General features: G+C 33.8%; 14 protein-coding genes and 1 non-coding gene across 21 annotated transcripts; 8 read left to right on the forward strand and 7 right to left on the reverse strand.

Moving 5' to 3' along the window:
• Window positions 1-6,856: 6,856 nt before the first annotated feature.
• On the forward strand, window positions 6,857-11,243 carry LOC21409961 (protein PLASTID MOVEMENT IMPAIRED 1-RELATED 1). The gene is made up of 3 exons (XM_010091805.2): window positions 6,857-7,170; window positions 7,366-9,629; window positions 9,739-11,243. Exons 2-3 carry the CDS (start codon window positions 7,369-7,371, stop codon window positions 10,913-10,915), a joined length of 3,438 nt encoding a protein of 1,145 aa, XP_010090107.1. The 5' UTR covers window positions 6,857-7,170; window positions 7,366-7,368; the 3' UTR covers window positions 10,916-11,243.
• An 11,664-nt stretch (window positions 11,244-22,907) lies between these two features.
• Window positions 22,908-25,443, reverse strand: LOC21409963 (phenylalanine ammonia-lyase). Its single transcript, XM_010091807.2, has one exon. The coding sequence runs from the start codon at window positions 25,247-25,249 to the stop codon at window positions 23,123-23,125; it is 2,127 nt and encodes a 708-aa protein (XP_010090109.1). The 5' UTR covers window positions 25,250-25,443; the 3' UTR covers window positions 22,908-23,122.
• A 1,233-nt stretch (window positions 25,444-26,676) lies between these two features.
• LOC21409964 (PHD finger protein ALFIN-LIKE 4) lies at window positions 26,677-29,506 on the reverse strand. Of its 2 annotated transcripts, none has more exons than XM_024161374.1 (5): window positions 29,250-29,506; window positions 29,073-29,105; window positions 28,427-28,655; window positions 27,795-27,930; window positions 26,677-27,270 (listed from the first exon to the last, which is right to left on the reverse strand). In XM_024161374.1, exons 1-5 carry the CDS (start codon window positions 29,347-29,349, stop codon window positions 27,007-27,009), a joined length of 762 nt encoding a protein of 253 aa, XP_024017142.1. In that variant the 5' UTR covers window positions 29,350-29,506; the 3' UTR covers window positions 26,677-27,006. The 2 variants fall into 2 exon arrangements, with proteins under 2 accessions (XP_024017142.1, XP_010090110.1); XM_010091808.2 differs by having other exon boundaries at window positions 26,677-27,267; window positions 29,250-29,505.
• A 2,870-nt stretch (window positions 29,507-32,376) lies between these two features.
• Window positions 32,377-36,829, reverse strand: LOC21409965 (protein bem46). The gene is made up of 8 exons (XM_024161422.1): window positions 36,355-36,829; window positions 35,781-35,816; window positions 35,564-35,642; window positions 35,373-35,427; window positions 35,158-35,274; window positions 33,491-33,655; window positions 32,853-33,093; window positions 32,377-32,771 (listed from the first exon to the last, which is right to left on the reverse strand). Exons 1-8 carry the CDS (start codon window positions 36,590-36,592, stop codon window positions 32,755-32,757), a joined length of 948 nt encoding a protein of 315 aa, XP_024017190.1. The 5' UTR covers window positions 36,593-36,829; the 3' UTR covers window positions 32,377-32,754.
• A 2,958-nt stretch (window positions 36,830-39,787) lies between these two features.
• Window positions 39,788-44,323, reverse strand: LOC21409967 (nuclear transcription factor Y subunit A-7). Of its 4 annotated transcripts, XM_024161428.1 has the most exons (7): window positions 44,126-44,321; window positions 42,671-42,867; window positions 42,347-42,409; window positions 42,158-42,270; window positions 42,013-42,084; window positions 41,165-41,320; window positions 39,788-40,473 (listed from the first exon to the last, which is right to left on the reverse strand). In XM_024161428.1, exons 4-7 carry the CDS (start codon window positions 42,230-42,232, stop codon window positions 40,084-40,086), a joined length of 693 nt encoding a protein of 230 aa, XP_024017196.1. In that variant the 5' UTR covers window positions 42,233-42,270; window positions 42,347-42,409; window positions 42,671-42,867; window positions 44,126-44,321; the 3' UTR covers window positions 39,788-40,083. The 4 variants fall into 4 exon arrangements, with proteins under 4 accessions (XP_024017196.1, XP_024017195.1, XP_024017193.1 ...); XM_024161427.1 differs by lacking the exon at window positions 42,347-42,409 and having other exon boundaries at window positions 44,126-44,323; XM_024161425.1 differs by lacking the exon at window positions 42,347-42,409 and having other exon boundaries at window positions 42,158-42,288; window positions 44,126-44,322.
• Window positions 44,324-54,538: 10,215 nt separating this feature from the next.
• Window positions 54,539-59,270, reverse strand: LOC21409968 (phospholipid:diacylglycerol acyltransferase 1). Its single transcript, XM_010091812.2, has 7 exons — window positions 58,554-59,270; window positions 57,460-57,682; window positions 57,010-57,293; window positions 56,330-56,642; window positions 55,968-56,227; window positions 54,995-55,491; window positions 54,539-54,877 (listed from the first exon to the last, which is right to left on the reverse strand). The coding sequence occupies exons 1-6, from the start codon at window positions 59,012-59,014 to the stop codon at window positions 55,005-55,007; spliced, it is 2,028 nt and encodes a 675-aa protein (XP_010090114.1). The 5' UTR covers window positions 59,015-59,270; the 3' UTR covers window positions 54,539-54,877; window positions 54,995-55,004.
• An 8,684-nt stretch (window positions 59,271-67,954) lies between these two features.
• On the forward strand, window positions 67,955-73,466 carry LOC21409969 (protein Brevis radix-like 4). 3 transcript variants are annotated; one of them, XM_024161398.1, is made up of 8 exons: window positions 67,955-68,160; window positions 68,281-68,465; window positions 68,544-68,689; window positions 68,777-69,174; window positions 71,264-71,399; window positions 71,630-72,030; window positions 72,963-73,085; window positions 73,158-73,466. In XM_024161398.1, exons 3-7 carry the CDS (start codon window positions 68,564-68,566, stop codon window positions 73,039-73,041), a joined length of 1,140 nt encoding a protein of 379 aa, XP_024017166.1. In that variant the 5' UTR covers window positions 67,955-68,160; window positions 68,281-68,465; window positions 68,544-68,563; the 3' UTR covers window positions 73,042-73,085; window positions 73,158-73,466. The 3 variants fall into 3 exon arrangements, with proteins under 3 accessions (XP_024017166.1, XP_024017164.1, XP_024017165.1); XM_024161396.1 differs by having other exon boundaries at window positions 72,963-73,466; XM_024161397.1 differs by having other exon boundaries at window positions 68,547-68,689; window positions 72,963-73,466.
• A 3,974-nt stretch (window positions 73,467-77,440) lies between these two features.
• On the forward strand, window positions 77,441-78,889 carry LOC112090332 (40S ribosomal protein S27-2). Its single transcript, XM_024161438.1, has 4 exons — window positions 77,441-77,541; window positions 77,728-77,829; window positions 77,969-77,997; window positions 78,514-78,889. The coding sequence occupies exons 1-4, from the start codon at window positions 77,539-77,541 to the stop codon at window positions 78,638-78,640; spliced, it is 261 nt and encodes an 86-aa protein (XP_024017206.1). The 5' UTR covers window positions 77,441-77,538; the 3' UTR covers window positions 78,641-78,889.
• A 2,548-nt stretch (window positions 78,890-81,437) lies between these two features.
• Window positions 81,438-82,830, forward strand: LOC21409970 (protein BIG GRAIN 1-like C). The gene has a single exon (XM_010091814.2). The coding sequence runs from the start codon at window positions 81,724-81,726 to the stop codon at window positions 82,828-82,830; it is 1,107 nt and encodes a 368-aa protein (XP_010090116.1). The 5' UTR covers window positions 81,438-81,723.
• An 8,655-nt stretch (window positions 82,831-91,485) lies between these two features.
• LOC21409971 (vacuolar protein sorting-associated protein 2 homolog 1) lies at window positions 91,486-94,135 on the forward strand. Its single transcript, XM_024161441.1, has 5 exons — window positions 91,486-91,718; window positions 92,765-92,895; window positions 93,059-93,163; window positions 93,434-93,694; window positions 93,845-94,135. The coding sequence occupies exons 1-5, from the start codon at window positions 91,682-91,684 to the stop codon at window positions 93,980-93,982; spliced, it is 672 nt and encodes a 223-aa protein (XP_024017209.1). The 5' UTR covers window positions 91,486-91,681; the 3' UTR covers window positions 93,983-94,135.
• Window positions 94,136-95,325: 1,190 nt separating this feature from the next.
• Window positions 95,326-95,519, forward strand: LOC112090360. The gene has a single exon (XR_002901618.1). It is a non-coding gene; the product is annotated as a U2 spliceosomal RNA (small nuclear RNA).
• Window positions 95,520-98,683: 3,164 nt separating this feature from the next.
• Window positions 98,684-99,580, reverse strand: LOC21409972 (RING-H2 finger protein ATL52). The gene has a single exon (XM_010091816.2). It carries the CDS (start codon window positions 99,355-99,357, stop codon window positions 98,827-98,829), a length of 531 nt encoding a protein of 176 aa, XP_010090118.1. The 5' UTR covers window positions 99,358-99,580; the 3' UTR covers window positions 98,684-98,826.
• Window positions 99,581-110,661: 11,081 nt separating this feature from the next.
• On the forward strand, window positions 110,662-114,708 carry LOC21409974 (mechanosensitive ion channel protein 10). The gene is made up of 6 exons (XM_010091818.2): window positions 110,662-112,235; window positions 112,329-112,452; window positions 112,758-113,051; window positions 113,140-113,342; window positions 113,741-114,043; window positions 114,397-114,708. Exons 1-5 carry the CDS (start codon window positions 110,854-110,856, stop codon window positions 114,012-114,014), a joined length of 2,277 nt encoding a protein of 758 aa, XP_010090120.1. The 5' UTR covers window positions 110,662-110,853; the 3' UTR covers window positions 114,015-114,043; window positions 114,397-114,708.
• A 1,826-nt stretch (window positions 114,709-116,534) lies between these two features.
• LOC21409975 lies at window positions 116,535-117,224 on the forward strand. Its single transcript, XM_010091819.2, has one exon. It carries the CDS (start codon window positions 116,687-116,689, stop codon window positions 117,053-117,055), a length of 369 nt encoding a protein of 122 aa, XP_010090121.1. The 5' UTR covers window positions 116,535-116,686; the 3' UTR covers window positions 117,056-117,224.
• A 195-nt stretch (window positions 117,225-117,419) lies between these two features.
• Window positions 117,420-120,476, reverse strand: LOC112090334 (replication protein A 70 kDa DNA-binding subunit A). The gene is made up of 2 exons (XM_024161453.1): window positions 120,020-120,476; window positions 117,420-119,242 (listed from the first exon to the last, which is right to left on the reverse strand). The coding sequence occupies exons 1-2, from the start codon at window positions 120,274-120,276 to the stop codon at window positions 117,637-117,639; spliced, it is 1,863 nt and encodes a 620-aa protein (XP_024017221.1). The 5' UTR covers window positions 120,277-120,476; the 3' UTR covers window positions 117,420-117,636.
• Window positions 120,477-121,342: the final 866 nt, after the last annotated feature.

Consider the following 121,342-nt stretch of genomic DNA (forward strand, 5'->3'; position numbering starts at 1 on the left):
CGTAATGGATTATTATATATTATTTTTCATAATGATTTCATCACGTAAATAATGAAATTATCTATTCTTTGTATCTTATATATTTTGTATTTCATGTTTAATTTAATATCCGATATTCATTATCATAATGATAACTGTTTTTCATTTGATAAAGTTTGTATTTTTTTTTTAAATAAAGCAGCCTCTGCTTTAAAATTTTTAGGACTTTCCTTTTTTCATTAAAGAAATTTTCCTTTTATTAAAACAATCATATTTTCGTTAATTGCGTATTGCATCTAATATACTGGTGTTGACTTTTATTTTATTTCTTGCTTTTGCTATATTTGTTTCTATTTTCTTACTTATTAGGTTCTTTTATCATTTTTTTTATTTTTTTTATTATATAAGAATATAATTGTCTTTATATATACGATCATTGATATTTTTATATATAAACAAAAAATAAGTATTTTTTAAAATAAAGTACTCATAGTCGGTATTTAAGGAGAAAGAGAAAAATAAGCCACGACTTAAGATGAATTAAATTAATAGGTTAATAGTTTACATAAGTTAATAAATATGTCAAATTACTATTTTCGTCAATAACTTGTCTGATTATGAACCATAACTGACAAGTTATTGTCCATAATTCACGGTTTTTGTCCATAACTTGTCTGGCTATAAACCATAACTTGACAAGTTTGTCCATAACTTATCTGATTATGAACTATAACTTGACAAGTTATGACCTATTAATTTTTATAATTAAAAGTTGACCTATATACTTTTTTAAGCTTTTCATATTGACCTATTTTCTATTATTTCTGTGTTATTTATGTAAATAACCTATTGTTTTGTTTGGAGAGAAAATGGTGCCCACGACAAGTAAGGTGAGAGAGCTGAGACCGGCCAAAATCTGAAAATTGGTCTAAAAAGAGGGGTTCACGTTAAGTGTTAAGTAGACGTTTAGTTTATAAATTCAGAATCATGATTTAAAATTATTTTCGTTTTACGCGTATTTTTTGTGAGAAAAAAATCCTATAAAAAATTATAAATTATAATTCAAAATTAAAAATGAATGCAGAAAACAAACATTTTTTTAAGAAAGATGATAATGGTGGGAATGAAATGACTGTAGCAAATTAGTCTTAAAAGTGGAGCAGAGGGGGGAGAAAAACTCTGATTTGGGCAGTTCTATTCAAACTGAAACAGCCCATATAATTCAAAATGAATGTCGCACTGTACGACTATTTGAACGGTTGGGCCGCTTGAACTGAGCGAATTGGACTGAACCAGCGCAACAAACATGCGCCAATTAAGGGCCCATCACAAGCACGAGTGCGCTTAAAATAAGCAGCATGACATTATTGATTTTTTTTTACGAGCCCGCTTAATTCATTAATTTAAATTTTTAATTTAAATTAAAATGTAATTTTATGTGAAATTTTTTTACTGTAGTAAAAAAATTAAATATGATTGTTTCTGAAAACTTTTTATTATAATAAAACTCGAATTCTAAACTCAAATCGGTAAAATGAATGAATTTATTTACTTTTTGTTTATAATTTTCTTATGCCTCATAAGGCTCATAAGGCCCTGTTTTTTTTTTTTTTTTTTTTCCTCTCGCAAAGATTAATACTAATTGAGTTTTTGCTCGGTAAGGTTTTTGACGTCGTGGTCTCTTTTTTTTTTAATAATATAGAAGAATTGGACAGATTCAAGATTCCCACACATTGTTAGGTTCTTGGAGAACACGAATAACTTAGAAAATTGAAAGTTTTAGATACTTTATTATCGAGAGAAATTTACCAAATCAGTACGTAAAAAGTTTATGTACAACTACAATATGAAACTTTATAGGGTCAGTTTCTAGCCGTTAAATACGGTTAAAATTAAATTAAATTAAAAATACGTAAAACACACAGTTTTTAATATAATTAGACACTTAAAAATAAAAAATGACTAACAGTTCATTTTTTTTGTCCCGCCAGAGAAATTTCCCTATAACATACAATATCTTGAGAAATAAAGATGATAACAAATTTTTTAAAATACATTTTGCTGCATTTTGTTATTTTTTGCAAACACCCCTAACATCATTATCTTAAAATTTCGTCATGTTTAAGTTAATGTACAATGAGAGAAAGTAAAGACCTAATGAATCGTTTGTTTCACACCATTAAGTTAGTAGTTTTAATTTTAAATTTAAATTTTGTGAGAGAACCCATTAACGGTAACATTTTTTATTCAAAATTTTTGTGTAAAAAAAGTATTGTGACAAAATTAGAATTATATATTTAAATACGTAAACTAAACAGGTTCTTATCTTGTAGCATTTAAAAAATGGCTTAAAAATTTTCCTCTAGACTTCCATTTCCTAAAAGTAAAAATGGGGTCATGTTGTAATTTATAATATATCATGTTTAATGTTTATACTTTAGCAAACACGCTGTTGTGGCTTAATTCATGCCGTACAATTCCTTAAAAAGAAAGGAAAAAATCTATATCATACACGCTTCTTATTTTTAGAACACGATAAACGTTGAAGACATCAATGAATAAAAAAGATATTCGAACTTATTATCAAAAAAAAAAAAAAAAAAAAAACTATTGCAGGTAAAAGTTAAACTGAACTAGTGGTGTACATATGTTCCGAGCCGAATCTCTTTTATCTTTTAAGTTTGATATTTTTATATTTTTTTTATTATTGATATGGACATGACTGAACTAAGTCAAGCGTTTTTTTTTTTTTTTTTTTTTTTTTTTTTTTTTTTTTTTTTTTTTCAGTTCTAAACTAAACTAGCAATTATAGCTTTCTTCTTCTTCTTCCTCTTTTTTTCTAAGGAAAATAAATTAAGCTTTTGCCTTTTCTTTTTCTTCCTTTATTTTGATAAATATCTTGTTAAAAAAAGAAAGAAATCCATATCCCTAAGTAAAGTAGTTTGTTATGAAAGCAATAGCTTCACTATGAATTTTCTTATGAAACTATTATTGTATTGTGCCTACGGCAGCACTTTATTCTTTAGATTTTTTTTTAATGAAAGAGAATCTTTTATATTAAGAATTTTAATGAAGAGAAAATTAGAGAAAACAATATATTGATGAGAAAAATTTAGACATTACAATTGTTTACTAAAAAAAAAAAGGAAGGAAGCAAGCTAGAAGTTGAAGTAACAAAATATGACAAAAACAATATTTTAGTGGGGAAATTTGTCAAAAAATCTTTTTGAGAACCATATTTGACAATATATTATTTTAAAGGATGGAGTGAAAATATTTCAGTTGAGACATATTTGGAAACAAATATTATAATAAACAAATTAGAAACAACATTTTCAATATAAAAAAGCATATCAAATACAAGATTTCTTTTAAAAAAAAAAAACACTAAAAGCTAAGCATAAGGTGAAGTGGAAAAACCAATTAATACCCATTCCCCCTTCTTATAGATAAAAAAAAAAAAAAAAAGCGTGATATGTGAGAAAATAAATGAGCCATGTGGATTAAATTTGTACCGATAGATTTGAACTAAAAGTGAAAAGAGAATAAACACCGGCGGAGGCAGGTGAGGCAATTTTTAGTTTTTTAGATTTCATTCCATAAATTCTCAATTTTTTTTTTTTATGTATATCCCCTTTTTATTGATAAAAAATTCAAAATGTCTCCATTAAATCCAATCTAAATATTTTTTTAAATTAGTTGGGTTTTTAATTGTTTTTTGGTTCTTTCTTATTAAATTCTATACTTCTTAATATACCTGATTGAATTATTTTTCTCTAATTTACTTCAGTTAAAACTTTTTTTTTTTTAATTTGTCCCTTCTAAAATATTATTTCATGTGATCTTTATTATATCAAAAGTAAGCATCACGCACAAAAATTTAAATGAACTTTCTCAAATATGTCCCTAAGCTATTTTTTTAAAGTAATACTCTCAATTATTATTTTCTCTTAAACACCGTTTCTCTATCAAGTGCGTAAAGCATGTTAATTATGTTATGCATAGTTAAGCGTAAAAGTATGTGCAACCATTATAGTGCTAAGATTTTATAAGGTATAACATGCACGTGTTTAATATACGCTCTAACTAGTTAATAGTATTAGTAGTTGATATTATTAACATTAATAAATTCTTCACATTTTTAATCTATGCCCCTCTTGACATAACTCATAGATTTAATGATACCATGATATTAGTTATCCTCCTTCATAAAGAACAAAAATTTCATGAAATTCAAGGTGCAATAACATTTCAAATTCGCGTTGATATACTCATAGATGTACAATTCGAGAACAATAAATATAATTTATTAACAATAATGGAATGGGCCATTATAAAAAAAAATAAAAAGAAGAAAAATAATGGGCCATTAGAAAAAATAAAATTTTTTGACTTATAGGTTGGCGCGTCATTCAAAAACTGTGAGTGGGCCACACTCGAGCCTGCCACAGTGTCATAGCTCATAATACTGCCAACCATTACAATGCAAGACATTTGTAATTTTCCTCTTCGTCTCATTTTAGTTGAAGAGAGAGAAAATAAGAATTATAGGTCTGTTTAGTTCGTTGATTTAAATTTTTAATTTGAGTTAAAATATAATTTTATGTGAGAGTTTTTTATTATAATAAAAAAATTAGATGTGATTATTTGTGAGAACTTTTTACTGTAGCAAAACTCAAATTGTAAACTCGAATCAGCGAAATGAACGGGACCTATATATTAACAATTGAGGATCAAATTTGAACAAAATAACGTGTTATTATTTGGAATGTGCCTAGGAAATGAGGTGGTCCAGTGTGGAATACACCTGTTTCTATTGCGCGTGGGTACAGTTATAGTCCTTCAAAATTTTAAAAATTGGAATTTCCCTCACGTGATGTTCAAGGGAGGGAATATCCCAAATAAATAAATAAAGAAATAAATAATTCTCAAATGTAGGCGATGAAAACGAGTATTTTTTTTTTTCTTCCTGAATACTCTAAATAAAATTATTGTTCGTATATTATCATTATGGAATGTCAATATTTCCGCCTGCTTGTTACGTTGCATTGCTCAATTATTATCATGCAAATTGTCTCCAATATCGGTCATGCTTTTTTTTTTTTTTTTTGGAAGGGAACAATATTATTCATGTTTAGTATTCTTTTTCTTTTTTTCTTTTTCAATAATTAGTCATGTTAGAAAGAATAATAATTGTCATTATAAGCTGCGTGTGTGTTTATATATGAACGAATTTTTAATAGTTACGTTTTTATTGACGGTCACCTTTAAATATAAAAATTTAATAATTTAATGTGATAAAAATTTAATTTTATTAATTGTCATATATATATATATATGTATAAATGGTAGATACTCTTATATCATGTATTCAAACCGAGTATGATAAGCCATAAGAAAAAAAAAAAAAATATATATATATATATATATAACAGATTAGAAAAAGAAAGTAGGGGTTGCCAAACATGTTATTGGAAGCAAAGTATTTCACTAAGACAAGAAAGACAAATAAAAAAAAGGCAAAAGTTTACGTATGTCAGGTCAAGTTGGATAACCAACACTCTTTTGTAACAGAGACGAAGGTGTTAAAAGATAAAATATTTGAGTCTCATGTCGTTTAAATATAAATATAATTACAACTATATAAGCATATTGAATTATCTTATTTAAATAAATTAATATTTTAAGATAAAAATTAATATATTATAAAGTGCTATTTTTCTTTCTCACTTATCTTTCTGTCCTCAAATTCTAATGGAAAGGCTTTCTTGGTCGAGGCCATAAGAGAGGACAAAACCCGATTCACAAGTTTAGTTAAATAATCTCTTTAGGAATTGGATATTACTTTTCACCTGACATCTCAAGGTTTTTCTATATTCTTTTCATAACCCTTGTTAATTATGAAACGTAAAAGAGGAATAGAAGAGAAGAATTATGAGCCCTTAATACCTAAAAATTGAATAAAGTTTTACATTCTCTAACTAAATTGAAAGATTCTTTAAATCAACTGTCCTCTAAACAATGGCATAATTTACCTCACAATATTTAGGAATGTAAACAATTGTAAGAGTTTAAATCACTCGGAAGGCACAAAAAAATACCAACAAAAGCGATAAGAACATTGAGTAAGGTATTAAATTAGGCACTCTACTTGTTAGACACAATTTTAAACTGTCGAATAATATAAGAATCATATTATGTTAAGCATGATATGATAATTCAATATAATTCAATGGTGTTAATTTTATTTTTAGTTCTCAAACTACAATCAAATTCCATCTTGATCCTTGATTTTTAAAATTCCTCAAAGCAAATTCCCTAATTACCAAGTTGACCTAAATTATTCTTTCCATCTATCCACGTAATTAAAATCTCGACGAAAAAGGTAAAATTGCAAAATTAATAATACAATCGCACATGGTCCTCACATGCCTTTTTTCATTGAGATTTAACAGATGGATCAACAAAAGAATTAATTTGGAATAATTTTTATTGATTAGAGATTAAAACTGTGATATTTTAAAAGTTAGGAACTAAAATGTAAATTATTTTGTACCTTGATTGGCTAAAAATAAAATTAACTAAACTTAATAAAAATCTGACCGTTCAAATTATGCTCTACCGGTAAGATATTCACCCTACTGCATAATTCTCCCTATTTACCCCTGCGAAAAGGGAAAGAGAAAAAGAAAGAGAAGGAACATGGGACTATATAAGAAAGATACACAAAAATCTTGGGCCAAATGAAAGTTACACAAAAATACAGTGGCAAGAAACGAAAATTGTTCGAAAATACAAGGACGCCAATGTTAAATACGTTGAATTTTATTTATTTATTTATTTTTTCATGTATTGCGTTTGAATGAGGCAGCGGCAACTCAAGAGAAGACAATGACAGAGGAGTTTTGGCGACACAAACACAGCTCATACTCTTCTTCATCACCAACATTTCTCTTCTCTTTGTTTTTCTAATAAATTTTCAAATCATTTTTCTTCCATTAAATTCTTCTCCGTCTCTCTTTTATTCTCGGATTTCAGTTTTTTTTTTAATATTTTTTTTTATTTTTTATTTGGGGCAAAAATTGAAGTTTGAATTTATTGGAGCGGCCATGGCTTGGATCGAGTAGAAAATTAGGGCTTTCTGGTTCAGCTTCATCACTTCAATTCTTGCTTCCCAGCCAGATTAATCCGGTAATTGATAGTTTTTTCTTTACTCAATTAATGTTTATGTTGTGATTACTAAGAATGGATTTGATAGTATTTTGAATTGTTATCATGTTAGAGATGGGAATTTCGGAATGGGTTTTAGTTGGTATGATTTTTTTTTTGGTTTAATTTTGCGATTGGGTTTTGCTTAATCTGATTTTGAATTTTGTTTTTGAAAAGATAATGTTGTCGAAAGTCGAAGCTGGGAAGAAAATTGGTGACGATTCAGGAAATGGGAAATTGTTGAATGAGATTGAAGCTATTAGTAAGGCCTTATACCTGGACAAAAACCCTTCTAGGAGTTTGATTCCTCGTCCGGACAACAAATTGAAGTCCGGTTCGAATCTTAAGCATGGAATCGAAGAGCCGTCGAAGAAGGAGAAGAAGTCTATTTGGAATTGGAAACCCTTGAAGGCGTTTTCGCACATCCGAAATCGCAGATTCAACTGTTGTTTCTCTCTCCAAGTGCATTCTGTCGAGGCGTTGCCGTCGAGCTTCGAGAATTTTAGTCTATGCGTGCATTGGAAGAGGAGGGACGGGGATTTGGTCACTCGGCCGGTGAAGGTTCACCAGGGGACGGCGGAGTTTGAGGAGAGATTGAGCATTACGTGCTCAGTCTATGGTAGTAGGAATGGGCCCCACCATTCGGCAAAGTATGAGGCAAAGCATTTCTTGCTATACGCTTCTGTGTACAGTGCACCAGAGCTTGATTTGGGCAAGCATCGGGTTGATCTCACAAAGTTGCTCCCTTTGACATTAGAGGAATTGGAGGAGGAGAGGAGTTCGGGGAAATGGACGACTAGTTTTAAGTTAACCGGAAAGGCGAAAGGCGCTGTGATGAATGTTAGTTTTGGGTACACGGTTGCTGGGGATAGTTCAGGTGGACATGGAAAGTACAGTGTTCCTGAGATGTTGCGCTCGAAACAGAATAATCTGAGCTTGGTGAAATCTGGGACGAAATTTGGTCAAGGTGATCGAAGGGGTGCTATGCGGCGTGCTGATAGTCTTCCTAGTATATCAAAGACGCAGTTTCATGCCGTGGCTCAATCTGTGGAGGATGTAAAGGATCTTCATGAAGTTTTGCCTGTGTCTAGGTCGGAACTTGCCAGTTCAGTGGATGTGCTGTACAGAAAACTTGAAGAGAACCTAGATAAGCCAGTCAATCATAGTGCTGAGTTTGATGGGTTCACTGAGCATGTTGAGCCTGTAAAACTGCACGCCTATCCGGTGGCTGATTCCGATGGAGAAAATGTAGACCATGGCTGTGAAGACAACGAGTTTTCTGTGACTGAACAGGGTGTAGAATTATCGTCAACAGAACTGGTGAAGTCGGAGGAAGCTATTATAGAGACTGCTGATGAATATTCGGTTGTCAGTCATGACGGTGTTGAAATTCACACTGATGTTCAGGTACATATTAAAGAGGAAACTAAGTTTTGTTCTCACGACGAGTTAGACAGCAGTCATAAAGACAAGCTTGTGGTACATGACTGCATTTCAGTAGAGGATAATCTATGCACAAAAGAATCAATCCTGAAAGAGTTGGAGTCAGCTTTGAACAGCGTCGCAGATTTGGAGGCAGCGGCATTAGAATCTCCTGAAGAGAATGAGAACTACGAAGAAGCTAAATTGGACTACGAAAGTAGTACAATATGGAAGTCACATCGCTTGGATGATTTAACAGAATCAGTTGCAAATGAGTTCTTTGACATGCTTGGGCTAGAGCATAGTCCATTTGGCTTGAGTTCGGAGAGCGAGCCCGAGTCCCCAAGAGAGCGTCTCTTAAGAGAATTTGAAAAGGAGGCCCTTGCTGGGGGTGGGTCTTTATTTGGTTTTGACCTAGACAATGAGGACCAAGCAGAGTCCAGCTACAGTGATACGATTGGGATGGATTGGGGAAACTCCACTGAGGATCTTGAATTTTCATCGATCATTCAAGCTGCTGAAGAAGAGCATCTGATCGCAACTCAGGCAGAAAGGGGTAAAACAAAGGCAAAGATGTTGGAAGACTTGGAGACGGAAGCGCTGATGCATGAGTGGGGCTTAAATGAGAGAGCTTTTCAGCATTCTCCCCCAAAAAGCTCTGCTGGTTTCGGGAGTCCAATTGATTTGCCTCCAGAACAGCCACTTGAATTGCCTCCTCTTGGAGAGGGATTAGGTCCATTTCTTCAGACAAAGGACGGAGGGTTTCTTCGGTCTATGAATCCTGGCCTTTTCAAGAATGCTAAAAATGGTGGGAACTTGGTCATGCAGGTTTCTAGCCCTGTTGTAGTTCCAGCAGAAATGGGTTCTGGTATAATGGACATATTGCAGGGTTTGGCATCTGTTGGAATCGAAAAGCTTTCCATGCAGGCAAATAAGTTGATGCCTTTGGAAGATATCACTGGTAAAACAATGCAACAAATAGCATGGGAAGCTGCGCCAGCATTAGAGGGACCCCAGAGGTTGAATCTTGTTTTCTCATTACTCTTTGAGTTAGCAGCAAACTTTCCTTTTGCATAATGTTGTTTTGTAAACATATTGTTATTAATGCTATTTTCCTTATTGGTGCAGTGAAAATTTCTTGCAGCATGAATCAGTGGTTGGGCAGGATAAGTTGGGAGGCCAAACGAGTGTTAAGGAGAGATCATCTGGGCGAAAGTCTAGTAAGACTACTTCACGCTCAGTAGGCAGTGAGATGGATTCCGAATACGTGTCTCTTGAAGATCTTGCTCCTTTGGCCATGGATAAGATTGAAGCACTTTCAATTGAGGGGTTGAGAATACAGTCCGGGATGTCTGATGAGGAAGCACCTTCAAATATCAGCGCTAAGTCTATTGGGGAGATTTCAGCTCTCCAGGGTAAGGGGGTTGACCTCAGTGGGTCCCTTGGTATGGAAGGATCTGGTAGTTTGCAATTGTTGGACATAAAAGAAAGCAGCGAAGATGTCGATGGGTTAATGGGCTTATCACTTACTCTTGACGAATGGATGAGACTGGATTCGGGTGAGATTGATGACGATGATCAGATCAGCGAGCGTACTTCCAAAATCCTTGCAGCTCATCATGCTCACTCCTTGGACTTCATTCGTGGAGGAACAAAAGGAGATAGAAGAAAAGGCAAAGGATCTGGAAGAAAGTGTGGTCTGTTAGGGAACAACTTCACTGTAGCATTAATGGTGCAACTTCGGGACCCGATGAGGAACTATGAGCCTGTCGGAGCGCCAATGCTTTCTCTCATTCAAGTAGAGAGAGTGTTCATCCCCCCAAAGCCTAAAATATACAGCACGGTTTCTGAACTAAGGAAATATAGTGAGGATGATGATGATGAGTCCGAGCCAGTAGCAAAGGAGGACATAAAAGAGGAGAAGAAAGAAGAGAGAGCACCAGAAGAGCAAGGCATTCCTCAGTATAGAATCACAGAAGTCCATGTTGCAGGCCTGAAAACGGAGCCTGGCAAAAAGAAGCTATGGGGTACGCCAACGCAGCAACAGTCCGGATCTCGTTGGCTGGTTGCTAATGGAATGGGGAAAGCCAATAAGAATCCATTTTTGAAGTCGAAGACCGTCTCTAAATCTAGCGCACTATCAACAGCAACAGCAACTACAAAAGTGCAACCTGGTGAAACCTTGTGGAGCATCTCGTCTCGTGTTCATGGTACAGGAGCAAAATGGAAGGAATTGGCGGCATTAAATCCGCATATCCGGAACCCGAACGTCATACTCCCTAATGAAACTATAAGGTTGCGCTGATGGATGAAATATGAACCTCACTGTATTTTTTAACCGATTGGTTCACTCTTTATCCTCAGACAAGGTGGCAAATGGAAGAAACTATTGTAAACAGAATAATCGATGAATTGTATTTGTTGGGTTCGTACTCTCATTTCATAGATGATCAAAGAATAGGCAGCTGATGAGTGAGGACAAAGTGATTTTGTTGTATTTTCACTTCTTTTGTAAATCCACATGGTTTTGTAATGTAATCAAGTATGCGTGTATTTGTAACTTGAAAGTGGTGTCCTATTGAAGGAATTTGGTTTTCATTTCACGATCATAAAATATAATGGGTTAACTTCTTGCAGGCAAAGGAATGACATTAATGATCATGGGCCTGATAAGAATTACGCATCAAGATTGATTTTCTCTTCTTTATGTGTGTGTGTGTGTGTGTGTGTGTATATATATGTAGACACACGCTTATGTATACGTGTATTTGGTTTTCAAGACGTATATTAATAAGACTTGAGACCGGTCGTTTGACAAGTTCGAACTCATTTGGCAAGACTGATGAAAGATTAGCCGTCCGTCACCGAATTGAAAACGCTATCTTCCCCTTTCCTTTCCTCGTGACTTTGTTGGTTCAAATGAGCAAGATTTTGCTCCTCAATTGGTTATGTTAAGTGGGGTTTAGTGTAGTAGTTTCCTGCTAACTTTAAAAATTTTTAAGAAGGAAGCAAACCTCAATAATTGCACGTGGTTCAAGTATTTTCGTGTCAAAAAAATTTATAATAAAAGGTTTAAACTCTCATTGCATTCATATTAGTAACACGACTATAATTTGAGATACGGGTGCCTCTTATTTTTTCAATTATCTCTTTTTTAATTTATAGATTGATTAGTTAGTGACTGAACTTAATTTACAAAATTACTTTATGAATTTAATAAAACATTGCAGACCAATCCCTAAATTATTTAAGAGTAATAGAATTTGAAAGAAATCCCTTATGTTCTGTTGTCATCTAAAATTTGAATCTCTGCCTTAATAGGATCACGTGATGTGTTCGGCCATGTTCTCGTTTAAATTCTTTGTCACCTATTCAGGAATACTTTGCAACACTTCACTAAATTCAAGAGTAATTTGTTAAAACTAAAAATATAGTGGATAACTTAGCAAATAGTAAAAGATTCAGGTCAACTTCGGTCGCCCAAGCATTTGGAACGATGGGTTTAAACTATAACACTAAACTTACTTCAGAAAAAAGAAAACCTTTTTTTTGTTAGAGGAAGTTGTTCAACGGTCTTTTGAATTGAAACACACACACACACACACACACATATATATATATATATATATATATATTTTTTTTTTTTAAATGTGGGGCCATTTAATGGCAACTTCAGTGTGGGCGGTGGATTGCTTCATTATTCGGGGGTGCGATGACATCCAAATAAGATAATTAGGCAATTAGCCTTCTAGAAGCTTTCAGGACAAAAAACTTTATTAAGAGATTTTTAGAAGACGAAGTAATTTCAACTTCATTGTATCATTATCATATATGGCATCAAATACTTATTTGCATTCAGTTTGTCTCCCTTTCCAAAAAAATAAAAATAAAAATTCTATACGACAGTTAATGAAGATAACAATTTGGCATTTGGCAGTCAAACTCTGCAGGTTTCTGATACCATTTTTATTAGGTAAAACTTAGTCTAATTATAGCTTAATTTCAGAATCAAATGACAAAGAATATGATTATAGTTCATCAGTATTCTTGGTCTGAAATAGAACTTCCTAAAAGACTTTTAAGATACATTGTAAAGTAACAAAGAAAATCAGTTTGTTTTTGCTTCACATTCGGTTTCTAGGGATCATGAGACTGAAGTTCTTGTCATTTCACGTTGTATCGACGGTTTCCTGTGACGGAGTTAGAAATTTTAGTCAGTGGAGGGTTAATAACTAAATAAAAAATTTAAATAAAATAAATATTTATTAATGCACTACAAATGAGATATTAACATTAATTTCAGTGGGAACTTATTAATACTAATATAGCAAAATATCTAATATTATATATGAAATTTAAAAGGAAAAAAATTTTGAGTGGGGGTTTAAGCTTTGGCTCCGTGCCTGCTCAGGTTTCCAATCATGATGAACTAAGGACTCGTTCATTTCACCGATTTGACTTTTCAGTTCTAAATTTTTACAGTTAAAAATTCACAAAAAATGTCACGTTTAACTTTGTGTTAAAAACTCTCAGAAAATATTATATTTTAGCTCGAATCCGCAAAGCAAACGAAGCCTAAATGCATGTCTTTTGCATGCACTTAGTTCTCCGGCAGCTCGGAGGGAATCCTCAATCTCCATTCCGTGATCAAATCTCGAGGACTCCGCGGAAGAATGTCTTGTGCTGTAGAGCTGTTTGTGTGATCAGTGTGTTCACCTTCGTCTACCCCGGCAGAAGAAAGCATCTGCACAATTTGTCAATACATGTTGAGGATATTATTAACTCATCTGAGAATTTTCCAATAAGCTTTTAGCAATCTATCTTATTGTTCCTCTATATTCTATTCTCCTTGTTACGGAACAAGCAAAACTTCACTGTTAACAAGAAGCGAAGAGCCTCAATTGAACGCCATGATTTGATTTTACAAATTCTGAAGCCTAAAACTTATTAAAAAAAAAAAACTAAAATTATGAATTAAAGTACAAAATAAACAACATATTAAATAGATTATTTTATTCTTTTTGTGTCGAATATAATCGTGACCTTTGTGGAGATGCTCTTACTAAAATTTATATAAATATAAATAGATATACTTCCATGAATGCTTTTTTTTTTTAAAATTAAAAATGAAGATGATCTTTTATTTAACTAATATAGACGTACAGTTCTAGATCTGAGAGAAATGCTAATTATATTGGCTTTCAAGAGAATATTTTATTTCTTAAAAAAAGGGTAATTATAGCAACCTGGGAGAACAATTGGTAGCCAAGTTGCTAGCGGGGTAAACCTTTATACTAAATCCACTATTAATTGTATATTATTATTATTATTATTATTATTATTTATGATGATGTATCAATGGTTAAATTGAAGTCAAATTAAACTTGGCTTTGATCGCTAAAGCACGCACATTATAGTGACTCATATCATAAAATGATCTCCTAGAAAGAGATGACGTTGGATTAAACCAATATAGCTAAATTACAACAAAAAATGGGCAATCACAGTTTATAAAAAGTCACATTTAGACCGGTCAGGTAATATATATTAATCGTGAACTAGGATCATTTGTTCCATTTTGATGTTCAAAATAGTATTTAACAAGTCATATTATGTTATTTCATTTAAAAAATTTGAAATACTTATTAGATCACTTTTTTATGTTTTAATGTTTGATTTAAATGAAGTACATGTCATAATATAATATGATTGGTTAAACAACATTTAGAACATAAAAAATTGAGCAAGTGATCTCAATCCATCAATCCCAACCCCTCATGCAGCTTAAAAGTAAGGTTAAAAAAATTCGACTCCGATTTTGACATTTTTCACACCAAATTCAATTCACCAAGGGCCAATATCTAAAAGCTCAAAACTCTAAGATCTATATTATTTTGTAACTAAAATTAGTAGAATTGCAGCGATGATAGTGGGGTTGATGATAGTGCTAATTACCTCAACAGTTGCCCACGCAGATCATGATAATCAATATAATTATGATCATAATTATGATGATCATTTTCTATCTTCTACTTTATTAATGGATAGATTTGGTCCCGGTCTCCCTACCCCAAAAATATTCAAAAAAAAAAAAAAAAAAAGGGACTTCATACTTGCATGCAGGGTTGCGGTTTTACGTGTTTAGCGTTGGTCAGATTCATTCCACTGATGACGAGTTGCTTGGTTGGTTGTTCTGAAGGTTGCGTCGTAAAATACTCCAATGTCGTTTTTCAATCAACTATTGGTTGTACGAATTATTTAATCAGCAGTAGATACTTCAAATCTGGTAGTTAATTAGTGTGTATGATGATTATATCTAATAGATATCAATATATATATATATATATATATATATAGTATATAACTGTTTTCACATATATTGGAACAGATAAGTTGGATTACCAAGCTGTGGAAAGCTACGTGGAATTTCGCTACACATATTTGCTTGAAGAGTATATTTATATATGTAATTAGTTACATTAATATGAAAAAAAAAAGGAGACTTGATTTTGTTTTGTCACGCAATATTATAATTGATGTTTTTAAAGAGGAACGTATATGCTGCTGTGCTGTTTAACAGACTCATTTGATTTCGTCATGTGCAGTAGAATGGTTGATTTTAGTTTAGTTGAGGTTTTGAGTGAAATATGAGTATACCTAAAACTAAAAAATTTGGGATGTAATTGATTTTTATTTTTTCTAATATCTACGGAAAGATGTCATTAGAAAATTTCAAGCGCAAAAGCTAGTCAACCCATGGCGATCAAATTTGGTAGTTGCAGATACCATGGCGCGAAAAAGAAATATTCGTGCCAAGAACATTTTACTATAAAAGAAGTCATAGAGTTGGTCATATGCTCTTTTGCTACCAAAAATGGGTCATTGAAAACTGCTTTCATCTACGACTGACTCATTTGGTTGCAAAATCATTGGCGTAAACAAAATATTGAGTTTGCTCTTTGTATTATCTGTACCAAAAATATTACATTTATTTGTCAATAACATTTTTTCAGACAAATTATATTTGACCGTAGGTAAGTCTATTTAAAAATTATTTCACGTCCTCTTTCATGGAATGAAAAATTTGCGAACAAATCCACGACCAAATAGGTGTATTAGCGGCGAACAACATCTGAAACTTCCTATTTGGTCACTGTTGAGGTCAGATTTCGTACCTCATCCCTCACCGTATATGTGACAACTTGGGATTTAGAAAGTCACTAAATGAGTTCCCGTAACTCCCCGAGCAAGCTAAAGCGACTGGTCAGTTCCATTAGTCAATTCCACGAGTTGACGGACAACCTTAGGCATCAAGTCACAAGAAATATCCTCAAGACATTCCAAATACGGAATTTGGCAACAAAATCAACCAAAAAAAGAAAGAGATAAATGGCTCCAGCTAGAGGAATTAATGAGGAAAAAGGTTAACGGTTGACCTAGGCCGCAAGCAACCCTCTCATTGGACGGAATTGATTGTCTTTCACAAAAGAAAATTATATCTACAACAATCAGGCAACAAAGAGGCCGGATCAACTCAAAATGGGCAACAAATCATGATTGACCGGTCAATTATGGACAAAACCAGTTAAGAAAAGTCACGCAGTGCCTAGAAAAGAAGAGAATATCACGAATTAAAGGCCAAATCGCCAAGGAATCAGGAAACAACTCGTGGAGCCTCTTCGACTATAAATACAAGGCATTTGGGCACGGCACAACATCATCCATGGCACACAAAAGCTCTCACGCTCATTTCCAAAAGACTTTTTCATTTATTATTGTATTTTCCAGCATATATTTTTCTCTTTCATCTCTGTCTTCTCAAAACAACTCATTGTAATTACTTTTGTTATTACACGTAGTTAATCATAAACCCTTTCTGTCTTTTCGGGCGTGTTTATAACTCATTTTAAAATGATTTTATTTTTTGTACGAAAATAAAAATGAAAACGTTTTCAATCTTAGATAGGAATCATTTTTGAAAATGCGTTTGGTAGTTTTATGAAGAGATTATTTTCAGTATAAAAAAACTCATTAATGTCTCTCTCTCTCTCTCTGCTCTCAAGAGGAGAAAACGAAAATAAAAAAATGAAAAAAATTTCATTTCTCTCTCATTTTACACTAAATTAAAAAATCATTTTCATTTCTGTTTTTTGTCTTTATTACATCAAACGTCGTTTTAAAAATATTTTTATTTTTTCTATTTTAAAAAACGTAAAAAATAAAAATAAAATCAATTCCAAACACAGCCTTCATTTTTCAATAGGGTCATTAGTTTTTCCACAACCTGGGAGTACAATTAGTAGCCAATTATTGCTAGTGTGGTAGACGTTTATACTAAATCCACTATTAATTGTATGAAATTATTTTTGATGATGTATCAATTATGAAATTAAAGTCAAATAAGCCAAACGGTCCTCTTAAAATAGAAAAAGACATTCATGATTATGTTATCAAATAAATCTCAATAAAACATTTGAGATAACTGGCTAGACCAAAATTAATAGATAATAATATTTAGTAAGACTACAATATATACCACCATTAATCACCATACTTCTCAAGAAAATATTTAGTTATTACCTTTTCCAAGAAGCATATGGATGCTATCACGAGCAAGCCTCCACGGGACAATTTCTTGCTGTATTTTACAGAAAATTATGTATTCTTTTTCATATAATACTGGTCCACCAACAGTACTACAATTAATTATCAATGGCAATTAGTACTTCACTTTGGACTTTTTAATCAATAATTAATAGTACATAGCACCGGGGAACACACAAATACACAAACAGATACAATATATATATATATATATATATATATATTTATATAGAAATCAAACATAAATATGGCTCATCACGATACTGATCAGTATATTTGTGCTGAAACTAGGGGTTGTTCTTTTGCAATAAAACTAAAAAAAAGTTTAAACTCAAGTTACAACTTTATTCAAATTCATGTTCTTTTAAGTTCCAACTTTATTCAACTTTACTCAATTTTATTCAAATTACAACTTTAACTCAAGTTATAACTCAAATTCAACTCAAAAACTATATTCAAGTTACATCCAAAAGAACAACCCGTAGGACACTTGTGGCAAAAGGAATAATGATATCATTGCTTATAACATCAATGGTGGTGCAAGTAATTGATTCTTCTCCTTCCTCTTCCATCTCATCACTTGTTGGTCATGCAAAATCTGACATAAACACAAGAAATCCTAAATTCCATGATTATTATAAGGAAGTTCGTATTTTTGATGAAACTAATTCAGAACTTGATCCAGATGAAACTCGTGTTTTAGACTGCATTAAGAAGCACTGCTCTAAAGACTTGAGATCACATCCTCGTCTGTTTGTAACATGTGCACATCGCTGCGTTCAAAAGTGCCTCCCACTGCCTTGACACATATAATTAATGTACGTTAATTTCACTTTTGAAAACATTTATCTCAAAACTTTTTAATAATACCTTACTAGATCAAAAAAGAAAATAAAATAAAAAATATATATGATCATAGCAGATTCTATAAGCTATTTTATATGTAACACAAACGTTCATTTTTGTTTTTGGAGGATTAATAACAAATTAACATTATAGCAAGGTGTTATTAATGAACTCAAATTCTTTTTTGCTGAATCGCCAATTATGAATCATTTTTATTTTTTGCTGAACTCAAATCCTTGTACGTGGACAATATTTTTTTTGATTAATTAATTAAATTCTCATTTCGCCCCATTGAAATATTCTAATTTATAAGGTTACATAAAATTATTTCCTGAAAATTGTAGCTATGTCCACTTAATAATAAAAATTCTGAGTGTATATATATAACTCAATATTGTTTAAAACTTAATTTTAACACAATACTTTCAAATGTAGGGGTCTTTTAGAATATATATATATTTTTTGCTGGAATATAAATTTAAAAACACAATAAACTTGATATATCTGAAGACGAACAATAATCAAAAGAGAAAAACATCATGGCCGTTATGACAATGTCGTTTGCTCTGGATCAGAATGTGAATGGCATTTATATGCCAAACGACATGTCGTTTTCTAATTTGTTGTTTACTTGTTTTCACTTCCAGTGAACAAATAGACGTATCGCTAAGCGTAAGCCACGTTATTGTAGCTTGCGTTTTCCCGTTTCCTTGGCTGTTCCTATTAGAATGTCCCTGTGCCACATGTTATTTTTTACAAACGACGTGTCAGAAATGAAATTTCGTTTTTGCTTTTGGGGGAAAACGACATGTCGGGCCTGTTTGTTTGTGTTTTCATTTTCATTTTTTACGATTTTTAAAGCAAAAAAATGAAAACGGGTGTTAAAAACGTGTTTGGTGTAAATTTTTTTAAAAAATAAAACCGAAAACGTTTTTATCTTTTTGTGGAAATCAGAAAACGAAAAAAAAATGTTTTCATTTTCTCGTTTTCGTTTTCTATTTTCTGAAAACGGATTTCATTTTTTTTTTTTTCATTTTCTTCCCTCTTTTCTGAAACCGTTTTTGTATTATGTTTATTTAATATATTTAATAATATTACTTATATAATATATTTAATAATATTATTTATTTAATATATTTAATAATATTATTTATTTAATATATTATTATTTAATATATTATTACATGTTTTAAAAAATTAAACCACCAAACGCAGTTTCAGTTTTTTTTAAAACTGAAATCAATCTCTAAATAAAACTACCAAACACATTTTCAGAAATAATTCAAAAATAAAACTAAAAACGTTTTCATTTTCATTTTCGTACAGAAAACAAAAACGTTTTGGAATCAATTCCAAACGTACCCGTCTTTTGTTGGTTTATTTAGTCACTCGTGGAATTACACTAAACATAAACGACATATCCTTGTTAAAGTTTATCAAACATTGAGGATTTGGACGAGTGATTATTGTGAGAGGCCTAATACGAGAGTGGCAAAACATGTGTTTTTCACCACTCAAGGGACAACTAACTCATACTTTTTTATATAAGAGAAAATAATGTAATAAAAAAGTTAAATTTAAATTTTTGTAAGATAAAACACCGTGATAAAGTTGTGAAAAAAAGTTTTGGAATCAATAATTTATTAAGTACTTTTGGTTTCTTTTTTTTTTTTTTTTTGAGGGGGTTAGAAATAATATTAAGTGCTCTTGTTGAAAAATAACTCTTGTTAGAATAGATCATCATCGTATTCACTATTCAAGTAGAAGCTTCCACTTTATAACTTATAGTACTCATCAATATAGGTAACTTTTAATGCTTACAAAGGTTTAAGGTTAGAAAAATATGCATATATCTTTCAAAAGTCTCCACCCCTTAGTGTAATTATTAATTCCTTAGTCTAATTATTAAATTAATGGTTCAACACATCTTTTTCGTATGTCCTTTGATTACTCAAATTCAACAAAAAAAATTCAAGGTTCACCAATAAATTGTTCTACAATTTACTTCAAAAAAAAAAAAAAAGAACGAGAAAATCTCTACACGTGCACCTTGAAAGATTTGAAAAATGATTGATTTTTTCCCCTTAGATAACTTCTACTTGTTTTTAGTCTTTTACTAATTTGAGCATAGGATAAGCCAAAAAAAATGATTTCTTTCTAATATGTCAGCTTCAGAATATGAGCCAATCAAATGATACAAATATGAAAACTAAAGACGAAAAGACTTAATCGTATTACTTAGCTACCATATTTAGGATCAGTTGGTTGTTGTATTTTTAAAATAATTGATCTACTTTTAATAGAAGTACTACTTTTACTTAAAGTAAAAGCAGAAGTAAAAGTAGAATTTAAAAGTGACACGTACCAATTTCTTAAAATAACTTAAAAAATATTGATTTATGCACAAAGTGCTTTTATACACTTTTACCAAACACTATAATTACATTGTTCATTATGCCAAGTGTTTTTAGAAGTTTCAAAAGCAATTCCAAGCACACCCTTAGAGAACACGTCTCTAATATTATAATGTTTTGCTATATTGTATTGTATGGCTTAAGATTATTATTATATATTACCTCTATGTTACACTTCCAAAGTAACACAAAATTTTCAAAGGATTAACTAGGATTTATGGTTGTAACTGAGATGGGGAAAACCACAATGAAAGTCATGATCGTTCTGTTTATATTATTTCAAGCATTAGTTAGTCTTGCCTCTTCCTCTCCAACCCTAATGCCTAATTCACTTTCTCTCGCTACTTCATCTGATGATGGTATAGTTAAGATCCCTAATGTTCCTAAAAAAGGAGATATAAAGCATAAAACTTGCATTGTATTGTAAATGATTGCCTTGAACACTCCAGAAATATCCTACTCAGTTTGCACATTTTGCTTGTCGTTGCTCCAGAAGTTGCCTTCACGTATGAGCATAATTTTTGATCCGGTAATGTATCTTGGATGGCCATACAGAGTTCATGAGCACTATTTTCGTATTTGTTTGTATAATTTGTTAGATCATCATGGTTTTACATACAATACAAATCATATATGTAGATATCATCACTGATGAATATTATTATCTTTTTCTTAATCAATCGCAAATTCACATGTCAATTTTGAGATCCACTGAGTATGATAGAGATCAGTCCTACACAAATTTACGTGTCAATTTCTAATTGGTTAGAAAATTTGTAATATTGAACAAACAACTCATTTTTTATTCCTATATTTTTCTATAAAAGAATTGGATGGAAATAAATCTCCTCAGGGTAATTGATTATTATCGGTTGTATTTTCTTAGATGTGTGGACTAAAAGGAAAGATTATGGCAATCATCTGCGCTACTTATGGGAGTGCTTGCTATTGCTATCATCATCGCCAACGAAATCGGCAATAAGTACTAGAAGAAATATTGTTTTATACATAGATAAATATATGTATATAGATATTTATGGGTATGTATGCATGTACATAATATAACTTCTTGTGCTTGTGTCATACAGCTTTACGCATATATCTTTGACGTATATAGGATACATATGATTTATGAAATATATAACATTAAAAAGTGTTGTAATCTCTAGACAGTAGACGTGATAATTACGATTTAAGAGCGCAGAGAAACTGTTTTATTTCTAATTTCACTATAAAAGTGCTCACAATAAGATCATCTTAACTCAGTAACCATCTGGGAATAATGTCATAGGATGTGGCACGGTGTGATTGAGTACAGTAACGTCTATGGGACCCACTCTAATGCGACTAGATTAGTAATACAAGATGTCATACAAATAAGATACCGTGAGAATTAATTACTTTAAAATAAGGAAATCATCACAAAATTCTTGTGAAACATTATTCTCTTGAAGGATACGTGGCATGTTAGGAGAAGAATAATATATCATGCCCTGAAGAAGCAAACAATGGTGAAACAAAAGTTGTTTAATACATAAACGAGGCAAACAAATTAGATCGACTCTAAAACAATATACACACACACATGTATATATAAGGAGATTAATGAAACAAAATACACATGAAAGAAGTAACAATGAAACTTTCTTCAAGGAGCAAAAGACAAAGGAAAGAAAATTAACAAATGGAACATAAGAGCAAGTTGTATACGTGGCCAAGTCTAAGCATATGGCCAAGCACACCTACCATCCTTGTATAATGTGTGGCCTCGTTCGTTTCACTGATTCGAGTTTAGAATTCGAGTTTTGCTACAGTAAAAAGCGCTCACAAACAGTCACATCTAACTTTTTGGCTACAGTAAAAAGCTCTCACATAAAATCACATCTCAACTCGAATTCTAAACTCGAATGAGCGAAACAAACAAGGCATTAATAATACTAAAAAAATTCAAGGTGAGCTTCATTAATTAAATCAAGATATTATCCATCTTAGCTATAATTTTCTAAAATAACACAACAATTAAATATATACTAAGAGATGGCAGTCCATCTCCAATTACTAGTTTAGATCCTTATGACGTGGGAGTTGTGCTCTCCCTATGAGATCCTTCAACATTTTTCCCATTAATTCTATGGCATATATTTTCAACATAATTTTAATACATCCAAGTCTATCAGGTAAGGGGCAGGTATATATACTCTTCCTTAATCTCATTACAACATAATTAAGTAAAGAATTATTATCTTATTATTTCGATTTTTTATCACTATCCTATCTCGCTACTATTAATTTTTATAATATCGTTTATGTACTTTAGTCATGATAGCGTATATATTTTCTATCTAATGCCTTATCTAAACTCATAGACCAATGCTAATTTTATTTATTGATCAGTGTCCACATATACATACATATATACGTACATATTCATCATTTAATTTTATTCATCTATGATTCACCCCGTACACATGTATCGTGTCGGCACCCTTACATTCGTGCACTCCTCTATGGCTCTTAGCGTCCTACAGGCATGGCACGCATAGTTCCCTAACGGACCCGGGAACAAACTACAAAGCAACAGTAGATGGAAATAGAGGAGAAAATACTCAAAACTCAATAAACTAACACATAAAAAACCATTAAAAACATCAAACAGAACAATCCCAATCTTTAAGGCACTTCAATAAAACATCTCCAAGCTTCCCTTCATTGATGGCCTCATAAACCTTCTCTATAGCCTCACCAGGACTCACCCTTTTTGCACCACTGAGAAGCTCAGTCCCAACTTCACTCCTCAGAAAACTGTAAACCGGATAAGTCCTGCAATTCTCAATCCTTTTCTTCGCCGCCAAGCAATCTCTGCCGCCGGCAGCGCCGTCTAATCTCTCCCTCTCTTTCGCCACCTCTTCGCCGAGCCTGGCCTTCAACTCCTCCACAAAAACAGGAATTCTCTTGAAAATTAAGTACCCTTTCCTCTCCCCACATTCTTCTTTAGTATTACCATCTTTCAACGCTCGTTCCACAACAATTTCCCTCAGTTTCGGCACGAGAGCATAAGAAGGATTTGCAGGGTCGTCGATGTAGGCGAAGACCGGCAGGTTTTCGACGGCTTGCAAGAGCTCTTTCTCGCAAAATCTTGACTCAAGCAAAGATCCATCTTCATTTGTATAAAGGGTTTTTCTCACAACTTGAAGAACAACCTGTTTGACTACTTCCCTCATGTTCTCCTCCAAATGTCTCAGATCAATCGCCTGGCAAAGCGCCACCATGAAAGTTGCCGACATAAGTTTTAGTACCCCGATCGCCTCGGCGCTTTTCCTCGCCGAAACCAGCCCCAGGGAGTTCACGTCCTGGTTGTGCTGCTCGGCGCTTTGGACATGAGTCGTGACGGGATTCGCCAAGTACTGAAGTTCGGAGCAATAGGCAGCCATGGCGATTTCCGCGCCTTTGAATCCGTAGTCCAGGCTCGGGTTCGGCCCCCCACTGAGATTAGAAGGCAAGCCATTGTTGTAGTGCTCACAAACAAGCTCGGAAAACTGAGCAAACATGAGCTTTCCGATGGCTGCTACCGCGATTCGGAGATTATCCATCGACACGCCGATCGGCGTCCCCTGAAAATTCCCGCCGTGAAGAGCAATGTTTCTCGAGACGTCAATCAAAGGGTTGTCATTAACAGAGTTTATCTCTCTCTCGATTGAATGAGTCGCCATTCGGATGACCTCAATCTGAGGCCCGAGCCACTGCGGCGACGTTCGCAGAGCGTACCGGTCTTGTTTCGGCTTCGTCAGCGGATCTCTTTCTTGACGAGATTTTGCTTCTTTAACCAAATCACTCTCGTCCAAAAGATGCTTCATTATGGAAGCTGATTCGATCTGGCCAGGATGGTGTTTGAGTTTGTGAGTCAGGGGATCAGTATACTCTGTTTTCCCCTGCATCGCTTCGCAAAACAGAGCAGAGAGAATCTCCGAAAGCAGAGCCAAGACGTTTGCATCGAAACAGACCGTGGCAGCCACCGCCGATCCTACGGCCGTGCCGTTAACAAGAGCTAAGCCTTCTTTCGCCTGAAGCTCGAATGGAGAGAAAATTCCGGCTCTTTTTAACGCTTCCATCGCGGAGATTTCTTCGCCGTTGGGGGCGAGGACTCTCGAGTTGTGTCGGCCGGTTAGTAGCCCGGCGATGTAGGATAACGGGACGAGATCGCCGGAGGCGGTTATGGATCCTCTGAGAGGTAGCTTGGGGAGCAAGTTACAGTTCATGAGCTTGGTAATGGAGTGGAGAATCTCCCACCGTATGCCGGAGTAGCCCTGCATCAGTGTATTTGTGCGGACTAGCATGGCTGCTTTGGAGTAACTGGAGGGAAGGCAGTCTTTCGGGTCTTTTCCGATGACTCCGGCGTTGAGGAACCGGATGAGCTCGGTTTGAAGGTCGGCCGGCTTGTCGGTGCGGCGGTGAGAGGTGGAGCCGAAGCCGGTAGTGACGCCGTAGGTGTCGGTCCCCCGTGCGATGTTCTCCGCGACCCAGTTAGCGCTGTCAGCCACACGGCGGCGTGCCGCCGCCTCATCAAGGTCGACCTTGACTTCCGGGCGGCGCGCCACCGCGGTGACCTCAGCGACGGTGAGGGTTGTGCCTTGAATTTCGACCGTTTGTGCTTGGGAGAATTGTGTCACCATTTGGCGGACTTCTTCAAAGTGGCTGCATTGGAGAGCCTCGGAGGCTTTGATCCAGTGTGGGGGAGCACGTGAAGCTTGTGATGCACAAGTTTGGTTGGATGCCATTTTTGGATTTTGGAAAAAGGAATGTTTGGGAATTGGGATGATGGAAGTTTTTGAAGTTCTTGGTAAAATGGTTGGGATGATGATATTTGGGTTTAAAGTTTTTGGAAGTGTTTTTGAGTGTGGGAGGGAAAGAAGTGGAAGTGGATTGAATTTATAGGAGTGAAATGAGTTTATGAGAGCCAGTAGAAGTGGGAAATGGCTGCTTCAAAGGGTTTAGTCAAGTCTTTTGTAGAAAGAAAAAAGAGGATTTGGAGTTAGATGGAAAAGCACTGGAAGTTGTTATGGCATTTACTTAGGAGAAGATTTTGTTTGTGCATGTTACTGTGTATGGTCTCATTTACCTTTTTCTTAGTGTCCGACCATTGACCAAGTGGAAAATGACACTACTCGCAGCCAACAACCTTTCTCGTGGTTTTTTCTTTTTCATTCTTTCGTGGGAACATAATTAAAGAGTACTTTGAACATTAAATTTGATCAAAAATCACGTTATAGCGAAAAAGTATGCAAAACTGATTAAACGATTTAAAATGGAATCTACAGATAGGATTTAAAATGAATTGACATGTATTTCATATCCGGCCCGTTTTTAAATCAACTTACCGACTAATGATGTCTTTTAACTAACCAACATTAAATGCGCACCAAATGTGACCAAATAATGCATGTAAATGTGTTTCAAGTTTCATGCCTTTTCATGTTAACTAAACTTCTGCTGTCTTTTAGCTAGCTCACCATCGTGTATAACACTAACTTTGACCAAGTGTCCTGGCTTGCGAGAGCAAGAGAAACTTCATTTAATGCTCATTGAAACATGGGATGATAGCGCAATATCCTATTGGAAAGCCAAGAAAGCGAGAACCCAATTTTGCAATTGAAAGATGCAATGGAGTTTTGCATATCCTGGGCATAATATATAAACGACGTATGCAATTGAACTTATGGACAACAACTAATGTGTATTTTTGTCGTCATACATCTCTGATGAATAAAATGAACCACACGTGTTCTCATAAGCAATACACATTATTTCCATGGTTACAAAGTAAAGATCATTACGAGGAGAAAGACAAAATAAAATCTTAAAAAGAGGGGCTAAACGTTGCGGTCACACACTTCCCATGAAACCACTTCTCACTTTTCAAGGATCAAAACCATGCAACAGTAAACACATTAGACGTACCAAAAAAAAAAAAAAAAAAAAAAACTAGTCCAAATCACTGGAAGTTGGAAAAACCAACACATCTATCGCGTGGAGAAACTATTTTTACTAGTTTCATCCTCCTATAGCGTGGAGGTTGCACTTCCACTTCTTACTAGTGTCGACTTTGAAGCATTGACAGAATTTAGAAATGCATTTCTGCGTAGACTTCGACTTCTAGAAAATCTGTAGATACGGATTGGTTTCTAAGAGTTTCGGGGACATCGAAAGTCAAAACCGTTCCCTTCTCTCTCCCAAAACAGATCATAACATGTTTGCGATGAACTCAAAAACGTAAATATAAATGGGATGACGATAATCAGTGCCTTTCTCATTGAAGAGAACAAATGCTATAACAATGCAAGAGATACTTACCAAATTACAATCCTATGCAACACATGTTCAGAGCCTAAACACTACAAACGAAAAGAGTTTCTTAAGAAAGTGTTGAGTGCAAATGCCGAGCCAACATGGGCTCAATATGGAGCGACTAAACAGTTAGCTGGAGCGGGCATGACACGAATACGATCGCTAGGACTAACCCGCCTTGCTTGTGATATCAAACACGTGCTCTCTTGTTGCTGCATGAAGGGCACTTGTACTGCTTAATGTGCTGAGCTCTGGCGGGAGTGATCTTCACACACTTCCCATGAAACCACTTCTCACATATGTCGCAACAAATCCAGAACTCATCAGCAGCATAGTTCTTCCCACATGCACCACACAAGGTATCTCCATGTTCCTCATAATCTTCCTCATCTAAAGCTTCCTCTTCATCCTTTGGCATCGCTTTTAAATTATTTTCCAACTCGGAAACTCGCTGCTTCAGCAATAGGATACTAATGAGTGTTCATACATAGGGTAGTGTGATAAAGTAATTGATAAGCATCTGGCATCGCATCATGCAAACATGATGACACAACTGAGAAAATTGTGATAAATTAACACATACATTGATATTCGAAAATACAACCTGTCAAAATGCTCAACGTGTGTAATGCCTGGAAACAACAGAACTAGAGGGTTTCTAGAATGAGTCTAAGCAATGGCCTCACATGCAGCACTTTTTTAGTTTTCCCAGTACAGAATGGATGGTTGATTCACCCAGCACATATTCCACCGTCGATGTGATCATAAAAAATGGGCTTGGGCAGATTAAGCACTCAGGAATAATTCATATTTGACTAGGGGAAAAAAGTGCATATTAACATATTTGAAACTCTAACATTCAAATGCCCAGTTATGAAACGCTAAAAACTAATATACGCATCAGTATTCAACAATATCTGTCAATCCAAATTGATTAAAGATTACCAAAGAGACTTGTGAAATAAATTTAAATTTTACCCCTTTAGAGCCCGACTTAGATTTGTTGCTACTGTGATTTGAAACTGATGACTTCTCCTTGGATTGTATCTTGTCAGTGCCTGAGACTACCTCATATACAGTTGGCAGATCATTTATCATAGAGAAGAGACGTTTCCTGCATAAAAAATTTATTTAGCATTTAGTTGAATGACATTGAAAGGTTCATGTTATGTTAAACACAATTTTTTTCCTATGTCTTTTCAAGAAACAAGTCCACTCGACAGGATAAGTATGTCAATTCAGATAAAAAGAGCTCACTTCTCAACTAGCAAATTTGAACGTACAACCAACCCAAAGTACACACACAATCACGCCACGTCAAACAACATTCGGTGTGTCATTTTCCTCTACCATACAGTCCCATAACCCACAGTATAGTCCTCCCAAAAACAAATCCAAACATCTAAATTTAACAAGACCTTCATCGTTCATGCAAAGGCGCAAGATGGAACGAAAGAAAATTCGTCAAATTTGAATCAGACCAACTCCACGCTTAAAATTCTCGTTGTTTACCATCTATGCAATAATAAACATAATCATTCAAACTTTAAAATTACAAATTTGGATACATCATGCATATCATAGAACTGGGAAGCAAAAGAAACATATACCTGTCAGCTTGCCGAAAACCAAATCTAGCTCCAAAATAGTAAGCTACCGAAAGCAACCATGCGTCACTGTGCACAGCAACAAGAGCCAACCAGTCATTTTCTTCCATCCCATCTCTTGCGAAGTTGATGCCCAATGCGGGTTCGGGGAGTTCCGGAGGAACTTCTTCAGCAGGTAGATTAACTTCCCATTTTTCATCAGGTAACCCATAAAGGCAAAGATTCTCCTTCTCTAAAAACCCACATCAAAACAAGTAACTAACACAAGGGCTCTTAAATCATGGAAAATTCATCCCATAACAAAATTCAAAAACTACCTAGCCAGGATACACCTAAAGAATTAACAGTGTAAAACATTCACCAGAACATAACTAAGTAACAAATATCGAGATTCAAGAAAAACCCACGACATAACAAGATTCGAAAACCAAATAAGAACAATAAAAATTTGGCTTGGATAAGTTACTTTCTTAAGCACAAAAAAAAAAATGGTACAATAATGACATTGTATGAACTTCCTCCTAAATAAAATTAAGAAGGTGACACGTTATTTATATTAAAAATTAGGGTGAAACACACAAACGGACACACAAAAAGAAACTATAATATATAAACACACACACACACACACAAAATGAGGAACACTGACCTGGATCGCACTGCTGAAAGAAATCTTCAACATCTGCAAAGAAATATCAAGAAAAGAGAAAAACGATTAATTAACCGACAAAAAAACGATAATATGAAGAAAATCCCTACAAAGGGAAAGAAGAAAACCAGAAACCCAGAAATTGAAAGTAAAGAAAGGCTTGAGAGAGAGAGAGACCATCAGTGAGCGCTTTGATCAAGCCGGCTCTGCGGGCCTTGAAATCCCTGAAGACCTCCTCCACCGAGAGATGGCCGTGCGGTCCTACTAACCTCTCCATGTCCGTACAGTTTTGGAGCTCGTTTTTTGACCCAAAAAGAAACACACACACAGAAGAGAAGAATATCTGCTCTACGTTCTCAGTAGCAGAGAGAGAGAGGAATTGGGATTTAGTTTTAAAACGAGGGAGACCCTGAAGGAAGGAAAAATAATATATAAATAAATGGAATTACTGGATTACTTACAGATATATCTTCCTTTCAAAAACTAATTTCTTTTTTGAAACGAAAATTATCGTATTTGATTTAGCAGGAAAAAAAAATTCGGTACGCTAATATATTATTAAATTAAATTTTTTATCCATCGTAACAGTATAAAAACACATAAAAAATTAAAAATATATAAATTTAATAATTTAAAAAATTTGACCTACTAATACATCTTATCAGAGAATCTCTAAAAACAAAAAACATTTTGAAATTTGATCTAATAAATTAATAAGCCGTCAAAGAACAATAGAATTTCTTCCTCAAAAGAAAAAAAAAAAAAAAAAAAAAAAAATTCCGACGTGGAGGTCCTTGACGATTCCGATTCCTGTGCAACGTTGCGTCTGCTCATTGGCTGCAGGCCACGCCACAATGCTAAAACGACTGCAATAGTAACTACAACTACAGCGGTCCCACTAAATTTTTTTAGTTGTTTTTGCTCAAATGACTTTTTTTTTTGGTCGTTTATTGAGTTTGACCCTGAAGTTTTAATATTGATACTTTTAAGATTAAATTTACAATTCTTGACAATTGCGATCTGGTAGATAATAGACGTCATGTAATGGATAGGTACAAGGCCCTAAATGTAAACGTGAAAAAGTTTGACAACAAACATGTCAATTAAGAGATTTTTTTAAGGTGTATTTATGTAAAAATTGTGCACATCTCAGTCAAGGAAAAGTGCAAGGTATTCTAAAAAAAAATAAAATAACAATAATAATTCTTCTCGATATACTAGTTGAATCCGTGTGTTAAATTTTAGGTACATGTTATTATTAAAAATATCTAAAATTTGAATATAAAATCTCAAAAAGAAAAAATAAAATTTTAGGGCAAGAAGTTAAAAAAAGGTCAAAAAAGAACTAAAATAAATAAATAAATAATTTTTAGGACAAACAGAACCGAAATGGAAAAGATAAAGTTCAAGATAAAAATAAAAAAGAGGTAAAAAATTTGCCAAAATAAAGAAGTAAATAAGTCTTAAGGTAAAAGGAATCAAAATAAAAAATAAAAAAAGGGTAAAAAGAAGCCAAAATAAAGAAATAAATAAGTTTTAAGGCAAAAGAAAAAAATAAAATAAAATTTCAGGCCAAAATAAGATCAAAATGAAAAAATAAATAAGTCTCAGGTTAAAAATAACCAAAACGAAAAATGAAATTTCAAGACAAAAATAAAAGAGGGTCAAAAAATGACCAAAATGAAAAAGTAATATTTTTTCAGGGCAGAAGTAAAAAAGGGTAAAAAAAGGAACAAAAGGAAAAATAAATAAGTTTTAAGGTAAAAAAATCAAAATAATAAAAAAGAAAGAATAAGATCTTAGGACAAAATTTTTTTTTTAAAAAAAGGTAGAAAAAAGAAATAAAATGAAGAAATAAATAAGTTTTATGGTAAAAAAAATCAAACCGAAAAGAATAAAAAGAGGGACTGAAAAAAAGAAGGGAGGAGAGCACTATTGACCAAAACGGCGCCGTTTGGTCGATAGTGCCCCAACAGTCATGCACTTTCGCATTTCTATATAGAATATATATATATATAAATTGTCTTTGGTCAGGCACTTAGAAAGTACCTGATCAGTCAGGCACTTGTATAATCATATATAAATTGTGTATATTTATACGTAAATCATGTATATTTACATGTAAAATCGTGTATATTTAACATGAAATACAACAAATCAATCAATATACAGATTTTCATGCTATGTGGTCACTAATTGCTATAAAAAAATATGTTTTGAGGATTAATATACATTGTCGTTTCCTATAACTTAACATACATGATTTATATGTAAATATACACGATTTACATGCAAATATACACGATTGTATAATTATACAAGTGCCATGTAAATATACACAATTTACTTGTAAATATACACACTTTATATAAAAATGTACAAGTGTCGTTCTGATAAGACACTTGGAAAGTGGCTGAGCAGAGACCTTACTTATATATATATATATATTTTTTTTTTTTTTTTTTTTCTGAAGCCTTGTCCTTTAAGTTAAACGGGGTGTCCATTCTGAAGTCAAATGTCAAAGTGCCACTTGCAAGTTCTTGTTCCGTCCGTACTTGAGATCTAGATCAGTATATATGGAATCCAACAAAGGCTCTTCTAAGCGCTTGAAATCCAATGGATGGGAAAACTTCTCAAAAACACAAACTCTCTAAAGGAGATGATGTTTAGTCCCTGAATATGTTGATTAACTTAATTAATCAATAATTAACGGAGAATTTCTCGGATAGGACAAAAAAATAAAATAGCATAAATTTTAACCACATTTAGAGTTCGTTTAGTTTATTAATTCGAATTAAAATATGAACTTATGTGAAAACTTTTTACTATAATAAATAAATAAAATGTTACTATTTTTAAAAAAAATTTATTATAATAAAATTTAAATTTTAAACTCGATTAAGTGAAATGATGACGTTAACTATTAGAAACTAAACCTAGAGGCCTAGGGAGAAAGTCCTTAATAAGCACAGAAAAGTTGATTTGATGTTTGAATGGTCAGGGCAAATCCAAACCATGGCCGCTTTTCAACCGCATGCACAGTGATAATAGGATAGAGTGGGATACCGCACCCTATTATTATATGCATATTTCTCATTATTAGATTCGGTTAAAATCATGTCGCCTCCAAATCAGTTGCCACATCTTTAACTAAGGATTCAAGCGTACTAACTCAGAGTTGGATTATCAAACAGAAAACTTTGAATAAGTGGGAAAAGAAAGTCAAACTAACAATACTCGACTCTCAGAATGTATAAGAAAAAAATATATGTAATATGTCAAAACTAACAATACTTTTGATTCTGAAAATGTATTAGAACAAAGATAGAAAAGCCACTAGCGTACCATCGGAGATTTTGTATATTTCAATTTTTAGTGAACTTTCTTATTTCATACAATGAGTCAGTAAAAACAGATTAAAGATTGAGCCTGTGTGTCAGAAGTCATACAGTATACACCAAAAGCATTTCACATATTTTCCCAGCGTCTGATGTCGTAAATCCAACAAAAATTTCACCAAACAGAAAAATCTGAATGGGAATAGCTGCAGAAAGGTCTTGGAAGAGAGCAACTCCTCACAGAGAGCTTTCAATTGCTGCAGCTTCAATACAAAGTAGAAAAAAGTTTTCGAGTCCTGGATGAGCCATTGAATAAAACTTCTAATGAAGAAATCCCTTGGATTTCACCTTGCCCCAATATCTGAAAGCAGGAAAAGAATCAAAAGGAGGAAAAATCGTATATATCAGTGCAGAAAAGAGCTATTGAGGACTGAAATATTACCAGTGCCACTTTTAGATGATTCGTCTTCTTTTTTCTCTGAAACATGTTGAAGGAACCGCTGAATTGTTCTCCAATAGTCATCACCACCAGCCAACCAAGTATCCATATGCATGCCAGTAGGAAATTCGACAAACTCACATTGCCTGTTATGAGCAGCTGCTTTGGCATAGAGCATTTGCATCTGGATCGGGGGAATCATCTCATCTTGCAAGCCAGAGATAAAAAAAATTGGCTGCTTAATCTGCAAAAGATGGTCAGTAAAAATGAGATATCAACTAACTTGTGATGTTGGCAGAGTAAAAATGCTATCGCAAGGAAATAGTGGAAGGGGAAGAGAGAATAGAAACACAATGTTTGTTGGGAATTTGAGATGTCACATACCTAATTAGAAACGCAAATTTTGAAACCGCTCACATCGTAGGTTCAGATTTATGAGTTGTAAAGGTTCTTATAAAATGAATATGCATAGTGAGTAGTCCAAAACATGTTTATATTCATCGGTGTCATCATAGAATAAAGTATGGTGCATGCCTAAGGTCACATTAGTCCGATGAATTCATTCACATGAACAAGATGATGCATACAGTTGCCATAAATGTCCATAATATAGGCATTAATTAAACAAAAGATAAACTCACCTCACCGATGACATCAATGGTACTCCATGGAGATCGTACAAGAAAATTAAGAATTCTAGGACCTTTTGAACCACTGCCTCCGATAAACCACTTAAGGAAAGGCAATAGAACTCCCGCCATGTCTAAAATAGATGTGAAAGTGTTCTCTATTATAAGCGCAGCAACCTGAAATGAAAAGGCATACCAAAGATTGATGTGTCCGCCAATCACAAAGAAACCCAAGTGCTAAAGTACTAGGGAACTATTGGAAAATCAAATGAAGATCTTGAACAGAAATTTTATTACAAAATCTACATAATACTTGAATTGAATGAATGAAGTGGTCAAAGAAGCAGAAATATGTTGCAGAAGCATTGAGAAAGACTTGACAGAAGTTAAATCAGTGGTCATGAAAAGCCAAAACACAACGTTAATGGCAAAAGAGATTCCTCTTTTTCTCTTCCGAACAGAAGAAATAGCGCACCAAAAAAGTAGACATTTGAAATACCATCAACGCTGTAATAGTCAGAACTTTGGCCTATGCTCATACTAGTATAAAATTGATACGAAAGCAATACAAAGAAGAAAATCAGCATCTTTGTTCTTACAACATGACAATAATTTCACGAATCCAATCTACAATTAGCTTAAACATAGAAAGCTGCCTTAGCAGAGAACTGAAAGTGAAATTGAACAAGACAAGTTTTACTCTAAAATTGACTATTATCTCACTATTTGTTTCATTCTTAATACTGTCTGTATCTCCCACCTCAAACATGAAGAGCAAAGATATAAACTCGGTTGCTAATAGCTACCAGTTCGATGTGTCTTAATTGACTCTGCTCAGGTCTTTTCCAAGGAGGGAGGGAGGGAGGGAGAGAGAATTCTTTAACTGTAGTTAAAGAATACTGGTTTGCAAATTTTAACTCAAGCATAGAGAGAGAGAGAGAGAGAGCAAATTTTATCTCAAACAGAGAGAGAGAGAGAGAGTATTCTTTATCTGTAGGTAAAGAATACTGGTGTGCAAAATTTAACTCAAGCATAGAGAGAGAGAGTTTGCAAATTTTAACTCAAGCATAGAGAGAGAGAGTATTCTTTAACTGTAGTTAAAGAATACTGGTTTGCAAATTTTAACTCAAGCATAGAGAGAGAGAGAGAGTTTGCAAATTTTAACTCAAGCATAGAGAGAGAGAGAGATTTTAACTCAAGCATAGAGAGAGAGAGAGAGAGTATTCTTTAACTGTAGTTAAAGAATACTGGTTTGCAAATTTTAACTCAAGCATAGAGAGAGAGAGAGAGTTTGCAAATTTTAACTCAAGCATAGAGAGAGAGAGAGATTTTAACTCAAGCATAGAGAGAGAGAGAGAGAGAGAGAGAGAGAGAGAGAAGCATAGAGAGAGAGAGAGAGAGAGAGTTTTCAAATTTTAACTCAAGCATAGAGAGAGAGAGAGAGAGATTTTAACTCAAGCATAGAGAGAGAGAGAGAGAGATTTTAACTCAAGCATAGAGAGAGAGAGAGAGAGTATTCTTTAACTGTAGTTAAAGAATACTGGTTTGCAAATTTTAACTCCAGCATTATCGCTCATTTACTTACCAAATAATAAGTGCTAAATTGCTAATTCTAAATTCCTAATCCCCTACTTCCTACAATGAGGAATCACATAATTTGTAATTTACCGGAAACATACCTTATCAGGATTGTTTTTAGTAACCACAGCTCCAACTGCACCCCCAAGTGACCTTCCAAACACAACTATTCTAGACGTATCAATGTCAGTTCTTTGAGAAAGATGATCCAATGCAGCCTAAAAAACAGAAGGAAATACATAGTAAAAAAGAAAAAAGAAAACTCCTACAATAAAAGCAGCAGATGAAAATTTATATTGTTAACCAACAAGCACACCTGAGCGTCCTTTGTAATTCCATGTTGAGAAGGATATCCATCACTTGCTCCGTAACTGTTTGCATAAACAAATGAAAGTAGATAAACCTGTAATTCTGTAAATATAATATGCAACAAGCATAGCAGCTGACAAGCATCATCCAAATTGAGTTACAAAGCAAATAATTAAGAGAGAAGATAAATAGTTATACCCACGGTAAGAAAGCATAAACACGTTGCATTGCAATCTCTGCACCATTATACGGACCATTTCAAGGCGGTGTGCAATATCTGAGGGTCAATCAGTCAAGGCCACTGAAAGAACATTAACCTCAATTTATTTTACTTGTGCCATATGCATCTAATTTATTGTACACAACCAGAAAAGAAGAAAGAAAATCTACAATAATGATAATGAAAGTAGGATACTTCCAGCATTTTCTTGGAAGAACAAAAGAGTTGGACCTGCAAAAGCATAAATACAACTTTTAGGCCTAAAAAAGCACAAAATACGTAAAATTACAGTTTATAAAGAACAGATGAGCAATGTAATTTCAATTTCTCCAACTTTTGCTTCAATTTTCTTTGCACTCATTATCTAGGGGATAATTACACCTAAATTGGAACGAAACAAGCTTGTTTCTGAACATCACCGGCTTAATCTAAGTAAATAAATTTAAATTGCAAAAAAATTGCCAAGATTAAGCAAGAGCTAATATAGTGATTAAGCTCGCAAATACTAGGAAAGGCTGAAAATTCAACTTATAATTTTTAACAGAAACCTAACCTCATTTTCCATTTCCAATGGAATCTAGCTTTTTTTCCAGAATCAGATCCTACGACGTCAATTTCAAGCACACAGAAAATAAAGCAAATTCAAACGAAAAGAAGGCTCGAAAATATCGAAACCCTAAATTCTCCACACGAAACGAAAAACCAGAAACGAATTCACGAGCTCCAAAGGAAGAGAAGAAGAAGAAGGAAGAATCTAAAAGGATCGGACCTCGACAATCGGGGAAGAGCTTGATGAACCAGGCGTGGAGGCGGACGCCGTCGGAGGATCGGAGCCAGACGTCCTCGTAGGCGAGACGGAGGCGCGCCGGCGTGATTGGGTAGGACTTGGTGAGGCCGGGGAGGACGGGGACGTAGACGAGCCGCTCCTGGAGCGCCACCAGCAGCGCCATGCCGGCCACCACCAGACCTCCCACTCCGTACAGCACTGCGCTCACGTACGACACCATTTTCTTTCTGATTCTCAAGCTCTCTCTCTCTCTCTTTCTCTCTCCTCACCAGGTGGAATTGGAAAGAAGGAAAAACAAAGTGGCAAAGACTTTTTTTTCTGTGTTAATTATTCTTTCATTGATCCTTTCTTACTCTCTCAAAGGAGTGTTTTTGTGCTCCTGGTTGGCGGGTGGTACGACTACTGTCTGAAAATTGAATCGATTTTCTCTCCGATTTTCCAACGAATGAGAGAATATTGACAGCTCCTTTGATCTCATCAAAATTTTTAGGATTTTTTTTTTCTCTACTGGTCCCTAACCTTTATCTTGTGTTATAGATAGGTCCCTAACCTTTTAATTTTCTTTAGCTTAAAATTAAAATCTTTTTTTTTATTATTATTTACAGAGGGATTTTGGTGTGATAGAATTCTACAGTAGGACCTCGTATGACAACTAATCGCGACCCTAACTTTTTTCTTTTATATAAACAAAAATTTAAGAAAAGGACGTCCGATGTTAACATTATCTTTTTTGGATATTACTATAAGAGATTTTTGTGAGGTAGCAAGAATATTCGCTAAAAACTTTAAAGTTTAGACTTACTCCTTAATAAGAAATACGTCACTCCACCATATTGAATGTGTTAATAATAAAGATTTATTGAGTGTGATTTAAAGCATTAGAATATCAATCTTCATATTTATAATTTTTAGACTCCGAGAGATGAAAAGTAACAAAAATAAAGAGAATTATTGTGATGAATTGATTAAATCCTTCTATTAATAAAATGATTTAAAATGGTGGGCTAGAGAGAGGATCTCTCTCTCTCTAGTCTCTAACTCTCCTCTTCCTCCTCTTATCTCTTCAACTAAATAGTAAATTGGTCCTATCCATCACCCTCCGTCCACCCCTCTCCCTCCTTCCATCTCACCCTTCAACCAAATATAGTGTTATAGAAGACCACCAACACTCAATCTTTAACTATAGACTCGTCATATTAGTCCATCACGGTAAGACTATTTTATTTGTGTCCGTTCATTTCACTAATTTAAATTTTGTTATAGTAAAAAATTTTTAAAACAGTCACATTTAATTTTTTTACTACAATAAAAAATTCTCACATAAAGTCACATCTCAATTCAAATTAAAAACTCGAATCAACAAATTAAACGGATTTTTGGTGATTACAAATCGTTTAGAGAGCATATCTTATATGGTTAGCTACTTTGAGAGGATTACATGGTAGTACCGTTACACACCACTTTATGGGCACCATTTTGTTTTAAATTGTACCGTCGAGGTCAATAACCATCATGACCGGGTGGCCCAAAGTATAATTCATCAAGGTACTAGATCTGGACATTTTGCTCAAGAATTAACGCAAGTATAGCATAGTTTTGCACAAAATTTAACACAAACACTGCACAAGGAGCATAGGAATCAACACGGTTTATTTTTTTATTTTTTTATTTTTGAAAATTATTGGACGGCTTTTCTTTGAAGTACCCATCGTTTATCTCTTTCGCAAACTTGAAAGGAAGACTATTATTGTGAATGAAGTCAAATTCATTCAATGATGTTATGCATCTTTTATTCACAAATCTTTCATGCATTTGCTGTAGCATGTGTGAGTTGTTTTCAATATTATGAATTACGAGTGCAAGTTGTGCCTTATTTACAACCCCACCATACTATGCGTATTGAATAATTACCACTTTTACTCGGCCAAAAGAGAGATTATAAATTAAACGTCCTAATTTTTCACAACCCAAAGGCAAAAGGCGAGAGCAATAAAATTGCAAAACAAAACAAACAAACGAATAAGAAAATTTATAAGAAGAATATTACACCTTAACATGGAGATAGCAGAAGGTGCCCAAAGGAGAAAAAAAAAAAAAAGGTAAATTGTACGAGTGGTCTACAAACTCTTTAAAAAGTGACAGTTTAGTCCCTATTTGTTTTTGACAAAACGAACTCTAAACTATTTAAAATGGTGCAATCTAGTCTTTTCCGTCAAATGCAGTCTAAAAAGTAACGGCACAGTGCACGTGAGACATCACGCAACCCATATTTTTGGGGTATATGTGTAAAATCACATGTTGGAAGAAGTTTTCTTTGCCCGTTAATGACAAGAGCTTTCCTATCGTAGCCAACGTTGCAATATGTCAGCTCAAAGCTTAGAGATAGCAACACTAAGAAGAGCAGAAGCCAGATGAGACTTGACTTAGCTTTCATTGTTGATGATGTTGCTCTCTCTCTCTCTCTCTCTCTCTTCTTCCTATCGTAGCCAACGTTGCAATATGTCAACTCAAAGCTTAGAGATAGCAACACTAAGCAGAGCAGAAACCAGATGAGACTTGACTTAGCTTTCATTGTTGATGATGCTGCTCTCTCCCCCCCCATCTGTATCATCTTTGTCGTTGGAGAGACATCGCCGTCGTGATGCTCGAGATCGTGAGGATCTCCCAATGCCTCGCCTCTTCCACATTCCAAATCTGAAAAATATAGCTCCAACGTTGATCGGTGGTTGTCGCAAGTTGTCTGACCTCATCGGAAAGTCAAAATTGAATGTGGAGCTGGTGGTCGGTGCAAACGTTCCAAAGCTACAATGGCAGTCGCCGTCTGAGGACGCCACAACAGGGGAGGAGGAAAAAATATTTGAATAAGATAACAGTAATTACAGACATTTTCTTCTTTCCAGCCAAAACATGAGCCACGTGATAACTCACGTGCACTGCGCCATTACTTTTTGAACGACATCTAAAGAAAAAGACTGCATTGCACCTTTTTAAATAATTTGAGATTTATTTTCTTAAAAAAAAAAATTTAAGAACTAAACTGTCACCTTTTAAAGAGTTTGAGGACCATTCATATAATTTACCCAAAAAAGAATTTTAATAATGTTGTGCTGGCAAATGGTGTCGCACATCATTGGTTTGGTTTGGTGGGAGCAACTTCAACATGAAACTTCTTATAAATATATACTGCCAATTAATTATTCGTAAAATGCTATATTCACCAACTAATCTGCAAATCCGAAAATTCCTATAAAGTCATGAAACTTGTACCATAATTGTTTAGAAAACGACCCCTTACCAACAAGTCTTTTCGATTATTTCTCTCTGAATAAGTCTTCCAATCACTATCAAACACAACAAACCCTTTTAATTCGTCGTTTTGCCATATGAAACCAAAAGGCATAGCAATGATACCATATAACTAAGAAATAAACATATAAAATTTTTAACACCATTTTAACAAACTTAACATCCGTACCACACTCATTACTAGTTGATCCACAAAATACATTAACACCAATCAGTAATTTAAAGCGGGACTGCTTCGTTTCATACAGATCTACAAAAACAAAAGGCTTTGGGGGCGTCTCTAAACGCATATTTCACAAACAAGATTTCAACTTAGAAACGTCTAGGAGCAACATGATAGAACGTAGAGTAATAAAAAGCCAAGGATGATTTGCCTGACCATGGACAACACATGGTCCATGTTTGTCACCGGACAACCGAAGCGCAGTGCTGGGTTCCGCCGTGCAACAGCATCCCATTGCACTGCATGGCTCCGCCCATGTGGGGAGCTGTGCCTGGGAAACGGCGACTGCTGCTGTCTGGAATGGTTGTGGTGTCAGAACGGGTTGGAACGGTAGTGACATACCCGCTAAAACTTGAGAGATGACTTTCATGTCCAAACGCGTCTTTCTTGACCTGATGCATCTTCACAGAGTCCGGGGCGCAAAAGGGGTTGGGGTTGGCGGTGATTGTGGTGGCAGCAGTGGGACTTGGATCCGGCAGTTGGTTTTGGAGCTGCTTTTTGCTGAGAAAGCGTCCACCAGATCCCCTTACCCTATTCAAGGCGTGAAGATGCCGGGACTCGTGAAGATATGGCTGCAAAATAGGGTTTTGATGAGGTGAATCTTTCGTTTATTTTAGAATAATAATGTTAGATATTCCAACTCTTTAACCAAAAGTCACAAGTCACTTGCTACATCAGTTGAAAAATCAGTAAACTACACAATTCCTTTAAAAAATCTTAAAAATCCCCCAAAACCCCATATAGAGGGCTTGAGTTTGAAATTGAAGCTCCTGAAGAACCCTACAAGCTTTTGGGAACACAAACTCATGATTGTTCACAAGATAAGTGACCCGGAGGAAGTTATACCTAAACCACATGCACGACTGTTTAACTAATCTCGACGTCTGGGAATGAATAATTCATCCAAGGATGTGTTTACCAATTAGTACTGATTTGTAATCAGAAAAAAAAAAATGGACAAGGAAATAGAAAAGAAAAAAGAAAAGGAAGCCAGCATTCGATTCAAGTGTGTACTTTGCAACACAGTATAAAAATTGAACTTCTAATTTAGAAAGTAAACACATGAAGGCAACAGAAGAAAAACACCAATATTTTCTTTTCATTCAATGCCCTAAAAGGATGAATTAAGCGAGAGAACATTTCATTCTACGGAAAACGGAGTACTACAAAATAAACATATCCTTCCAGTTCCATGCAGGAGGAAAGAATTCTAACTACACAGAAAAATAAACGCCAAAATGTTGATATACATAAAACATATACCTTGCGATGTTTTATGAGTTTGTTTTGAGCCTCTTGCTTTGCCCGTGACTGTCGCCTTCTGAGGATTCCATGGTATTGTTTTGCATTGACATAGATGGGTCCATCATCCGCAAGATCCAAAGGCAATGGAACTCGTGCAGGAGCTATTCCCACCATCTAAGGCCGAATTTGGATAAATCAGAATTAACATACATAAATTTAACAAAAATCAAAAGTTCACAACAAATATGCAACAACTACCGTGGTTAAAGTTAAAGATCGATCTTCTCCTAATAGAATGAAACTCAAATCAGCCTCGACACAAGAAAGAAAAAAAAAAAGAAAAAAAAAAACAAAACTTCCAAGGTAATATCCATTCAGAAAAAAAGAAAAAAAAAAAAAACAAAACTTCCAAGGTAATATCCATTCAGAAGTCGGAACAATAATGTTACAAAAAACTAGATCATAAATGCACCTAAAGTGTTCTCATAAACATTTTAATTGCATCTAAAGATCAATGAAATAGTAAAATGCTGATAGGAACTTGTTAGTTGGTCAGAGAAGTTAGTAGTTTGTTAGAAAGGATGTTATTAGTTAGTTACTGTGGACTTTAGTTGGGGAGGGAATTATTTAGAGAAGGCAGAGGATATTAAAGGGGGGTTCGGGAACTGAGAGAGGGGAGGAAATTACTGGAGTCTTGTTGAGGAAGTCTTGGCTAATGCTGAGCAGGGGAGATTGGGCAGTATCTCGAAGAACTGTTCTTGTATTTAATTTCTGTTAGTCAATAAAGATCATATTCATTCTTTCAATTCTTTCTAGTTAAATTCTACATTCTGTTCTTATCAAATGCTTCATATAACACAACTTACAAGAGCTTGTGGTCCATATGAAGTCAATAGCCCGCCAAAGTAAGGATCAACATAGGGGTACGGAACACCAGCCTGAAAGCGAGAAAACACGAGTTAACAATCGGCTGGTCACAACCAAAGTTTGAAGGACAACAGCTCACCCTACCATTGAATGGCTGCAACCAACTTGTGAAAGATTGTGAGAAAAATCTGGATTGCTTAACAAGAATACTGGCTTCATTTGATCTTCAGCACCCTCAGAGGAGATTGCATCTTCACCTGGTGAATGGGAAATAACTTTTTTTTTTTTTTTGGAGCCAATGGGAAATAACTTAGTAGGTGTCAAGAAACCTACCAACAGAGTACCGCAATAGCACAAGACAAGAATTTGTTTTGAGATAGCCCCCTTAGTGGTCCACTTGAAATCAAAGCAAATATTACCATATTATATGAAATTAAACAAAGTGCGAGTTTCAACTGACTGAAATAAATACCCCTTTGATGAAATTTACTAATACAATCAATACTAAAAGCTTCTAAAAAAAAAGGTGGGATAATAGGAGGGGTGAAGGAAGTACAAAAAGGATAAAAATTGTCCATGCACAATAAACATGTATTCAAGAATATTTCAAGTGCTGAAAGTATCAGAATATTACATTAACATAAGAAAGAACGATACCAGAATCTGATGATATCATTGATCTCTAGATTTGATCCCTCCCAAACAATATAGATTTTCTTGAGATTGACTAATTGATTGACTTGGGGATGAATCCTGACCAAGAACTTCAAAGTTGAAACCCTAAATTCTTTGTAATGAGATGAAGTGCTGGTCGATCTTCCACGTTGGTGCTTACATCCAGACGCAGGAATTTTCTGTAAATTTGAATGTCCAGACAACAGAAGTTAACAATAAAGAAAAGGGCATTAACTTGGTTAACTTAAAATAAAAGTCTTGTTTGTCAGCATTAGCCATCTAGTTTATACAACGTATCCTGAAATATAACACAAAATCAACAAGATAAGTAACCAAAAGACTTTTTGGTCCTTTTCAAGAATAGAAATAGAAAAAATAGAAATTTAAGACATTATAAGATAGCTATTTCTGTGTCCATTACAACAGAAGACATAGTTATATTGTATATAACAGGATCAAAAGAATGTTTCAAAATTCTGCACACAAGCTACACCAATATCATCAAACAAGAACATCTATAACCTCACCTAGCCACTAAAGGCACACAAGAGAAGTAGTAGTACAACTTAAAAAGCATGAAATGACTATGCAAACAAAATGATTATTCTTCTATCTCCAAAAACATGTACCAACATAAATTCCTAGGTTTAGCAACCTGATTTGAAGTGGCAGACACTATCATGGTTGAGTCAAAGAGAGTTTTTTTTTTTTTTTTTTTTTTTTTTTTTCGTCCTACAAGTTACAACACTCCATTACTTTATCCACTCGGTTGAAAAAACAAATTTGAACCCAAAAAGAAAAAAAAAAAAAAAAAAAAAAACAAACACAAACAAACAAACAAACAAATCAAAACAAGTAACCCAAGCTTTCCATGTCCCACTGATACTGAATCCCAGCTCATCAGAAACGAAGGCGTAATCCATAAAAAAGGAGTTCCAAAAAAAAAAACAGAGATAAGTCTTTTTACTACAAACAGAACAAAATAAGCAATCATGAAATGCAGTAATACCCACCGACAAAAACCAATGAAACGGTAAGAAACATGACAACCCCATGACCCAAAATCCAATCCAAAACAGAGAAAAAGCCAGAAACCAAAGGCATCATCATCAATCAGCGAGATTTTTTACTTTACTTTTCCAGGACCACTTTCCCTTCTTCAACAAAACTAAACTTCTACAACAACATTGCTATGATCTCAGACTGTACTCGGTAAAACAGCAAATACGACGAAACCCACTTAGATTCCACAACCAATAAACGAACCACACACCAAATAGGCTACTATAAAAGCGAAAGATGATTTTTTTTTTTTTTTAATGAAATGAAAAGGAAAGACAGAAACCAAAGCAATGGGAAAGGTGGAGAGTGCAGACGTACGGCTTAAGAAAGAATCACCCAAAAATATAGAGAGAGAAAGAGAAAGAGGAGAGAGACCTTTGGAATCTGATACGCTGTGAAGAAGCAAGCTACAGAGCTGTTGGGATGAACTTGGACATGTCTCCTTCTTCCCTATAACTCTCTCTCTCTCTACTTTTTGTTTTCTCTTTCTCTCTCTTGCTCTTGTTTCTTGGGTTTGCTGTAACTAATACACAAAAGCCATAAATTCCCCAATAAAAACACCCTCCATCTACCCACCCACCATCTCTCTCACTCTCTCTCTCTCTTGTTGTTTGTTTTTTCTTTCTTTTTTATTTTATTTTCTATTTTTTTGGGTGGCCCCACGGAGTCGCGTCGAAACACGGCCTTACTTTGGCTGCATTCTCTCTCTGCATCCATCAGCCGCCGTTCACTGTTTAATACTTCTTTCCCCACGCGCGGATTCCAAACGCTTCGCTCCCGCACCTGCGATCTTTTAATTCGAATGTTTATTTTAAGAGCTCATTCTTAATTTTAAATTGTAATTTTTAACTTTTTATAGTATTTTTAAAAAAAAAAATTAAAATTTTAAAAATTAAAATAATAAATAATAATTTTAAATTTAAAGGCATGTTTTTTTTTTAAAAAAAATTAAAAAAAGACAACTCAAGTTTTAATTTTATTCAAGTTTAAGTTCTTTTAAGTTTTAACTTTATTCAACTTTACTTAACATTATTCAAGTTACAACTTCCCGTTTAGTTCGCTGATTCGAGTTTTTAATTCGAGTTTAGATGTGATTTTATGTGAGAGTTTTTTACTGTAGCAAAAAAGTTAGATATGATTATTTGTGAGAGCTTTTTACTGTAGCAAAACTCGAATTCTAAACTCGAATTAGCGAAATGAACGGGGCCTCAATTCAAGTTATAACTCAAATTTAACTCAAAAATTACGCTCAAATTACACTCTAAAAGAACAACTCTTAAACGTCTCATTAGTTTCCGGTGGCTCTTGCTGATTGGTCGGTGTTTGACACGCTCTGCTCCGGAGAGTTGTGAAGGTGAGTGGAGTTGTGGTGCATTTGCCCCCGATTGTTGCTTTAATTTCGGAAATGCCCTCCGACCTGACGGCATTACAAAGAGAAATTGACACAAGAAATGACAATGCTTTTTTTTTTTTTTTTTATGGAATGAAAAGGCTTTTTCATCATAAAAAATAATAATAAATGAAAAAAAAGTTTAGAACGTTACATTTGAACGCCGTGTTTGGAAACAAAACTTAAATGATGTGTAGTTACTTTTTAGTTCTATTAAATTTTTGGTAATTACTACATGAAATATCAGTTTCATTTCAATACTTGTGAGTTTTTTTTTTTCCCCCTCTGAAAGGCCAACTTTTCATCTAATACATCATTCTCTCAAAAAAAAAATTATTATTCCTCTTACCTAGAATAATGATGTATAACAAAACTTTTTGTTTCCTCGAGTAAGAAAAAACAGAGATAATAGTGGCATATTCCCGTAAATGGCTTGCAAAGAGAAGGGTTATTTGGTAAATAGACAGAGTCCACATTGGTCATAACAGTTAAAGAAGATAGAGTAAAAATTAAAAAGGTAATTTGTCGTTTTCCTTGTGCTGTCGGGTAGAGGAGGTAGAATCTATAGGGAGGGAGGGGAGGCATTGACTATTATTATAATAATAACATAAAATAATAATAAAATAAAATAAAATATTTTGTAGTGCAAGACAACCATGCTGGTACAGTTCACTGTTCAGATAGGGTAGAAAAAGATTTCTCTCATCAGTGGCTTGGAACATATCCAAATCCAAAAAGACTTTTCCCATTTCCTTAAAGAGGCTGGTTAAATATCACTGCTCGTTTTTAATTATAATTTATAGTTTGTTATAGTGTTATTTCTCATAAAAAATACACATAAATTAAAAATAATTATAATCTTATAATTCTAATTCATGAACAAAACATCTCTTTATATGTATTTTTTTTAAAAATAAATATTATAATAAATTATAAATTATTATTCAAATCATGTCACAAATATACTAACCAACCAATCGCACCCTAAACTCCCGTTTCAAATTTCAATGCATCACCAACTTCCATAAAAACTTCCATAAAAACTATGGGGATGATTGCTCTTTCCCAGCCCAAAAGAAAACAAGACGACAAATTCCATGTAATATTGCTTCTTTGATTATTAACTTGAAGGCTGATCATTCATATTATTTTATTTTTTAAAAAGTTTTTGAAATAATTAATTTAAGTGTTCAATTTAAATTCAGATATAATTTTATATAGAGTTTTTAATTATAATAAAAAAAATTAGATGTAACTTTTTATGAGAGTTTCTAACTATAATAAAATTAAAATTAAAAATTCAAATCAGTAAAATAAAAAGTGACCTTAATTAAAACTTCGGATAGTAACAAGGCATACATTTACCAATGCCTTTTTTTTTTCTTAGTTATTGACCGCTAGAAGCATCAGTTTGTGTTTGAAATGACATTCTTATACCTAATACTATGAGAGGGAGGAGTAGACCAAGAATTACGTAGACTAAAGTAGTTAGAAATTACATTCTAAATTTAAGCATTCAGAAAAGTCTAATTTCAAACAAAGATACGTGAAAAAGTGAAATCCATATAGCCAATCCCAATTAAGATAGAATTAAGACTTATTATTGTTGTTGTTGTTTGTTGTTGTATTTACTGATGCCTTCTTGGAGACATCTCTCTTAACATCATTTTTATGGCCGGTATAAAAGATTAACAGAACTATAATTTAAATTTTATGAGAAGATGTTATAATAGAATTTTTTAAATTTAAATTTAAAAAAAATACTATTTAAATTCAAATCAAAATGGTTTAAACCCATCAATATATCTCTTGAAGTTTAGATACTCAAAAATCCTTAAAATATACAATTTTTACTCTGGAGTGATATTGTGTTGAGAAAAGTGTATGTGTGTGTTGTTTCACATAAAAAGTGAATGAGAATGTAAAATAATTTATATACATAAAATGACTCAAGACTTAATAGGTTAACATTTTGAGTCAAATTAAACTCTTAAAGCGTGTTAAACGAGTTTTACATATGGTGTCTCCCTGACATATTGTCTAAAAACAACCCATTTTCAATGAAGAAGTAAAAAATATTTTAAAAACATATAATAAGACCTCCAGAAAATGAATATCAAATATCAAATGGATATTTTCAAGAATCATTTGAAAATAAATATTACAAAATTTACGGGGAAAATTCAGAGAAATGCCCTGTAAAAGTTGTACTTTTAGGCCTCATTCATTTTACTGATTTGAATTTTTAGTTTTAAGTTTTTACAGTAAAAATCTTTCAAAAAATATCACATCTAATTTTTTCTGTTACAGTAAAAAATTTTAAAAAAATATCACATCTCAATTTAAATTAAAAATTTAAATATGTAAAGTGAACATGCCATTTTCTAGATTGTTCCTCTCTCTTATTAAAGGACATAGTTAACGCCTCAAGATTTTTTTTCTACTTTTTCGACACTATCTGCCCTCCAATATTACATCAAGAGCATGACGTGGTAAGATTATATGATGATTAATCATCAAAAGGACGATTATCTCACGAGGAAAGAAAAAACAAAAAACGAAAGCATCTAGAAACAAACATAACGGATAAAAGCACTTTAAAATAAGGTTTAACGAGACACGTGCTATCCGATGAAGCGCCAAAAATCACAGTTGGGCTCAACTTATTAAAGGGCCTACCTATGCTAGGCATAAGGTAATTCCCAACACATAGAGACGAATCTAATAATGGATAGAGACGTGCCACCAAATATAACATAGAATAATATCCCAAGACATTTTTCTTTTCTTTTCTTCCTGGAAAAGAATTACTAGAATACTATTTAGTGTTGAGATATTCTTATACTGTCCAAAAAATAAAAAATAAAAAATAAAAAATAAAGCTCCTTGGTAGAGAGTTTGAAAATTCAACTCTTTTTCTTTAGAAAAACCCTATCCATCCAAACGGGCCCCACTAATGTCAGTAATTAGGAGAAATCCCGTTTTGGATGAGCAGCATTGCTCTTTTCCTTTACGCAAGGACATGGTCAAGCTTCAAGAAGGCAAAAACAAGACAAATTAAACTACAAAGTAGACTAGGGTGAGGGTTTATTTAGCGGGCTTTGAATAGAAAATTAAAATATATATATATATATATGCAAAGTCTATAATCCGGTATCGGATTGTGTTTTTTTTTTTTTTAAATATATATTTTTTATTTTAAATGTATATATATATATTTTAAAATATGTATATATTGTATATTTTATTATAAAAAGAAATGTATATGTTTTAAGAAAAAATATACACATTCTAAAGAAGAAATATGCATATTTTATAAAGAAATGAATAAGTGCCGCTTTAATCCGGTCCCGGTTTAAATATTTTATGAGAAACAATACCATAACATAAAGGTTTGAGGTATGGTTCAAACCCGGGAGACCAACGGCACCTAGGTTTCGAGCAGAAAAAAATGCCACAGATACCAACAACAAAAAATCATCAAAATAGACAGGCAAATTATTACTATATACTAAAAAAAACCCGTCTGGCACTGTTCATCCAGACTCAGTTTACTGTTTTTGCAATAGTGTTCTGACGATTTTGCCCTTATTTCCCTGTTGTTCCTTTCTTCTGTGCGGGGGTCATTCTGTCTTTTTGCGCCCTAAGCATTCAGTTTGTTTTGGGATTCAACTTGATTTTACGGTTTCACCCCTGCTTCTTTGTTCTTCTTTTTCACTCCTATCTTGAGGGATTTCGGTCATTCTCCTTTGGGGGCATTATCTTTCCTCGATTTTCTTCTCATCGCAGCCCTAAATTGTTTTGCCTCTTTCATCTGCCTTTCTCTCCACCTCCTTCATCTGCTCTTTGCCTCCGCCTCTTATATTGTTCTTCGGCGAGTATTGTGGGCTTTTTCTCTCATGGGTCCATGTTCTCCTTCATCTGCTCTTTGCCTCCGCCTCCTTCATTGTTCTTCGGCGCATATTGTGGGCTTTTTCTCTCATGGGTTCATGTTCGTTCCCTTTCTCATGTCATTTTGGACGATGTTGTTGGGTTTTGCCGCCTCTTTTCTTTGGTTTGTTCGGACATTTTTAGTTTTGGGTTTGCTTTGATTTTCATCTGTTATTTTTGTGCATGGTTATTTTGTTCTTTGTGTAGTTAAATTTCTCAATATTTGTTAAGATTGGATGCAATTTATGACTAGATGGTGTATTTAGGTTTTGAAAAATTGATCTCTAATGTTTTATGCTTGCTCTGGATTAGTCATTTTGTTAAGAGAGTAATTTTTATCTCGGTGTTTTTGGGTTGTCTTCGGTTGACTTCTTTGATGCCCTTAGTCTCTTTGCCTTCCTCATCCTCTTTCCTTCTTTGGGTTTCTGGTTCGGTGTTGTTGGTCTCTCCCCTGTCGGTGAAGGCCTGCGTTTTCTTGCCTCTTTGACCTCTTCATTTTCTTTGTGCTCCCCTTACCCCCTTTCCCATCTCCTTATTTTCTCGGATATGCTTATGGTCTTTTGGCGAATGTCATGTATCTTTCCTTTGGTGTATTGATTTTCTTCCCTTTTCTCATCTGATTTAGGAGGAAATTGTGCGATTTTATGCTTTCCTCTTGTCTTTTTCGATTGTGTTTATTTTTTGTTTTAGTTTCGTTTTTTCCTGTCGTTTTAGTGAATGATGCTTTGATTTATTTATGTTTTCGTGCATGTGTCTTCGATGTTGGTTTGCTTTGTCATTTTCACTTCAATTTTTCTGTGTTTTTAGGAGATTGCATCTTCAGGCTTCTTTTTCCCGCTATTTTTTATGTCTTTTTCTATGGTTTTCCCTGTTGTTTGCTTCCGCGCATTATCTGTTTAAACTTTTCAGTATTTGGCAAGAGTGGGTGCAATTTTCTGATTGGATGGCACATATGTTTATGGAGAAATTTTTTTTTAATTTTCTATTTTTTATCTTGATTTGTGCTTTTGTTCAAACAGATGTGGGTGCTTCCGTGTTGACTCCGCCTGATCTTGATGACAGAGATCCTTATGTGGATGGTTCCGTGTTGTCTTTGCCTGATTTTCATTTTTTCCCCTTATTTATTAAGCTAATGATCTGTCATATATGCAGTGCACATTTGTCCTGCCACGTTCATTATTTGTACTGATCCTGCTGCACAAGTATTAAATGAATCCTTGATCGTTATCTTCTCCTTTAATGGATTTATTTGTGCAGGGATTTTATCTCTGTCGGTGGACTTTTTCTTGCTAATTTCATGCCGTGTATGGGTAATTCTTGATTTTCCCTTCTTCATTTATTGCATTGATGCTTACAATGGCCACTTGGATGCTTACAGTGGCCACTTGCTTTCCCCGGTTGATGGGCTGATGATTTGTAGTGATTTTTTTACGGACACATTAAATGAATTGGTGATTTTTTCTCTCTGAATATTCTGGAATCTCCACTAATTTTTGCTTTGCATTATCTAGAATCCCTGACAATTTTAGAGAAAAAAAAAAACCCTTTGTACTTTTTCTCTCTTTTTTTCCTCTTTCTTGCGTTTGATTTTTTCTGAGCCTTTTGCTTTTTAAATTATCCCTAGGGCTGTATTGGTTTTATGATTTAATAAGGCAATTTTTATTTGTTAAGTTTTCTGATGTCAGTGCACAATATTACGTGTTACATTATTAGACGTTGTTTACTGTTCATGCTGCTTTTTGACTCTTTATTTATGAATACTGCTGCGTGCACGAATTTGTAATGCATGTTCCTGTCTATTTCTCCTGCATCTGTTCTTTTATTTCAACCGCTCTGTTATTTCTCCCATCATTTACTATTTCATTCTATTATCCCTCATTTACTCTCCTGCTTCCTGACGTCTGCGTCTTTGACTATTTATGGTTGTTGTTGTTCTACCCGTGATCACTTACTGTTTCATTTCACCCTTATTTTTTTGCTTATTCTTATGCTCTTACCTCTTTTAGATTAGTATTCAGTTCAAAAATTATTTACATACATATATACGTATATATTAGTTTCCTTTTTTATTATTAAATCCTACTTTTTTCACGTGCTTTCCTTTGCCTATGGTATCCTTCCATGATTTTGTATTATTATCAACTTCTGATATTTTTACTACTACTATTTAAATTGAGATCTACTTATCTGTATAACATGTTGTTCTCTTTTTTCTTTTTTCCTTTCCTTTTCTTTTGTTTTTCCCCCCTTTCTGTTTTGTTTCAACCTATATCTTTTATTTATGTTTTGTTTTCTGTTTACTTTATATGGGCAACATCCTTCTTTTCTTAATTTTTTTCTTCTTTCCCCCATCTCTCTCTCTCTCTCTATCTCTCTCTTTATTCACCTGGTAGTCGTTGGACAAGTTAATATCTTACTCAGGCTGGTTATTTTTTTGGCATACATGTTATAATTCGTGTGATGAATCAAACATCTTATCAACTTTTCTTGCCTTTATGCAGTTGCCCATAGTAGGTAGCCATAAAGTGCCTATAAGGATATAAGTTTATTTGTTCATCACACGTTGATGAAAATTTCATTGTTTGAGCGTGGTGTTAATATATGTTGTTTGTCCGTTGTTATCCGCGTTGACTTGAACTCATGTTACACTATTTATACATATCACTCATTTAAAAAGGAGAAGACTTTTCCTTTTCACTTTTAGTGAATATTGGTAACATCTGTTTACTCTGTCTTTTGCTTCATAAATAAATGATTATGTTGTGTTTACTTTGTCTTCTGCTTCATAAATAAATGATTATGTTGTGTTGAGCGTTTTCTTTATTAGTTCCTGACCCATACATGGACGTGCATATGTATATTGGCAATGATGATCATACTCAATTTTCACGTATTAAAGTCTATTTGATTTGTCCAAAAACTGCTGTGATTATATCTTTCCTATTTCACTTCTTAACACATTTTTACCATTTCAGTTCTCAGCCAAAACAAGTAGAGCAGTCTAAAAAACTGTTGTCTCTTTGAGCTTTCTTTGGTTAGCTGATATTGGTTATTTCAGGCACAACTTACAATATTTCTGGTATTATTAATGACTTTTGTCCAAATGCTCTTAATATTTATTGTTCATACTGAATATATTGTTTTGTTGTATTGTTGTCGACATAAGTTGTTTTTTATAGTATTCAGAAACATTTATTCCTTCTCATTATTAATAAAGCTTAGTAATATACGGTTATCTTTTTTTGTGTTCCTTATTCGTCTTATAATAGTACATATATTAGTTTGTATTTCTACTTGATATTTGTTATCCTTAGATGGTTTTAATGTATGACAGTGATTGTTACAATCTATTTTTACTTATTTGTTGCCATGTAATTTGTTCAGATTTTATGATCAATATATTTATGGCCATCTGAATCGTTATTTTAGAACATGATATTGTCTACAATTGTTGATTAGAACTATCTTGATATCTTCTTTCTTCTCTCTTTTTACTTACTTTAATATTTTTAGCTTTTTGGTTGTTTGGTCTCATCTTGGCGTATATAGTGCTCAGTCTTTTAAGCTATCTCTGTTTGATCTCAGTTTCATTGGCTCATATTCTCTGTTTAAGGCAATATTCATAGCGTTATAGGTACTTTTACTAATTGTTGCCCATATCTTCTTCATATCCGTTATTAATATTGAATATATTAGGTATTGTTTTCTGTTGTTTACTATAGTATTCAAAAAATTTTCTTTTTGTTCTTATGATTGCCCATTTTCTTTGTCTTATTTCTATTTTCTATTTATTTATTTCATAATCACATATGTATATATGTGTACCCATTTTTGCTTTGCATATTTAATCCTTACTTGGCTTTGCATATGACAATGATGGTTATAATCAAATTTGGTCTCTTGACTTCTATGTAATCAGTCCAAAAATTGTTGTCAACAAATCCCCCTTACTCAAGATTTACCAAAAGGATTTAAATGTTTTTTTTCCTTTTTCCCTCCTCCTCTTCTTCTTCTATAGTAGGTGGCAATGATGATCATGATCAATTTTGACCTGTTCAACTTCATCTAATCTGTCCAAAAATTGTTGTGAATAAATCTACCTTATTTGAATTTTGATTTTCTCTTTTCTTTTGACTAAAACAATTTAAATGTTTCTCCTTTTTTTTTGTCCCTGTTTTTTTTTTCACCTCCTAAAAATTTTATGGGTGCAACATTTCAAATGTCTATTTCCATTTCATTTAAATTTTATCTATTTCCGTTTACTAAGTTCTTCCATATTATTTCTCTTATGATTTTACAAATTTGATTTCCAATACACCAACAACATCACCTCAATTGTTTTGGTGTTCATTATTTTTTATGATATACAACTCTTTATTCTTGGGACGTTTGTTATTTTTGTTCTAACAATTTAAGCCAAGGTCTATTCCCCTACATGATATATGTTGTTTTTTTTTTTTTTTTCCACTCCCCTTAAATCTTTCATTTTAATTCTCTTCTCTCTCTTTTTTTCCCTTCTCTTCCCACGCCATTTTTTCTCCTGTCTCTTTTCCCTTTATTTACAAAAGCTTTCTTCAATGCTGCCCCTATGTATTTTTATATTTTATATTTCACTCTTTCCTATGTCATTAGCTTCCATTTTTCCAGCACCTTTTATTCAAATGAGGCCTAAGCACAGATCAGTTATTTGCTACATTGATCCTGCCTTTATTGCTTTATCTAAGTAAAATACAGGACCATTGTATATTCTTTACGCAGGGAAAATATGTTGCCTACTGTGCAGTAAATCTTCTGCCAGCTACATTATCCCTTTGATGTTGTTGTTTTCCCCTTCTTTTTTAGTTCACCTGGTAGTTTTTAGACAGATTTATACTTTAGTACGGCTACCTATTCTCTATCATGACTATATTATAATCTGTGGCAAATATAATGTCTGACTAATTTTTATACCCTTATGCAGTTGCCGTTAATCGGTATATTACCACATTCACAACTCATCAACATTTTTCTATTGAGCCTTCTTTATTACTTATTTACTGTTAACATTAATCTGTTTTTTGCTTGTCTTTTATGAAATTGATATAATCAGATGCTATCATAAGAAATCTTCTATCCCTCTGTTGATAGATGAAGCATTGAGTTGAAGATATGAAAATACAGATGTAAATTCTTTTGTTTATCTATTTTTTGTTTATAGATTTAATTCATATATTATTCTTACGTTATTCATTCCATGTGTCCATAATCATATTTTATATTGTAAATTATAAATGTAAACATGTAATCAGGGTAGATATTTTCATATTAATTTATGTAAAATAAATTATAGCTGTATTTTATCAACTCTTTATGCGATACAAAATTACTGCCCGCGCATTGCGCGGGCATACAGCAAGTTAAAGACTAAAAGGCAAAAGGAGAGAGTACATCTGAGCAAAAGCAAACAAAGAAAAGAGGGAGGAAACATGTAATTAGTAATGAAAATGAATTAATTGAATATAAGAATTCCGAATAGCTATGAAATGTAAAAAGGTTGGGCTGTTGGGGGGCAGACAAACAAAATTTCAGGACTTTAGTGCTTCCCAAACCAAATGAAGACTGCATTGCAATGTGGGTGACAAACATTAGTTTTGATCAACTTGTTTCTGCAACCTCTTCTCATTTCTTAGGCTTGTATGCTTGAGCAAATGCGAGCCCCTCAGCTCTAATCACCACAACAACCATTTATATCAGGCAGTGAATAATAATTCATCACGCGTATCTTGATATTGAACCTCCGATTGCTGTAAGTATAATTTCATCCATGACTGAAACAATAGCAAAAATAGTTTTAAACCATGAAAAACAGTTCAAACATGGAAGAATGACAATATTTACAGGGCACAGGTCAAGAAATCAAGGCAATAATTTTGGAGAAAACTTACCATGTACAAATCAGAATTGTAAATCAATCCTCTCGGACCATTCAAATATATCAGAGTATACTTGATCGCCACCCAGCTCCTCCCCAGTAGCACCGGCTGCTACTCTTATGACATCCTCAATAAGAGCAAAGTTCCCCATAATATCAACATGAGCGCCACTCTGTGTGCCCCGACCTTCTAAGAGAGTAGCTGGTGGAGCATGATCGTACTCCCTTACGTAAGTACGGATGCCCGAAGGATTGAATCGAGTTTTTCCACGCCAAGCTTTTGCACACATGAAACCTGAACTCAGGACGGGAACAGTTTCATCCCCATCAGCCAAGATAACTCCACCTTTTAAACAAGTATCCTCGCTTCCTCCCTCTGCCGAGGTATCTATTTGAAAGGGAATGTAGCATTCTGTGGCAGGAGTTGTTAGCTTGTATACATATGCTCTTTCAGTGGGGATGCCAACTCCATACATAGAATAGATCTCCATGTCCGGAGCATTTGGTAATCTACAAAAGATGGTTCAACAGGCTTAAGCAGTTATGAAGAGAAATTTGCTCAAACGATAAGCTTCCACAATCACCAGCTTATTAACTTAATATTCGTTTCTGGGCAGATAACAACTGACACAAATGAAAGAATGCTTATCAATAGCATTTTCAACTTATTCTACGTTTCCAGTTAAAAAATATGATAGGAACCCTTAAGACTAATACACACAATTAAACCCTTGACTACAGTAAGTTTACCAAGTAGAGAATAAGCAATAGAGTTTGGTTATTATTTATTTAGCATAAATTGAACTTCCAAATTCAAGACTCTGCACCATATTAATGAGGCTTTTGTAGTAGCTGAATTCATTCTGACTAAAAAGCAAGGCATTAAAAACTTGGCCAGTGAAAAGCTTTAGCATTTGCCAATTGCATTCAAGTAAAGCATGCACAACTCTCTAGAAAGAACTGTAAGCAAGAAACTAAAATCTCACTTTGTTTCCAAAGGGTTTGACCAGTATTTATAGTGTTGATATTTCGGGTCGTCTAAATTGTCAGCAATTCCATATGAAAAATGAGCTCCTCCACGCGCCATCAACTTTGGGGCAACGAATTGAAGCAGATCCAAGATCTCTCCAGCCGTGTAAGCTTTGTAATCTGCAACAGCTTTGACGCCTCCAACACCCATTTCATGGTACTCCGTCCACACATCGCAGTTGCTTGTGTTTGCAAGACTATTACCCTTAACAGCACCCTACCAATCAAGCATTCAAGTATCCATATCAAATCCAACTTCTAAATGATAATTATTTGAAGATGACATGTTATGGAATTTTTTTGAAAGGCAGAAAAGTACCCTAAAATCGATTCTTTCAATCTCGGAAGAATGTAGTGCGGCTACATCTTTCCCAAATGATACCATCTTCCCATAATTTACTCCCTTAGCAGACCCATTATTCCTTGTCCCCTTTTGGCCCGAAGCAGAGGTGCCGTTGTTCTTCTTCTTGGTACTACAATTATCAGGTGACCAGTCAAGGCCACCCCAGATGGTATCACCTCCTTTTGGCATCATTGACATGGTGGAATCCCATGTACGTGTCATCCGCATCATATGTTGTAAAGTCTGAAGACCAAACACATCCTTATCCAAGACACCGGGTGCAAAGGCCCTGTATAAGAATACACAGTTCATCAAACATCAAAATGGGAAAATGTATTAATATACATGTACACACGCACGCGTGTATATACACATATATTTCTGCAAGCTAAAAATTTTTAGACAAATAAATAAACAAACTTGTGAAAGACATAAGATCATCCTTAAACAGCCCGAGAGATCATTTTGACTATGTTGGTAATAATAGGTAAAAGATTACCTTTACTATCTTAATGTTTTATACCAACCAAATCCACCCAAAAGAGACAAAATTGTGTATAAGACTAAAGACTTCTGATCTGAAGGGCACTACTTAAACCAAAGCAAAGATACAAACAGCCAAAAAACACTGAAAATATCTTATTTAAGAGCAAAACCTGGCGACGGCAATATCCTTTCCTTCAATAGAGAAAAGTCCTGAGACTGCTTTCGGAACACCTAAGAAGGGTCCACCAATGTTCATAACAGCTTTAATATGCTTAGCACACCAATCTGATCCACCCCCACCCCCCATTGGTGCCGGTGCCTCAACCCACTTCATGAAATGCAGGAAGTACAGCACACCCATTGAATGCGGAATCACCACCACTTTTTTTCCATCATTTGTAGCTACCATTAGTTCTATATTGCTTTTTATCCTGCTCAAAGTTTGGTCCCTAACCTGATCAAGTAAAACAGAGTATCACCTTTTAGAGGCTGAAATGTGTATACTTCAAGGAAGCATAAAAAACTGTAGATATACTACATCCTTTCACGTGACCTTCCTTCAACAGATGATAAGTTGTTAAGAGAACCCCATGGCAAACCAATTATTAACTTAACAATACCTCAGTGTTTTGAAATGATAATCTCCAATCATATGCAGCCATATACATGGTTTTCTCTTCATATCCAATGCGAGCCAAATTAGCAATTAAAACTGCCCAAACAAAATAACCGGGTGCAAAGTAATCAGCTGCAACAAGGCCAGATACAGGTCTGACCCTTATACCTGAACGGTCCATTCCAGTTTCATTATCCAGGGACATATGCTCAACCCAGCATAATGGTCTGCATTAAATAAAAACATGGGAGGAACACCCTTAGAGAGTCAATCCACTAATCCTAGTTAAAAAACTGAATGCAAGATAACACTCCAAAACAGTAAGAATACAGAAAATTTTGGCAAGATTGAAACAACCAGACAACTTACAACAAGGAGAACAACATATATCGAATGTGACAAGTTGTGCAGAATGTTGTGTTTGTTTAGATTCCTTTCTCCGAAAATGTATTCATTTCTTTCTTAAAAAGAACAAATTTTAAAATTTGGTGATAAACATATTTCCATAATGATCCAACTAAAGCATTTAGACCAAGAAATGAGCACATGCCCATTAATTATTTTACACAATTTAACTACATAAAACGACTACCATTGGACCTTTTAGATAGCACAAATAATCTTTCAAAACCCTTTAAAAGAACCACGTAGAATTAATGACTTCACAGAGTCACGAGTTATTAGATCCTATAGTACTTCATCTCTATGGTCATAGTCTATAGACGTAGACATGCGTGTTGCGTCCGACAAGGTATGAGAAAGTAGCAAACTTTCAAAGCCAAGGATGCTGGTTAATACATATAGACGTCTATATAAATCTATACGACGTCTTCCTGACTTAAATGCCAACAAAAAAACATCTCCTAAGAAACTTAAGAACATGGCAATCTAGAAATCTTTGAAAAGCTTTCCACTTTACCAATTGCACTAAAGTTTCCTTACCTCACATTCATAAAAAAAACTCAAAAACTTTTCACTAAACACCTTTCCAATTCCTCCCAAAACATCACAATCACTCAACAATCACAAGAACACAATCCAAACAACAAATCCACAAAAACAAAAACCAGAAAAAGACAACTTTCAGGAATTTGTTACCTCTTGTACAATTCCCCAAACGTACCGCCCCAAAGCCTCTTTCTGAACAGTCCATCGGCGCACTGGTGGCCCTCCCAGAGCTCGAGGCCGCCGGTGACAATTCCGGGAACGAAGACGACCGGGTGCTTGGCGACTAGCCCCTCCTTTCTCAGCTTCACTCCCGGCGGGTCCGGCAAGGGACCGGTGATCGCCTCCGTCACGTACTGAGGGAACGAGGCGGGCATTGCGTTGTAGAGGAAGAGCAGGAACCACCACGTCGAGCATATGCAGCCGATGAACCAGCAACAACCGTCCACGCACGACCACCGCTTCCTGATTCTCCTCCTCGTTTCTTCTTCTTGTTCTCTCTGCTTTCTCTCTCTACTTTCTCTCTCCTTCTTCGTCGTCTCGTCGTCGTCGCCATCGCCGTTCTGGTGCTCTGGATTGGGAAATTTGCCCTTCCTCTGCCTTAGAAACGACATCGTATCGTGGAAATGATGATCTGAAACTGAAAATAATATAGCTAGCTCTCAAAGGCAGCCTGGCTTTTTATTTTATTTTATTTTAAATTAATTTAATTTTGTTTTGTTTTTTGTTTATTTAGAGTAACCGGAGAGAGGGAGCGTCACCGGAGGGGAATGACGTGGAAGCTCCCAATTGGGCGACGTCGAGGGGGCTCTGGCCGTTTGCGTCGTTGGTCATTTCTGGAGGCTGAAGAGAGAGAGAGAGAGAGAACTGGAAGTTTCAGATCTGGTGTGGGTCCCAGACGTGTTTCAAAAATTACACGTGGCGTCTGCGGAAAGAGATTCTTTCTGCTGGTGCCGTGGGGTTGTGGCGCTGATCGGACGGCTGTGGTGAGTCTTCGGCGGTCGTTTTTTGACATTGGGATTGACGGTGTCGTTTCTGTCTATTTTTAGGAGCTTTATTTATTTATATTAATTAAAAAAAGGCTAACATTTACACAATTAAAAAATAAATGAGCGGTGATCCAGAATTGTCGTTTTTTCCTTTTTCTCTTGTTTTGGGGCTCTTTTTAGTGGGGTTTCGAGCTTTATTTTCTCCAATGGCAACTAAAAGCTGCAATGGCCATTGCATTGCATCTATGAAGTCCAACAACCAAAAAAAAAAAGAAAAAAAAAAAGATGACCCTTTTTTATATATAAAAAAACCCCTCATTTTTCTTCTTTATATTATTCACAAAAGGGACCTTATCTTTGCTTATGCAATCAAAAAGCTTCACATGATATATATATATATATATATATATTTTTTTTTTTTTTTCAGTGGGAGAAAGGCATCAAGCCAAAGAAAAACAGACATCGACTTTATCTTTTTTGTTGGTTTCTCATTAGAAAAATCTTTTGGGGTCGTATCTCAATAATACATGCGTAAGAGTGAGACTTTCTTCAGAATAAGACATTGATTCATTATTACCAAAAACAGGTAAAAACAAAAAAAAAAAAGACATTGATGGTTGAAGCAGAAAGAAGTGGAAATTTTAAATATGGATTTCAGATTATTAACAACTCGTTTATTTTACCGATTTAAATTTTTAATTTTAAGTTTTTACAATAAAAAATTTTTAGAAAATATCACATCTAACTTTTTTTACTATAGTGAAAAGCTATCAGAAAATGTGACATCTCAGCTCGAATTGAAAACTCAAATTTACGAAATGAACGAGACCGACAGTTATAAATTTCTGTTAAAATGAACCCTGACATAAAAAAAGGAGAGTCAACAATATGGTTCATAATTCATTTTTATTTCGGGGCAGAATTAAAAAAAAAACTACCGATATATCTATGTTTTAAGTAATTAATATATATTAAAAAGAGTTTTTTTTGTATAATTTTTTATTTTAATGTGATTTTGACAAAAATAAAAAACTTAGACTAACGGAATCCTGTCATAGAGGGAAAAAAAAACCAAATTTTTTTTATGTATGCTTTCAAACCATCTGATTAATACAAAATCTATATATAAATAACTAATACATCTTCCTCCATCGGGTAGTTGTGCTGATGAAACTACTAACAAGCAATTCCACAACTACCTACCTAGCAAACTGCTCCCATTATAATAACTAAACAATGCATCACCGATAAGCATTCCCACCACTATCGTGGCAAACTCCCAAAGGCCCTTTAATCCTCTCCACTTCTGTCAAATGCAACAACAATATATATATATATATATATATATAAGAATAACTGTAAAAAAAAAACAACAACAATATATATATAAGAACTATTCACTTTGAAATAATTTGCATTCCGATATTGAAATGCGCTTGTTAGACAATTTGGACCATTCATTCATGTGGATCTCAAAGTGAGGCTCACATAATTTATAAACAAACGGCTCATATTTCACTCACAAGTTAACACGTCTCTTGATTATTGGAGAGTGAGACAATCTGAACCGGTGATAAACCTGTAAGTTTTTTTTCGGTGGGGGTTAATATTTAAAACAAAATTTAATAAAAAATACCTATTCATGAACTATAATTGTCCTTAAAAGATTTTCATGCCTTGAAAATGTCCCTTGTTTATTTCATTACTAAGTCATATTACTACACTAATTTATCTCACATAAATTTAAATTTAATTTTTTTATTACAGTATTTTTTTCTCACATACACAACTCAAATCATAACTTGAGTAGTGCAAATAAACGAACCCCTCTTTGACATTGAATATTGAGTTTACAGTTTTTTATGTGTATTGAAAATTTTTGAAGAAGGAAATATCTTTGATGGGGGCTGTAATATAATACCACCTATATATAAAATTTTAAAAAATAAAAAATAAATAAATAGCTCCGTGCATGATCCGAGCCAAAAATAAACGTGGACCCCACAGTGAGTTCACATAAACGAACGGCTAACACTGCACACTCACAATGCTCACGACAACTTTTTAACATTTCTCTTGATTAATAGAGTGTCGTTTTTAGATTAACAAACAAGCTAGGGATAGAAAAATTCATAGCAATAGAGCAAAACATACAAAAAATTCAGGGTTTTAGTATAGCAAGCCTTGGCGCGGACGTAAAACACACTCGTTAAATGCTTCATCGTCAAATCGGTGTTTGTAGCAGCCAGAAACAGATTTCTGTGTACAAAATTGTAATTTTATCTGTTTAATCAGTTTGTTTTTTTGACAAAACCAGGGATTGAAGACTTTTGATAATCAAGCCAATTATGGGGAAGTGCAGGAGGGGAAAAAGGAAAGGGAGGATTTAAATGCTTGAACGAAAAATGGTGCAAGTATATTTAATCCCATGATCAAGATACTACTACAAGTTTAGCAACACCAACTTTTTCCATAGCTCTCGGCTTTTGTGTCTTGCGAAGTTGGTTTTAGAAAACCAGCTATTTATAGGAGTATTTCTACTTCTGTTATGTTAATCTATTCATCAGTGACTACAAAAACTTTTTATGTTGAATTTAATAACTTTTATGTTAAAAGGTTAAGTTTAAATTCGATTCACGAATAAAAAGATTCTCACTTTATTTGTCGTAATTCAAAATAACATAAAATTGCTCTTGAATTTATAATAAGTTACAACTTTGATAGTTTCATTGTTGAGACATTATTAATTCTTAATATTTTTTAATCACACGTGCATGCCAAATGATTCACACGTTGTTAACATTGTTAAGAAATTTTCTTTTACTAATCAGTTTGTGATGTCTCAATGATAAATATATCAAAGTTGCACCCTTATAATTGCTTTGAGGAGGGTTTTTGCGCCGCTTTGAGTTATAAAAAATATATTGGGATAATCTTTATTTTTCAATACCGCACGCTTTTATAGAGTTGGTCTTATAATATAGGTCTCACAAATAGAGTCCATTTCTTACCTTTTGTAGTACTCAATACTAGTTGTGTCCCAAGCATTTTTATGCTCCATAACTTCAAATTCACAGACTACTTTTTAACTTTTATTTGTTGAAAAGGATTTATTGACGGACAAAGAAAACAATCAAAGCTTTAGCGGCTTACAAAAATAGGATAAAAACGACTTTGAAACATAGAAAGATTAGACATTAGGAATAACAAAAGGTGCGGAGAGCGCCTAAAGCGTCAACTTGTCAGCGCAACATTGTCGGTCCTCCTCATTCAAATCGCAACACTTTGACTCAAAAATTTTGAATTTCCCAAATGGCTAAACCATTACCAGTAAACGAGTCCACCATTGACTTGGCATCAACTTCAAACACAATCTTGATAAAACCTTGAGACACAACCAGCTGAAGCGCCTAAAGCAATTAAGCAAAGATGCCGCCTCTCCATAATCCAAAGAACGCTTATCAACATGCAACTCCAATGTCAGACATATCCCCTCCTTCCATACAACTCCGACGTCAATCTCTGATTCTCATGCATGTAATTCCGACGTCGAGTTATTTGAGTTGTTTTTGTTGTTGCGTTTTAAATTTGTGGCTTGATCTATGTTGTGAAGAAATAAATTTCCCTTATTTAAATCTCAGTGTCTAACCATTTTAAATCTCATCATCTTTTTTCTTGTGATTACATCTAGAACGAGTAAATTTGGTTGGTCGTTTAGTTCGTTGATTCGAGTTAAGATGTGACTTTATGTGAGAGCTTTTTACTGTAGCAACAAAGTTAGATGTGACTGTTTTTTAGAGTTTTTTACTGTAACAAAACTCGAATTCTAAACTCAAATCGGTGAAATAAATTAGGTTTTAATACCTTTTGTCTTTTAACTTTGGGGTGGGGGACTTACACTCATGACCGTTAGGCCAGACACTACTCAGTACTCAGTGGAATACCCTTGTTGAAATACACGTATTCTTAAGCTACTCGGAAGACTACTATTGTCTTTCTCTTTTCTTCTTTCTAGAGTTGTTGATCTTTGCCAGCATTTTAATATATGGTCACCCACCGGATTACTCTCACAGCGGCTAGTGATCGCTGGTACGCAGCCAGATTACTCAGACAACCATGACCAATTTTCCTCAATTGCAAGTGGAAAATGAACGGAGAAATGGGAATATATAGATATTGACTGCCTCTGGGCTTGGGCTCTGCTGTGCATTGGCAGCTTCTTTCACTGCCTGCGCCCAGCTTCGAGTATAATATACACTTTCAGCTTTTTTTTTTTTTTTAATAAATATACACTTTCAGTTTTGGATTTGACTTCAGAAATTATTTGGATTATTGCACATTAAGAATTAAACAATCTAATCATATATGGAAAAAAGCAAGAAATACCACTCAAGATAATAAAAAAATTTTATTTATACCACTCAACTCAAAATAAATAATTATCATTCAATTAATAAAGAAAAAATAAAAAGTCATAATAACACTTAATTATTTAAAATGATATAAATAATAAGTCTGTATAAATTAATGACAAACTGTGTACTTTTTTTTATTATTATATTGTTCACAAATTGTGACGGTAATTAGGTCATGACGTAATTGTATAAACCTCCCGGAATTCATAGATTATGTACTAGCATGAGTGAAGTCACACTTTCTCGAGAATAGGCGGTAGTCCTACCATATATATATATATATATATATATATATATTTTTTTTTTTTTTCTATTTTTTGTTTTTTATTAAAATTTGTAATTACCCCTCCTTAAAATCTGAAATTGTATATCCACCCCTCCTTACTTAATTTTTTAGGCCACTATTTAAAGTAAATCACAAATCAAAATAAAGAGCAGAATTAGCTGACAAATACCACCAACTTTTGTTAACAGCATGCGTACTCATCTATGACCTATTACACAATAAACACCCTCTAATTCTGGAATATCCAAATGAACAGTTCGTTCGTGTTACATACTCGACACCATGCATGATCAAAACGTAAAATTGATTACTAGCCAAAAAAAATGAAAATGAAAAGGTAGAATGAAATGTTGTATATTAATGTCCCGTTCATTTCACCAATTTGAATTTAGAATTCAAATTTTATTACAGTAAAAAGCTCTCAGAAACAATCATATCTAACTTTTTTACTATAATAAAAAACTCTCACATAAAAGCACATCTCAACTCAAATTAAAAATTTAAATCAACGAACTAAACGGGCCCTACTTATCACGATCATCTACTACAAGTATCTCATACATGTCCCTTTTTTTGTCTTTTCTTTTTCCTAAATTGAAAACGTCTCTTCTTCCTCCCTCCAAAAGGAAAAGGTCTATTTCTCGCCTTACAAAACAAAGTAAAAGTCCCTCGTTTTGCTGAAAGAAGAAGGGTTTTTTTCCTTCAAAGATAAGCTCAACCAATAATATTACCAATAAGCCTCCCCATAACCTTTATATAGCAAACTTTCAGAGAAGCCCTTTTATCTTTTCCACATCTGTCAAAAAACAACCAAAAAAATCATAAAATCTCTACAATTATAGCAATAGTGAGTTTGGACATCGAATCTTAATAAAAGTTTGTTCATTTGTATTCATCAAGAAAAGGAGATTATAAATAATTCATAGCAATACAACATGAAGATTAAAAATTCCATGGTTTAGCGTAGCAGTCCAAGCGGCCGGTATAAACACAGTCTCCCATTTTTTCATAATCATTTCCTTAAACAACCTCGCAATCTGATTTGACTTTTCACTCTTTTGGCAAAAATCAAAGCTCCCATACGTTTTAGGCGACAAAGGAACATACGGAAAGGGAGGCTCAAATGCTTGAACAAAAAATGGTGCAAATATATTCGATCTCATCATCAACACCACCATAATTGTAACATTCACTTATTTTTGCCACTGCTCTCTCGTTTGTGCATACGGAGAATGTGTATATTGTGAAAGTGAGTTAAAAACTAACAATATATATATATATATGTATATATATAGGAGCTAGATCTTCTATACGCTTGATTTATAGACTATATTTGATTTATTTATGCAAATTAACAGAAAATTTTATCTCGGTTTAATTAGTGATTAGTAGTTATAAGTTTGAAAGTGCATAGTGTCCATAGATGCTACTAAAGAAAATCCATGCGTCTCTTGACTCCTAGTCAAAAGTTTTCATGCACGTCTCTTGCCTCTTTAGCAAAAGAGGATATATAAGAGTTGTATTCGTTTATTTTATCGATTTGAGTTTTATTACAGTAAAAATCTCTCAGAAACAGTCACATCTAACTTTTTTTATTACAGTAAAAAGCTCACATAAAGTCACATCTCAACTCGAATTAAAAACTCAAATCAGCGAACTAAACGGGCCATAGTCTCTAGATATGAGCAAAGACCAATACAGTGAATAATGACTTTCAGCACAAGTGTGGCATTTCCCAATATAGAAGTCCTTTAATTTGCATAAAATCACACATTTCTCAAACATCATACGGCCTTAGGGGAAAAAATAGGGTCATTCGTTTTATTAGCATGCATGATAATATATAGTTTCCGGTGAGTTACGTCAGTTAACTTTAGTTTAATGGATCTCATCGGATAAGTTTTTGAATATGAAATGGATAACCCGTTGCAAATTTGACCAAGCTGATTTCCAGTTTTTGGTATCACTTCGTAACCACAATTTGATAGATGACTTTTTATTTGGGGAAGAAAATAAAAGGGATGTCTCTTTAAAATTAAAAAAAAAATAAAAAAGTGTTTAGAAGGAAGCAATTAAAGATAGTTATCCCATATGAGCATTGTTGATGCTAAAATTTAGCACAACACTGCGTGTGGAGGCGTACGGTAATCGGACTTTTCTACACCTATTTAGTGTTTCAATACATATTACTATCTTTATTTGATACTATTTGGTGTTCTAATACATATTGCTATAAATATATATTTTTTTGTCATAACTGTAAAGTTTTGGAACCTGTTGAAGTAAAATTTTGATTTTAAAATTATTTCAAAAAGAACAATTTCACAGCGATTGAATTAAAAGAATGAGTACATCAACTAAACCAATCAAATACCAAAATTAATTTAATATTCTCTAACTCATAGCTTATCCTCTCGCTCTATAAAGATGACTCCACTAATGCCACACCAAGGATTGAAAAAACTTCTTACAAAAAAGAATTCCACCTTTTATTTAAAATACTTAAAATTGCTTTTAATAGCACCATACTCAGATATAAGCAGTGCCCAGAATATCGCTGGTATCCTTTCGTGATACTTGGTGGTAGGCAGTCGTGACGAAAAATTTGACTTCTGATTGTAGCCGGTCGATGATCGTTAGTGTCCGATCATGATACTAGCAATCATCGCTCTCTTAATATGACTATTAAGGTAATATTGTAAATTGACATAATATTCTCATGCAATGTTTTTTTTATTTTATTTAAAATCATCCTATAATATAATACAAATATCAAGCCATGGATATAAACAATAAAACAGCCCGTCGTAATTCTCTTATGCGGCCCAACCTGCCTAGGAGGTATCTCATCGGCCCTTTTTTGGTTAGTAAAAAAAGAGAAGATAAAAAATTATAAATAATATACCACTCCATTAGAAATAAATAATTGACGTTCAATTAATAAAAAAGAAAACACCTTAATAGTTGAAGGAGATGGCTCGTGTCCCCATATCCTTTTCTTGATTAACAAAAAAAATAATAATAATAAAAGAAAAAATAAAGGGTGCGTTTAAAATTGGTTTCAAAATATTTTTGTTTTTTGTATGAAAATGAAAACGAAAACGTTTTTACTTTCATTTTAAAATCATTTCTAAAATTGCGTTTGATAGTTTTATTTTGAGATTATTTTTAGTTTAAAAAAAACTAAAATTGTGTTTGGTGGTTTAATTTTTAAAAACATGTAATAATATTTAAATTAATAATATATTAAATAAACATGAATTTTTACATGAGAACTACAGAGGAAGAGTGGGGGGGCAGTTGGAAGAGGGGGGCAGTCGGAGAAGACGGTGGCGGGCAGTCGAGACTCCTTCGTAGAAGTCAAGCTCCAATGGCTAAAAACTGAAAATGCAGAAAATGAGAAAATGAAAACGATATTATACCGTTTTCAATTTTTCAAAAAAGACAAACATTTTTTGTTTTTATTTTTAAAAATTTTTTAAACCAAACGCATTTTATGTTTCCGTTTTCATTGTTTAGTATTGAAAAACATGAAAAATGGAAATGAAAACGGAAATAAACAGGAGAAAAAATTCAAAAACGTTTTTATTTTTGATTTTGGTACAGATTCTTCCCAAATACATTTTTATTTCTCATTTTTATTTTTTTTCTTAAAAAATGTGAAAAACGAAAATAAAAATGAAAACAAATGGGCCCAAAACGTTCGGACAATAAAAAACCATACAAATTATGTAATTTTTTTAATTAAAAAAAAAAAAAAAACGCCCAATTGCCGATCTAACCTGGTGTCAAATTATCCCGGTAAACATCCGGTAGTGGGTGAAACAAACAAGGAAAGCGAATCCCACTGTGGCAACTCGCAAAGAAAACAAAATCAAACCCAAAAAAAAAAAAGTAAAAAAGAAAAGAGCATTCCCAATTCCCATTATAGCCAATTAGCTAAGCGAAAAAAGAATTAAGAGACAGGCAGAGAAAAGACACTCTCTCCCTCCACTAAAAAACCTCCCTCTCCTCCTCTCTTCTGCCGCACCACCACCAACAACCATTTCCATTTTCCGCCGACAGACATGGTTCCTTCATTTCTTTCCCCTTTTTTTTTGGTTTTTTGTTTTTCTTTTTACATATAAACAACGTTTTTATATAAGTAATTCCGATTTCCTTTACATCGATGCTTAATTTATTAATTTCAGCGAATCTCTGACTGAGAAATTTAAGTTGGTTTAAGCAAACTGCCTCGTTCTGCGCGCTTTTTGAACTCCATTCCGGAGGGAGGGTCCGTACGGCCAAGTTCGTAAGCATTCCCTTGTTTGTTTCCACCTCCGGATTCCGATTCCCCCGCATTCGCCAGAGAAAGAAATCCATTCCGCTGTTGCAGGTAAGGCAGCTGTTATTGTTAGCAATCCGGAATTATTCCAATTCGATTAATGTGAGTCTCTCTGTGTTTTCGGCTCAGAAGAGCGAGCGGAACCGAAGATGTTGACATGCATAGCTCGCCCTAAGAAGCTCGGCGACGACTCGCTGAGTCAACCTGAGGAATCGGACTCCTCCAACATGCCCAACAATAAGCAACAAGCCGCGATCAAATCGCTCACTTCTCAGGTTCTTTCTCACTCCTAACTCCCTACCAATTCTCTCTATCTTAATATTTTTAACTTAATTTTTTATTCTTTATTTTTGTTTTTGTAGCTCAAGGACATGGCGTTGAAGGCGTCGGGAGCGTACCGGCACTGCAATCCATGCACCGGACCGGCGGCGGCGAGCCAGGGCGTGCGGTTCAAGAGTAACGGCACGGAGTCGGACGCCGACTCGGACCGTTTCCGGTGGTCGTACCGGCGGACGGGGAGCTCGAGCTCGACGACGCCGAACAAGTGGGGAAAGGAGATGGAGATGAGGCTGAAGGGGATCTCGAGCTCGAGCGGCGAGGGAACGCCGGTCTCCGCCAGCGGCCGGCGAGTCGATCCGCTGATCGTCTTCGTGGAGGAGAGCGAGCCCAAGGAGTGGGTTGCCCAGGTGGAGCCCGGTGTCCTCATCACCTTCGTCTCGCTTCCGCGCGGCGGGAACGATCTCAAGCGGATACGATTCAGGTACGCCTCACTTCCTCTTTTTCCACGCGATCTACGGACGTGATTCGATGCTGGGGTGATTATGTTGGTAGTTCATCGGGAGTGATTATGTTGGTAGTCAGGTCATTAAACGGTGGATGTGAGTTTCTGTTTAAGGTCACGCTTTGTTTGTGGTATGATGGCGCTTGCAGGGAATTATACACGTCACTAAGTCTGTGTTCGGTAGTTGGTCACTATGGTGTTTGGCTTTTTTTAGTAATTTAATAAATTTTATATTTATCACGTTTAGCTTTGGTAGGTCATGTTTGGATCCTTGGTTTAATGGCTTTATAATAAAACATTTTCCGTTTTTCCAACATGAATCTTTAGAGAAGGTGGCTTTATATCTTTTATTGTTAATGGGTCTTTTTAGACATATTTTTTGGAATGGGGTGTACGCAAAAAAAAAAAAAAAAAAAAAAAAAATTCTCTAAAGATGATCCTATTGGATTTTGGCATGTTAAACCACCTCCTAAAGATGATCTTATCGGACAATTCTACTTGTGTTTATTATAGTTTGGTAGGTCAGAAGAGACAAAAAGAAAGAAAAAAACTGCAAGGGTGTGAACTTATTTTAAGTCTCGTTCACTTTACTGATTTAAATTTTGTTACAGTAAAAAGTTTTAAAAAATAATCACATTTAATTTTTTAAGTACAGTAAAAAATTATCATATAAAATCACATCTCAACTCGAATCAGCGAACTAAACGGACTCTTAATATAGCAGCCAAACACAACCTTAAGACCCTCTTATTCCGTAACTTCGTATTAAGAATTTCGGTGGGGGGCCTACTTGACACAGTAATTCTCACGCCTCCTCATTAAAAGCAAACCCAAGAAAGAAAAAAAAATAGAAAAAAAAAATGAAAAAAAAAAGTCCAAAAGGAGAACTCATAGTGACAAATGGAGTGGTGGTGGGGCAGTTTTGATTGCGTCGGGAAGCTTTTCACTGAGTGTTGTCGTTCTGTCGGAGAAGGCTCCTCCCTTTCTTTCTCCAATTCCCTCCCACGCCTGCCTGATTCTCCGTGGTTTTGTCGTTTTATATGACCATTTCTTAACTTCTTTTTTCCTTCCTTCTTTTGTCATTTGTCAAATAGCCTGTGGGGTTCCAGAAAATACTGCCACACCAAAACATATATCTATATATATACACGCACATATATATATATATATATAGCTTACGCAGTTTCTTAGTCATGGACCCTTTTATATCTTGTACTCTAGGGGACAAAAACAAAACGGGTATTTAATGGGTCGTTGGTCTTTTCTTTATGGCTTATATGACTTGTTGATTAACTCCAACCAATGCAGCGTTGTTAGAGGATAGATTTGCTTCTCCATCTCTTTCAGAATTGGACATTGAATCGACTTTAACCTAAAAATGATACAGATTATCCGAATGATATTTTTTCTTCTCTCCATTTTCTTTTTCTTTTGTTTTGTGTTGGTTCTTTGTTGGTTGGTCGTGTAATTGTAAAGGTTGATTGCTTTTGGACCCCACCTACTCTTGATGACTATAGCACCGCCCAAGGTCAATTTTTAGCCACTTTTATAACCACTTTATTCCATGCACCGAAGGGTAGGTTTTGCCCCCTTTTTTATTAAAAAAAAAAGAAAAAAAAATCTTAATTATCGTGTATGTCCTTGGTCAAAAAAGTAGCGTGCACAAGTTAGTGGCATGGGGATTATTTAAGAAACTCTACTATGAACAACTGGTGTATGATGTAATGATAGTGTTTAAGGTCCTCTTTTTGAGTAATAGCTAGGTGAAATTCTAAATGGCAATTGATTGATTTGATTGTCCTACAAAATTATGTCATGATCAAAGAAAGGGGGAAGAAAACTAGTGATCAGTTACACTTGCTGACTTTCATGCCTGTTGCATTGCACGTCACAATTTCCGTAATATATATATATATATATATATATACTTTCCATAAAATATGTTTTAGAATTGCTTTGCATTTCCAAGTCAACCGTTAGCACTTGCCACATTTCTATTCGTGCTTCTAATACGATAATTTCGTGGGCATCAGGGATTCTTAATTATTTTTTTATCTTCCCTGATTAGCCGAGAGATGTTTAACAAGTGGCAAGCTCAAAGATGGTGGGCAGAGAACTATGACAGGGTCATGGAACTGTACAATGTTCAAAGGTTTAACCGCCAAGCTTTCCCTCTTCCAACTCCACCGAGATCTGAAGACGAGGTGAGCTCCCAAGCCTGGTTGAAGATATCAATGGAAATTCAGTACGCCAAATATGCATTTACTTTCAATAATTTATATGGAGTCTAGACAAAGGATTGTTCGGCTACACCTTCCATGAATTAAATTTTGTCCAAGTCTAAAGTGATAGGTTCATATTGACACAAGCACGTATATGAATGTATTGATTGTTATACTGTGTAGTTATTATGTCGTTTCGTCTGCTGTGACAGAGCTCAAAAATGGAATCAGCAGAAGCTAGCCCCATAACACCACCATTAACTAGAGAACGTTTACCTCGCAATTTGTATCGTCCGACGGGAATGGCAATGGGCTACTCATCTTCAGATTCATTTGAGCAACACTCGATGCAGTCTCGCCACTTCTATGATTCAGGAGGTATCAATTCGACACCTAAACTGTCAAGCATCAGTGGGGCCAAGACGGAGACGTCATCAATGGATGCTTCTATCAGGAGTAGTTCGTCGAGGGATGCCGATCGTTCAGGAGAGCTATCCATTAGCAATGCTAGTGATCTCGAGACTGAATGGGTTGAACAGGATGAGCCAGGTGTGTACATAACTATCAGAGCGTTGCCAGGTGGCAAACGGGAGCTCAGACGAGTCAGATTCAGGTAATATTTCCTGCCATTAGTACTCTTCAATTCACAATTAGGGAAGTATAGCTTGCCAGTAGGAAACGGATTGAGTTAGTTCACGTGTCGGCAATATATATATAACTGATAGAACCAGAATGATTCATCTCCTTTGCTATTCCAGGCATTGTCTTAATTAGTTGGTTTGGAAAATTGAACTAATAAGGAGGGGTAAGGGTAGTTAATTCTTGTAGATGAATCCTTTCAACAACTTTAACTGCAGAAAACATCGGGCATAAATTTCACCCTACCGCCCATTAATTACAACCTGTGACTTTGTGGTTGGACCTCTTTGGTGAAACACAACCATTCATAAAGAATGTAATTTAACTCTATTTGATTGTCTTTTCATTAACATGGATTTCGCGCATTTTGTTTCTTAGTGATTATTAAAAGGCCCGCTTACTTATGCTTTGTGGGATAGGTCAAGCATGATTTGATTTTGTGAATTGTGGCACTTGAGGTCAAAGTTATAGAGATTATTTCTTGAATCTTTTCTTGCTGACTAAAACACATTCGAGGACACGTTACCTTTGCATGTGCCTTAGTAGCATGTGCCTTTGTACTGGAGCCCACGGTGCTCTTGCGTATCCATAACAAGGTTTAAAGGTTTCAGGCCAATTGTGAATCATCCCCTTTTGTGCCTTCAGTTTGCGTAGCTTTAAAGCATAGTTGCTGTTCAACTTCACACCAAATTATGACTTAAATTGTCAACACTATCATCAACTAGACATCATTATTATTCAAGTTGAATAACCTGCTTTTCCCAACTCTCTTGTTTTCTTTGGTGTTGTACATCTGAAACAATCTCATGAGTATGTCAATGTGCCTTTCTTTACGCTGCTGTTGATCATTATTATCCAGTGATCTAAACTAACCTCTGTTGATCCCCTGATATGCCTCCGGTGCAGCCGAGAAAGATTCGGGGAGATGCATGCTAGATTATGGTGGGAAGAGAATCGAGCAAGAATACATGAACAGTACTTGTAATCGACCGAATGGGGTTAGCTGCCGGTTCTTCAAGAGTCCCAAAGGTGGTGTTATTTATAATTTTGTCTTTCTTATTTGTTTCGAAATCGCCATACTACTAAAGGTCTTGTCTATAGAATCACAAACCGGTGCTGCTGGCGCCTCTGGATGTTCTAAGCTCTTTCTGGGCTCTGCATACACCACTGGAAAGAAACTAAGAAAGTTGCAAGGTGACTGTATGTTCTTGATCCAGAACATTCTCATAGGATGGGGTGGTAGATTATTATTATTATTACTATTATTATTTTTCTTTCCCGTTTACCTATTCTTATTAAGTTTATTGGTGGGTGAAGAGCATCAGTTGTATTTGAATTTGAAACTTTGAGATGTCAATACCAGTGAAAGAATATGTTCTCTTTCTTTCTGCTTCCAACTTTTTTCATGGCAGACAGGCAAAAGCATATGATGTTCTCTATAAAGCAAGTAAATAAAGATATGTTTTTACCAAAAAAGTAAACAAAGATATGTCCTGTGTTATATGGTGTAGTTACTATCTCACCTATTCAAACAGTAAGCCTGAAGTCTCTAAATAGTAGTTTGAGTGGGGAAAAGGAGACAACAATTAGCCTGAAGTCTCTAAATAGTATTTTGAATGGGGAACTTGATTTTTATCTTTTATTATTAATTAATATCATTTTTAATTAATATTATATTAATAAACAAATATTAATCACGAATGAAGAAGTAAAAATTTAAATCTATACATTTTTAAGAGTAAGTTTAGTAATTTTTTCTTTTTTTTTTTTGTTGGGGTTTGTAGGTGTTGAATATTGTTTTATTTCCCCTCGCGAGTGGTAAAATCACGTACTTGCCCCAGTTGTATTTGGGGAGTGATATCGGTTTTTAGCTCGAGCAACTGGTTTTATTCAATTAACATCACTTTCTTCGTTCGTCTTGTTTGCCAGAGCAAAAGCACGAGCAAACTGATGCCGTTAGTTAATTAATTTATAATTCCAACTACTACTTAGCAATTTTAAGTCCTTTATAAGAATATAAGGCATTTTTAGAAAGTGTATTTAAATTATGATTTGGGTTTTGATTCAAATTTTATGTGAGAGTATTATTGGCATAAATTTTTTTGATTTAAATTTTTTGGAGTGAAAAATATTGTAGTAGAATTTTGTGTACATGTACCAATTAACATTGTAAAGAAAATATTGTAGTAAAAAATTAAATTTAAATTTTTATGAGTGAAAAAATTATAGTGAAATAATTTGAGTTCGTGATTTTAATTTAGAAAAAAACAAGGCCTAAAAAAAAAGTTTTTCAGTTTGGATTATTGTCGTGTCAATGTCATTTGTCTTGTTGTCTACTTGTCTTCTTCTGAATTTTTGTCGTTTTTAATGCGATGTTATCTTCTGTTGTACTTTTCCAGTTAATTGTCGTTTTTAAACTGGTCATTTCTATGACAATATCGTTTATGAGGTTTATCATCGTTTTCATTTGTAGTCGTTTAGTTTCAACTTTCATGTTACCTTGTATTTTTTTTTAAGAGAATGTTACCTTTTAATATTGCTTATGAGATAATCGTAGTTTTTCCATAAATTGTCGTTTAATTTTTGTTTTCTCTCTTTTTTCTTTTCTTTTTTTTGGGGGGGTGGGTGGGTGGGCGGTGTAGTGTTAAGTTTTCTTTGTTTCTTTCATTCCTTTTTTTTTTTTTTTTTTTTTTTTTAAAGTTTATTGACGTTTTCATGTTGATCTCGTTCCTAGGAATTGGTGCCGTTCTTAAGGGGGTGTCGTCTTTGTTTTTCTGCCTTTTTGAGTTTTTATGTTAATGTCGTTTATTGGACGATGCTATCTGAGTTTCGTCCCTCTTCTGAAACTTATTGTCGTTCGTATTTTTCTGCCATTTTTTGTTGTTGTCATTAATGTTGGTTTTTAGCATGTTGTCGTTTTTAGGTTGAAGTTGTCTCAGGTTGGTGTCGCATGAGTTTATGTTGGCGTTTTCAGTTTCCGGTTGTTTTATTGCTTGTTCTTTTGAAATAAAACTCAAAAAAAAATTTGAATTTAAGTTATAATTTTATTTAAGTTCATATTTTTTTTATAAATTTTGAGTTTGAACTTGAGTTTAGAGATAAAATCTAAAGTTCATGTTTTCCCTTCAACTCAAGTTTTCAAACTCAAACTCAAGTTAATGAATAATATTTTTTCTATTCTTAAAAACATTCTAATTTTTTCGTTTTAATTCCGATTGAGATGATTTTTTTCTATACGTTTACAATGAAGAGACGAATAAAACCCCACCCATATATCCTATTAAAATTTTTTATCACCATTGAGTTTTTATTAAAATACTATCTAAATACAAATTTAACTTTTTACCCACCCAAACACAAATTTAAATAGATTCTCAATTTAAATCATAGCTTAAATGTGCACATCCAAACACAAACTCAAGTTACAATTTTAACTCAAATTATAACTCAAATTTAACTTAAAATTTACACTCAAATTACCATAACTTAAAAATACAACCGAACAGGCCCTTAGTTTGTTCTCTTTTTTCGGTAAATTGATTTTTCAGTCCGCTGTCATCTTTACGCTGAAGTCATTTAAAAATCAGACCTTTTTTTTTTTTTTTTTTTTTTTTTTTTTTTTTTTTTTTTTTTTTTTTACTTGTTATTGTCGTTGGAGCATATTTATTTTGGAACTCTTATGTCATTTTATCTGTTAAGGGGTTTCTAAGATCATGTCATTTTATTTCTTTTATCCTTGACCAAATTTATTGTCGTTTCACGTTGATCACGTTTTCTTAGCCTGCTATCAATTGCATGCCGTTTGTCTCTTTTACCTTTAGTGTTTTTCCTAAGGGTGATAATGGATCTATTCGTGTCCGTTTATTAATATTTTTAGAGAATATCAACCCAAACACGACATATTTATTAAATATATTAAAAATAATAATTTAAACATAATTCATTTATTAATCGTATTAATTGAGTCAACTTACATAATCTATTTAAAGTAATATATTAAATGAATAACTAATACAATTAAAATTTATTAACACAATTATGGCACCTTTAACAATTTTATTAATCTATTTATCTTTTTTTTTTAAAAGAAAACGAGTAAAATCTATTTACAAATTTTAAAACTCATGGTATTTGTACTTAATACATCATATAAACATTTATATTATAACATATATAATTAATTTACAAATAACACATATATTTAATCGTGTTGATTTAGCTCACTTCGTATTAGAAAATCAACTGTAAATCCGTAACCAACTTGTCTATTATGCGTGTCAACCCAAATCTATTTATAATAAACTCAAATCTGTTAATTTCGTGTGAATTTCGAATCATGTTTTCGTGTCATGACCCATATTATTGCCTTTAATTTTTCCGAGCAATCTTGGTTTAATATATATTTTTTCTCCAACATGGTCATAACGTGTTGCACAATGAATTAATCTTAGAAAAAGAAATTAGGTGGGTAATAATAATAATAATACTGATAATAATAATAAATGTGGTTCAATCCCGAATGTAAAAATCTACTTATATATATTTTTTAAATTATCTAAAAATCTACTTATATATATTTTAAATTATGCAAAATCTATTATCAATTACATAGTTAATTAAAATTACTTGTAGGAAAAAACTTTTTTCTCTTCGTTTATAAAAAACGGTGATTTGATTTTAAGAACAATGCTCTTGAGATTTCTCTTTTTTAAAAAACTAAGCGTGCTTGGTTTATAGGTTTAAGTCAGTAACTTGGATTTTGAATTTAAATTTTGTGAGAAAATTCATTAGTTAAAACTTTTTTGATTTAAATTTTTTTAAAAGAAAAAATATTGTAATAGAATCATAATTATGAGTTCAAACAGTGAAACAAATGAACCCAACAATGACAATGATTTTGATTCTGAATTAAAGTTTTGTAAAAGAACCTATTTGTAAGAACTTTTTTTATTTCAATTTTTTTAATAAAAAAACACTGTAAATTATGAGTTTAAACAACGGGCCCATAGTGTCATTTTTGTGATTTCAAAGATCTAAAATCACTCTTGAAATTTTCAAATCAAAAGGTATATTCAAACATTTCGATTAAACGATGTGAGATTTTTTCATATTATCGTAAAATTATTGGTATATTAATCATTAAACACAAGTCATAAAATTTACAATCTTAAACAAACTAATAAAATTAAAATAAATAGAATTTTAATCAAGAAAAAAAAAAGTCTTCCCAATCCTTAAAAAAAGAAAAAAGTTTGTGCCGACTCAGGAGTCCCAAAACCCTAATATGCTGCTAGTAGTAATGGAATAAAGGGCCCAGATCTAAAACCACCGATCCAACGGCCCATAATATAGTAGCTTCCATTGGTATATATCCATCGCTTCCGCTTTGAGATTACCTTTCTCTCGCCTTCTCCTCTGCTCTCTGCTTCAGAGTTTCTTAGGGTTTCTCGTCTTCTCCAAAAGCTTCCTTCAACTTCCAAACATGGTAACTCCAAACTCTTCTCTTTTTTTCTCGACCATCGATTCTTAGATTCGCTTCTTTGTTGGTCTGTTTAGAACTTCAGATTTGTAAATCAACATCGTACGACGTTATTGTTTATCAAATACATCATAGGAGTTTGTTTGTTTTGAAGTGTTTTTTATTTTTCTTTTGTTTTGGAATGATTTTTAGGTTCTTCAAAACGATATCGATCTTCTGAACCCGCCGGCGGAGCTTGAGAAGAAGAAGCACAAGCTCAAGCGCCTCGTGCAATCCCCCAATTCGTTCTTCATGGTATTTTACAACGATTATTATTTCTTGATTTTCCCTTATTATGATTTCATTTTTTTCTATGCTTAACAAAATCAATAGTTCTATTAAATCTGATTGTACTAATTTGTTCTTTTCCCCCCCTTTTTTTCCTTTGATGAAGGATGTGAAATGCCAGGGCTGTTTCAACATGTAAGTTTCGAATGTTTTTCCATTTTTCATTATCTATCTGTTCGCTTGTTTGGGATTTTTTTTTTTTGTTTTTTCGACGAAATGTTTAACGAATGGCTTTCTTTCTTTTCACTTTTAAATTCAAACAAACAAACAAAAGAAAATACAAATAATGGAAATGGTACACAATAAGATATATGTAGTATATTTTTCCGGAAGTTCTTTATTTTGTTGACAATGTCTAATGAAGGGCTTCCTTTCTTTTCACTTTTTAAGTTAAACGAACAAAAGGTAATACAAGGAATGAAAATGATGCCCAATTAAGATATATTGTTAATTGTTTGTATTTGTTCTTCAATGGGTAGTGACGAAATTTTGATGTTGTGATAATTGTGTTGGAATGTAGAACAACAAACAAAAATAATTTCAAAGAATGAAAATAATACCCAATAAGATACATAACTGTATTGCTTGGATTTGTTTCTTCAATGGATAGTGATGGATTTTTAATTTTGTGGTAAATGTGTTGGAATGCAGAACTACTGTGTTCAGCCACTCGCAAACTGTGGTGGTGTGTGGGAACTGCCAGACTGTATTGTGCCAGCCAACAGGTGGGCGTGCTAGACTCACTGAAGGATGCTCCTTTAGGAGAAAGGGAGATTAGAAGTCTTTTTAGTTTGTTTTTCCCTCTTGCTTTGGCGCTATGATGATGGGAGAGAAGAGTTTTATTTAGTTAGTTTAAAAGGGATTGGAATGAAGTTATCCTCTTAGTCTTTCGTTTGCTATTTTGATTTTGGTTCAACTTTCTTGAAACTCCTGAAAATTTGCTACTTAAGTCCTGCAATTTTTGTTTTTGTTGTTTCTGTGGATCCATTGGCTTCTAATTTAAAGATATGCATATTTTTTTGTCTCATTTTTGCGTATTCTGCTTGATTTATCATTGCCTTAAAATATGATGTTGAAAATGTCTTGGCCCCTGATATTGGAAGCTTGAGTTCTATGAGCAAGATGGAGTGAACTTTTTATAATCACTGAAGATAAGATAAGTCTCTGTGTTAGTTTGCTTGCCATTTGCTTTTTGACTTTACCCTTATTTGAGTGGAAAATAAAGAGATTTTTTTTTTTTCCTCAAGTGGGTTAAATTCTTTATGTTGGAGAAATAAAACCATAAAGGAGAAGGGATCTTATTAAAAAAAAATTAAGGAGATAGGATTTGAATCCGTAGTATTTGCAGTTAAAGGGTTGAACTTTAAAGTTTAGCTATTTTGTTGTATGTACGGTCACGTATGAGATCTGTAGTTCTGGTATGAGATCTGTAGTTTTGTTGTTATTGATAGTGTTTAGGCTATGCGCTATCGAGTTTGAGCAAATCACTGAGTCGCAGAGGGTTTTTGGTTAGTTCAAAAGGTGATTTGACATTCCACGAAAGGGAGAGCTTTTTTTTTTTTTTTATGATGATTAATTTTTGGTGAAGATGTGAAAAGTAGATTATTTGGTGGTCAGTTGTTAAAATGCAAACTGATTATATTATAGCTCGGAATCCAATCAGCCAAAACGCGTTAATCATTGAATAGTTGATGTGGTTATCGATCTGTTATGCATATGATGTTTTTATGCATTGACAAAAAAAAGATTGGTTGTGACCGTGGTGATTTCTTTTCTTTGTGGTTATCGGTTCCCGAGGTAATACTTGTCCAACAGGGTGTCTGTTCGAGTGAGTGGTGTATGGAATTGAAAGCGTTTGAAGCTTTGTTTAGTCGTAGAAATGATACAGAACTATTGTGAATAGCTTAAAAGCTTTGCACTTTTTTCCATTAGATAAATGGAAAAAAAAAATGCTTCATACTTTGTTCTCCATAGGTTGGTTACAGCAGTTATGAAAATGGTGTAGAGATTTAGACTTGATTGCATAGCAAGTGCAAGAGTCCCACTATCCTTTCAAGTTTTGGACTAAAGGAAAGGTTATTCCCTTCCCTTTTGGGAGAAAATTACAGAATTTATATTATATTTATTTAAGAATGTATGAGTTTAAATTTTTATTTTTTATTAATATTATATTATAAGTATATTTGTCTTCTTTTCTTTTTTTTTTTAATTCATTGCCCTTTATTCCCAGTGGGCTTTGGACTAGTGTGGTGGGTGTTGGAAGGAGAAAATTAGCTTTAGCACACTTTTAAAAGGAAGGTTATTTGGTTTTATCACTTTCTTTTTCTTTATTTAATACATACCACTTTCATGAGATATAAGTTCAAATTACCCTTGTGTTATTTCGGTACGCAAAACAACTGGTCTATTTTTTAGTAAACTAGCGGTTTAAAGGGAAAATAAAAGGAATTTTTCCACACAATCACGAAATCAAATGTAAGGCATCAATTTGTTTTTGAGTAAATCAATGGTTTGACTTTGAAGAAGGGAAAAAAAAAATCTCACACGTACAGAATTAAAGTATAAACCAATTTTTTTACACCATTAGATCTCGTCGCTCCGAGGGAGGATATGAGTACCCACATCACGTGAAGAGAGGAGATTGACGAAGAGTAAGTACTTGCCAACATCTCGCCAAGTTCCCTTGCTCCAAGAGAGAGAGAGAGAGAGAGAGAGGAATAAATTATTTCAGAAATTATTTTTAAATATTTTTAAAACATTGAGGGTGATTAACTCTATAAGCAGCACATAAAATTTCACATAGATAGAGACAGATTTAAAGAGTAATAAAAAGTGACCCAATTCTAAATGAAATAACTAAAAAGATCAATTTCTTTGGTTTTCTCTTTTTACTCAAAGATGCATACTTATAAGTTTTATTCATTGCAAGTGTTGAAATTTTTTTCTAAAAACTCGAGCTCAAAGAATCTAAAATTTACGGTTCATGCCATTATCAATACGAAATAGAGGCATACATACTACTACAATCATAAATTGCTTTTGAGCTTTCCCAAAATAAAGATGGGCTCATATACTCTTATAAGTAAAGCTAGAGTCGTACAAATTACACCGCAAAAAGACAGTTGAAGCAGCTATTCTAATACGAAAGTGATAAGACTATATATATAAATTAAGATACACATTCCAACCAAAATGCTTGGTGTAAACTATAAAACATTCGAAAACGACAGGAACTGTAATAAAAAAAAAATAATAAAAAAAAAAAAAAAGGTGAATCATAAAGATAAACCCCCCGCCAACCTGGACGACCTGCCAACTATAATTCACCCGCACGCACGGGCTCTTCTTTGATCTTATAGTCTTCAATACACACACACAAAACTCTCTCTCTCTCTCTCTCTCTCTCTCTCTCTCTCTCTCTCTCTTCTCTCTCTCTCTCTCTCTCTCTCTCTCTCTCTCTCTCTCTCTCTCTCTCTCTCTCACTTTTCAATATCATTTCTTCAACTTCTACACAGACATAGTACAAAAGACACATGCCACGAGAAGAAAACAAATAAAAAACGGAGAGAATTCTAAAATTTATAATCTCTCCCTCTCTCTCTCTCTCTCTCTCTCTCTCTCTCCGTGTTTATCTCTCCTCTACTTAATTCGTGTTTGCTTCCACATGATCTACTTGCAATTTCATTAGCATGTTTTGCAGCTTTTGACGTTCTCAAAGCGGACACTACAGCTCCATAACTCAACACAACTCTCACTTCTTTGTTCCCTCTCTGTCTCTCTTCTCTTTTTTTTTCTTCTCTTTTTCCTTATATAAAACCCCCTCTGTTTCCGCTCTGTTTTTGCTTCATAAGTCTCGCAAATATGTACAAAAAACCACCACATGAAGACACGACAATCCCAACAAGAAGAAGAAGAACCGCTTCTTTCTCTTCTTCCCTTCTCGACGCCATCTACCGTTCGATCGACGAATCATCAAAGGCTGATCACGATGAGCAGGAGCAAGAAGAAGATATGATCATCAAGAAGAAACAGAGCAACTCTGTTCTTAAGGAAGTCAAAGAGATCAAGAACCTCCGACGAGCCATTATGATCGAGAGTTGGGTTGAGAAGCAGAGTATCCAAAGCTCCACGCTTTCGAATTCGGGTTCTAGCTCTTCAGAGTCGGTGTGGTCGTCGTCGGAGACGGATTCGAGCCTCAAACATAGACCGAAAGCGAAGCCCGAGAAGAAGCAGCCGGCGGAGAGCAAGCAAAGCCCGAATCCTCGCGTGTTTTCGAAGACCAAGCTTAAGGCCATGAAAATCTACGGAGAATTGAAGAAAGTAAAGCAGCCGATTTCGCCGGGCGGCAGGATAGCGAGCTTCTTGAACTCCATTTTCAACTCGGGGAATGTGAAGAAGGCCAAAATGTGTTATGTTGGGGCTGTGGAGGACGTGACTTCCGAGCATATTTCTAAATCTGTTTCCTCTTCGGCTTCAACTACTTTCTCAAGATCTTGTCTAAGCAAACCACAATCTTCGAGAACTAAACATGGGAATAATAATGGCAATAACAAAAGGTCAGTGAGATTTTATCCTGTGAGTGAGATTCTTGGCGAGGATTCTCAGCCTTGTGGTCATAAATTTGTTTATGAGGATGACCCAAGTTTAATGCCCTTGTCCACTATTAGAACCTTTGTCAAGAGTTCTTCTTCTTCTTCTACTTCCTTGAAAGAGGATTTAAGAAAAGAAAAATCTGGTGAGAGAGAAACTCAGCGTAAGTTTCTTAGGAGTTTTTGTGAAAATAATGGTGAAGCTGATGATGAAGAAGAAGAAGAAGATGATGATGACGACGTTGAGAGTTATTCAAGTTCTGATCTTTTTGAGCTTGATCATCTTGCTGGGATTGGTAGGTATAGAGAAGAACTTCCTGTGTATGAAACTACTAGTCTCAAGACTAATCAAGCCATTGCTAAGGGCTTGATTTTGTAGTTCATTTTGTTGTCCCAAAAAAAAAAAAATTGTAATTTAATGGTAATGGTTCATTTTTATTTTCAAGTTTTATTGGATTCATGAAGAAGTTTTTAAGTTATATTCCTTTCTCTATGTTTTAGCCTTTGAAAGTTCAAAAGTTTTTCTTCACTTGGTTTGATCCTCAAGTAAAGAAATTAAGAAAAGTGATGAGAAAAGTCATTCATATTATGGCCCCTTGAAAAAGCTATGTGCTATAGAAACGTGTGACCAAAACTACAGTCATGTACACAATAAGGACAGCATTTTTATTTAATTTAATAGTGACTAACGATGAGAGCTTTTGTGGATTTAGGGTCACCCACAAAAAGTGAAACTAAAAAGAGGGAAGAAAAAAGCAGAGACAAATCTTCTCTGCTGTGAGATTGGAGAAAGTGAGTTTTTTTAACTTTTACACAGCCTTGGCACATGGCCTCAGCATCACAAAGTTAAAATTTTAGGTCCGCTTTTAAACTCAAAGAATGGGAAATGATTGAGATCCCAAAACTTTTGTTGTTTCTTTTTTTTTTTTTTGGCTTTAATTTCCTAATGGGTAATGAAGTGAGATTTTATTGAGTTTAATTCTCAAAAACAAGATAAAGCAAGGGTATTTTTCATAATTTCTTGAGTGATTTGATTCTAATGGACAAATTTAACATAAACATGAACAGGGTAAAAAAATGCAAATCCAAACATGATCTCAATATGTCTCTGACATAAAAATAATGCAGTTGCATTACTCTTCATCCTTAGCAGACAAGTAGGGCCTTGAGTAAGGAATCTGAGAAGTCAAAATATAGCAGGATCATACATGATGGCAAATATGCAAACTCACTTTTTTACAACCCCCAAAGGAAAAAATTAAAAAATAAAACAAAAAGTTGTGATCATACTCAATATTCTTGAAATGATATGAGACACTAGTGGCCTCTGGCGTTGACTTTGAACACCACCTCTTGATGACCTCCTTCCCAAAAGGAAGAGTTCAAAGAGAAAAAAACAAAGAAAGGGTAGGAAAAATTTGTCAAGAAAGTTATTTTTTTTTTTCTGTTTTTCTCTTAAGCTGGAGGATGGCATGTCTTGTAGAGTTGATAAAATGTCATGGGGCAATAATTTCTCTCCAATATTGTGTCATCATTTTAGCCTTGTGGACAAACTACCGCTCTTGATTTTGTTTGACAAGAGTTCAATCTCGGTAGAAAAGAGTTCAAAGACTTGCTATTATTAAAGAGAGATTTTCAGTTTTGATGTGAAGTTATCCCCAATTATCCGATCGGTAGGGTATCAATGATGTTAATATCTCTGATTATAATTGTGTTATGAAAAATTTTATTTTTTCTATGAGATTGATTGCAACTACCCACTCGAAACCTATGATATTCGGCTATTTAAATCCCAAACTTTCAATTTTAACAAAAATCTAAATTTGTAAATTTATTACAATTTCATACAATAGCTCACATACAACAATTGATAGACGAAAATCCCCAATACTTCCAAACAACTGCACTTAAAACCTTTTGCTAGTTGGACATTTTGACATTTTTTATATTTATTATGGTTTTTTTTATTGACGTCTGTCGTGATTGAATTGCCTTAACAATAATTATTAAAGAGAAAATTTTAAATTTAACCATTGTTCTTTCTAACTCTATTATCTATTATTGATGCCACTACACAAAATTTTAATGTCATTATGGAAAATAATCTACATGATATAAAAGATAACCTGCAGATTATAAAAGATAATATGCAGACTATCTATCTATGAAAAGATAACCTACAAGTTATTAGTGATACAAGATAAAGTTAACAACATCGCTATAAATAAAATAGTGTTATTTTATCGATGACATTTTAAAAATGGCCAAATAAAAAGTTTGAGTTTAAACGAAAAGTGCAAAGTATATGGGTGTAATTTTTTTTTTCCTTTTAGTTGTAATAGGGACAATTTCTTGAAAAATAAGAGAGACACCTAGGCAAGAAACGTAATAATACCATTTAATTTCTCAGTTCAATGAATTACAATTATTCAAATAAATTTAATAAATGAAAAACATCCCAAAGAAGGAATTACATGAATTAAGTTCAATCATATTGGAATGAGTAGGCTAGAATATCTAATATTAAGGCTCTGATAGCTAGCAGAGATTGGCAACGTATTAGAGAGTCCGCAACTGCAACCAACCAATCTGCCATATATATATATATATATACACATACACACATATGGTTTCGTATGTATTGGTGGGGTATGTTTCTCACCAACCAAACAGAAATCCGTGGCATATGCCATAAAACAGAAGTGTGATTTACAACATTTGCATGTGTACCAAATAATTATCTGGAATAGCTAGCCCAGGACCACCGTACCAGCTATATCCTCACACTCACTTTCTTCTACATTTGTCTTAATACAATTAATAATAATGCAATTCTTAGGTGACGTCAATAATGATTTATGATTTTAAGTTTTGAAATTTAAATTTTTTATGAGAGAAAAATACTATAACAAATTAAGAATAATGATTCATAATTAAACTAGAATCATCGAAACAAACGGAGCATTAGTTAGATATATACCTCTAACGCAGAAGTCTCCAACTAGTAACAACCATTTTTAATGCCATCTTGCATAGACAGTTCAAGGCCATATTAGCACAAGAATGATCCATTTGATTTTGTGCCAAAAAATAAAAAAATAAAAAAACAAAAAACTGTGAAAGTACAGATAATGTTCGCCAACATGCATTTATTGTATTGAACATTTTTGTCTGGGATTCAAATAGAGCCCTACTAACTTTTCTTATCATAGTAATGCTTATTATCTCTCTAATTTTTGGTATATAAAATAGTGTATCTAACCAATTAAATTTTGCCATTTCATGTAATGGACTCAAATTAAAGCATAAAAAAATTAGTTAAAAAGAATTTCAATTGGATTTCAAAAAAAAAAAAAGAATTTCAATTTTTTAAATAATTTGATTAATTAAACGTCATTTTAAACATCAAAATTAGCCCCTTTTTTTTTTGTCCGTAACACTTGTACCAAGCAATTGAAGGTGCCTCATTTCATTTTATAAAAAAACGTATTCGGTTCTTTGCATCATATGCAGGGAATCGAAATCAAGAGGTAAAGAATATGAATCTTGATTTTGAGGGAATAGGATTCCGGTAGCTACATGGGACATTTCCTAACGATTTTTTTATTTTTTTTTATTTTTCAATTCTAGCTATAGCCTTAAGAAATTTTCAGCTCACAAATAAAGTACATGTATTTTATATAATCATTGCAGTTGAAAAACGGATTTTCACGTTGTTTGGAAGAAGAAATAGAAAAAACGAGGAAAATATGGAGGAGACAAGTGAATGTGGAAGTTGCTGCTATTGATCTCTAAAGTCACAAAAATAAAACTTATTTGCAAAAAAAAAAAAAAAAAAAATGACAATGTTTGTAGAAGGGTAATTATCCTAATAAATTTTCTACTTCGCTCTATTTAAGAAAGAGAAGGAATATTGTTTCATTTGCTTCCTATATATATTCATACAAAACAACACGTATATAGCATTATTTTAGCCTTAATCACTTTCATTTTTTTTTTCCCCTAATTCTTTACTCTCATTCCTACTAAATGAAATAAGATCTGTATTTGACTAGCAAAAAAAAATAAGGTTGCATTTTCTGCACCACCTTATCATTCTGCCTATTCATCTAAACTTCTCTCGTTTTGTTTCAAGAAAAAAGAAACACTATTAAAAACAAAATGGAAATAGTAAAAAATAGGCCAATATGAAAAGCTTAAGAAAGTATATAAGCCAACTTTTAGTTATAGAAATTAATAGGCCATAACTTGTCAAGTTATGGTTCATAACCAGATAAGTTATGGACAAACTTGTCAAGTTATGATTCATAATCAGACAATTTATGTATAAAAATAGTGATTTATAGACAATAACTTGTCAAGTTATGGTTCATAACCAAACAAGTTATTGACAAAAACAGTAATTTAGCCTATTTATTAACTTATGTAAACTATGAACCTATTAATTTTAATTCATCCCAAGTCTTAACTTATTTCCACATTTCTCCCAAAACAAAAATCTTTAGATTGAGTGATTGACCATGGACTCTTTCTTGACGCCAACACGTTGTCGGAAAATACACATTTTACACTGACATGGTGTTGGTAAAAAAAGAAATATTTGTTAGCTACTCTTTTTTTTAAAGATTTTTATGGTAGGATATTCTTATCGGTAATTTATCCTCTTAAACGTTATATCTTAGTCAACATCATACCAAAATAAAAATACAAAACTGTTAAAATTTAATAAACATCTAACAGCTTAAAATAATACCGTTCAATAGGATATCCGAAACATTCTCTTTTTTTTTTGCCACACACTTTTCTCACATTTTCCCCCTTTCATCCTCTCAAGTCTCGTGTAATTATTGTTTACGGTAAACACTTGTCAACAGATTAATACTAGATTTTTGGTAATTTGTGTTCGGATTAACTACTCTAAATGTGAATCATCAGAGGAAAAGATACAAAATCAACACAGGTTTTATAGTGATTCACTCCAACGTAGAGTTACATCTGCTGAGTCTTTCACTATTCTTGGTAGAAAAATACAAATTCTGGGAAAATAGGTGTTCAATAATCCGACCCTTTTCAACCCATTTTTTCTGCTTATATACACCATATTGTATCTTCCAGTTGTTAACTATCTAATCAAATCATGCGATATCTTCTCTTCACTCTGGAACAATAATATCTGATCACCGAGATTTTAGTCAATCTGCCTGACTTTCTCCACCGGCCTCGCTACCTACTCTGCATGCATTTAATACACACTAAATTCTGGCACAATCGTACTTCAACCTGGACGTGGGTGGGTTCGTCGCCTTCGGCTCCCTGGAAGGGCTCTTTGTTCATGGCCAGTGAAGCGTTCGTCTTCACGGTGTGGCTATTGTTCCTTCTTGTCAATTCTTTGAACGGAAATACTTGATCGCTAAGAGTCGACATTTATCTGATGCGCTTTACTGTTACTCCGTATTTTTATTATATTAGTTTATCCTTCGATTATGTCACGTGACGCTCAATTATTGCTTCGTGTGGGGCTTAAGATTTTACCCCACAACAATTATGATGTTTGTCTATCGTCTCAAATTAAATGGGCAGAAGCCTATGGGAAGCAAACACTACATATAAAATACACACGCACACACACACGCATGCAGAAAAAACCGCACGTGATTACATGGACTTTTCCACTCCAGGGTGACCCTTTCCCACGTGCGCTCGACTGCCTCGCACTGTCCCATTTCTGAGGTTAAAAGTAAATATTAAAAAAAAAAAAAAAAAAAAGAGAGAGAGAGAGATCAGCTTTCACAATTTTGAAGTCGCGACAAAGAAAAGGTAAAATGCAGAGTTCTTTTACGGGCGTGCGGGGAATCCTCATTTCAACACAAAGCTAAACTTTACTTCAGTGCCTTGCCTTGTGTCAGAAAATATTTTACCTCATTTGTGAAAAGCAGTTGTACATTTTACCTTTTGTTTTTCGTTTTAAGTTTTGTGTCTTTCATTTTCATTTTTTAAGTTACTGTTATTTAATAGTTTGATCTAAAAATTGGAAATAGTTCAATAATACTACATATCAAACTATTAAAAAATTAATATAATAATTAAAACATTAGTTTTTATTGAAAAGGACAGCTTCTGCTGTAAAAAATCCCTTTTTTAAGTTGCATTCTTCTAAACTTAATTTAAGAGGAAAAAAGAGTATGATTTTATTGTCTACTAGTTAAAAAAAAAAAAAAAAAAATCATTGGTATATTCCCGTTTTCTATTCTCATCGTTTCAGGAGGTCCTGTAATAGAACGTAAAGACCTTGATTTAATTTTACTCAAGATATGAGGCAGAGTTTCGTGTTTAACCACCATGGATGAACCAAGGACCATTTTGTAAGAAGAAGAAGAAAGAAACACATGTATACCAAATAGAATGAATTTTTAAGAAATGAGTATAAATATTCTACCTCTTTTAGTAAAAGAAACAAAATAAGGAGATAGAAGTAAAATTACCTTTAGTTTACTTATTTATGCCATGTTTGGCATGGGTAAAAAGTGGGAGGAAAGAAAAGAGTGGAGAGATTTTTGAAAGGAAAGAAGAATCATAGGTGTTTGGTACGATGAAAAAGTAAAGACAACAGAAAATTAGATTGAAAAAAGACACATGGATTCCACTATTTTTTATCTCTCCAAAAGTGGAGAGATTGTTAGATGGAAAATTTATTACATCATACATAAATTAATTAAATTACATTTTTACCCTTATTTTTAAACTAAAACAATATCAAATAATTAGTAAAATAATAATTTAGCTGAACACTCTTTTTTTCTCTCTCCTATCACACATAACAAAATAAAGAAAATCAACTTCCTTTCTCTTAGTCACATTTTCTCTCACTCCTTCCTTTTCCTTTCTTCCTATCAAAGAGAGCATTTAGTTTTGTACTCTTTTACAGAATCTGCTCTTCTTAAATTAACACATAAAAAGAAGAAAAATTAAAATAGCATAGTGTTCAAGAAAAGATATAAGAGCCCGTTTGGTTGGACCAAACGGACTCTAAATCTTTATGCTTTTAAGAAAAAGGAAGCACTCCTCTAAGTTTCGTTCTCCCTTTTTTAAAATGCAATAACTCCTATAAAAGGTCTGTGGAAAAAAAAAATCCACTCGAAGATTTATTTACTTTCAAGAAAGGGAAGTCTAGTGAAGTGTCCCTGTAATAAGGAAGCACAAAAAATTTTATGCCATTTAAAAACAGTGCAAGAGTTCTACTTCTTTTCTCTTTATATAAAATTAAACACCATAATATTTTTATGCCAATTCTTAAGAATTTAATATTTTTATGCTAAATTATCATACGAACAAATTAATAGGGAAAAATCAGAAATACCACTTAATATAATAAAAAATTTTATTTATACCACTCGACTAAAAAATTAACAATTACCATTCAATTAATAAAGAGAGAAAAAAAGGCTAAAGTAACACCAAATTATTTAGAATGATATAAATAATAGATATGCACAAAATCATGACAAATCATGTACTTTTCTCAAATTTTAATATCTTAGAATTGAAACGTAGTAAAAAATTTAAAATATTAATAAAATAGCAAAATAACATAATTATTATCACAATAATGCCATATTTTATACTATATATTTTACATAATAATTATTTAATGATTTAATTATTTACTATCTTACAATATTTTGAAACTCTTACTATGTTTCAATTTCACTGTTGAGATATCCTAAAAAAATACTATTGAGATTTTGCTATACAAGTCTAAAAAGTCCCGTTTCTAAACACTATATGCTGGAAGTATTAATACAAAATGATCACTTTTATACTCATGTTTAGAACTTATCTTTAATTTAATAATATTATTAAGTTGTCTATTTTGGTTGTTGAGATAATATTATTTCAAATATACTATTTTTGTGTGAGCGATTATGAATGGTTCATAAAAGATAAAAATGTCATTACGAGTTTTTTTACAAATTTATGTGCAAATATTACAACTCATGGACATTTATTTTTTCAGAGCTTAGTTATATTTTTATATCTTATGTTTTAGGTTTATTCAAACTCTATACTTTCAGTTTTTATCTTATCAAATGTATACTTTTAAATTAGATTTAATATACAAATCTATCTCTTATCTCTGTCAATAATTGATTTTGACTTGTAAAATGGCTAAACTATCCTTAAGAGAAAGAGAACAAAAAAAAGAAGAAAACTTCCCAACATTATAAAAAAATAAAAATAAAAAACACACAAAAAATCCATTTCAATAGCATTTTGGATATTCTTAAGATTAATCATAAGTTTAAAGTTTTTTTATTTTTTTATTTAACCGTATTTTAAGTATTTTATGCTTAAAATTGAGAGTTGATTGTGAAAAGATATAAATTTAATTATTAAATCTAATTTAAAAATATACTTTATTGATGTGAAAAACTGAAAGTACAATTTTTAAATAAATCTAAAACATGATATTGAAGGTAAATATCCCTTTTCTCAACTTGGGATATATGTGATGAACTCTATTCTGCCACGGCCTAATAGGGCCCAGCGCCCCGCTAAGCCCAAGCCTTTTGATGCTGAAACAAGCCCAATTAGTAAAAGGGAGAAAGATGAAATTAAGCCTTAAAATTAATAGGTAAATAGTTTACATAAGTTAATAAATAAGTTAAATTATTATTTTTGTTCATAATTTGTCTGGTTATGAACCATAACTTGATAAATTATTGTCCATAATTCACGATTTGTGTCCATAATTTATCTGGTTATGAATCATAACTTAACAAGTTTGACTATAACTTATCTGGATATGAATTATAACTTAACAAATTATGACTTATTAATTTTTATAACTAAAAATTAGTCTATATACTTTCTTAAGCTTTTCATATCGGCCTATTTTTTACTCTGTTAGTAAAAAGAGGGATTCAGCGTGCTAAGGCAACGATCAGCTTGGGCTGGGCCTAACCAAATTGCGCGCCACGTCAATGTGTTAAGATAGATGGAATGGTCGGGTTCGTTGATGATTCCATTCCTCAACCAGTACACCTTACCGCGTACGAGTTGGACGATCGAAGACTTGCCTTTTTTTCTTCTTCTTCTTCTTCTATACAAACCCCAACCAAGAACAACAAAAAGCAGAAACACAAACAGAGAGAAGATACTATCCGATCGGATCACATCAGAGACGCTCATCGGAAAATTCAGATTGCTTTTCGACCGTCCGATCTATCGCCATGAGTTTTCTCTTCGGCAAGCGAAAAACCCCCGCAGGTCCATTGCTCAATCCAGTTCTTTTTTCTCTCACTATATTTACGTATATTTATTTTCGCTAATTTTGGGCTGCGTAATTTTTTTTTTTCTGAGTTTCTGATTTTGTTGAAATTAGTTTTAATTACTGCGATGTTTTGATTGATTGAAAGCTGTTAGGTTCTTTTGAATTTTCTGTATTGCTACTGCTTGAGTTTGTGAGGAATTGGTTAGCAATCCGAGAAATTGAGTTGAATAGCGTAGAGAAAATGGTTTTATTTGGCGATGAATGGTGGTTTTTCCTTTTTTTTTTTGGATCGACTCAATTGTTCATGTTATGATAGTTTGTGTTTTGGGTTTTTACTATGGAGGATAGTTTGTTGTAAAGTTTGCTTCTTTGGAGCTGGATTTGACCAAGGTTAAATTAATTCGTTCATATGTTTTTGCAAATTACTGCATATTTTCCCCCCAAATTCTTTGTGCCACAGTTTATTTTAACACATTTGTATTCATCTATTGGAAATTAGAGTTTGAATGATAAGTCATTTATGTATGTGCATGTCTTATCACGAATTAGTCTCAAGTACAATAAGCACGAGTCTATGGTTTGTTGATTATCTGGATATTATCACTTTAGAGCTTGTTTGGTTGGAGAGAAAAATGAAAGGAAGGACTCGAGGGAGAGGGGATTACCGTAAGGATTTTGCGATGCATGGTTGTTTGCTAGGAGCGAAAAGAGGAGGGAAAGGATTGGAGGAGGGATTTCAAGTCGTTTAAAGAACTCCAAATTTAAATATCTCCCAATATGGGTGGATTCTAGGTGGGAATTTATATCAAACACAATGAGAGAAGCCGCAGCCCTGGGGTATTCGATGTCGGCTTTATGTTTCCATTTTCTGTTGCTTTTTTAAAACCCAAATGGTTGGTATAGATATGTTTATCTTTCATTTTGAATTTATTGTTTTTAGATTTTATTTTTTTCAAACTTCACTTGGCACTGTAATTGGTAGTAGTACATGATTAAAGCTACTGTACTTAAGCTGATACTAAATAGATGACTGTGATCTCAGAACTTCTGCGGGAAAACAAGAGGATGCTGGATAAATCTATCAGAGAAATAGAAAGGGAGAGGCAAGGCCTTCAGGCACAAGAGAAGAAACTAATTATGGAGATCAAGAAAAGTGCCAAGCAAGGGCAAATGGTGTGTGATTTTTCTAATCCAACTCTTTGCAGATTTGATTCATAGTTTGATATCTTTATGATTCTAGGTTCAGCAAGACGTGTTGACATCAAGCTTTGAAATAATTATGTCTTGTGGTCACATCATCCAACTATATTTTTGATCATGGTTAGTTTTGTTGCAGGGAGCTGTCAAAGTTATGGCTAAGGACCTTGTTAGAACACGACACCAGATTGAAAAGTTTTACAAGCTCAAATCACAACTCCAGGGAGTAGCTCTCAGAATTCAGGTAATATTTTGTTCGTGGATTTCATCACAAGAAACAAGGAAAAATATAGAGAAGCACTCCTATTTCTGGTTGTTCTTAACTAGGAATAGAAAATACTGTTTTTGCAAACGTTGAAATCTTTCTACACTGGGATTTGAGCCTGATTAAGTTTCTTCCATTCAACATTTTTGCTCGATTTCTTTATGTTCCTTGAGATTTTATGGTTGTATGCTTAAATTTGATTGGATATTTACCATTTTGCCGCTAAGCCATATTCCTTAATACTTCCAGACATTGAAATCGACCCAAGCAATGGGAGAGGCAATGAAAGGCGTGACAAAGGCAATGGGTCAAATGAACAGACAGATGAACTTGCCATCATTGCAGAAGATTATGCAAGAATTTGAGAGGCAGAACGAGAAGATGGAGTTGGTAAGTGAAGTGATGGCAGATGCCATCGACGATGCTTTGGAAGGGGATGAAGAAGAAGAGGAAACTGAAGATCTAGTGAACCAGGTGCTCGACGAGATCGGTATTGACATCAATCAAGAGGTACTCTTTTCCTCTCATTGTTACTTTTTCATTATCTTCACTAAAATTGTAGACTAAACATGATTGGTGGTGTATTTGACGGCATCATCTAATTCGAAATGTTAATCTTGTGATAACAATGTTTGGTGTGTTCTTATTTAAAACGTGCAGCTTGTTAACGCGCCATCAGCAGCAGTTGCTGCACCAGCTGCCAAGGCAAAAGTTCCACAAGTGGAAACAGCAGCGAACGAAGAAAGTGGGATAGATAGTGATCTACAAGCAAGGTTAGATAACTTAAGAAAGATGTAGTTTTCATGATGATTTGTATACTCTATTGTCATTACTTCTACTATTGTGCAAAATGAGTGTTCATCTTAAGAGTGTAATATCTGTGATTATGGCAGAATGTATGGATTCAGGGTTTGGAACACGAGCATTAATAAGATTTGCATTTCGCAACTATATACTAATAACATGCGTGTGTATCAAGATTGATAAGAGATCTAATATTCCTATTATATATGATGCTAAGAATGGTACTGAAATGATAATCTGTGAACTCAATTGCCAACCGGGTACCTCCAGAATCCGTTAAGAGATACATATAACTGCAACTGGCTAGCACAATAAATTGCGTTACACAAAATGGGTGATTCTCAGCTGGGCATGATTTGACAATATCGTTCTGGAAAATTGCATCCATGCATTCTTAACCTTTTGTCATTTTGCAAGTTGGATTCTTAACTTTATTTTGGCATTTAGGATTCTAAGTTTCACAATTTTTAGTAATGTAGTCCTATTGGTAGCATACGTCAATTGGGATAAAAGATTAGGGTCTATAACTTGCTAACCAGCAAAAAGTTTGAGGTGTATTTAAAACACTTGTGCATTTCCCTTCATTATAACTAAGGCCTCATACTCTGATAAATTTAGCGTGCATCAATGCAATTAATCCATATTGTTATATACTAGAGTAGTACAATCAAGGGTGTTTTAGGTTACACATTCTAGTTTCGAAGCTTGTTTCTCATAATATTCTATGATATATCTGATAGTTTAGAAAAAAAAACAAAAACAAAAATTAGTAAATTACCCATAAGAGAGATAGCTTTTATCTATGTGCTGAACTTTTCCGCACTAAACGGATCTCGTCCGGTGCTTCTAGTTCTACAAGTCTGTCGTTTTCAACTCTGCGAGAGTTTTGTATGCTAGTCCCACATCAAGATAAGATGAATAGAAGAGCGTTGTGAGAAATATAAGCAAAGCTTAAATATTGAGTGCGTTTGGAACTTATTTTTAAAATAATTTTATTTTTTATATAAAAATAAAAATAAAAATATTTTCAATCTCAGACCGAAATTATTTTTAAAAATGGATTTAATAATTTTATCAAGAGATTGTTTTCAGTATAAAAAAATTCATTAATCTCTCTTTCCGTGTGCTCGAGAGAGGAGTAAACAGAAATAAAAAATGAAAAACGACTAAAAGTCGTTTTTTTATTTTTTTTATTTTATATTAAATTATAAAAAATTATTTTTATTTTTATTTTTTATCTTTAATTATACTAAATGTCATTTTTCTTTCGTTTTTATTTTTTTTTCTCGAAAAATATAAAAAATAAAAACAAAAGCAACTCTAAATATGGCCATTATATTTCTCGCTTTTGGCTAAGATCAAGCGTAAGCGTAGTATCTATTCTTATCAGTTTAATATTTGATACGTGAGCAATGGCCCACATGATATTAAGTTGATTTTTTCAGGGTTAGGGCCCATAGCAGTGGCATGCTACTGGGCCCTTGCGCGTCACCCATGCGTTGCACTATAGCATGGGCCTGGAGTAGCCCACCAATTTCAGGTTAAATTTATAGGAAGAGAGAGGGTAATAAGTTAAAATTTGAGATGAATTAAAATTAATAGGTCAATAGTTTACATAAGTTAATAAATAGGCTAAATTATTGTTTTCGTTCATAACTTGTCTGGTTATGAATCATAACTTGATAAGTTATTGTTCTTAATTCATGATTTTTATCAATAACTTGTTTGGTTATGAACCATAACTTGACAAGTTTGTCCATAATTTATCTGGTTATAAACCATAACTTAACAAGTTATTACCTATTAATTTATATAACTGAAAGTTGGCCTATATACTTTCTTAAGCTTTTCATATTGGTCTATTTTCTACTATTTTCGTCCATATTGCAATTAATATTAATATTATCTTAATATAAAAGTGTGCCATTTCTTTTTAATATATATATATTTTTTTATAAATATGGAATATTAGGCACAACGCACCAAATTTACGTAAATTAAAATTTTGTTTTAATAGTTTTTTTGAGGAATATATTTCAATAATATTATTATAAATTTCATTTTCTTTATTGATTTTTTTTTTTGGAAAATTTTGGGGAAAGAAAGTAGAAATTATTCTATCATTTACAAATATATATCTTCCTTTTTGTTTTTTTTTTAATTCTTTTGGTGTTTTTGTCTACATGAACATTGACGTTAGTGTTTATAGCCTTTACACCGTGTCCTTGGAACTATTTTGCTCTAAATATTCTTCATTCACGTATTTTCAGTAATGTTATAAACAATTTCTTTCCCTTCTGTTGCTCTTCTAAGTTCTAAAAGAAAAATATATTCCTTTTCATGATTTTGCTTTATTTTTTACCTTCTCATTCCTTTTTATTTTACTTATTTCTCACGAAACATTACATAACGTCAAAGAAAAAGAAATCGACACAAAAACATTCATAAAGTTGTTTTCTCTTTAATTTATTTTTTATTATAATTGTCGAACGACAAAGTTTCTGGTAGAGAGATGATCATCAACGTTTGAAACAATGTGAAGAGATTGGGTATTAATGAGGGAAGAAGCTCCGTATACGTGCCGCCATATTAACGAACATGCACCACACGCACAACCTAAAGTAGCCGTCTTCGACACCATCAAATGCTCCAGAGAACCAAACATTGCTTGCCCCTCATTTCATCTCAAATTCGGCCCTTTAGCCTCGTATTAGCAAAAAACCATCCCCACCCACTATCTAGTCCTCATCTTTTTGTTTTAATATTTTATTTATAATTCTATCTAGTCCTCATTGCTACAAACTCTTGCATGAAAACATGGTCCCGTTCATTTTACCAATTTGAGTTTAGAATTTGAGTTTTGCTACAGTAAAAAGCTCTAAAAAACAACCACATCTAATTTTTTTACTACTAAAAAAAACTCTCACACAAAGTCACATTTTAACTCGAATTAAAAACTCGAATCAGCGAACTAAACAACCCCAACATGAGCCCACAATACGTCCGTTTTCAAAACTCTGACCAACATGCTCGTTTTCTTTTTCTCTCTCGCTTTTTTTTCTAGGAAGAAAAAGCTAGCAACATTTTTTTGACAGTCTCTTTGTCACTATCTGCATTAACTATTGACACGTAAACTCCACTAACATATATATTATTATCTAAACAAAAAATGAAATAGTGGAGTCAACGTGTTAAACAGTGAATGCAAAGAATGACAATGAGAATGACAGAAAGAGTGTCGCTAACATTTGTTTAGGACTAGCTCTCTAATGTGCATTTTTTTTTATATAAAAATTGTAATAATTACATTACACAATAAATTTGAGTGGTGTTCAAATATAAAACTTTTTTAAAAAATATTTTAGGAATAACCAAATTACATACTAATTTCTATAATAATATTTATATTACAAAATTACTTAGTAACGATTTTATATGATTTTATATTTTTGCTATTTGTATAATATTTTAAATTTTTTTGTTATGTTTCAATATAATTAGCAAAATTTTGCAATATTTTTAAAAATTCGTTAATAATTTTTGGATTACACACTCGGGCGCTCATGAACACAACCACTTAAATCAGCCTTTTAATTTTTTTGTTATATTTCAATATAATTTATTATTCCATTGTTTTTCTTATTAATATCATGCCTGAAAGTTAGTTGCTATTGCTAGCACCTTGCAGCATCATATTAACAGTCTAATTTTCAGTTGACCGAGTTACAAACTTGATTGTTTCCTGAAGAAAAAGAGAAGTTAAAACCTTTATTGCATAAAACTCTTTTTTTAGTAAATTCCGCAGTTGCACTCTGAATTATTCAGTTTTTACATAGCAGACTCCAAACTTTTAATTTTAATAAGTTGAACTCTGAATTTTAAAATTAATTACAATTGAAATTTAATAATGACATTATTAAATTGACTCTTTGAGACATGAGATTTGCATGTGATATGGTATGAAAAATAAAAATCTTTACCTTCCACGTGTAAATTATGTGTTTTAAACCGTTTATTTGATAACATCTGTTACCTATTAGATTTTAATTGTAATTGATTTTAAAGTCTAAGGTGCCGTTTGCTAAAATTGAAAGTTCGAGGTACATTATGTAAAAATAAATAATTTGAGGCGTAATTGTACAATTTACTCCTTTTTTGGCCGGGGAATTGCACGAACTATTTACTTCGAAAAATTATTCATTGCACGAACTAGTTTTGCCGTTTTAGTTCTAAAAATATTTAATCCCCCGACTCCTTTTTTGCTGATCCAAATTATTTCTTAATTGTTTTGCTAGTTAAATTATATTCTTTATTGCTAACCAAATAAATTAGTAACGCAAATACAAATATTACATGATACAAAATCTGGATTACCAAAAGTTGCTGACAAATACATGTAAGGGCCCGTTTGAGTTTTTAATTTGAGTTAAGATGTGACTTCATGTGAATTTTTTATTGTAGTAAAAAAGTTAAATGTTACTGTTTTTAAGAGTTTTTTACTTTAGTAAAACTCGAATTCTAAACTCGAATCGGTGAAATGAACGGGACGTAAGAAAAACATGATAAGAATTAAGAACTGATCATGAACTTTACAGTCAATATGATGGATCAAAACTATACACCAAAATATCAAAACAATACATACACCAAGACAAAAAAGTTTTGCTTACTTGCTTTGTATTTTCTGTACCCGCCAAACAAAACCCCTGGCCCAATTTAAACAAATAGTACCACGAAAACTCACCATTTCTCCGTTCGACCTTCCTTTGTCATCAGCGTCAACTTTTATCTGTCTCACAATATTGAAAAGACTAAATTACCACTAAAAAAAAGAAAGATCAAACGGAAACCGCAGAACCAAGCCAAACTTCTCTCGAACTCTCCTCCGGCGCTGCCGGCGCCGCCACGTGGCGGTGGCACCGGCGGACGCCCACCGGTGTCCGGCATAGAGGACAGTCGGAGTGAGAGAAGAGCCACATGTCTATGCAAGGCGCGTGGAAGCAGTGCCTGCACCTCGGCAGCTTCCTGATCTCCTCTCCCTCCTCGAACGCCGATAGACATACGGCGCACTCGGAGTTTCCGCCACCGTGCTCGCCCGCCGACATCTCCTTCTTGTACTTGAAGCTCGACGGCAAGCCGACGGCGCCGTTCTCGGCCACGGTCCTCGTCGCCGCGATTTCGATAATTGTGTTCGGCCTCGTCGGCAGCCGGTTCCGGCCATCGGCGCACAACCGCATGACGATGAGGTTGTAGAGAGCGAGGACGATAGCGGCGGTTCCGACGACGATGAGGCCATAGTACAGCATCGGGAGGTTCGATGACGTTGGCGGCGGCGGTGGCGGCGACGGTTTTGTGAAGGGACTAGCCATGGGAGATTAATTAGGGCTTGGAAGGAGATGATGATTAGAAGGGTTTGAATTTGGGAGAGGTTTTGAGATTGATATAATCATGAAGAAGGTGGAGATTCCATTGTTGTTGTATTATATTTTAATGATTATGTGCTTAATCTAAAAGCCGTGGTGGTTATGTAATTGCGAAAGAAAAAAAAAATTAAATAAAAAAAACGAAGAAGAAAATAATTTGTGGGTGTGAAAGAATGAAGACAAAGCAATGGCAATTTTTTTTTTTTTTTTTTTTTTTTTTTTAAAAAAAAAGAATACCTTTTTTTTTTTTTTTGCTAGAACAAAGTAATGCACAATTGTAGATATAATTAAGTAGATATAGTAGATACTAATAACAAGGGTGGGATGAGAGGGACTTCTAAAATTGTTGATAAGTATTCCCTTTTTTCTTTTCCTCTTTGTCCATTTATGGCCAACTGAGAGCATTGAAAAATTTGGTTAGACTCGTAAAAAAAAAAAAAAAAAAAAAAAAAAAGGATTCGACAATGAAACACATCAAAGAAAAATTATCTGCGAGGACCTTCTTTTTAAAGGTTAAACGACAAAAATTATGGTGGAGGGTTATCTCTTTGTTTTGTTTTTACTTTTTATTTTGTTTTTATTATAATTATTATTGTTGTTGTTGTTACAATAATTTTGGTGGTTCATTCTAAATTACCGGTCAACAGCATAGATCATTGTCAAGTGTCAACCATAATATTATTTCATCTTCTTAATCAATCGTGTTTTCAACCACAATTAAAATTTAATTACAGGGTCACGAATTAAATCCAATTTAATAAAAAGCATCAGCCTATAATGCATGAACAGAACAAATTCCTATTTAAAATATTATCCAGAGACGCCGAATTCGTATCTAGTTTTCCCTTAATATAAAATTGCGATTTCCTTCATTTGTAATTTTGACGCTTTTGTCTTGATTTAAATCTGACGCGAATGTATTGTTGGAATATTTTTATGTGAAATTTCATAATCATAATAATTAATTTTGTAGTTAATTAAATTATTTTATAGATAATTGTATTAATGTAAATTAATACATGTATGTGTGTATAATATCAATTCATAATAAAATGGATAATTTAATCTCTAATATGCTTGAGGCCCTTAAATTCACTCTCTTTAAATATTTAATCAGCGGCCAAACTTCCTCTGTATCCACGTTTTTAGTTAAGGCCCATTTTTGCCCTAGATTGCAATAAAAAGCCAAGGGGCAAAATTTGGTGCCCCTTGTCGTGTATGTGTGTGCCTATGGGAGTTGAGAGAGGCAGAGGAGAGAAGAGTTCAAAACCCTCCAAGGCCCTTTGATTTTATCAGATCATTGAAGCTTCAACTCCGACCGATCAAGAACGGATTCCGGCCACCACGAATGACGCCGTTCTTACGTGTGGATGAGGTAATCCTAAAACCATTAATTTTCTATATGCTTCAAAATCCAATTTGATAGTTTCATTTTTTGGTTCAATGGTATTGTTGTTTTAACCTCATTTATGAGTATTGGGAACCCACTTATTTCTAACAAATGGTATCAGAGCCCATCTTATTGGATTTGAGGTTGTAGTTTTTTTCTTTTTCTTGAGCTTACTGTGCACGTTCGTGCACTTCATGGGGTTTTGTTTTCTATGGGTTTTTGAGTGAAATTGATGTTTGAAAACCAAAGAGAATGAAATTTGGAGCAAAACCCATCTATGAACGTAAAAAATGGACCACTGGAGCTCAGTTTTCCAGCGGGTCTGATTTGTAGTTTTCAGAGCTCAGGGAAGCTTGAAACGACATGTTGTTTATCATCATTGTGGAAAAACGACATGTCATTTGAAGGAGGAATTGTGGCTATCGTGTGAGTGAAACGACATGTCATTTTTAGTAAGCCCAAAACGACATGTCGTTTTTTAGAACAAAAAAAAGTCAGTTTTGACCAAACTTTGACCTGTCCGTACGAACACATCCAAAGTCTGTTTTGACCGATGTTTTCGCCGTTGTGCTCCGTTTTTCATTTTCAACCCAATTAAATGATTTATTTTGGGTTTGGGCCACCATAAAATCATGTTTTTTAATATTTCTATATTATTGATTGTATATTTTTATGGGTGGCTAATTCTCACAATTTTTCAAATAAATTTTTTCTGGGCATTTCGTATACAATTTGTTTGATGATTGACGCCATAAAATTTTAATTATGTTTATATTATTATATGGCATAAGTAATTGTGAGAATTCGACAATAGTGAATGTTTATGTACTTGTCTGTCGTGAGTCTAAATATGTCAAATTATCTCGATTATTATGTTACGGAGCTCTCCCACAAAATTGAAAAAGGCATTAAGATACACACACTCCTTACATAGATGCACGTGAGCTAACCAAAAATATTTTTTATTTAATTATTGTTTTTTCTAATGATTTTAACATATTTTTGGGTAGTTTTAATTCTCACTATTTTGAGACCTAAGATTTTGGGGCATGTTTGTTACTCCATATTATATGGTCATATTTTATTTGTTCTCCCACATAATTTGATATTTTGGTAAATAAAATTTAGACATATAATATGGATGTTTGTTCAAATTTTGGAATGCCCATTTTGTGTTTAATGTTTTAATGCCTAATTATTTGCATAGGCATACATGGTCTCTTTTGTGTTAAAGTGAGATTGAAAATTTTAATTAGAAGCTCGGCGCTATTATAAAGCTTAAGCTATAAGTTTATCCATAATTTATTTATTATTATTTGATATCTTGTTTTATGTGAGTATCATGTGTTTTGATTATGCTATCCAAGTGGGAGGAAATTAGAAACATTTTTCGTGGATTAGCATAATCACTAACTCACATACTATTATCAAATAATAAATTGTGAGATTATATGGATAAACTTAATTTGTTGATTATGTTCCAAAAGTCCATATGGGTAATAGAATTATCCTATCGATAGTTTCATTGCTTGGTAAGACGCTTGAATCTAATTGGAGCTTAAGCTTGTTGTCTTTATCCATGTTTTTTGTTTACATATTATTATTTGACATTTTGTATTATATGAGTATTGTTGTCATTGATTATGCAGTCCACGTGGGAGAATATTGTGAATGATTATACATGGACTTGCATAATTACTAAACTCATATTATGGTCAAATAATATATTGGAGTGTTAAGGATAAATGTATGTATTTATTATATTACTAAGATCCATACGGGCAATTAAATTATCCTATCAATAATTAATTGTTTGGTAGGATGCTTAGACCGGTGAAGGAAGTTTGTTGGATGTCATGAACCGCATAATCTTTACTATCCTATCGGTGGTGGATTGATGTATTTGGTTGTGATATTTGATGAATTGTCCTTACCTGTGAAAGAGTTCTATTCTTGCTCAACGGAATCTAGCACACAATGATCATATTGGCTTGGATCATTGGGAAGGCTAAGTAAAGGGCAAATTGCATGATCTTGTTTTACATGCCTATTATTGGTTACCCATGTTGTTTTCTTTAGCCTTAAGCAATCCTTACATCTCCGCTATCTTGACGTTAATGGGACAAGCCATTATATATGGTATGATTCTCTTTATGAATCTATTAATGCTGAAATGGACATAGCCTTGAGAGTGGATGTATTTCCTAGCTCCGCTAATGTGTTAAAAAATTCTATGATGAGTGGGAGTGTATGGATAACGCCGAGGAAGTAGTGTCTCAATTTTAGGATGAGACAGTCACTAAAATTAGTTTTATGGAAAACGTTGTCGATAAATGCACATGTGTAAGGTCAGTGAGAGCAGTTGCATGTTTCTGTTTTTTAAGTCGGTGACAACTTGCTCGAGGCTAATGATTCTGACCAATTGGTTGAGACAAATAGCATGTTGCCTAGTCACTTTGGTATGAGAATCTTAAAAAAGCCTCTTATGTTCTGGGCATGTAGATTCTCCGTGACAAGGATAAGTGCATTTTCTAGTCGTCTTAGAAAACCTATATTGTTCTTGTTTTGAATAGGTTCAGTATGCATTCTTATTCTCCTAGTAAGTATTGTTAGTTAAAGTGACAAACTCTCAAAGGTGTAATGTCCTTATGGTGAAGTAGGAGAGATCAGATAAAGTTGTCCCTTATGCTTACGTGTTTAGCAGCCTGATGTATGCTCAAGTATGCACACGTCTTATTATTGCGTTTGTTGTTGACGTGCAAATTCGGTACTTGAGTGACTGTTGTTATTATTACTGAATTAACTGGGAATGAAGTACCAAATAGTTGTGTATCGACAATCCAACACCTTGGTTGCAGTTAGATCTCGTGATGCCGATTAATCAGGCTGCATAAATGATAAAAGAAAAAGCTACTTTGTTGAAAAGTGTCAAATAAACACTCGTAGCGTCCTTGATTGTGATGCGGAGTATGTGGCATATCGTGAGGCTATTTGTGTGATGTGATTGTGGAACCTTATTTTAGCACTAGGAGTAGTTCACTCCATTTCTGGACCGGCTGAAATTGTGTTGTAAAAGTTCTATAATAGTATATTTCTCTTAGAACACTAGAAACATTGTCCGCTCAAGCATAATGATGGTGTGTTCTATTTTTGTAAAGAGAAATTGTAAAAGATCTCATTGTTACTGAAAACACGCCTATAAACAACATATTGACAGTTCCACTAAAGACTTACCTATTAGGTGTTTTAAGAACACGCATCCCACTCGGAACTGTAAAGAGCCTGTAATTGTATTGAGTTAGTGGGAGTTTACGATCATTTGTGTGTGACATGTTGTTGATAAGGATTGCTTATGCCTCAAATAATACGTGCATATTCATGGATTTGTCATTTTATGTGTGATGTTGTGTTGACACACTTTTTAGTTGGTAAAGTGACGAGTTGAAAAGAGACATCTGGTTGTTAGTCTCTATCATTATTTTTGATCCATATATTAAAGTTGTCATCATGCTTTGATGAATCTCTAACACCTGATTATATATAATGATTGTTTCATATCGATGCATTATTGGAACCCATTTATTTCTAACATGCATGGTATCATACGGAGTATGCTACGTTCCTATTTGAAAACATTTTACAAATAGAAGTTCTATATATCATTTTCTTTTCCTACACGGTAAAACTATAGAAGTTTTGTTTTTTCTTCTTTTTTTTTTTATTGTTTTTTTCCAAGTATATAGAGAAAACTTTATTTCTTTTTTTGCTTATTCTAATACATTTTACTCGACGTTTTTAGTATAATAATTTGAATGCGTCCTACTTCCTAAGAAAACAAAATTAATAATCATCTTAAAAAAAATATCTACCAAATATTATATAAAAAGGATGAATGTTCTAATCTTTTCTAATGCTTAAAATGTTTTAAGCGCATACATGTACCAATTATAAATGCATTAGTTTCTTAATTAACATATTAAAAAAAAATGTTTTACACTTTGTTTATTAATAACAACTTCCAATCAAGCCGAGAGTTCCCGAGTACATAATCTTCAAGCCCACAACTCAACAATGGCGGAAGCTGCCAAACCCAAGGACGCGTTTTTTTCACTCTCAAAACTTCAATTGCCGGGTTGGGATCTAATCCTTTTGCGGTACAAGATGGTTAGGTTTTCGGAGCCTAAACAGCCCCACGGTAACACAAGATATCCTCTCTAGAACAGCTTTCATTGCGAAATTTTCGATTCGACAACTTGGGTTTCGAAGCGCTTAACTGAAAACGTGAAACTTCCTTTCCGGGAGTCACTGGATAGTGTCAAGCCGGCGGTTTCGGCCTCCGGCTTTCTTTACGCCGTCACGACGGAGAGAGACGGTTTTTTCGCGTTCGATTGGGAGAAAGAGAGTTGGGAAGTGTTTGGATTGCCTGATCAGCCGTTGTCTGACTACGATTATTGCAAACAAAATAACATGCATGTCGCGGAGTATGAAAGTCGGTTGGCTTTGATTTGCATGGTGGAAGATGATTATGTGGAATATAAAATTAAGAGCCCTTTTAGTGTGTATTCTAACAATTGTTGCACTAATGAATGCTTGCTATGAATTTGTATTTTGTAACTTTAAAGGTTCGGTTCTTAAAAGAATTCAAAGTGAGAAATATTTTTGTGGCCGGGTTGTGAAGAATTTTTCCGAATAGAGTCTGATTTTGAGCTGGTTGACATCGAGAGATGGAACATAACAACTTTAATTTTAGAATACACACTAAACGGGCTCTTAATTTTAGAAATCTGCTAAACACTATCATAACAACTTTAATTTTAGAATACACACATATAACACTAGTACACTTTTTTTTTTTTTTTTTCACGTTTCCATTTGATGGTAATATTCATCTCTCTTATAGGCTGTGTAAGGCAAGTATGACTTTAGATTTTCCCCTTTCTCCTCACACGTCAATCAATTTACAGAGACTTGAAGTGTGCGTGGCCAATACTTAAATCCATGAACAAAGTCCATTCTTTTCAAAAAAAGAACCAAACTCCTTGTTTTTTTTTTAAAAAAAAAATAATAATCCAAGCACCAGTTATTGCCAAAGAAATCTTCAACAATTATTGCTTTGCCTGTCCCTCCACCATTAACAGTAAGTTTTTTTTTTTTTTTTTTGCCTCTGCTCCTTTATAGATGGTATCATTCAGCATCTAGTTTAGAAAAGTGTCTGTTCTATGTATTGATTTTCTTCCGTGCAAACTGTTAGAATCAAGTCTCACATTGGTAATAAATGGAAACTATGATAGATTTATAAGGAGTTGGCTACTCCACTCCATTTGGGTTAACTTTTTGAGTTAGAACTCCAAGATTTTATAGTAGAGTTTATGGTCCTAACAATTAGTATAAACCTAAATGTTACTAAGTGTACGCACGAGATGAATCCTTAATATGTTGAATAAGGTGCAGATCCTTGGTTATTATCTGCTACTGAAAAATTTCATGAAAGCTCGAGGTAGATCTTCCTTCCACACTAAAGTGAGGCCATAGACGTGGTGGTGACCTTGAGGTTGTTGTGCACAACATGAAATGCGGAGATATGCGATAGAAAGCAAGAAGTGGTGGGATCTCCACGTAACATAATGGAGGTGTTATGGAGGATCTGACGGCTGGAATGGGTTATTAGAACTGCAGTTCCTATGGTGGAGCCCATGGTCCTAACGCAAACTACAAAAGAATGATTACCTAGAGAAACTTTTTAGCCCCCGTTTGTTTTATTGGTTTAGTTCAATTCAACTTAATTTGAACAACAAGCACAGATTGAATTCATATTTGGTAAGCATGCAATCTGAATTATGTTTTCGTTTGAATTGAATTAAACTGTCTAACTTAGAGTTTAACTCCCCTATAAAGTTTAATCATTTTTTGAACAGTAAAAAGGTGCCCACTCTCTCTGCTTTTTATACATACCAAATACAAATTCAAATTTTATTCCCTATTCATATTAAAATTTTAACTGCACATCCAAATACTAATTCAAACTACAATTTAAACCGCATTAATTTAAATTTTTCTGTTTAAATAAAAAAAATTTAAATCAATAAAATTCAAACTAGTGAACAAAACGAGGGCTTAATTTATATACTCACACTTAGGACATGGTAAAATAGAAATGATAAATCAGAAATTACAAGTAGTCAATTATTTTATCAAGTTTAATCATTCTCCCAGCAGGGAGAGAAAAGAGGATCGTTGTCCTTCAATTGTGAAATATTTGCAGTACTCACCCTTTAAATGAGAAAATAAAAAAAGGAGAATACAAACGTTTAACATGTTTTGACAGTATGTTCATATTCATGGACTATGAGATTGAAGAAAAGTTACTAGTAAAGACCAAATTACATAAAGCTATGAAATCTTCTGAAAGTAATATATAAATATATATATATATTAAAAATAGAGACCGAATTATTTTTAATTAAAAACAAAGTCTACAGCTAGGGTTCTTAGTTTTATGTACTTTTTTGGATATTTTTTCGTTCCTTTACATTATAGATTCAGTTTGTTTATCGATTTAGAGTTATTTAAGAACAATTTCTACATTAACAATGATCCAATAAACTTGATGCCTTATTGTTTTACAAATTTCTTGCACTTAGAACTTTTCGATTTCCACTTTTTTTTCAGATGTTTTTCTTTTATGCTTTAACTTTTTTTTTTACTACAAATATATATAAAGAAATAAATTAAATTATAATGACACTTGATGTATTCTTATATGGTATTCTGAATCCAGTTATGAGAATTAGTCTAAAAAATGAATGAAAAAGTTAAAAAAAGATCCTCTTTTTTTCACATGAAACGACTTGCCGTTTAAGAGCAACAACAAAATATATAATGTTGGGATATGTAAGTATGTTCGATTCGATGTTCCTCCTTTCTCCTGAAAAACAAAAACTCAATGTCGTTTACTTGAAGCAATAAACACTTGTCGTTTTTGTCAGATACGGTCCATCCCCGACAGGAAGAATGACATTAGAAAACTGATCTAAAAATGTGCAAATGTTGTATAGTGACCTCTAGAATTACTACACAATTACACGGCGGTGCAAATATTTCTTTTTCGGATAGAGTTGCACACAGCAATTCGATCTGAAAAATTTTGGTCGAATTCATCTCTCTTGCACCAAATATACAAGATAAGCATCACTTAAACTTTCCTTTTTCCTCTCCTGCCCGAATTTCATAAATTTTTTTTTATCACATTGAGTTTTTATTAAAATACTATATAAATATAAATTCAAGTTTTGACCAATCCAAACACAAACTCAAATAGATTCTCAATTCACATCCAAACACAAACTCAAGTTATAACTTCAACTCAAGTTATAACTCAAATTCAACTCAAAATCTACACTCAAGTCACTATAACTCAAAAATGCAATCAAACAAGCCGTAAGAAAAATTAAAATTTTTTTTTGAGAAAAAACAGTATAGTAAAAAGAATAGCCTTTTGTGTGTTTGTCTTTGCGGTGTTATAGTAGGCCTTGACGTTTTTAGTCTCTTGATCTCTATCATCGGAGTCATCCATTAATTATAGTGACGTATTTAAAAGAGTTAATTGTGTGCTCAATTAATTGTGCACCTCTTCCCTTTTCTCTTGTTGGGATTCGGTACACATGCTACCCTTTAGAACTTTTTAGTTAAACTTACTAGTGGTCTTAATTTGTAATCGGAGTTGAGTCGTTAAATGTGTTGTGATGTTTTATGTTTGAATTGGTATTTATACTTCTCTGATTTAGAATGTAATCTCCATTTAAAAAAAATAAAATAAAGAATGGCCTTTTTTGTTCAGTTGTTTCGATGAAGATGTGGTTCGCGGAGGAATTACAATGCAATAATAAAAGAACGAGTTCCAGAGCCAAAAAATAACCTAGTTGTACTTAAGTGGCCCCTTTCCAACGTGCTGTCTGAAAATAAGATGTAGACTTATTTTTCTCTCATATTAGCTTTTGGAAACATAAAGTTGGAATGTAAAAATTCATTGGATTCGCTTTTACAATTTATTCAGTTTCTACGCAATCGCAAGCTGATTTTTCTTTGCTTTCTGAAAGTAGTGGCGTTATAATCTTGTAGAAAAGAAATTAAGTAGCATTATTCTATAAATTGTTGAGGGTATCTAAAAAAAAATTAAAAACATAAAAATATCTCGTTTTTTTGTCTGAATTAGGCCGATAAAATTTCGTTCTTATTTATTCTGCTCCATCACATACACACACATTTTGATCACTTTGATTTGGAAATTTTTAATGAAGCTAAATGACAATGGTCCACCAAGAACAAACTCAAAAAGGTGACAGATAAAGTTTTTTTTTTTTTTCTTTTCGACTGGGAGAAAGTGATTTCTCAAATATATAAAATAAACTATTCAAAATATTTACGAAGTAGTCAAATTAAAGGAGCGCCCTCTTTTTTGCCCTTTTAGATTGAGGGCTTTATTACTTTAGGTATATTTTATTTATATTTTAAAAAATAAATAATTAGGACTAATTACGTAATTACACCTCTTAGTTTTAATATTTCTCAATTTGTCCTTCTATTTTTAGAAACTACAAAAGAATGCTTTAAATTTCAAAAAGTTTTTCAATTCCATCTCTCGCATACTTTGTGGTAGAAAAAAATAACATAACTACCCTTAAATAATTCATAAAAAACATTTTAGATTCAAAAACGTAAAAATCCATAAAACAAAACCTCAAATTTCAAAAAAAAAAAGATCTTGAATTTTATGTTTTTCAAATGTTAAAAAATTTTTAAAAGATTTTTCTAAAGAAAAAAATTATTTAGAAATAATTTTGGTCTAATTAAAAGTATTTTTGTTTTTTCCCTTGTTTTTTGACTCTTTTTTATCTTGAATTTTATGTTTTGCAAATGTTGAAATATCTTTAAAAAAAATTTCTCAAGAAAAAAATTATTTAGAACTAAATTTGGTCTAATTAAAAGTATTTTTGTTTTTTCCCTTGTTTTTTGTCCATAAAATGTGTGATACATACAATTGAAACAAAAGTTTGAAATTTTAAAAATATCTTTGTAGTTTCTAAAAACAGATGAGTAAATCTAAAAATAATTAAAATTAGGAGGTACATATAATTATGTAATTAACCCATAATAATTATTGTTTTCTTTTTTTTTTTCAATAGAATTTGGTTAGAAGACAAGCTCTCCAGCTTAGCCGTGTTTACCATAGTCGCCCACTATTCAGCGGCTTGCAAACAATTCATATTCCCATTCTACCCTCTCTAATACATCCTGTAGGACCACCCATGTTAAGGGCCTTTTAGTAACAACACAATAACCGCTTTTATGTTCAATTTACCTAACCCACCTAACTCTCTACATCTCTGACCATAAGCATTATTTTCCCATAATGACATATTTAATTACTTTTTGTGATTTTGACCAATAAAAAAATAATGCTGCAAACTGATAGATAGCGCAGCTCTTTTGAGAAGGAAGAAAATGATATCAAATAAAGTTGATTAGTCGTCGTTGAGTTTGTTAATTTAAATTGTCAATTCGAATTAAACACGTGATTTTACGTAAAAACTGTAGCAGAAAAATACGTGAGAACTACAGCAGAAAAATTAAAAATGAGTTTTTATAAGAACTTTTAAAATTAAAATTTAAAACTTACATTTGAATTGTTTTGATCTGTATATTCATTACATTAATTTATCTTAAATCATGTTAAAGAAAACACAACTTGGTTTAAAAAACTGCTTGTTATATTTGAATCATGTCAAACTTTCAATTTTCTCAGCTTCACTTTCCCGAGAAAGTTCTTTTCTGGGACTTTGCTAAACTTGTTTTTCTTACAAACCAGCATAGATCAGTTTGTTTTTGAAAAATTCTTGCCTTTCCTTTTTCATGCTCTGTTTCTCTCAACCAAGCAGAGTAAACACCAAACATATGAACAAAACCATCAATGTTCTATTGATTGTTTGTTTCTCCAGAAGGTTTCTTCTCTTTCCCGAGAAAGTTTCGTCCTTCCCCAGAAGTTCAAACCCGGTATGGATGCGAGAAAAGGCGGGGCGGAGAAGAAACGAACAAACGACGTCGTTTTGCAGATTTCGAGCACGGAAAAAGGAACAGCTTCTGGGTCTTCTCCGAAAGTGTCGAAAGACTCCAACTTTGAGCTAACAGAGCTAAAGCCTCCGAAAGTCCCAAGTCCGACCAACCCAGTTTCAGTTTCTCGGCGGGCGTCGATTTCGAGGTCGACTTTCTCGAAGCCCAAGTCCAGACTAGTTGAGCCACCACGTCCCGGTGATCCCAAATCGGCTGAAGAGAAATCTCGGTTGAAATCAGACACAAGTTCTTCTCTTTCAAGCTCGCCTAATGTAACTTCTTCCCCAAGCAACAAAGTCAAAGTCTCCACTCCTAAAGAACACCAGAAATCAGCTCCGGTAACTCCCAAAACGCCTCTGATTTCAACACCACCGGGAGAGGAAGAAGAAGAAGAAGACGATGATGATGAAGATGTGTACAAAACAGCCGATCTCAAGGGGAGACAAGAGGCAAGTAAGAAGAGGAGAAAAGTGAAAGTTACTCTCTTGATTGAGTGGGTTTCGTTTGTTTGCATAGTGGGGTTTTTGATTCTTAGCTTGACTTTGCATGAATTGGAAAAGAAATTGGTTTGGGGATTGGAATTGTGGAAATGGGGTGTCTTGGTTTTGGTGATTTTTTGTGGTAGATTGGTCACTGAGTGGTTTATCAATGTTTTGGTTTTCTTGATTGAGAAGAACTTTTTGCTTAAAAAGAAGGTTTTGTATTTTGTTTATGGGTTGAAGAACAGTGTGCAGGTTTTTATATGGATAGGTTTGATACTTTTGGCTTGGGGTTTGTTCAATCGTGGGGTGAGGAGGTCTAGAGGAACTACCAAGGTTCTTAATTATGTTACTAGGGGTTTAGCTTGTTGTCTTATTGGAGCAGCTATATGGTTGTTGAAGAATTTGTTCATTAAATTGTTGGCGTCTTCTTTTCAGTGCAATAGATTCTTTGATAGGATTCAGGAATCACTCATTCATCAGTATGTTCTGAGGGTACTTTCCGGGCCGCCATTGATGGAGATGGCGGAAAGAGTTGGGAAGACGCCGAGTACGGGACAGCTGAGTTTCCGAAATGTGAAGAAGGAAAAGGGTGAGGAGAAGCAAAAAGGGAAAGAAGAGGTGATTGATGTGGATAAGCTCAAGAAGATGAAACCAGAGAAGGTTTCTTATTGGACAATGAAAGGGTTGGTTGATGTGATCAGGGGTACTGGATTGACTACCATTTCGAACATATTGGAAGACGAGGAGGACGGGGATGCCCAGAAGGATGAGGAGATTACTTCTGAGTGGGAAGCAAAGGTTGCTGCTTATCGGATTTTTCATAATGTTGCCAGGCCTGGTAGCAAGTGAGCAAAATCTATGCTTCCAATGTGTTTGGAATTTTCCAACAACTTCACATTGATCAGAAAATTTCTGACTAATATTCATTGTTTGACTAGGTACGTTGATGAAGAAGATCTCTTGCGCTTCCTGAGTAGAGAGGAAGTGGATCTTTTGCTTCCGAACTTTGACGGAGCAGTAGAAACCCGTAAAATCAAGAGAAAAACTTTGAAGAACTGGCTGGTAAATTTTTTTAAGAGAAAATTTCCTCTTTGCTATTAATATGCCAAAAAATTTCTTCTGAAGATTTTTTTTTCCTTGATTTCAAGTGAGTCAGACAATCTGCAGAATGAAGTTCTGCTATTTTTTTGAAACTTTTTAACCTGGAAATTGATCTGTGAGTGCAAAATACATGCAATACGTAGTTGATTCGACACCAAAATGTAACATTCTATTGCAAGGCTTAGGATATATATGTATGCATAACACAAAATTCTGACTGAAAAGAGTACCGATATCTTAACTGTTAAAGCTGTTCTTGTTTGCAGGTGAAGGTTTACCTTGAACGCAAATTGCTGGCTCATTCATTAAACGATACCAAGACAGCCGTAGAGGAGCTGAATAAGCTTGTCTCTGTGATTGTAATTGTGGTAGTCATAATTCTCTGGTTGCTCTTGATGGGATTCTTGACCACCCAAGTACTTGTATTCATTTCATCCCAAACTCTGCTGGTTGTATTCATGTTCGGTAACACTGCTAAGACCGTGTTTGAAGCCATCATATTTGTATTTGTGATGCACCCATTTGATGTGGGAGACCGCTGCGTCGTTGATGGAGTACAGGTAACTTCTCTAACCATGGATTTCATTTCCTTGATGTGTTGTTGGACACCCAACTTGGCTTGACATGGTAATTGCTGATACCTCACAGCTGGTTGTTGAAGAGATGAACATTTTGACAACGATCTTCTTGCGATTTGACAATGAGAAAATCTTTTATCCGAATAGTGTTTTGGCAACCAAACCCATCAGCAATTTCTACAGGAGTCCAGAAATGGGTGATTCTGTTGAATTTGCTGTTGATTTCTCTACGTCGATCGAGACTATTGCAGCTTTGAAAGCCAAAGTAAAAGCGTACGTGGACTTTATCTTATCTTGCCTCCTAAGTATTAGGAATTGTTTCCATTGATTCTTGTTTTAAATTTATCATGAGTTTCATGAAGATTCTGGATTTACTATATGTGGAAACAGACATAGTAGTTAACCGTGCACTTAATAGTTTGAAAAAGGATTTTTCTGATTCATTCATGGAGAAAAAGTAAAACAAAGCAGAGTTTTGGACAGAGATAAATGAAATTCTTAATCTTTACCTTCTAGTGCTTATCATCTTCTTCTTTCTCTATATTTTTATTGGTAAGGGCAATAGATGAATTTGTATTTTCACTGCTGTTAGTAATACTTAATTCCTATCTTTTTGCTCTCCATACGTTTATAGAGATGTTGAATATTGTGTAAAAACAATGAAACTTCAGGTACCTGGAAAGCAAACCTCAATACTGGCGTCCTGCTCACAGCGTGGTGATTAAGGATATTGAGGATGTCAACAAGATGAAAATAGGTCTTTACGTCACGCACACCATCAATTTCCAGAACTACGGCGACAAGAGCAGCCGAAGGTCTGAACTGGTGCTAGAGTTGAAGAAAATTTTCGAAGAGCTCGGAATTAAATATCGGCTGCTGCCTCAAGAAGTTCATGTCAGCTATTTCAGTTCAGCTTCTTCAGCAGTCTTATTGCCACGGCAGTGATCTTTTTCGATTCTCCTTTAACCTTGCAAGTATGTTATGTGTTTTTCTCCGAAATCAATGAGTCATCTTCTTTTTTTATTGCTCGATTCTCGAATTGGTGGATTAAGAAAAATGAGTCTCAAACCAGTGGCCACAACATGTTAACCTTTACGTTGGTTTACTCTATTTCTTGTTTTTGTTGTCGAGAACAAAACATATCTTCTTTTGTGGTCCTGAAACTTGACAAGAGAAAGTATTCCTTATTCGACAAATTTCGTGAGAAAATATAAAGAGAGAAGATCATGGGAGATGATGGGTTTTTTTTTTCCCCCTTCTTTTTTTTTTCCCATTAACTGTACTTATTCTCAGTTTCTGAATTTTGTTACATTTTCTTCAATGGCAGATTAAGGAGGTGGGCTAGAGCGTGGCAAAAAGAAAGTGCGTTGTAGATCAAGCAAAGAGCTCTTTATTTAGTTGGTAATACAATTCTTTTTAAGTTTTAGATTTGTAAACAGAATGCCATGTTTGCAATTCATATTTGAAAGGAATAAGAGCCGCAAAATTATGATGCTGTGGGTGTCTGAGTCTGAGAGATGGGAAACGAGATTTTGGTACCTAAGATTATTTGTTGAGATTTTTGTCAGTTCATGCTAGCCTTGATAGTCCAATTTTGTAAAAATCATGTTCAGTGTCGGTTTTTTTTTTTTTTTTTTTTCATCCTGGATTTTGGTATTCATTTTGATAAAAATTCAATTCGAAGTTCTTTTGGTTGTCAATTATAAATACCATATCTATACGGTAATGAGATGAAAATAATCGATTCTTGCTTAATGTCTGCTAAATGCCTTAACCGGTTGTAACTTATTAAAAAACAATCTCTAAAAGCAATGCGAATACCAAACGGACACGAGACAGCAGAGGATAACTTGATGTTGAACTATGACAAATGCTCTGACTTTGATCTATTCTGGCCTCTTCACTTTTAGTGGGTTTTGTTAGATTTTTTAAAATTTTCATTGGGGTTTATTTTTCTTGATTCTTTTATAATAGCTTCTGAAGAGGAACATGCATAGTTTAAAAAGATAAAGAAAAAAAAAATTTGCTGAAAATTCATTCCATAAACGAAAATAATGTGCAAGCGTTCACGATCATGCCTGCGGCAGCGTGGTGTTAATCAAGCTTTATACCATTTTTTAAGTCTAGACGTCCACAGGGAGAATTTGGCTAAAATAACCAAGTAAAAAAATAAAATTAGAAAAATGATTTTTTAATTTTAATTTTATTTGAATAAATTCTTAATTATATAATTAATAAGTATTGTTAACAGAGGTGGTCTCCTTCCTGAGGCCAAATACTAAATTCGAGCTCTCTTCCTTCTCCTCCCTTCTTCGAGCCCTCATGAACGACCAAGAAGGCAAGAGAACGACCCAAAATCCTCATCCCCCTCTCTCTCCCCCTTCAGAACCTCTAAGATCTCCTCTTCCCTTATTATGGAGTTTCCAAATTTTGTTCTCCAAAAAGTTCTTCCAATAATTTCTTCTTCTTCAAAGCACTTAATCAAACAAAATATGACAAAAATTTCTTCAACCTTGCGGATCTAGAGCTTTGATAGCTAGGGAGAATGAATGTGAAGAAATCAAAAAAAGTTGCCATGACTGAGCACTTCGTGAGGGAGGAGAAACGGAGCTAGCTTCAGGGAGGGTTTTGGGTTCCTTTTTTTTCGTTTTTCTTTCTTCTCAGAAAGTCATTTTGCAAATAAAAATTTTTGAATTGTCATTTTATAAATAAAGCTTTTCTATTATATTATTTTTACAAAGGCCTCCGTCCACAGGTCATGTGAAGTTGATATGAAAATGGGAAAAAATTGAAAATATCACTCAAAAAAGTAACGTCGCTCCACTCAAAAATAAATCATTACCATACAATCACAATCAATAAATAGAAAATAAAATGTCATGTCATTTAATTATTTAAAATGACATAAATAATAAGTCTAAACAAAATTATGTCAAATTATGTACTTTTCTCTACACAAAATTATATTGTACCGAAATTCTAGTAAATAATATATTTATGAAACTAAATTAAGTGTAAATTTTTAATTTACAACTGAAAAAAAATAATTTATGTGATAAAAAATATTTATTTAAGTGAAAAAAATCTTTTTACCTTTGAATAGCAAATTATTTAAAATTTGCTGTCTACTTCAATTATGTACCGTTATTTACTTCATTCTCCCAAAATTGCGGTGATAAGTGGTATGTCTGGCATTAGGGCTGCTTTAGTTACATCTTCGGGTCCAACCGTAAGTCCATTGCTTGAGCCCAAAACAATAATGGGCCTGTTTGCATAACTTTGAGCCCACCACGAATTATTCAAGAAGCCGCACACCACCACCACTCGGAAAGAAAGTAGGAACAGCCAGCAGGAAACCTGTATCTTGATGGTGATTCATGATTGGACCAATAAGATAACCTTATCCAACAATCACGAAACGAGATGACGCCACGTAGGACAGAGATACAAACACACGGTTTTGTGAAATCCGAAATTTCCCACCTCTCGTTGCTCCGATCCCCACCTCTATCTAAATTCTAAACACCACTCTCTCTGTCTCTCAAAACACCAATACCACACTCTCAATTTCACTTCCAATCGCCAACGAAAGAAACAAAGAAAGGGGAAGAGAAAAAATGGCTGCAACTTCCGCAGTTTCTATGGCGATGCCATTGACCAGCGCCAGCCAGAAGAAGGCCCCAAACTCCGAGGCCTTCCTCAGGCCATTGCCCGTTAGGACATCCAAGGCCGTCACGGTGGCACCGAGATCGACCGGGAAGCTCGAGGTCAGAGCTTCGATGAAGGAGAAGGTTGTGACCGGGCTCACCGCCGGGGCGATGACTGCATCGATGGTGATCCCTCAGGTGGCCGAGGCAGCCGGTCCAGGAGTCTCTCCATCGCTAAAGAACTTCTTGCTCAGCATTGTCGCTGGAGGAGTTGTTTTCGCGGCCATTGTCGGCGTCGTCATCGGAGTCTCCAACTTCGATCCCGTTAAGCGGAGCTGAGGGAGAGACTGAAGTTTGTTTTTTTTTTAGTTTCTCGAGAATTTTATGGCAAGATTCTTGATTTCAAAGTTTTCATTAATGTAATCTGTTGTGTAATGGTGTTTATGTGTTCTGTGGTGTAATATGCGACTCCTCTCTTTTCATCAGCCTTTCTTTATTTTCTGCGGAACACTGTTAATTCTGAGAAGCTCCTGATTTCCGTATACTTACAAATAGCAAAGAGATAGAAAGGACTTGCATACACATCCAAATTAGTTATTATATAAAAATGAGCTAAATTGAATCTCTACATTGATTATGGAAACTTGAATAACTCTGCAACAGGTGAAAAGCAATTCTAATGTTTTAATAAAACTTATTCTGGAATGTCAATACAATACAATAGTCGAATTCAATAATAACAGAAGAAAATAGAAGCCTTGGAAAATTCCCTAATTTCGAGCAAATGTTTTTTGTAGAACCAATAATAGCTACAACTATTTGAAGTCGTGTTTACTAAACTTGCTAATTATCTATCCAAAATGTAATTTCGCTAAAGGCATCTTAAAGACTTGAACCATTCTCTGAGTTAGAAATATTGATTACATCCTAGTGGACTTCAATACTGAATCGAGCATATATTTGCTCTCTGAAGAATAGTTCACCTTATCAGCCTTAACCACAGTGATTTTCACCCTCTGCTCATCACCGTATAGCTCTTCTTTAATCTTGAGCCTGAAAAGATATTGGTTGAAAAGACTACTTCGAACTAAGTCCGCAAATCGGCCCTCGTCCTGCTCTTCATACTTCAACAAATACAACTCTTTTGCCGAGCACCCCAATATCTCCTCCCCAGATTCCTGAAAAGCCGTCACCCAAGTCAATCCTGTGTGGTCTTGAATTTGGGCTTGAAGAAGGTATCTGTAATCGCACTCTGTGAATTCTTGATTACATCTGTCACACTGCCAAACATTTCCAGACATCGTCGCCTTTTTATTACACTGTCTATCTCCAATCATCAAGGGGCAAGCCGTGTAACAAAAGTTGTCCGTTTTGATGAATGTTATGGCTGCCTTTACAGTGACCCAGTCTGGCTTATCAGATCTTCCAAGACCTTCATCTTTGATTTGAGAAATAGTTTTCCGTATCTCATTCTTAGGCGCTCCAGCCATTATATCTTTAGAGATGGACTGAGAAGCAGCATCCTTTCCAACTCGATCAAACCAGTCTCTTAAGCTATGAGCCTCAGGGAAATCTGGGTTTATGAAGAGCTGAGTAGCCGAAATTGTACCTACAGATTTCCCGCTGAAGTCGCTTACCTTCCCTGATTTTACAGCTAAAACAGGACAAAATCCAGAATCAGACATCTCTTGCAGCTTCTGACCTTCCCTATTGCAAAATTCACCCCAAAGGGTTAGCTCAACACTCCTTCCAGACGAATCCTTTAGATTCAGAATTCTTCTCTGAGTTTCCATTCCATTCTTTCTCAGAATAGATACTGAAGGGTTCACAGATATCACAATACCAATAATATCAAGAATGGAATTATTATCAGCGGTTTCAACCTCATTGATAGGTCTAAATGAAAACTGCTGTCTTGGTATAGAACCGTCTTCATCAGGGCAAAGCTCTACAGTGGAAGTTGCCTCAAGGAATATTTCCCATTCATTTTTCAGATGGTTGAAATTCTTCCGAGCAGGTTTTAAGCTACCCTTAGAAATCAAGTACACTTTACCAACCTCTATAGTATCATAGAAGCAGTCAACAACAGCATTGAAGCAGGCCACCCGTATTTCCCCTCCATCAGAGTCAAGAAGGTCAAATGAGAATACTTTTCCGTCTCCACGGGCATTATTATACCGACGGAGATCTCCTTTGGCAGTAACTCTTGCCTTAATAGCCCACCGACCTTGATAAGGATTCAATGCATCAATAGGAATGATCCGTGCAGGTGCCTCATTCTTCACAATAGCGCCATGATTTTTGTAATTAGGAGGTGGTTGGTAAGGAGGTTGAACAGTGGGCCTGAAATTTGGCAGATTGGAAAAATTCTGGGTTCTCAACTGAGTATTGGTAACCCTGGTTGGCTGAATATTACCATTGGTCTGCATCTTCCGAGCTGTTGAATCAGGCTCAACAACTGATTTTGGATTCCCAATTATGTTGCAGTCCGGTAAAATAGTTTCAAAGTTCAGCACAAGAAGCATCCTGTACACATCAAAATTCATTACATAACTTTAAATTAAAAGAATCCAATTGATAAAAAACTTGAATTAATAAGGTAAACAAAAAGCCTCCAGTTAAAAACTCTGTTTTACACCTCATTCAAAAGGTTTACAAATTTTCTGTTAATCTCTTCAACACAAGATGACATTGTCAATAAGAGCTAATAATGCAGACAAATTATTTTACCTCGCATAATAGCCTAGTAAATCAAAGTGCAGAGTCACGTGTCATAAAATTTTAGAGGTTGTTTCACTGGTAGCAACAACTTTAATGCGCTTAGATAATCTTATTAATTTTCAAAATTTCGCTCTTCAAATGCAAATTACCTCCAATTAACATTGAATTTCAATCTTTAAATCCCAAAAAACCACAATTCGAAGAACAAGGTTCTGTCTATATTTCAATCAACCAAAACAGACTCCAAAAAATCATAATTAATTACTTCCAGCTTCACCGCATTACGTTGCAACCAACTGAGCCAAAATTGAAGGGGGGAAAAAAAGATACAGAATATGTTTCCAAAATTTTTTCGAATGCCGATATTCAAAGCTATTATGGCCTAATAAACTTCACATTTCCACAGGACAGAAAGAACAGAAAACCTAATCGCAAGTAATTTACCAAAAAAACGCATAGACGCACTAAATCAAAATCGATAAGCGATTAACAATTAGAAGAATCTCAATTCTCAGATTACGCTCATCATTTGGCTAGTAACTAAATCAAATTTAAGGAATTAGAAACTAGAGAGAGACTGACTTGCGATTCTGCACCAAATTACAGAAGTACTCGAGGAGCTGGACGACGGAGCCTTGCTTGACGAGGCCGTTCTTGACCGTGTCGTTGAGCTGCGTGGCGAGAACCGCGTGCTGAGTCGAAACGCCATCGGAGATCACCAACCGGTACCGATCCTGCTTCAGGATGTTATTGATTTCGAGGACCTGCACGATAGGCTTCGAGTTCGTGTCGCCAGCGAGGATGGTCGATATCGCGTTCGGCGTGAGGTGCACCGCCATTGTCAAGCTCTTCGTTTCTTCTCCAAGAGGAAACCCTAGGTGTGCGATGAGATCGGCTTGTGGTTTCTTTGGTGAATGTTTTGGATCCGATTGAGGCCGAACTCGGGATTGTTCGGAGTTATATCGGAGAGAAATGGAGACAACAACCGTCGATTTAGAGATTGGAAATGGCGGGATCTCTGGAGGGAAGAAGATAAATACAGTTAGTTTACGGCTGAAAGAAAAAATAAGGCCCGAATGGATCATCGGTTTAAACCCGATACTCTTAATTTTAATATTTAAAGTTTAAATTTTTTATGAGAAAATATTAAGAGGATGTTTGTTTTTGGTATTCGTCACTAATTATGAATCATAATTCATGATTCTTTACAGTAATTTTTATTTCACAAAATATACACATAAAACGAGAATAATTCTGAATTATGATTCTAAAAACATGAACCAAACGTTCACTAAAATCATAAATTTAAACACAGTAAAAAAACGAACACAAAAAAAAAAAAAGAGGAACAGGAATTTCAAATTAAAACAGGGGATAAAAATCATCCTCCTCTATACCAGCAAAAAATGTAGCTCGTAATTTATATTTTTAATAATATTAAAACAATATCTTTAAGTTCTTTTAGTATTTTAAAACAAACTTTTAAATGTAAAATATTCATTATATCTTTTTCATTAATTAACAATAAATTAGTGATTTTTAAAAAAAATCTGAAAATACTCTAAAAAACATTTAATAATTAAATAATTAAAATATTTTAAAGTTATTAGTTTCTATTTAATTAATAAAAATTATAGTTTAGACATTATATGTGCAAAATCGATCTTAAAGAATATATATAAAAAAATGTTTCTTTAAAAGTAAAGGTTTTGTCTTAATATTATAAACACATGATATTAACGAGATGTTATGCTATAACAAAAAGTACTAAAATAATTTTATTCTCAAAGAATTAAAAATTTTGAAAAATTATTTTTCGTAAAATGACATTTTTTTGGCACCGTGAACGTGTTTTTTTTTTTTTTTTTTTTTTTTTTTAAAATTTTTTTTTTATTATTTAATGAA

The sequence above is a fragment of the Morus notabilis genome, unplaced genomic scaffold, assembly GCF_000414095.1.
Source record: "Morus notabilis unplaced genomic scaffold, ASM41409v2 Scaffold329, whole genome shotgun sequence".
NCBI lineage: Eukaryota > Viridiplantae > Streptophyta > Magnoliopsida > Rosales > Moraceae > Morus > Morus notabilis.

Excerpts from the sequence above, each read along its gene's own strand:
- LOC21409972 (XM_010091816.2), bottom strand. The coding sequence starts at position 99,357 with ATGGCTAGTCCCTTCACAAAACCGTCGCCGCCACCGCCGCCGCCAACG.
- LOC21409974 (XM_010091818.2), top strand. The coding sequence starts at position 110,854 with ATGGATGCGAGAAAAGGCGGGGCGGAGAAGAAACGAACAAACGACGTC. Across the intron at positions 113,052-113,139 it reads GCGTCGTTGATGGAGTACAG|CTGGTTGTTGAAGAGATGAA; the intron begins GTAACTTCTCTA and ends GATACCTCACAG. Across the intron at positions 113,343-113,740 it reads TTGAAAGCCAAAGTAAAAGC|GTACCTGGAAAGCAAACCTC; the intron begins GTACGTGGACTT and ends ATGAAACTTCAG.
- LOC21409969 (XM_024161396.1), top strand. The coding sequence starts at position 68,564 with ATGTTGACATGCATAGCTCGCCCTAAGAAGCTCGGCGACGACTCGCTG. Across the intron at positions 68,690-68,776 it reads TCAAATCGCTCACTTCTCAG|CTCAAGGACATGGCGTTGAA; the intron begins GTTCTTTCTCAC and ends TTGTTTTTGTAG. Across the intron at positions 69,175-71,263 it reads CTCAAGCGGATACGATTCAG|CCGAGAGATGTTTAACAAGT; the intron begins GTACGCCTCACT and ends TTCCCTGATTAG.
- LOC112090334 (XM_024161453.1), bottom strand. The coding sequence starts at position 120,276 with ATGGCGGTGCACCTCACGCCGAACGCGATATCGACCATCCTCGCTGGC. Across the intron at positions 119,243-120,019 it reads AATTTGGTGCAGAATCGCAA|GATGCTTCTTGTGCTGAACT; the intron begins GTCAGTCTCTCT and ends TGATGTGTACAG.
- LOC21409968 (XM_010091812.2), bottom strand. The coding sequence starts at position 59,014 with ATGTCGTTTCTAAGGCAGAGGAAGGGCAAATTTCCCAATCCAGAGCAC. Across the intron at positions 57,683-58,553 it reads TTTGGGGAATTGTACAAGAG|ACCATTATGCTGGGTTGAGC; the intron begins GTAACAAATTCC and ends TATTTAATGCAG. Across the intron at positions 55,492-55,967 it reads TCAAACCCTTTGGAAACAAA|ATTACCAAATGCTCCGGACA; the intron begins GTGAGATTTTAG and ends CATCTTTTGTAG.
- LOC21409970 (XM_010091814.2), top strand. The coding sequence starts at position 81,724 with ATGTACAAAAAACCACCACATGAAGACACGACAATCCCAACAAGAAGA.
- LOC21409967 (XM_024161425.1), bottom strand. Across the intron at positions 41,321-42,012 it reads CATATGGACCACAAGCTCTT|ATGGTGGGAATAGCTCCTGC; the intron begins GTAAGTTGTGTT and ends ATTCGGCCTTAG. Across the intron at positions 40,474-41,164 it reads AACTCATAAAACATCGCAAG|CCATATCTTCACGAGTCCCG; the intron begins GTATATGTTTTA and ends CCTATTTTGCAG.
- LOC21409963 (XM_010091807.2), bottom strand. The coding sequence starts at position 25,249 with ATGGCATCCAACCAAACTTGTGCATCACAAGCTTCACGTGCTCCCCCA.
- LOC21409961 (XM_010091805.2), top strand. The coding sequence starts at position 7,369 with ATGTTGTCGAAAGTCGAAGCTGGGAAGAAAATTGGTGACGATTCAGGA. Across the intron at positions 9,630-9,738 it reads GCATTAGAGGGACCCCAGAG|TGAAAATTTCTTGCAGCATG; the intron begins GTTGAATCTTGT and ends TTATTGGTGCAG.
- LOC21409964 (XM_024161374.1), bottom strand. The coding sequence starts at position 29,349 with ATGGAGAGGTTAGTAGGACCGCACGGCCATCTCTCGGTGGAGGAGGTC. Across the intron at positions 28,656-29,072 it reads CTTTCAGCAGTGCGATCCAG|AGAAGGAGAATCTTTGCCTT; the intron begins GTCAGTGTTCCT and ends GTGGGTTTTTAG. Across the intron at positions 27,931-28,426 it reads GGTTTTCGGCAAGCTGACAG|GAAACGTCTCTTCTCTATGA; the intron begins GTATATGTTTCT and ends TTTTTTATGCAG.
- LOC112090332 (XM_024161438.1), top strand. Across the intron at positions 77,830-77,968 it reads CCCCCAATTCGTTCTTCATG|GATGTGAAATGCCAGGGCTG; the intron begins GTATTTTACAAC and ends CCTTTGATGAAG. Across the intron at positions 77,998-78,513 it reads TGCCAGGGCTGTTTCAACAT|AACTACTGTGTTCAGCCACT; the intron begins GTAAGTTTCGAA and ends GTTGGAATGCAG.
- LOC21409975 (XM_010091819.2), top strand. The coding sequence starts at position 116,687 with ATGGCTGCAACTTCCGCAGTTTCTATGGCGATGCCATTGACCAGCGCC.
- LOC21409971 (XM_024161441.1), top strand. The coding sequence starts at position 91,682 with ATGAGTTTTCTCTTCGGCAAGCGAAAAACCCCCGCAG. Across the intron at positions 91,719-92,764 it reads CAAGCGAAAAACCCCCGCAG|AACTTCTGCGGGAAAACAAG; the intron begins GTCCATTGCTCA and ends CTGTGATCTCAG. Across the intron at positions 93,164-93,433 it reads GAGTAGCTCTCAGAATTCAG|ACATTGAAATCGACCCAAGC; the intron begins GTAATATTTTGT and ends TAATACTTCCAG.
- LOC21409965 (XM_024161422.1), bottom strand. The coding sequence starts at position 36,592 with ATGGTGTCGTACGTGAGCGCAGTGCTGTACGGAGTGGGAGGTCTGGTG. Across the intron at positions 35,643-35,780 it reads CTTCCAAGAAAATGCTGGAA|ATATTGCACACCGCCTTGAA; the intron begins GTATCCTACTTT and ends ATTGACCCTCAG. Across the intron at positions 35,428-35,563 it reads TTTATGCTTTCTTACCGTGG|TTACGGAGCAAGTGATGGAT; the intron begins GTATAACTATTT and ends TTATGCAAACAG.